Consider the following 128,186-nt stretch of genomic DNA (forward strand, 5'->3'; position numbering starts at 1 on the left):
TAGAGTTCCTAAATTTTCAAGGCTCACAGCTACAGAAGCTCCTCCAGTTCGTGGCTCATCAGAACCATCTCGAGCATTTAAAATGGAATTACAGCTGGAAAGCAATAATTGCATCAGAAATCAGTGAAAAATAGACCTACAGTGAGGTTTTACAAACAGCGCACCCTGATTAAGGAACCAGCTGCCCAATCCGAAGCCTGAGTCTGGTTTCCTGCCCTTAACACCAGATCTTTGTACGTTCTGACATACACTACCGTTCAAAAGTTTGGGGTCACCCAGACAATTTTGTGTTTTCCATGAAAAGTCACACTTTTATTTACCACCATAAGACTACGTTCAGACTGCACCCTGAAACGACCCATATCCGATTTTTTTGCCCATATGCGACCTGTATCCGATTTGTTATTGACAATCTGAACGACACAGATCCGATTTTTTCACATGCGACCCAGGCCGCTTGGATATGTGGTCCTAATTCCGATGCATATCCGTTATCTTCACATGCGACTGCAGTCTGACCGGACAGGTCGCATTCATGCGACCTACACGTCATCAACAAGAGACAAACGTCACTATTCTGCGTTGGCTAATCCCGCCTCTTTGGTGGAAAACAACAACATTTGTACAGTTTTCAGAATTTAAATAGACTTTTATAGAATTGATCAAGCTAATGGTGGATTTGGTCGGGACCTGGATGTTGATCTGTTAGCCTGATTAAATAAAACAGTTTCTATAACTGATTTATAACTTAAACCATCCTGTATTACAAGATTATAAGATTGTTCTGGAAATTTCCAGTAATTTGACACCTTCGGTCTCATTAGTCTGCTGCCCACATTAATCAGATTATTGTGTGAGTTCCGCCGCCGCCACAAAAACCACATCGCCAGGTCTCGCCTCATCTCCATGCTTTACTTGCAAACTTGAAGAGTGCGCTTTTTTTGTTGTTTACGTATTACGTAGATGTGCTTATTACGTGTCAATTTGCGCATGCGGGACACTTTTGGATCGTTTTCCGTTCATATTGGAGATCGCATACAAGTCTCATATAATTGGTAATGTGAACGGCCTAACAAAAAAATCGGATTTCACAACAAATTGGATATGGGTCGTTTCAGGTTGCAGTCTGAACGTAGTGCAAGTTGTAAAATGAATAGAAAATATAGTCAAGACATTTTTCTGGCCATTTTGAGCATTTAATCGACCCCACAAATGTGATGCTCCAGAAACTCAATCTGCTCAAAGGAAGGTCAGTTTTATAGCTTCTCTAAAGAGCTCAACTGTTTTCAGCTGTGCTAACATGATTGTACAAGGGTTTTCTAATCATCCATTAGCCTTCTGAGGCAATGAGCAAACACATTGTACCATTAGAACCAGGGCTTTGAACCAGAATTTTTTTCCTATTGGTTCGTTCCGAACAGAAACGGAATTTTAACGTTTCCAGTTTTGGGTTCCACCATTAAATAGACGTTCCCGAACCGGTTAGAACAAAAAAATTTCGTTCCCGGAACGGTTAATTACGTTCCCTGTCAGCTGTTTAACAAATGGCTATAAAATGATGTCTCTGTCTCATCCAGCTTAAGCCAAATGTAGGCTAATTCTATTACAACCTTCATTAAATAAGACAAGAAATAATTCAAAACAATTATTATTTCAAATGTTGGCGATTTGGATTCTCAGTATGTCTTCCCATCTACACAAACAGAAAAAGTGCCAAAAATGAAAGATAATTCGTTTAGTGTGTTACCAAAGGCTAGTCAGGCCCTATAGAGGGCTACCGCATGACGTCACCGCGCCGCGAGATTTTGTTAGGCGCCATATTGGAAGACCAAGTACACATCTATGCAAGTACATACATACATAAAACACACTACACCTGAAATGTAGCCAGGGCCGGTTCTGCCCTAATCTGGACCCGGGTGCAACATTGCGCAACCCCCCCCCCCCCCCCCCCCCCCCCCCAAAAAAAAAAAACACCAGTCTAAATCAGGACAACCATCACATAACTATAACTATAAACATTTTATATCAACTATTTTAACTAAATGGGCTATAATAAATAAGCCTGCAGGCAGCCACGGCGGGCTGCCTCAGAAAAGTAACCATTTGTCCTACCTTAAAACTCGTTTTGCTTTTTCTGCCTCCTTTTTTGTATTTTCGACCCTCCGTTTATTTTCTTTCCTTTTCTGAAAACCCGATTTGTGTCCAGACATTTTGTTCTGCTACCAACGAACTAACTCGTCAGGTCTTGTCTCTCGAGCCCGCGATGATTCCCGTGGGAAGGGCAACAACTGATACATTTTTACAAACAGCCAATAGGGAGGTTGCAACGTTCAGGCTCTTCTTTGCTCAGACACTCAGTAATGGAGACGTGATAGTAGTCCACCTTCCCGCTCTCTCCATTCAGTCAGCGAACGTCACACAGGAAGTGAACCCCAGCAGGTCATAGAAACTTGCGCAGGAGAAGAATGGCTTTTTTATTTGTAGGCTACGGAAACTTTGAGGAACGAAATAAAAACCGGTATTAACCGGTTACCATTATTTTTAATAAACGTTTCTGTTCCGGAACATAAAAAATAATAAAGTTTCTGGTTTCGTTTCTGTTCCATGTGAAATAGAAAAAGTTCCCGGTTTTCGTTCCTTGAACCGGTTCAAAGCCCTGATTAGAACACTGGAGTGAGAGTTGCTGGAAATGGGCCTCTATACACCTATGGAGATATTGCACCAAAAACCAGACATTTGCAGCTAGAATAGTCATTTACCACATTAGCAATGTATAGAGTGGATTTCTGATTAGTTTAAAGTGATCTTCATTGAAAAGAACAGTGCTTTTCTTTCAAAAATAAGGACATTTCAAAGTGACCCCAAACTTTTGAACGGTAGTGTAAATATACTCTATCTCTTTTTCAGAATCAGAAGTAGTTGGTGTGTTGAAATTCGAACTGAAAACGATGATTGATTTGTAAATAATCTTTGACCCGTATGGCTTTCAGTGTAACACAGCAGCGTAATTTGATGTTTTGTAGGACCATCTCCTTAGTTTCAAACTTCTCATCTCATTATCTCTAGCCGCTTTATCCTGTTCTACAGGGTCGCAGGCGAGCTGGAGCCTATCCCAGCTGACTACGGGCGAAAGGCGGGGTACACCCTGGACAAGTCGCCAGGTCATCACAGGGCTGACACATAGACACAGACAACCATTCACACTCACATTCACACCTACGCTCAATTTAGAGTCACCAGTTAACCTAACCTGCATGTCTTTGGACTGTGGGGGAAACCGGAGCACCCGGAGGAAACCCACGCGGACACGGGGAGAACATGCAAACTCCGCACAGAAAGGCCCTCGCCGGCCACGGGGCTCAAACCCGGACCTTCTTGCTGTGAGGCGACAGCGCTAACCACTACACCACCGTGCCACCTAGTTTCAAACTTGAGATAGTTAATCGCTACTGCTCTCGGAGCACCGCCCGGACCTGGTTTTAGTGCGAGGGCTCTGTGGGCACGTTGGATTTGTAGATTGGTTCCTTCGGGTAGTTCCAGCTCTTTTATAAGAAGTTGGTCTAGACAGTCTGTAATGGAGCTTCCTTCTGTGTCCTCGGGCAATCCGAAAATCCTGACGTTATTTCGCCGAGACCTCGCTTCAAGGTCCGTTAGTTTGTCCTGCATCTGGCGTGTCTGTTTGGTTAGTTTCATTAGGAGGCCGCTCGTCTCTATGTCGTACTCCTCCAAATCCGCTCGGTTATGCTCGTCTTCTGCTCCCTAAGTTCTTTGAGGTTTTCTGTAAGCTTTCACTCTGTTTTGTCTTAAGGTAGCGATTTCTAGTTTCATTTCACCTTTGAGTTCATCTTTAAATGTTGTCAGCTCTTTACGGAAGTCTTGCTTGAGGTCCCGTATATCACTGCTGATGCTAGCGAGTCCAGCCTTCAGTGTTCCGGCGTGATCCATTTGCTCTGACGCTTCACTTTCGTCGGAGACCTCTTCTTTTGTAGACTGTTCTCGAGTTTTCTTTGAGATTTTAGTGTTTCTCCAGTTTCGGTGACCACTCATCTCAAAGTTTATAACGATTGTATGTCGAGTTACTCAAATTGAGTGGATTTATTTCTACCGACTCGGGCGAGCTGAAAGCTACGCTACTAACCCGTCCGCCATCTTCTTGGAAGTCCGTAATTTGATGTTTTACCCCTTTCAAAATAAATACATTTAAATTTTTATTCTTGAAACCCATTTAAAAAAAAAAAAATGGTGACGGTAAAGCATTAACCACTTTATAATGTTTCCATTCCTTCTCACAACACTTAAAAGATGCTTCGCGACTGAAGACGACAAGTGATGAAGTGTTTCAGGTGTTATTTTGTCCCATTCTTCCTGAACTTTCAGGTCGTCGTTGTCATATTTTTCTTTTCAAAATTCCCCACCCGTTCTGTATCGGGGACAGACAGGACACGCCTTCTCCTTCCACAGCCACGCCTTTGTAACGTGAGCAGAATGTGGTTTTGCATCGTCTTGTTGAAATCTCCCTGGAAAAGACGTCGTCTTGAAGGCAGCAGATGTTGCTCCAAAATCTCGGTGTACTTTTCTACATTAATGCTCCATCACAGAAGTGTAAGTTTCCTTTACCAAGGGCACTGACCCAACCCCATACCATAACACACGCTGGATTTTGGACTTGTTCCTGGTAACAGTCTGGATGGTCCTTTTCATCTTCGGAGCACACGGCGTTCATTTCTTCCAAAGAAGACCTGGAATACGGAGTCGCCTGACCACAATACACGTTCCCACTGTGTGATGGTCCATCCCAGACGCCTCCGAGCCCAGAGAAGCCGATGGCTCTTCTGGACACAGTGACCTTAAGGCTTCTTTTTTGCACAGTAAAGTTTTAACTGGTGTTTGTGGATATAACTCCATACTGTAGCTCGGTAAAGGTTTGCTAAAGTAATCCCGAGCCCATGTGGTTATCAGCTATAGATGAATAACGGTTCTTGATGCAGTGAGGGAGAAGAGATCATGGGGGTTCAGATTAGGCTTGAGCCCTTTCCCTTGACACACTGAAATTCCTCCAGATTCCTTAAAACGTTTAATGATATGCACCGTAGAGGGTGAAATATCCAAATCCCTTCCTATCTTTATTTCCCCATCCCTTCCTGTCCTGCCATTTGGGACTAACTGTCTCCCGGCATACGTGGGGGGAGGGGAGACTGGAGTGTGAAGAGAGTGGCGTGTCAACACGAGCACGTTTCCTCAGACATATAAAGCCAGGCAGTGTACCATGATCTGAGGAAGGTGCTATCGACCCTCTTCTATGTACACTACCGTTCAAAAGTTTGGGGTCACTTTGAAATGTCCTTATTTTTGAAAGAAAAGCACTGTTCTTTTCAATGAAGATCACTTTAAACTAATCAGAAATCCACTCTATACATTGCTAATGTGGTAAATGACTATTCTAGCTGCAAATGTGTGGTTTTTGGTGCAATATCTCCATAGGTGTATAGAGGCCCATTTCCAGCAACTCTCACTCCAGTGTTCTAATGGTACAATGTGTTTGCTCATTGCCTCAGAAGGCTAATGGATGATTAGAAAACCCTTGTACAATCATGTTAGCACAGCTGAAAACAGTTGAGCTCTTTAGAGAAGCTATAAAACTGACCTTCCTTTGAGCAGATTGAGTTTCTGGAGCATCACATTTGTGGGGTCGATTAAATGCTCAAAATGGCCAGAAAAATGTCTCGACTATATTTTCTATTCATTTTACAACTTATGGTGGTAAATAAAAGTGTGACTTTTCATGGAAAACACAGAATTGTCTGGGTGACCCCAAACTTTTGAACGGTAGTGTACATGAGCTCACAGACGTCCGCGATTGGCTGTTGTCGCTGTGATTAACAGGAGTGGGAGAGTATGCCATCCCTTATTCCTTTTCTCTCTTGGCCATGAATGGCTATCGTTGGGATTCGAACTCATCTCCTAAGGTGAAATAAAGCTCATAAGTCAAAATTCCAGACGTCTAACAAGCTAAAACCAAAGAAAATCTTCCCCTCAACTTGGAAACTCGGAGTTCAGAAAGTGATGTCAAATCAGCGTGGCTGCTCACAGCATCAGCAGTACACAAAGTCGCGTCTCTTAACTTGTGTATATACAGTCCAACTTATTTACTTTAGAGCAGTCAACATAAGTTTGCTTGTTAAATCTAACACTGAATATAGTTTGCTGTCGATTTAGTAATAAATACATAATTTATGGGAGTTCGTTAGTTAGCTAGCAAACTTACAAAAGACAAAAATGATGCCGTCCATGGAGTTTTCCCACGTCGTAGGTTGAATGTACGGAGGTTGAAAGTTGAAAATGACGTAGTTCGCAGTTCAGACTTCCCGTAAGTCAGTAAGCAGCATGAATTTGTCTGTTCGATATTTAAGATGAGTGGTTGAGATGCTGTGTGAGTTTGTGACCGTTATCGTTGTGCTGTACACTCAGTGGCCACTTTAATAGGAACTTGTTGATTCTAAGATTCCTGTTCTTGGCTGCAGGAGTGGAACCCAGTGTGGTGTTCTGCTGCATGCTGAGATGCTTTTCTGCTCACCACGGTTGTAAAGAGTGATCGAGTTACTGTATCCTTCCTGGAGGGGGGGGGGGACCTCGAACCATGAATCTGGCCATTTTCCTCCGACCCTCTCTTGTCAGTAAGGTGTTTGTTTCCACCGATGGAGCTGCCGCTCACTCGCTCAAATCAATGTTTTTTGCGCCATTCTGTGTAGAGACTGTTGTGTGTGAAAACCCCAGGAAGGAGATCAGCAGTTTCTGAAACACTCAAACCAAAAATACTCATCTGGCTCAAACCAACACCCACACCGCCCCAGTGAAAGAAAGAAAGTCTCACACACATTGAGATCACAGTTTTTCCCGTTCTGATGTTTGAACATCGTGAGCATTACCTGAAGCTCTTGATGATTTGATGCATCGTGCTGATGTTCTGAAGCGGTCGAGGCTGATTGGAGAACTGCATCAAACAGCAGCTGGATGTACGCGTGTTCCTAATAAAGTGGTCGTTGTATGTGTCTCTGTGAACATCCGCTCTCATGCATGAAATTATCTTATTTATTATTATTTTTCTTTTTAATGTTCCAGATGCCAACAGTGGAGAACGTGGGCAGACCACCAATGCAGCTTCTGCCTCCGCCTCCAACGCCTCCACCTGAGTGTCCCAGCCGTTCACCCATCCGGAAGACGCCCCGCCCATTCTCCAGATCAGTGGGCGGGGTTTAGACCATCCAGCCACAACACTTCTTCTTCATGAAACTGCAAGAGCCAAACCATAATTTCAGCACCAACCAGAGTTCCCAGACATGTACAGAACCGCAGTCGTGAAAAAAGAGAGAGAGAGAGAGAGAGAGAGAGAGAGAGGGAGGGAGGGAGGGAGGTGAGCAGTGGCACAGGGGAAGAACTCGCACCATCAATCCTGTGGACAATCTCTTAAAGCAATCCAGTAGCCGAATCCATCCTCTTCCATGTCAGTTTAACAAGCCTGCTGTTCAAACGGGCTGCGCTCGCTCGCTCGCGCTCTCTCTCTCTCTCTCTCTCACTCCATCACCGTCTGCCCTTCCTCATCATCCTCCCCCTCACACCCTCTTCACCTCTAGTGCATGGCTTGAATTTGGTCAGGAGCACTCAAAAACGTAAAAATGGCTAAACACAGCAGGTTTTTTTTTTTTTTTTGTATCATAAATAAATATATAAAATGCACTCGGACTGCATAACAAGCGACGTAACCCAACAAGCGTGCATGATTCAGCAACAAAGCCAAAAGAAAACAACAAAAAATACATCTCGATGCGCTCTGAAAGATTTAGTTAGGAGTTTGAAATATTTACACACGATTCTTTTATGTCGTTTTATTTTATATCGAAAACGGGGGATTTTATGGGGAGGGCGGGGGAGGGGTGGACACTTTTGATTGACGTGAGACTAATTTGTCTCCTTTTCTGTGTTTTTGTATTATATATACACATATAAATACATACACAGTTTATATATTTCTTTGCGTTGTGTGTGTGGGAATGCATATGAATAAAAGCTCCGCCTCTAGGCTAAATGTATTCAGAACCAGCGAAACTTAACTTAATATACAATTGGTTCGGAGCACTTCAAAGGTATCAGGGGTGGAGCTGTTGCATGGCAACCAATCTGCTGCCTACTGAGAAATCGTGTGTGCGTGTGTGTGTGTGCGTGAATAAATGAAATCCATACCGGAGCAGGAATGCTGTAATTTTTCGCTCACGTGCTCAAAAGTTCAGTTCAGAAGTGACGAAATGTAGATTGTATTCTAATCCTGAGTTTAACGCGTGCGCTCTGTCCTCTCCATTATTATCAGTCGTCCTCAAATTTGTGTTTATTGCTCACACCACGAGTTCCGTCCAAAAGCAGGGTTTTTTCCTTCGTTTTATTATTATTTTTTTTAACTGAATAAAACAATCCGTTGAACGCTAGAGTTTGGTGATTGTTTGGTTCAAGATGAACATCGCTGATGCATCGTTAGCCGAGACGTCACATGATTCACTGTTTGTTTCTTAAAATAAAGCTGGCAGGCTGCTGGCCGTGACGCGGGTTTGTTCAGCATCGTGAGCCGAGGAGCTGAGCGTTTCCTGTTTTTTTTTGCGTTAAATCGTCGATGCTGGCTGTGTAGTTGTTGTAACCACTACTGGAACCTTCATTACGGTTTTTTTTGTTTGTTTGTTTGTTTTTGTTTTGTCCCCCCACCCCTTTTTTTTTTTCCCCAGTTTTAGTGTCCTCTTAAATAGAAAATCTGTCTCTTTTCAACAAAACGTCTTAATACACAGTTTAAACACAACGAAAGGTGTAAATACAGTACAGCACAGTTGCTCCTTGCCAAATTCTGGCTTGTACGTTTTGTTTTAAATGTTGTTTTACATATTACGCGTGGTATATGGTATGTATATGTACATATGCTGACCTGAGAACTGTTACTAAGCAAAAAAGGCAAAAAAAAAAAGTCTTAAGTTTAAAATCTCATAAAATGGTGAAAAAAGAGATTAAAAAAAGAAGAAGAAGAATCAGGGCAAATCTGAACTGTTTGTTGGAAACTGTAGATGAGGAGCTTTCTTTCTCCAGCCATATAGTTCAATCCTCTCTGTACAGTAGGTGCCGGCTCTATTATTGTAATGATATGTAGTAACTGTATAGTGTATCTAGAGTTTGGAGTGCCTTTGCTTCCATTCACCCCCCCCACCGTTTTTTTTTCTTCTTCTTCCCTTCCTTGAACCTCATCCTTTACTCACACAGTACTGTAACTCTCTCTGTGACGCTCGGTGTGTGTGCTGTTGGCCAGGCAGTCGGCGTTAAAGTGCTTCTGGCCTACCTCTTTATTTACGTCATTAACCCCGTCAGTGGTGATTAACTGTTTCATTTGTCATTTTTATGACTGAATGTCTGAAAAACCAGAGCTGGAATTTGAGTACAACCCCGATTCCAAAAAAGTTGGGACAAAGTACAAATTGTAAATAAAACGGAATGCAATGATGTGGAAGTTTCAAAATTCCATATTTTATTCAGAATAGAACATAGATGACATATCCAATGTTTAAACTGAGAAAATGTATCATTTAAAGAGAAAAATTAGGTGATTTTAAATTTCATGACAACAACACATCTCAAAAAAGTTGGGACAAGGCCATGTTTCCCACTGTGAGACATCCCCTTTTCTCTTTACAACAGTCTGTAAACGTCTGGGGACTGAGGAGACAAGTTGCTCAAGTTTAGGGATAGGAATGTTAACCCATTCTTGTCTAATGTAGGATTCTAGTTGCTCAACTGTCTTAGGTCTTTTTTGTCGTATCTTCCGTTTTATGACGCGCCAAATGTTTTCTATGGGTGAAAGATCTGGATTGCAGGCTGGCCAGTTCAGTACCCGGACCCTTCTTCTACGCAGCCATGATGCTGTAATTGATGCAGTATGTGGTTTGGCATTGTCATGTTGGAAAATGCAAGGTCTTCCCTGAAAGAGACGTCGTCTGGATGGGAGCATATGTTGCTCTAGAACCTGGATATACCTTTCAGCATTGATGGTGTCTTTCCAGATGTGTAAGCTGCCCATGCCACACGCACTAATGCAACCCCATACCATCAGAGATGCAGGCTTCTGAACTGAGCGCTGATAACAACTCGGGTCGTCCTTCTCCTCTTTAGTCCGAATGACACGGCGTCCCTGATTTCCATAAAGAACTTCAAATTTTGATTCGTCTGACCACAGAACAGTTTTCCACTTTACCACAGTCCATTTTAAATGAGCCTTGGCCCAGAGAAGATGTCTGCGCTTCTGGATCGTGTTTCGATACGGCTTCTTCTTTGAACTATAGAGTTTTAGCTGGCAACGGCGGATGGCACGGTGAATTGTGTTCACAGATAATGTTGTCTGGAAATATTCCTGAGCCCATTTTGTGATTTCCAATACAGAAGCATGCCTGTATGTGATGCAGTGCCGTCTAAGGGCCCGAAGATCACGGGCACCCAGTATGGTTTTCCGGCCTTGACCCTTACGCACAGAGATTCTTCCAGATTCTCTGAATCTTTTGATGATATTATGCAGTGTAGATGATGATATGTTCAAACTCTTTGCAATTTTACACTGTCGAACTCCTTTCTGATATTGCTCCACTATTTGTCGGTGCAGAATTAGGGGGATTGGTGATCCTCTTCCCATCTTTACTTCTGAGAGCCGCTGCCACTCCAAGATGCTCTTTTTATACCCAGTCATGTTAATGACCTATTGCCAATTGACCTGATGAGTTGCAATTTGGTCCTCCAGCTGTTCCTTTTTTGTCCCTTTAACTTTTCCAGCCTCTTATTGCCCCGTCCCAACTTTTTTGAGATGTGTTGCTGTCATGAAATTTCAAATGAGCCAATATTTGGCATGAAATTTCAAAATGTCTCACTTTCGACATTTGATATGTTGTCTATGTTCTATTGTGAATACAATATCAGTTTTTGAGATTTGTAAATTATTGCATTCCGTTTTTATTTACAATTTGTACTTTGTCCCAACTTTTTTGGAATCGGGGTTGTAGAATAAAGTTCTCTTTAGGCACGAGAGTCAGAGGTCCGGGTAAAGTTTGCTCATGACGCAGTGCTTTTTTTTTTTTCACGAATTTGTAATGTCTTTTTGATTGTGCTTTTTATGATTTGTCACCTAAAGCCTAGGTCACAACCGGACGTACGATTTTTTGGCCATGCGATTTTTGGTGTTTCCCAAATCGCTGCGTTTTTTTTGTTCATGGAGAAAGACTCACGTTGGCCGTAAGTTTGTCTTGCAACCTGAAAAAAACGTTAGCGCCTGTAGAGTTTGTTTGACATGACAAAGAACCTCTGCAGCCGGTCTGCGGCCAGTCTACGGCTCGAAAATCAGCATGTTTCACGCGCGCCCTCCATGCGTTTCTTGCGTTTTTTGCACGTCGACCGGCCATAGGAGCACGTACGGCCGGTTGTGACTGAGGCTTAATCAGGGACGCCTGGATGCTGCGCTCGCTAGAGGTGTGATGATTAATCGAGGCAATTCAAAAATTTAATGAATCACGATTCACCAATGATTCCCTGATGATGCCTAATTTCATCCCGATAACCCGAGGTGCATAACAAGTTTCGACAAACGGCATAATTTTGATTTTAAAAATTCAGTTTGGTATCCGGAGCTCTACCTGGGTGTAGCCATGTTTGTGGTTGCTATAGCAATCTCATGAGATCACACGCTGCTTTGTGAACAACATGGTGGACGACTTCCAGGAATTCAGGACGAATTCCTGAAGCCATCTGATTTTAAAAGCCCAGTTTGGTGGCATTTCTTACCGTCTCGTGACCAAAAACCAAGTGTTGCGTAAGCTGTGCGAGTCCTCATCATGGCAACACCACTAACGTACAGAATCGTATTCGGCGGCAGCATCAAACAGTCGAGATCGATGTGAAACCGAAGTTTCGCAAAAAAAATCTGCATCTAAACGTCAAGTCGAATCTGGGACTTCTTCAAATGAGACAGCTACTGTACGTCTGCACCGGACATGAAGCAGAAACCATTTCCACGTGGAAGTCCGAGAGTGACGGAGTCTGAATAAAGACTACAAAGGAAACGCTACTTGTTTTTGTTTTTTATTGCTCTACTTCTCCAGGCTGATGGTTAACAGAATATAGACAGCGATTTGGATCAGTTATAAAATAGAGGACAAAAAATGTGAATTGAATCGTGAAAAAACTGAATCGTCACACCTCTCGCGCTCGCTGCATGGTTTTTAACGGTACTCAGCAAAACATAAATGTAGAAGTAACTGTTCAGATCATTACGTTTCAAGCAAATACGTGCAATAAAATAGGTATTTTTGATTTTTTTTTTTTTTAATGATGCACATTTTTAAATTTTAAGCTCGAGATTTTTTTTTTTTTAATCCCCCGGTATATTACACAGGGGGAGGGGATATAGCTATCGCTCCGTCCGTCTGTAAACGTTTTAGTTTCCAGACCGTAACTCAAAAACTATTAGGAATTTTTTTTTTTTTTTCATGAAACCTCAGTTATGTTAAAGGGGAACTGAAGGCAAATTTTTTATCATCAAAATTCTATTTCTCTCATTGTATTAAATATCGGAATGCATTCTTGATCGCTATTTTGTCGCTGCTGTAGCAAGTTATGAGTGTTTGAAATATGCTCTGTAATACATCAGTCCATATGTCAAAGCAACGGCCGTAAACGAGATTCGTTGAGACCTGTGCGATACATCGTAGGACGGAAGTAAAACGTACAGCGGAAATCAAAGTGACCGACATCTGCCAACGTTGTCAAAAGACGCGCGCGCCCCCTTTCGAACGCTGATGTAATCAAGCCGGAAGTTTTGTTTGTTTTGATAGCAATCGGGAAAGTTTGAAAAAAGTAGGCAGTAATCGTCATTTAAACTCGTTTTTGTGCAATACTTCGTTTGGAAAACAGTTTTCAAAATGGCAGCACTGACACCTGGCTGACACTTCACGCTTCGAAGTCTCGCACAAGTCTCGTGAAGATCGCGCGGATAAGCGACGCCTGCCGTGGACCAAACGAACTAAATTCAACACGGCTAAAAACCGAATAGGCCGATAAGTATAATATTTAATTGCAATTAGTTGCCAATACGAGTCATGATATAAGGTTACTAAAACTGAAAACGTAATTGAATAACACGTTAATTAAGAAATAAAGCAAGTTTATAAATGACTTCAGTTCTCCTTTTAAGTGACTAGACGAGTTGTGCCTTTTGGGATTTCTGTGATTATTTTTTCCAGATTTCCATGGCAGCCAATTGAACTTGGGAAAATCTGTAGTGGGGTTTCATATGAGCGCCGGGGGGGATACATCATCTCCTGATGACTCTTGTTTTAAATAAGAACTGTATAAAATTTTATGCATCGTTATTTCCTGTCCACTAATTTTCCTGGAAAAGTGGTTTTCTGTGAGCGCTGATATTGAGTAGAACAGAACCGGGACATCCACAGTTTGGGTCACGCCACTTGTCTGTGTTTATTACACTGAAACGGTTACTACACTTATTACAGAATGTCAGTGTGTGTGTGTTAGCACGGCAATCCAGCTGCAGCTTCTGCAGGAATGATTTCCATTCATGGAGCTAAAATAAACCAAATATTTATGTCTGGAAATGTCAGTTGCTCAGTATTTAAACACGGTATCAGTTTCTTGTGTATAAAAGCAAAATCACGCGTGGTGTTGTACTGAGTATCGGCACAGCTGTATTTACCTGCAGCCAGATCACAGCTGTGCTGATATTCACGACAAACACACTCTTACTCGTGCAATATCGCTTAATTGACACGCGGACCTTGGTAGGAGGTTTTGTTTGGGTCAGTATTTGTTCGAGATCAGGCGACAACATGGCGTTTTAATGTAAACGTAGGGTAGGGTGTGTTTTTGATTGTGTGTGTTGAGGATAACCGAGGCTGTCCTCAACCCCAGGTCATCTTGTCGTCCCTGTGGGCAATAACTCCTCAGCGTACACGCCTGTACTCAGCCGGCCGACAGCAGCACTTTAAGGGCGTCACGTAGCACCCACAATCCCCCGTTCCTCCGGTTTCCCTCTGTGTAAAGCTCGCTTTGTAAATTATGCATTCATAGACACGTTTCTTTCCACGAACAGTGTGACCACTTCTTGTGACTAAAGTTTAAATAAGAGGTTTAAAAATGGAAAAGCCAAAAAAAATAATAATAATGTTAGCTATATTCAGACATTACATTACATTGCATACATCAAGAAAAAAGGTGTCTTGGTTTAAAGTGAAAATAAAGAAAAAAATACAACCTGTATAACATTACTACTACTACTTGAATGCTTCTGTTTGTGACTGATTTTATTTTTTTTTTTAAATGATTATTTTAATTTTAATCTTTTTTTCTGTGAAGGTATGCTAAATGTCTCCTTTTCTTTGTAAATAATGTCCGTTTTGGTCCTCGGTGTGACTCGGATTCAGAGAATAGTTACCTGGTACTGTAATTTGCATTAAATAAAGAGTAGGATAGCTTGGAAATGAACACCTTCTCCATCTTGTTTGTGTCCTTGACTGTGTAACGCCATGAGAGGACAGGTGTAACGCCGTGAGAGGACAGGTGTAACGCCGTGAGAGGACAGGTGTAACGCCGTGTCCAAAATGGCACCCGAGTGCATTGTTCCGGGTGCCGTGGGTAAGTAGTCGTTTAGGACCCCGTGCTGTTGTACGGGTGTGTTGAGATGATGATTGGTGATTCTTTTGGGTTTTTTCTCCTTCAGATCTCATGGATGATTACGAACAATGCAGCATCGTGAAATCAGGTTTTTTTTGAGTATTCATTGTAAACGATGTAAACCATTTGCTCTTGTGCTTCTTGTCCAATATAAAGCTTATTGATGATAAGTTGCGTTAATGATGGACACCGAGCCACATTTTTTTCCCTCCATCTTCATCTGTGGATTCTGGGGATTGCTTTATATTGTATAAAATGTAGACTGTTAGTCATGGGGGGGGGTGATCTTTAAGATCTGTGTCCAGAAGTCAGAACTAGGAATAATTGATGGGTCTTTCCCTTTGTTTGTTTTGGGCCTTTGCCACTACCCTTTTTCAGCTCACTTCAGCCCAACACGGCTCGCGTTTCAACTACCTCAGAGCAGCACGACTCAGCTTGCTTCAGCCCTACTCAGCACCCAAAACTCGCACGGTTTTGGAGTGAGGCTGAAGTGAGCCCAACCGAGCCCAGTGGGGCTAGGGGCGTGAGGAGACACTCCCCTGTGCACTGATTGGTGAGGAGGAGTGTCCTCACATGCCCACACACGCCCCGCGAGCACGCTGGGATCTTTAACCACCATCTGTAAACCCGGAAGAAGAAGAATTACGACAAAGAAGATCAGAAAACTAGCACCAAGACCAGCAACACTAACGACTCCATGTCCTCCATGTTTATTGTTTACTATCCGGGTCGTGAGACTACCGCTTAAAAGATCACTGATGTCACTGTTTGCTCCGCCTAACGACATCACGTGACGTCCACCCACTTTCGCTAACTCCACCCAATGTGTCCACCCACTTCCAGCCAGCACGGTTCAGCGCGGTTGTAGTCGAAATGCAACTCCAACAGCCCCACTCAGCTCGACTCAGCCCAACTCAGCCCGGTACGGCTCAGCCCGACTCAGCCGCGTTGGTAGTGGAAAAGCCCCATTTGTTTACTATACCAACACAGACTGTACAACAAAACAAAAAACAATAGACAGACAGTAGTGTTTAGGGGGTGAATACAAGATGTGTAATGAACAAAGGGAAGCGGTAGATTTTTAAAGTGCGAATTAATTCCTTCCATAATTCATACAGGATCAGTGATTTTTGTAGTATATACACCATTCCAACCAAAAGTTTGTACACCCTGACTCATTCACAGGTTTTTCTGTATTTTGACCATTTTCTACACTGCAGAATAAGACTGAAGACGCCAAAATTCTGAAATAATTTATGGAATTATGTGATAAACAAAAAGTGGCTTGCAAAAGCATTCATCCCCCTTGGTGCTTTGTCGCATTACAAGTGGACTTTTAGAGGGTTCGCACCATTTGATTTACACAATATGCCTACCATTTTTAAAGGTGCACATTGTTGTTTTATTGCGACACAAACAATAATTAAGGTGAGAAAACAGAAATCTGGAGTGTGCATAAGTATTCACCCCCTTTCGTGTGAAACCCCTAAATAAGAGCCGGTCCAACCGATTCACTTCATAAGTCACAGAATTAGTTGGTTAAGATCCACCTGTGTGCAACCAAAGTGTCACATGATCTGTCACATGATGTCTGTATAAATCACCCTGTTCTGTAAGGACCCTGACTCTGCAACACTACTAAGCAAGCAACACGAAAACCAAGGAGCCTCCAAACAGGTCAGAGACAAAGTTGTGGAGAAGTATAGATCAGGGTTGGGTTATAAAAAATATCCCAAACTTTGAATATTCCACAGAGCTCAATCAAATCCATTATAGCAAAATGGAAAGAATATGGCACCACTACAAACCTGACAAGAGAAGGCCCCGCCCACCAAAACTCTTAGACCGGGCAAGGAGGGCATTAATCAGAGATACAACAAAGACACCAAAGATAACACTGAAGTGGCTGCAAAGATCCACAGTGGAGATGGGAGTATCTGTCCATAGGACCACTTTAAGCTGTACACTCCACAGAGTGGGCGGGGCTTTATGGAAGAGTGGCCAGAAAAAAGCCATTGCTTTAGAAAACATGTTTGGAGTTTGCCCAACAGCATGTAGCAGACTCCCCAAACACATGGAAGAAGATTCTCTGGTCAAATGAGACTAAAATTGATCTTTTTGGCCATCATGGGAAACACCATGTGTGGTGCAAACCCGCACCCTGAGAACACCATTCCTACAGTGAAGCATGGTGGTGGCATCATCATGCTGTGGGGCTGTTTTTCATCTGCAGGGACAGGAAAGCTGGTCAGGACTGAAGGAAAGATGAATGGCACTAAATACAGGGCAATTCTGGAGGAAAACCTGTTTGAGTCGGCCAGAGGTTTGAGACTGGGATGAAGGTTCATGGTCAAGCAGGACAATGACCCTAAACATACTGCTAAAGCTACACTGGAGTGGTTTAAAGGGAAACATTTAAATGTCTTGGAATGGCCTAGTCAAAGCCCAGACCTCAATCCAATTGAGAATCTGTGGCATAACTTGAAGATTGCTGTACACCAACACAACCCATCTAACTTGAAGGAGTTGGAGCAGTTTTGCCTTGAAGAATGGGCAAAAATCCCAGTGGCTAGATGTGCTAAGCTAATAGAGACATACCCCAAGAGACTTGCAGCTGTAATTGCAGCAAAAGGTGGCTCTGCAAAGGATTGACTTGGGGGGATACTTATGCACGCTTCAGGTTTTTCTTTTAAACATCTTGTTTCTTTGTGACACAAACAATAATTTTCACCTTTAAAGTGGTAGGCATGCTGTGTAACTCAAATGGTGCTAACCCTCCAAAAATCCATTTTAATTCCAACTTGTAATTATATACAGGGAGTGCAGAATTATTAGGCAAATGAGTATGTTGACCACATTACCCTCTCTATGCATGTTGGCCTACTCCAAGCTGCATAGGCTTGAAAGCCTCCTACCAATTAAGCATACCAGGTGATGTGCATCTCTGTAATGAAAAGGGGTGTGGTCTAATGACATCAACACCCTATATCAGGTGTGCAAAATTATTAGGCAACTTCCTTTCCTTTGGCAAAATGGGTCAGAAGAGGGATTTGACGGACTCAGAAAATTCAAAAATAGTGACATATATTGCAAAGGGATGGAGCACTCTTAAAATTGCCCAGCTTTTGAAGCGTGACCATCGAACAATCAAGCGCTTCATTCAGAATAGTCAACAGGGTCGCAAGAAGCGCGTTGAAAAAAAAAGGCGCAAACTAACTGCCCGTGAACTGAGGAAAGTCAAGCGTGAAGCTGCCAAGATGCCACTCGCCACCAGTTTTGCCATATTTCAGAGCTGCAACATCACTGGAGTGTCAAAAAGCACAAGGTGTGCAATACTCAGGGACACGGCCAAGGTAACAAAGGCTGAAAAACGACCACCACTGAACAAGACACACAAGATGAAACGTCAAGACTGGGCCAAGAAGTATCACAAGACTGATTTTTCTAAGGTCTTATGGACAGATGAAATGAGAGTGAGTCTTGATGGGCCAGATGGATGGGCTCGTGGCTGGATCAGCAAAGGGCAGAGAGCTCCAGTCCGACTCAGACGCCAGCAAGGTGGAGGTGGGGTACTGGTATGGGCTGGTATCATCAAAGATGAGCTTGTGGGACCTTTTCGGGTTGAGGATGGCATCAAGCTCAACTCCCAGTCCTATTGTCAGTTTTTGGAAGACACCTTCAAGCAGTGGTACAGGAAGAAGTCAGCATCCTTCAAGAAAAACATGATTTTCATGCAGGACAATGCTCCATCACACGCATCCAAGTACTCCACAGCATGGCTGGCCAGAAAGGGTCTAAAGGAAGAAAGATTAATGACGTGGCCTCCTTATTCACCTGATCTGAACCCCATAGAAAACCTGTGGTCCCTCATCAAATGTGAGATCTACAAGGAGGGGAAACAGTACACATCTCTGAACAGTGTCTGGGAGGCTGTGGTTGCTGCTGCACGCAATGTTGATCGCAAACAGATCAAAACACTGACCGAATCCATGGATGGCAGGCTTTTGAGTGTCCTTGTAAAGAAAGGCGGCTATATTAGTCACTGATTTGTTTTTTTTTTGTTTGTTTTTGAATGCCAGCAATGTATATTAGTGAATGTTGAGTTGTTATATTGGTTTCCCTGGTGAAAATAAATGAGTGAAATGGGTATATGTTTGTTTTTTGTTAAGTTGCCTAATAATTATGCACAGTTATAGTCACCTGCACACACAGATATCCTCCTAAGATAGCTAAAACTAAGAAAGCCCTACTCCAACTTCCAAAAATACTCAGCTTTGATATTTATGAGTCTTTTGGGTTCATCAAGAACATAGTTGTTTTTCAATAATAAAACTAATCCTCAAAAATACAACTTGCCTAATAATTCTGCACTCCCTGTAGATAATGGAAATAAAAGAGCAATGACAAAAAAAAGACAAAAGGCAGGAAATTAAAAAAAAAACAACAACTTTGTAATACTGATGGTTATCATTGATGCAAGAGAGAGAGCAAAACCTCATCATCCCCCAGCCACCAGCAAAGCAGGCAGGAGCTCTATGCGGACATGGCAGCCACCGATGGGCACATATCACCGGACCCAGCACCCCAGACAGCCCAACACAGGGCAATGGGCGTGAGGGTGGAGCCAGCACCAGTGCACAGCTTTGCCCTCGCTCTGCACTGTGACTACCTCAGGCCATCTCTCCAGCAGCAGTGGTCCACAGTATGTGTGGCATAGTTGGTGCTCCAGGCGTTGGCACCCTCTTCCAGGAGCAGGTAGCCATGCTGAGTTGTTAAGTGGGAAGAGGTGTGGACCTGGGCGGTGCATTATTAAATATTACCACCATGGTTCCGCAGCAGGTGTACAGTGCTTGTGTGGCCTATTGAGATCGTAACATTCATTGGCAGGCAGAGGTCTAGACTGAATCTGCTGCTTGTTGGTGCCCAGCCTCACCAGCCCACGCACCACCCCAGCCCAGCTCATCTGGAGCCGCCAGATGCAGCAACGTGCACCACCGGCTACCCACCAAGCCATCAGCTAGGAGACAGCAGAGTGTCAACTCAACTGGCCCCACACTTTGGAAAGAGAGAAAGTATAAAAGTTTATCACAGAAGTACAACTGTGTAACCAGGACTTGATTGCAAGACTGCTCATGACAACTGCAGTCCTAAAGTTATCATGGCAATTATATTCCTAAGCCATCATAGCAAAAGTGTAAGTGTCCAGAGCCATCTTCTAAGTGTGACTTTCGACTGTCCGTATGGGGCCATCCTCCACAGAAGCAATGTGATGCCCTACATCTGGCTGGAGTCTCATCAGCATGGATCAAGCAGGTCCAAAGAGCAGAAAAGGTCAGCATCACTGATGTCTCAGGATCGACATGTAACTCAACAGAGACAGACAGAGAAGGAGGGAGTTGTGGGGGGGAGAAAGCATAAGTTGTTAGGTATGCTTGGTGTCACCTAATGGTTTAGAAAAGTATACATTTTGTGCTGAGTGCAAGCGGGGACTCCGGCAAGACCAGTTATGACGACATAACTAAAAGGGAGAGCCAGAAGGAAAGACAGAACAGGAGGGAGCCCTGGGGCATAAAGCAGCCAGCCACTACACCATCAACAAACCCGAGTGAAGGGGTGGGGGCAACAGCATCCATACATCCCAGTTTACCAAAACACTCCATGCCAAAAAGCTGTCAACAAAAGGCTTGACGAAAATATTTTCAGCCTAGACTTAAACACGGGGACTGTGTCTGAGTCCCAAACACTACTTTGGAAGGCTTTGCTACTTGGAGGCTTGCAACAATGTCTGTTGTTAAAAGCGCTATACAAATAAGCTTAACTTGGTTCCTGACCATGTGCCAAATGTTTTCAACGGGAGACAGGTCTAGACTACAGGCAGGCCAGTTTAGCAGCAAGACTCTCTTACTATAGAGCCATGCAGTTGTAATATGTGGAGAATGCAGTTTGGCATTGTCTTGCTGAAATTAGCAAGACTGTCACTGAAAAAGAGATTGTCTGGATGGCAGCATGTTGCTCCAAAATCTGTGTGTACATCATTCAGCATTAATGGTGCCTTCCCAGATGTGCAAGCTACCCATACCATCAGATGGTGGCTTTTGATAACAAGCCGGATGGTCCCTGTTAGGTTTTGATCTGTCTGTACTGAAGGAGGTTGAATTGACAACGTATGATCTAGGAATGTAGACCACCGTCACATGACGCAGATGGAGTCTTGTTCTCGGACTCGACTGCAACACTGGCATGAGCTACAGCCTCACTGAGGCTATTTTTTGGAATTGGGGTTGTCTGTTACCTAATGTTATTGCTCCTGGTCGTTTTATGGAAGGTAAAATGTGTCTAATCTTTCCAGAAACTGGTATACGCAGTCTGTTAAAAATATTACTCATATTGCAGGTTTGAATGGAACTAAAATCCCAGAGATACACCAGTAATAATTATATTACGACACCTTCTTTGAATAGGGCCTTTGTAGATTATAACGTAGAAGGGATTAACACAGTGCTTACATCCCTGACAATGAATGAATGAAAGCTTTTGTGGACAGTTTAGTTTTCGTACTCTAACAAATCTTACTGGTCTCCACAAAGCCTCCAGTAACTTTTTAATATAGATTAGAGCAGGGGTTTTCAAAGTGTGGGAGAGTCCGCCCCCCCTCAGAGAGCAAATAAACAACAGCGCCCCCCCACCACAATTTTTGTTGTTGCTATACTTAATGTTCCATTCGTATTTTAAAAAAAAAAAAGGTTGTTGTACACTTTTTTTTTTCTTTTGCACATTTTAAACATCTGTGCTTTTTGAAAGCATCTTTTTTTACACATTTAAAACATATGAGCTTTATTAAAACCTCTTTTTTTTTACACATTTTAAACATCTGTGCTTTTTTAAAACATCTTTTTTTTTTATCTAGGAATGTAGACCTCTGCCACCTAAGAGTTTCTGTTGATGCGTTTCCTTTCTGCTAGCCAAGATCAGCTCCTGCATTTTCTGCACTGTCTCTTCCGAATTTTTGCCGCCAAATTTTTGCCATCGTCTTCCCCAGGCAGCCCCTCTTCTTCATCAGCTGTAGCATTGAATCTCTCTTTTTGCCTGAATCTGATTCTGCCTGTTCTCAATCTGCATCTTCTCTTATTCTTCAGGCCTCAGGACATCCTGGAGTGAATATGATGTTAAATGAGTCTGTAACCAATAAGGCTTTGGGAGATAAATTCATCTGCATTTTTCATAGCGGGTGCTGTACAGCTGGGTGGGCACTCTCATCACACAGTCATAGACTGCAGTCATGGCTCTCAGGTCACCCTGTTCCTTCTCCTACTTTGCGTACAGGTCCCACAGGTGGTCTGAGTGCCAGTCCCAGGCTGCTGCAGCCAGAGCATCCTGAAACACACTGCGAATGCACTGTGCTGACTTCGACAGGTTCACATTCGGTGTGCCAAGCAAGAGATTAATGTAATGCATCCACAGATCCACACTGAGAGGGATTGCTGTCAGTCCTTGCACACACATACCTCCTCAGCCTTGTTGTTTCCTGTTTGCCTTTCCAAATCTGCAAACTCCTTCCATTAGCCATAAGATTGGGTATCTTGCCAAGAATGTGTTTAAAGCCCAACAAGATGCTCTCAAATGACCTTCTTGTTCACAATATTGTAATAAATCAGTCCAGCTGTTGAAATCCTGTGGGTTGTCATTCACCAGTTTTCACTGTCTCTCAAAATCCATTGGCATTTCTCAGGCCTTTATTTCCTCTTCTCCGGTCACTGGAGATGCACTGGAGGCTAATAATGGATCTGCCATGTCTGTTCCTCCCATGTCTTCAGATACCCCTAAATCAAGCTGGGGAAAGTTGGTGATCTCAGGGGCTTCAAATCCATTACCATACCCATCAGGATCATGATCAAAACAAGTAGCAATCAGGACAGCTTGTCTCTTCCTGCATGTCAAACAAATATCTCTGCCCCCTCTCCTTTTTAGCCTGGAGGACGCGATGTACATTTCCAAAATGAATTTCAAATTTCAGTTCCTCAGACCACAGGACAGTTTTCCACTTCACCTCAGTGCATCGTAAAAGAGCTCGGGCCCAGAGAAGGTGGCGGTGTTTCTGGATATTGTTTATATCTGGTTTTAACTTGCATTTGTGGATGCAGTAATGAAGTGTTTTCACAGACGATGGTTTTCTGAAGTGTTCCTGAGCCCATACAGTGATTTCCACTACAGACACGTGTCTGCTTTTAATGCAGTGTCTCCTGAGGGCCTGAAGATCACAGGCATCCAATGTCAGTTTTCAGCCTTGTCTCTTGCATACAGAGATTTCTCCAGAATCTCTGAATCTTTTAATGATATTATGACCATAGATGATATGATCCCCAAATTCTTTGCAATTGAGGAACGTTATTCTTAAGTTGTTGTACCATTTGACCATGCAGTCTTTCACGGAGCAGTGAACCCCGTCCATCTTTACTTCTTTCTGAGAGACTCCGCCTCTCTGGGATGCTCTTTTTATACCCAATCATGTTATTGACTTGTTGCCATTTAACATACTTGTTGTTATGAATATTTTTAACATTACACAACTTTATCAGTCTTTTGTTGCCCCCGTCCCAACTTTTTGAAACATGGTACTGGCACTAAATTCAAAATAAGCGCATGTTTTTCAAAAAACAATGAAATTTCTCAGTTTCAACATTTGCTATGTTGTCTTTGTACTATTTTCATTGAACTATCGGGCTTCCATGATTTGCAAATCATTGCATTGTTTTTATTTACATTTCACACAGCTTCCCAACTTTGTAGCTCATCTGGCTGCAGGCCAGGCCGGTTGAGCTTATGCGATCATGCGTTGTCCATCCATCATCATCTGTCCACAATTTACAAAAATCGCGACTACTACTCCTACAGGATTGATCGGATTTTGATCAAACTCGTACAATGTTCCCCAGGTCATATTTACAATTTTATGGGTGTCTTGGCCGGTATGAGCCAGACTTGTAGTACTCGAGTTCAAGACTTGGACTCGAGTCCTACTCATGCCCTAATTTTAAAGACTTGTGACTTGACTCAGACTCGTGCATTAACTGCATTTGGACTCGTAAATTGGAGACGAGGACTTGGATTTTTTTTTGTAACATGCCATAATAATTGGGCATAAGATATTTGTGACCTACATTCATTTTTATACTAATCCCACGCAAGAGAATGCACATTCACCTGTTCGTACGTCTTGTTCAGGAACAAACTAACGTTAATGGCGCTAAAATGCCTGGAGAGACGCCGCTAGGATTGTCCGCTTTGCTTCTACAGACTTCTTGTGCAGTGGGAAAAAATGCACTGCTGTGTGTTCCATATGTAGAAGAACTATCGAGGAGACGACGGGGACAACCTCGAACTTCAATCGTCATTTGGTAAGACTCCACCCAGAGAAGGAAGTGACACGCTGTGTTCATCGCGCTGTTGATAGTGGGTGGGGCTTGCTTGCTGAGTGATGAACTAGCTAGTGTTAACCCTCTCTCATGTTATTGGCTCTGCTGATAGTGGGCGGGGCTTGCTGAGTGATGAACAAGCTTTTTATCTGTAGCCTGTTAACTAAAATGGGGCAGTCGAGCAGTAAAATTAGTCCAGCACAGTAGCAGAGACGGTTTTACGTAAAGGAAGTAACAGCCACCGTCACATGACGCAGATGGAGTCTTGTTCTCGGACTCGACTGCAGCACTGGCATGAGCTACAGCCTCACTGAGGCTATTTTTTGGAATTGGGGTTGTCTGTTACCTAATGTTATTGCTCCTGGTCGTTTTATGGAAGGTAAAATGTGTCTAATCTTTCCAGAAACTGGTATACACAGTCTGTTAAAAATATTACTCATATTGCAGGTTTGAATGGAACTAAAATCCCAGAGATACACCAGTAATAATTATATTACGACACCGTCTTTGAATAGGGCCTTTGTAGATTATAACGTAGAAGGGATTAACACAGTGCTTACATCCCTGACAATGAATGAATGAAAGCTTTTGTGGACAGTTTAGTTTTCGTACTCTAACAAATCTTACTGGTCTCCACAAAGCCTCCAGTAACTTTTTAATATAGATTAGAGCAGGGGTTTTCAAAGTGTGGGAGAGTCCGCCCCCCCTCAGAGAGCAAATAAACAACAGCGCCCCCCCACCACAATTTTTGTTGTTGCTATTCCATTCGTATTTAAAAAAAAAAAATGGTTGTTGTACACTTTTTTCTTTTACACATTTTAAACATCTGTGCTTTTTGAAAACATCTTTTTTTACACATTTAAAACATATGAGCTTTATTAAAACCTCTTTTTTTACACATTTAAAACATCTGTGCTTTTTTAAAAACCTCTTTTTTTACACATTTTAAACATCTGTGCTTTTTTTTAAAACATCTTTTTTACACATTTTAAACATCTGTGCTTTTTAAAACATCTTTTTTACACATTTTAAACATCTGTGCTTTTTTTTAAAACCTTTTTTACACATTTTAAACATCTGTGCTTTTTTTAAAACATCTTTTTTACACATTTTAAACATCTGTGCTTTTTTTAAACATCTTTTTTACACATTTTAAACATCTGTGCTTTTTTTTAAACATCTTTTTTACACATTTTAAACATCTGTGCTTTTTAAAACATCTTTTTTACACATTTTAAACATCTGTGCTTTTTTTTTAAACATATTTTTTTTTACACATTTTAAACATCTATGCTTTTTAAAACATCTAGCACCTCTTGGCAGACAACACACTGTGGCAGTGGAGCATCTTCAGGTCCAGTCCATGAAAATCCAAACTTTAAATAATCGTGGTCATACTTCCTTCTTTTTTTGCTTGGCCCAGACTCTGTCTCCTCACTCACTGTAGCTTTAGGTACTAAAAATCGATCCATTTTGTCTCTGGCAAAGGCTAGCTGAAGTTCGCTAAATGTCCACAATAGTAACTTATTCTGGTTTATTTTTCCTCACGTTGCGCCCCCTGTGAAGAACTCTGGCGCCCCCTAGGGGAGGCGCGCCCCACACTTTGAAAAGTCCTGGATTGGACAATCACATGAGCAATTCATAAACCCAGAAAATGCAGCCTTTATTTAAAAGTCACAGGCATCAATGAACAACACATTCAGTTTAAACATCCTGCTTATTTTCCTGAGTTAGAACATCTACACAAATATTCTGACAAACAGACCTGAGTGGCTTCACTGTTCGTTGTTTACATAAAAACAGTTTGTTTGCTTTCATAAACCTGTACATCGACATTGAAAAAATTCTCCACACATCCAGGAATATTTGGCCGATATTTATTTATGGCATCACACATCCACTTTCTCACGTTATCTAAACAGAAATGTGTGTGTTTAAGCCTCTGGATGTGACCGAGGATCAGATGTGTTCAATTAACTCCAGTTATAGCTCGGTTTCTGAGCTTATATTGGCACGTTGACCACCAGATGGTGCTGTAGTTGTTGTTTTTTTCCCCCCTTGCTAAAGATTTGTAAACCTAAAGTACTGAGCAATAAACATGTCTGTGCTGGTGATCATGTTTTCCACCTAGGTATTTTTTGGACCCATGTGGCCAAAAGTGCATTTTTTTTCCCATGACTGGCACACGTCTGGGTGAAAGTCGGCTTCGAAAATCAAATGCCATTGTGCCTAACGGTGTGTAACATTTGAAAGCACACTTAGGCCTGTTTGATTTCTGTCAGTATTAGCCATATTAGTGTTTTATTCTGCGAAGCTTTGCACCACTTTCACCCAACACCCTGTAGTGTCAATCACTGAGGTACATGTTACAAATGATCTTGTATTACAAATGTCACAAAATAAAACATTCACGTAGTATTAAATCTTTTTGTCATATTACACATCTAACGTAAGTAACACAACATTTAAGCATAGTCTCTTTCTACAACAAACACAGTCAGTATAGTGGTGTTTTTCCCCCGTCGTTTTCAACGGACAGCGTGTTCCCCAGGCCTCGCGGTTTACACACCGTAATTGTCATGTGACTTTACATGCAAAAGGCAGAGCAGCTTGATGCGATGCAGTCCAGCCTCTTCACTGCTTCATTTTCTTTGAAGAATGAAACATCTTTACTTTGAACACATCCCAAAGATAGTTGAACCCAAACGAGCGCGAGTCTTGCATACTTGTTACTGTGCTGTCGTGTTTGAGGTTTGAAAATATTTCTTTCTTTTTAGGAAAGGTTCACAGGGCATCTGATTGAGACTCGGTTGCACATTGGACCCGTGCTTTGGCAGGACATGAGTAAAATGTGATGCAGACAAAGTTTTCTACTTTCATGTGGGAGCGAGCAGTTAGATATGAAGCTTGCGAGACAAAGAAAGCCCACGCTGATTGATGTGAATATGTGGTGGTGCATGATACATTTACAGCATACTTAGTAACTGCCTGGCCAGGGTTATGATGGTTTAAATTAAGCTACGAATTTGTTTGTATTTTGCTGAACAGAACCGATTAAATTCATTCGAAAACATTCCAAGCAGGTACAAAGATTAATAATTGACTGGTTTTAAAATGCAATCCTGTCTTGCATCAGTCTAATCGAGACCAATTATGAACTCGAGTCTTCTGTCCAAGCTGGAATTCTCATACCATGCTCATACATGTCAACCTTTGGTCAATCAAACCTGTATAACCAACCTCCAAAATCTGTATTTCCCTTATAAAATCCTTATAAGATGCAAATTAAAATAATTTACCTAAAATTTGAATGATAATTAACAATGATATATCCCAGTTACTTTTTATTCAATATTAATAACAATAAACCTTCAGAATGAATACAAAGCTCCAATGTTTGACAAAAACACAAAGTGTTATCAGCGTAGTTACGAAGGAAATACTTCGTTGTTTGGAGACAGGTTTCACCGAGCGGCTATTATGCGCGAGGCTTCATATTAGCCACAAAGTCAGGAAAATCTGTTCGTAAAATTACGTTATAATGACCAAATACAATGAAAAGTATTTTTCCAGTCTCACCTGTGAAAGGTAATCCCATGTGATCTCGTTTGGACGGTAAACCTGTTGGTACAGTTAAACGCAGCACATGAATGAGGCATCTTTATTCTCGGCTACTGTCTAGACGCTATACCAGAGACGGTTGAAGAATCTCCACTTTGCCACATCCAATATGGCGGCGAGGATGACATGTGATTCTACGCAGAAGGCGGCGTCTATGTTTATATGTCTATGACTTCCTGGTTGGCAGGATTCTCGCAATGCGGTGTGCGCATGATCAAAAGTGGAACGAAGTCTCGCTACCACAAGATAACGCACGATTTCATAAGACTCTTTACTGGCTGCCTGTGGTGTACGGTACGTTTGTAAATGTTATGCGCTCTTTTATCATCGTGGGAATTGATTATAGCTCTAAATAAATATTGAAGTTTTTTTAAAGAATCCGTATAACTTTATTTGTACGCCCGTATACTACGTTTATTGAATCAAATCCGTATAAAATATGGACATTCCGTATAGGTTGACATGTATGCATGTTGAAAGTGTTGGGATTATTACCTCCGCCAAGGAGGTTATGTTTTCGGTAGCGTTGGTTGGTTGGTTGGTTTGTCTGTTAGCAACATTACGGAAAAAGTAATGAACGGCTTGCTCGGAAATTTTTTCCAGAGGTGTGACTGGGCACAAGTAACAATCCATTAAATTTTGGCGGTGATCCGGATCACCTTCTGGATCCCGGATTTTTTTAGACGATTCATTTTTTCCCCATTGAAATGAATGGGCGCGCGACGCAAAAAACAGATTTTTCCTTCTGTAGGCCAGACTGTAAGGTGTAAAGTCATGAAACATGGTACACTGATAGAGGAGTGGACTCTGATTGATTTCATCAAGTTTCATGTTGGTACGTCTCACGCTCTAGCGCCACCAACTGATCAGTCTTACATGCGTTCATGCACGTAACTTTTGAGCCATATGTCCGATTTTCATAAGTCTGGTGCTGTTGGAATCCTTGGAGCTAGACGATTCCAACGTATGCTATGACGTCATTCTCCGCCTAATCAGATTTTCCGTCATTTTGAATTTTGTCCAAAGTGAAGGTAGAGTGACCCTGGCCACATGTTTTGTCCGATCATCACGAAACTTGGCACGTGTGATCTCCAGTCCATGCCTAATGAATGATAATCGTTTCGCTCTCATGTCGAAGCGTTCGCCCGTGGCAGCCAATCAAAATCGATGGCGAAGCCACCAAACAGGAAGTGAGCTCATATCATGGAAATGCTTTGACATATCAAGATCATATTTACTGGCATGACTTTGGACACCATCCAAACTACCCTCATCAAATATGGTGTCATTTGGCTACTCGGGGGCGTCACAATTAGCAAAAACGTATTTTGGCTCATATCTCAGAAACGCTTTGACATATCAAGACCATGTTTGTTGAAATGACTTTCGGCACCGGTTCATGTACCCTCATCAAATTTGGTGTCATTTGGTCACTAGGGGGCGCCACAATGAGCAAAAAACGTGTTTTGGGTCATATCTCTTTACGGATTTAGAATTACATCTACATTTTCATGTTAGTGATGCTCTGGGATGTCCCTGTAAAGAACCTTGCCAGCCTGTCATCTCCGTATGAGAATCCGCCTTGTGTCGGCCAAACTTTCGCGTGTTGACACAAAACTTGTCGTGTGGGCGTGCGGTCGCCATGGCGGCACACCTGAGCAAGCACACTTTTGCATTTTCTCCGGAAATGCATTCTAGTTATTGTTATTATTATTACCTCCGCCAAGGAGGTTATGTTTTCAGTAGCGTTGGTTTGTTTGTTGCTTTGTCTGTTAGCAAAGTAATGAACGGATTGCTCTGAAATTTTTTCCAGAGGTGTGACTGGGCACAAATAACAATCCATTAAATTTTGGCGGTGATCCGGATCACCTTCTGGATCCCGGATTTTTTAAAGGATTCTTGGCAGAGGTCTGCGCTCTCCGAGTGCTTTTCTAGTTACTGTCTGGTTTAGGCCACACCCACATCAGGTTTGAAGCTGAATACAATCATTCATCATGTCTACCTCATCTGTCGGTCGCAGGGGAAGCTGGAGCCAATCCCAGCTTACTTCAGGCGAGACTCGGGGTGCACCCTGGGTAAGTCATCAATCTATTAAAGCTGAATACAGATACGGCTATTTGGAGTAATAAACTGATGCAGATAGCATAAGATGATCTGTGATTTTCACCACTATTACAAAACTTGCAGACCCCTGGCTAGGCTTCATGTCCTTGAACCCCACTTTTGAAAACCAGTGACCTAGAGTTTGGTGTTTCTTCAGCTGTTTGAAAAAAATCCCAATCAGACTGAGTAAAAGTAAACCTGATCTGCTTTTAAGCGAAGCTGCATTTATCCCAGAGCATAACCTACTGCCATTGTACAATCAAACAACACTACCGGGTAGCATGGTGGTGTAGTGGTTAGCACTGTTGCCTCACAGCAAGAAGGTTCTGGGTTCAAGCTCAGTGGCCAATGGGGGCCTTTCTGTGTAGGTTTCCTCCGGGTGCTCTGGTTTCCCAGACATGCAGGTTAGGTTAATTGGTGGCTCTAAATTGACCGTAGGTGTGAATGGTTGTGTCTCTCTATGTATCAGCCCTGCGACGACCTGGTGGCTTGTCCAGGGTGTACCCCGCCTTTCACCCATAGTCAGCTGGGATAGGCTCCAGCTTGCCGGCGATCCCGCACAGTGATGGATAATGGATGGAATGGAACAATGCTGGTGGTTGGTTTGACCTAATGTTTAGTCCCTTGAGCTTGTGTTAAAATAATATTAAAAGTGTATACTTTGAGATGTATTTAAACATTCTCTAGCTATTTTATAAGTAGCAGCAACCTCAGTGCTACAAGTGGCCATGTTATCAGGTACGGTAACTATCATATAGGGCACTTTGTAGCTGCACAATTACTTACTATAGCGTATATGTAGCTATGCACAGTTTGTCAGACATTTTAGGCTGGATAAACGTGTTGCATTGTTTTGTCTCCCCCCCCCTTCCTGACAGCATCTCACAGACTAGGAATTGGGGTTAGGCTGACAGGAAGAGTCCGATCAGATCCAACTCCATCCTTCACATTTCTACTTGTACCCCTGCTCCGGGTTTTTTTTTTTTTTAAATACTAGTTTACTTTTATCTATCCGTATCGCCATCTGTTTGAAACACCCTTTTTCTCAGCAACCACACATCATAGCCACTTGGTACTAAACTTCAGCTTGGGGTTCTATACCGTGTACAGTGTTTTCAGGTCTGTTGCACATCAACTTCCTGTTTACTGACAATGTATTTCTGAAAAACACACGGTGGATTTACAAAATCTTCGTAACACTTTTCTTAGCAACTACAAATCACAGCTGCTTGATATTTGGTACCGAGCTTCAGCTTGGGGGTCTATACCGTGTATACCGTTTTCAGGACTGTTGCACATCGACTTCCTGTTTACCAACTGAATATATTTATGAAACATATAGCGTGGATTTGCAAAATCTTTAACACTTTTCTCAACAACTACAAACTTTTAATTTACTTGTTTCAGGGTTAATTATTTGTTGAAGTCAACATTCAAAAGTGTTCTATTCCTTTGATTGCTTGTGTTCTAAGTGAGAGCGGGACTATATGTAAGTGAGCAGTAGCTCACAGTTGATCTTGTGTTCTGCCTCACCTACTAATCTCACAAAACCTATAAAACTTGCTGTAGTGAATTCATGTTGAATCAAGGGCTTCCCTCTCCAAGCCACCCCAATTTCCTGTAGTCTGTGATCGGCGTGTGCTTGATGTCTTTAACCGTTTCAATCCCCCCCACCCATCTCTGCTTTACAGAATTAAAAGTATATTTCATTTGCTACAAATGAAGCTTGGAGGATTTTCAAACATTTCCCTGTATTTCTGCCATGTGTGGATTTGCTTAAAGTGCATATTAAGGGTAAATTCAGGAGCAAGATCAGTGTAATTCTCCTATTTTATATTAAACTTTGGTCAAATATCTGTAACATTTTTTTACCTTACGCAATACCAGAAAAATTCAGTTGAAATCAAGTCATTTGAGGCGAATTGGTCCGCCTCTGAAAAAACTCGCCATTTGGATTTCCGTGACGTCGCGTGCAGGACGCCTCCTGAATCCTACGTCAGCGCTGGTTTGCTTATGAGAAAACGACCTGGTGGTTTTCCGCAAATTTCTCCAACATTCTCACAGGAGGGTGTCGCAACACCAGTCTTGATGGGATTAGTACTCATCATTTCCCAAAAGCCCGGACAGTGAGAGAGAAACGGGAGCGCTTGGTCTACACAGGCTGTGCACTGAAACCGTGCAAAGCTCTCGCAGCCTGCTGGCGCTTCCGCAGGTAACGTCACGATTCTGGCTCCAGACTCTCTTGGGATTTTTTCAGACAGGTTTTATTTTATTTTTTTCTGCTGTAGACAGATGGCCTTGTGCAAAATTACCCTTCTGGATGAGTGTGTAAAGGGACATACTTTCATATAAAAAAAAAAATGAAACTGGTCCAGAATATGCCCTTTAAGCAGCTGATGGTCACTGGTTACATGGACCATTTGGAGTTGCTTAGTTACACTGGATGAAGATCTTCGCTAATAGGCACTCGCTGGTAGTGTTCCTTTCTCTAATTAGCAGTGTATCTTGTTAAAATGCCTAATGGTTAGAGAAGCAGCTTTGGGACCAAAAGGTCACCAGTTCAATTCCCTGGACCAGCAGGAATGGCTTGAATAAGGCACCTAACCCCCAACTGCTCCCCAGGCTGCCCTGGGGATGTTGTTCATCATTCTGGATAAGAGCGTCTGCTAAATGCCTGTAATGTAATGAACAACCTTGTAGTCGTTGAGCCAACTCATGGTAAAGCTGCTGGAATGCTGCATTAGCACACTACATGCCTCGCGTCGTCCAACAGTACTAAAGACATCCACAGACAACCCTGTGCTACATAGCTGTGAGGGTTAAGATGCTCTGGTCTGTTCTGAGGTGCGACCTCTGGTACAAGGGTCAGCACGGTCTGCTCACAATCTCCAGAACTAGGGGAGACATTTCGGGCTGGACGTCCTGAATCTGCAGCACCTGTTTCGTGTGTTCCTCGTTCAGTGTCCTCATTTCAGCCAGGCAAGCCATGACTCTTGGCAACAGCAATCTGGCAGAGAGAGAAAGGGTCAAAGGTCAGAGGATGCTTCATGTCTGTGGAGGTAGTTGCGTATAACAGCTTGGAAGGAATGTTCAGTGTCAAATAAAATTGGAATTGCAAAACCTTGCATCAAGTTAATTTCAAAGACGACACAGTGTGAAAAATGCTAAGTGTGAGACGCTCTCCATTTCGGCGTTTTACACTGTCCTTTAATTAATCAGACGTTTTACTTGGGTTTTTTTTGTAGATTAGGTGTAAGCACATTAATTAGGCTAGAACACGGGTTTCTTACTGTTTCTGTGGGTCGCTCCGCTTCACACTAATGTAGGTGTTTAGTGTGAGCGTTAATGTCTCCTGAAGCTCATCAACCACACTGTGTTGCGTCACACCCGGCCGGTCTGAACACACCACACACACACAAAAAAAAAAACAACACACTGTGAATCCTTAAAGGCTGGGTCACTGTCCATTTTCACGGCACTACCAACTAATTTTTGTACAAAATTCCATTTCTGTACCCTTAAGACAAACCGCCGAACTAACCAGACAGTTAATGTGTTGGCTTTCACCGACACTCCTTCAGCATCACAAGTAGTAAAATGGTCAAATAGTGTATATTAAGTCAACCGTTTGCCTTTATGATATGGAGCTTGGTCTGAAGCTGACAAACATCAAGTTCATATTTTAATTGTATACATGCCACAGTAAATATTTTTTGTGATTAATAAATGTGTTTTTCCCCCAGATGCTTCAACTTTGGCCTAATTCACCTAAATAAATATCTTTATATTTGAAGGCATTACGTTTTTGGGTTGTTCATCCATACATCCATCTGAGAAGTTAAGCACAAGGCTGAATACGAGATGAGACCATTTTATTTATTTTCACTGTATAACTATGACTATGTGAAAGTACCGTAAGTAACATTTCATTATGACAAGCGGGAAGGACGCTATCAAAGAAAAACTATTTCGGCTATTTGACCTTACTGTGACCTTGATCCTGCTTGGATTGATTCCAAAACAATTCTAAATCCGTGCAAATCCTACAAGCATTCAACCAGTCATGCTTGAGATATAGAGCTAACCGTAACCATGAGCAGCATGGATGGACAACCCAAAACTTCGTGGTAGAGGCATAGGAAATACACCACAGGAAATAAAAATTAAAGTGACCTGTTGTTCAAATAATCAAACCTCTTATGCAGATATTTTTGTGTGCTTCTAAGCTCCGTATTATAACAGCCTCCAAACAATTATATCTGAACAATTTATTTCGGCTTTGCTCAGTTTCAGTATTTAAAGCCACATTCCTTCTGGTGCAACTATTCTAACTTTGCTGAGAAGAATGGCCAAACATTTTCATTAATTAGTAAAGCGCACACATGTATTAATTCCCCCATTCGATCCCTGCAACCAGTATTTATTTATTTTTAAAACACCCAGAAATGGTTCAATAGAGGCAGCCATGAAGGTTAGAAAAGCAGCCTTGGGCCCAAAGAGTCGCCGGTTCGATTCCCGGGACCAGCAGGAAAAACGAGAGGGGAGTTGAGTGAATGAACCTCCCTCTGTATCATGAGGCTGAAGCACCCTTCAGCAAGGCGCCTAACCCCCAAAGCAGTAGGCAGCTATGCTACAGCACCTGGAGCGTTTGTGCACGCATGCTGCTTCAGATGGGTTACATTACATAACATACCCAGAGTACCTTGGGTGCCTTGCTCAAGGGCAATTTAGCCATTCCTGCTGCTCCAGGGAATTGAACCGGCAACCTTTTGGTCCTAAAGTTGCTTCTCTAACCGTAGGCCATGGCTTCTCTGTTACACACATGCCCCTTTTCCACCAAAGCAGTTCCAGGGCTGGTTCGGGGCCAGTGCTTAGTTTGGAACCGGGTTTTCTGTTTCCACTGACAAAGAACTGGCTCTGGGGCCAGAAAATCCGGTTCCAGGCTAGCACCAACTCTCTGCTGGGCCAGAGGAAAGAACCGCTTACGTCAGCGGGGGGGCGGAGTTGTTAAGACCGACAACAATAACAAGACCGCGAAAGATCGCCATTTTTAAGCGACGAGAAGCAGCAGCTGTACAAACACGAAGTCTCATCTCATTATCTGTAGCCGCTTTATCCTTCTACAGGGTCGCAAGCAAGCCGGAGCCTATCCCAGCTGACTACGGGCGAAAGGCGGGGTACACCCTGGACAAGTCGCCAGGTCATCACAAGGCTGACACATAGACACAGACAACCATTCACACTCACATTCACACCTACAGTCAATTTAGAGTCACCAGTTAACCTAACCTGCATGTCTTTGGACTGTGGGGGAAACCGGAGCACCCGGAGGAAACCCACGCGGACACGGGGAGAACATGCAAACTCCGCACAGAAAGGCCCTCGCCAGCCACGGGGCTCGAACCCGGACCTTCTTGCTGTGAGGCGACAGCGCTAACCACTACACCACTGTGCTGCCCACCAAACGCGAAGTCATCCATTATTATTATTGTTGCTGCTGCTGCTTCTTCCGTGTTGTTTTTGCTTTGATATTCGTGCCAAGGTTTATGTAAACGTAGCGCCGTAACTGACGTATACGGCGACGTAATGATGTGGCTCCGCTTAGCACCGCGAGCTATGGAAAAGCAAACTGGTTCTCACCTGGCTCGCAAGTTGAACGAGTTGTGAACCAGCACCAGCACTGGCCCCGAACCAGCCCTGGAACTGATTTGGTGGAAAAGGGGTAACAGAGGAGGAATTTCAAGTTTTGTATAGCACTTTTAACAACAGACATTGTTACAAAGCAGCTTTACAGAAAAAAGACTTTAAATATGACCTAATTTGTCCCCACTGAGCAAGCCTGTGGCAAGGAAAAACTCCCTCAGACGAATTTCACTGTGCTTGTGACAAATAAAGGCCGCTTCTTCTTCTTAAACTCCTCTGTATATAAAGATTAGGGTCAGGTTGATCTGACTTAAGTCACTGTAACAACACTTGTAGCATAGTGTGTGTAAACGTGTGCAGTGTACCTGGTGAGAAGAGTGAAATTGCCTGCATCAGGACATACTCTTCCTCATGTAAGTGCAGCCTGCGCAGCGCGTAATGGAACTTCAGGAGAGGGTCCAACAGGTGGCGCTGAAAACCAGCTGTTAAGATGTAGCAGAGAGAGAAAAGTCAAAGCTGATGGGGAGGACGACTGCAAGCAGATAAATCAGTGTCACGTGTCTGACATGCAGTGTAGGACTCGCAGCAATTTTACATGGTCACCCCTTTTTATCCTTCAAGTACTTGGTCGTTGTTAAGGCACAACAAAATTTCTTTTGTGCTGGTCCCAAAGGTGCAAAAAGTTAATAAATAAATAACTTCGTAAATACCTGAGAGCTAAGAAAGGTGATATGTAAATCAAGCAATATGTACAGGTTATGGATTGAATAGAAAAACAACGTATTGCACACGTCATATCTCAGACTGTAGAGATATCAGAGTTCAATAAGTTCATTGCAGTTGAAAGGAAACTGTTTTTAAGCCTGTTGGTGCGTGTGCGTATAGATCTGAAGCGTCTGCCTGATGGGAGGAGCTTAAACAAGTGATGTGCGGGGTGAGTGACGTCGTTTATAATATTTGTGGCCCTTCTGACGCAGCAGATCCAGAGATGGCAACTCGATGCCAATGATGTCCTGTGCAGTCTTCACAACATGCTGTAGGGCTTTTCTGGCAGCTTTGGTGCAGCTGCTGTACCAGGTGGTCCTACAGTTCATTAATATGCTTTCTATGGTGCACCTATAGAAATTGACCAGCAGCTTCTGGGGGACGTTGACTCTCCTTAATCTCCTCAGAAAGTAGAGTCGTCATTATACTTTGCCTACTACCACTGAGGTGTTATCAGTCTGGGAGAGGTCCTCTGTGATGGTCACTCCCAGAAACCTGAAGCTGGAGACTCTCTCCACAGCCTCTGCTCTGATGGTTACTGGGCTGTGTACTATCTTTTTGGAGGTCCTGAAGTCCACAATGGTCTTCTTGGTGTTCAAGACCAGGTTGTTGGTGTCACACCACGCTGCCAGGTTCTGAGCCTCCTCTCTGTATGCAGCTTCGTTGTAAAAAAAAAAATTAACCCTCTGGAGTCTGAGGGTATTTTCTGGCGCACTAATGATTTTGGTCTGCTCTGATTTTGTTGTCAAGTTCAGCTACAATAATCTCTGTAGTATGTACAGTTAGGTCCATATATATTTGGACACTGACACAAATTGTTTTTTTACCTGTTTACTGAAACATATTCAGGTTATAGTTATATAATGGACATGGACATAAAGTCCAGACTTTCAGCTTTCATTTGAGGGTATCCACATTAAAATTGGATGAAGGGTTTAGGAGTTTCAGCTCCTTAACATGTGCCACCCTGTTTTTACAGGGACCAAAAGTAACTGGACAATTAACTCAAAGGCTATTTCATGGGCAGGTGTGGGCAATTCCTTCGTTATGTCATTCTCAATTAAGCAGATAAAAGGCCTGGAGTTGATTTGAGGTGTGGTGCTTGCATTTGGAAGATTTTGCTGTGAAGAAAACATGCGGTCAAAGGAGCTCTCCATGCAGGTGAAACAAGCCATCCTTAAGCTGCGAAAACAGAAGAAAAAAAAACATCCGAGAAAGTGCTATAATATTAGGAGTGGCAAAATTTACAGTTTGGTACATCCTGAGAAAGAAAGAAAGCACTGGTGAACTCATCAATGAGCAATTCCAGCGTTATGGACGTGACACTTGAACTCAAAATGGCAACAAATGACCCAGTGCATGTTTTATTGTCTCCCAGTATTTAAACAGGTGTTGCATATTTTAAGGCTGTACCATACTGGAGAAGTGATAGAACAAGAACAATTCCCATAGTACATCTCGGGCATGCCAGAAAATGCCAATAAAAGATGCGTTATGGATGTGACAGAAAAAGTATCACTTTTCTTGGGTGACTGTACGTTTTTATCAAACTCTGTGAAATTGTAAACCTAATGTCGAAATGGAGATATCCATTTGATAGAGGGGTCCAAGGTGAATATTAAAAAATCTTTGTTTAAAATATTTTGTATTTCATGCAGAGTTTCGGAAGGAGAAGTCAGCGTTATGGATGTGACGCGTCTGAAATAGACATGGCATACGTTTAGAAAATCAGCAATTTAACCACCATAACCCTTTGAAAAACTCTCTAAATATCAGCTAAAACTATCAAAGTTCTTAAATAATATTTAGGATAGCTATTGTTTTGCTGTTTTGTGGATTTTAGCATACATTTCTGTGGCTTGTGGCAATAATATAGAATTGTACATGATCAAAGTTAGCTTGGGGTTTACATTATAAGAAAGAAAGACTGACAGTGACATATTAGGTGATCAAAATATGTATTTATGTATGTATTTATTTGTTTATTGCCTAAGTGATATCTCTGGGAGTGGTTTTGATGTATTACATGTTGCTTTATTTTTGCATGGTGAGGTTGACATTTACATGGAATTGCCCCAATGCAAAAAGACCTGAACGCCCACAGAAGACAACAGTGGTGGATGATCGCAGAATAATTTCCATGGTGAAGAGAAACCCCTTCACAACAGCCAACCAAGTGAACAACACTCTCCAGGAGGTAGGCGTATCAATATCCAAATCTACCATAAAGAGAAGACTGCATGAAAGTAAATACAGAGGGTTCACTGCACGGTGCGAGCCACTCATAAGCCTCAAGAATAAAAAGGCTAGATTGGACTTTGCTAAAAAACATCTAAAAAAGCCAGCACAGTTCTGGAAGAACATTCTTTGGACAGATGAAACCAAGATCAACCTCTACCAGAATGATGGAAAGAAAAAAGTATGGTGAAGGCGTGGTACAGCTCATGATCCAAAGCATACCACATCATCTGTAAAACATGGCGGAGACAGTGTGATGGCTTGGGCATGCATGGCTGCCAGTGGCACTGGGTCACTAGTGTTTATTGATGATGTGACACAGGACAGAAGCAGCCGGATGAATTCTGAGGTGTTCAGAGACTTACTGTGTGCTCAAATCCAGCCAAATGCAGCCAAACTGATTGGTCGGCGTTTCATAATACAGATGGACAATGACCCAGAACATAAAGCCAAAGCAACCCAGGAGTTTATTAAAGCAAAGAAGTGGAATATTCTTGAATGGCCAAGTCAGTCACCTGATCTCAACCCAATTGAGCAGCATTTCACTTGTTAAAGACTAAACTTCAGACAGAAAGGCCCACAAACAAACAGCAACTGAAAACCGCTGCAGTAAAGGCCTGGCAGAGCATTAAAAAGGAGGAAACACAGCGTCTGGTGATGTCCATGAGTTCAAGACTTCAGGCAGTCATTGCCAACAAAGGGTTTTCAACCAAGTATTAGAAATGAACATTTTATTTACAATTATTTAATTTGTCCAATTACTTTTGAGCAGTGTTGGGCACGTTACTTTCAAAAAGTAATTAGTTATAGTTACTAGTTACTTTTCCCAAAAAGTAACTGAGTTAGTAACGGAGTTACTTTGTCATAAAAGTAACTAATTACCAGGGAAAGTAATTATTCCGTTACATTTTGTTCCCCCTCAAAAAAATCAAATTCAATTAGTGTAATTATAATAAAAGTGAATGTTAAATGTGTTTAATGACTGAAATGGACACTTAACAGAACCAGTTAGTAACATTATCTACACTATATTAATATTTTTGTGGGACAATGTGAGATAAGACATCTATCAAATGTAATATATTTTTGCAGTTATTAAAATTATGTTACTAATTACTGGCCACTGACGAGGACAAACGCTTTGTTCCTCGACATAATGTGCATTGCACGTAAACACTCTTGCCTTTTATTTCAAGTAATGAAAAGCACTGGCTGTATTTCCAGTGTGAAAGCGCAGTGCTGGGCTGACCGCTCGCCATCGCTGGCTCTTCCGATTGAAAGCGTGCGCAGTAGTGCAGTAGGCGTGGCCTACCTACATATGTTGTCCAAATCTACTCTGATTGGCTTACTGTGCCGTTGTCTCGTGTCTCCCCGCCCCACACTAAAGCAGAGTAAAGAAAGGCTGAACGAGCAGCGTGCCAGATGAGAACAGCTTTAATAAAGTAACGCATAGTATTTTATTGTAAGTAACGGGAACGGCGTTATAACGATGTAAAAAGTAATTAGTTAGATTACTCGTTACTAAAAAAAGTAACGCCGTTAGTAACGCCGTTTATTCTAACGCCGTTATTCCCATCACTGCTTTTGAGCCCCTGAAATGAAGGGATTGTGTTTAAAAAATGCTTTAGTTCCTCACATTTTTATGCAATCATTTTGTTCAACCCACTGAATTAAAGCTGAAAGTCTGAACTTCAACTGCATCTGAATTGTTTTGTTCAAAATTCATTGTGGTAATGTACAGAACCAAAATTAGAAAAATGTTGTCTCTGTCCAAATATTTATGGACCTAACTGTATGTCATGATTGTATTTGTTTAAAAAAAATGTAAAAAGCAGTTTTAGATGCGTGTTGGAATGTGTGGAAAAAACATGACCTTACCCATTCTGTTGAACCATTTTGATCACTTGAGGTGATTCTATTCAGTCTTGGGAATGTATCAAGCACAAAAACTTAAATCTGTTCCATTAATTCGGACACTTAACTGGCCATCAAAAAATTTGTCTTATTGTTTTGGAAGAAAGGGTTGGCAGTGGGAGGGATAAAAAAAAAATCCATTCCATTCAATGAGAAGAGTGGAAACCCTCCCACTGCCATCTCTTAATCCTATCAGATTAACTCTTAATCCCCTCAGGTCAAGTCACAGTGGGTAAGGCCATATCTCCCCCCCACACACATTTCTCAAACCGATTTTTACAACACCTTCATTTATCTGGTTTTTGACTATTCAGTGCCTTGAAATTTCCTCTTGTACCATTTTACTCAGTTCAGAGCCACAGCCAACTCCATTACACACTAATTCTGCTCCAACTCCAAATTTTACTCTCTAAACTCAAAATAGAGCAAAATTAACTATTTTTGAGCAAAATACTTTTAACTTTGGAAAAATCGCTTAGTCATTTTTCCTGCGTATGCACTACAGCGCACACATCAACCGATCTGCTCATCAGAAATAGAAGAAATATTTACACTTACTCGAGTTCATCTTTGGCTGGATCAAGTCGAAGTAAAAAATAAATGAAAGGCACCGCTCATAATCAGTGTCGCAGTTCTCAAGATTGAATTGAATCGCTGTCCTGAATCACCCGAAGGGCATAAAATCCGCATACCATCTCGCCACAGGTTTTACCTCCAAATAGCCTGAACTATGTCTGTTTACGGTGGGCGTTCCCACTGCGAAAGAGAAACCAATCAAAACCGAAAGTGATTATCCTGCCGTTACCACATGAATAGTCTTTTATGAATGTATAAGTGGGCGCTCAGCACTCTGACTCTGGTGTGACTGAGTAAGATGACAAGTTCTTTGTTTCATCCAAATTAGGTAATTTAAAAATTATAATATTATTTGGCAGTGGGCACATAGGAAAGTGTTAAGTATAAAGACTGTCAATGTGTTTATCATGCTTGTATGATAAAAACTCAAAGATATTTATCGAAATATATGACTCCCTCATTCTAAACCTGCCAAGTTTCGCCCTCAAAACTTTCGCCCCCAGAGAGTTAAGAAACCAAAACCTTACCTTAAGTCTCTCCCTGCCATAAGTCCTCTACGCTGGCTGACCAACCCCCTTGATACCTCAGCAGTACACCCATTGTGGGTTTCATCTATGTCAGGGTCTCTGGTTTCTGTAACATCTTTATTTTTTACAAGACAGGGCTGTTAACCCTGCACCTGACCTCCCCTCCAGTGGACCAGGCTTTCTCTCTGGGTTGTCCTTCCCGTAGACGATTGCATTTACCCTGCTAATGAGTTGCACCTACCCAGGTTTTCTTCTGGGTGTTCTCCCATAGCCTTTGGCTAACTAAAGCCATCCATCCACAAGGCAGTGGAGCCATTTGTCCCGTAGCTGGGAACCAGGTTTACAAGCATCAGGGCATATCCACACGCCGCTGGGCCACAAGGGCCATGCATCTAGGGGCATAGTCACCGCCAAGACCTTGTGCTTCTGCCTGGGTCTGCAGGGTACCCAGTTATCATCTACCACCTTGGGGAAGATCCCATATCTGGGTCACATAGGCCTTACTGTATGAGAGGCTATAACTGGTGGTGAAGGCTTATGAACTCCATGGTTCACAGCATTCTTGCCAGCCAGTGGCATAGCTGAGTGTGAGAGTGACAAGCACAGACACTCCAATACACATTGTACGCATCATACAGCCATTTGGTAGACAAGAAACCAAAAGTACTTGGGCAATCAGGCAGGTGTCCCCCCCCCCCCCCAAATTAAACAGATAAAAGGTTCAGAGTTCATTTCAAGTGTGACATTTGCATTTGGAATCTGCTGCTATGAACTAAATACTAAGTAGAAAAATCTGTCCCTAGCATTGAAGCAAGCCATGATTAGGTCCAAAAATCAAAATAAACCCATCAGAAAGATTGCAAAACATTAGGTGTGGCTCAATCAGCTACAACCCCGATTCCAAAAAAGTTGGGACAAAGTACAAATTGTAAATAAAAACGGAATGCAATGATGTGGAAGTTTCAAAATTCCATATTTTATTCAGAATAGAACATAGATGACATATCAAATGTTTAAACTGAGAAAATGTATCATTTAAAGAGAAAAATTAGGTGATTTTAAATTTCATGACAGCAACACATCTCAAAAAAGTTGTGACAAGGCCATGTTTCCCACTGTGAGACATCCCCTTTTCTCTTTACAACAGTCTGTAAACGTCTGGGGACTGAGGAGACAAGTTGCTCAAGTTTAGGGATAGGAATGTTAATCCATTCTTGTCTAATGTAGGATTCTAGTTGCTCAACTGTCTTGGGTCTTTTTTGCCGTATCTTCCGTTTTATGATGCGCCAAATGTTTTCTATGGGTGAAAGATCTGGACTGCAGGCTGGCCAGTTCAGTACCCGGACCCTTCTTCTACGCAGCCATGATGCTGTAATTGATGCAGTATGTGGTTTGGCATTGTCATGTTGGAAAATGCAAGGTCTTCCCTGAAAGAGACGTCGTCTGGATGGGAGCATATGTTGCTCTAGAACCTGGATATACCTTTCAGCATTGATGGTCTCTTTCCAGATGTGTAAGCTGCCCATGCCACACGCACTAATGCAACCCCATACCATCAGAGATGCAGGCTTCTGAACTGAGCGCTGATAACAACTTGGGTCGTCCTTCTCCTCTTTAGTCTGAATGACACGGCGTCCCTGATTTCCATAAAGAACTTCAAATTTTGATTCGTCTGACCACAGAACAGTTTTCCACTTTGCCACAGTCCATTTTAAATGAGCCTTGGCCCAGAGAAGACGTCTGCGCTTCTGGATCATGTTTAGATACGGCTTCTTCTTTGAACTATAGAGTTTTAGCTGGCAACGGCGGATGGCACGGTGAATTGTGTTCACAGATAATGTTCTCTGGAAATATTCCTGAGCCCATTTTGTGATTTCCAATACAGAAGCATGCCTGTATGTGATGCAGTGCCGTCTAAGGGCCCGAAGATCACGGGCACCCAGTATGGTTTTCCGGCCTTGACCCTTACGCACAGAGATTCTTCCAGATTCTCTGAATCTTTTGATGATATTATGCACTGTAGATGATATGTTCAAACTCTTTGCAATTTTACACTGTCGAACTCCTTTCTGATATTGAGCCAATATCAATTTATCAAATTATTGGCTCAATATCCTTTCTGATATTGAGCCAATGAAATGAGCCAATATTTGGCATGAAATTTCAAAATGTCTCACTTTCGACATTTGATATGTTGTCTATGTTCTACTGTGAATACAATATCAGTTTTTGAGATTTGTAAATTATTGCATTCCGTTTTTATTTACAATTTGTACTTTGTCCCAACTTTTTTGGAATCGGGGTTGTACTTGGTACAGTCTTAAAAAGAAAAAAACACACTGATAAACTCAAGAACACCAGAAGACTACAAAAAAACAACTGGGGTGATTGACCTGAATTCATTCCCTGGTGAAGAAACACCCCTTCACATTAGTTTGCCAAATCAAAAGCAACCTCCAGGAAGTAGGCATGTCTGAGTCAGTCAACGTCAACAATCGAGAGAAGACTTAACTAGAGTAAATACAGAGGGTTTAACACAAGATGTACCCATCAGTAAGCCTCAAAAATAAACATCTACCAAAAGTCTGTACAGTTCTAGAACGGCATCCTATAGACAGACAGGAAGAGAAGAGTGTGGGGGAAGAGGACGAGATGCTCATGAGTCGAATCGTACCACCAAATCTTATGGTGTGGCTGTATACGGCTGCTAAATGATCTGGTTCCCTTGTATTTATTGATATGACAGCTGACAAAATCAGCAGGATAAAGTGTACAGTGCTGTGAAAAAGTATTCCCCCCCTCCATTTTTGCTTATTTGTCACACTTAAATGTTTTAGATCATCCAGGTAAGTCTAATGTAAGATAAAGACAAAGTAAGTAAACGCAAAATGCAGCTTTTAAATGATCACTATTGAAGTAAAGGGTTAATCAAAACCTCTATCATCCATGCGAAAAAGTAATTGCCCCCTTAAACCTCATAACTGGTTGGGCCACCCTTGGTGGCAACAACTGCAATTAAATGTTTGCAGTAACTTGCACGGAGTCTTCTACATCACTGTGGAGGAATTTTTGCCCTCTCTTCTTTGCAAACTTGCTTCAATTCCGCCACGCTGGAGGGTTTTCGAGCATGAACTGCCTGTTTAAGGCATCTCAATTGGATTCAAGTGTCAGGACTTTGACGAGGCCACTCCAAAACTGTAATTTTATTTCTTTTGAGCCATTTAGAGGTGGACTTGCTTGCATGCTTGAAACACACATCACAAAATAGCGGAACTGGCTCATAGCTTTCTAATGATCCAAGTAACATTTGTACATACTGAAGTAATCATGTTATGAACACAGATCATGCTTCTACAAAGTTTACCAATTTCTTCACCCACTTTCTCACACCTGCTTCTCGACTGAATAAGTCATGAAGTCTGTATCACTTGACGATGTACCACAGATCACCTTTTTCCATTAGGCACTACACCGATCAGCCAAAATGTTAAAACCACCTGCCTAGTATTGCATAGGTCCCCCTTGTCCTGCCAAAACAGCTCTGACCCATCGAGGCATGGACTCCAAGACCTCTGAAGGTGTGTTGTGATATCTGGCACCAATACATGAGCATCAGATCCTTCAAGTCCTATAAGTTGCAAGGTGGGGCCTCCATGGATCAGACTTGTTTATCCAATACATCCCACAGATACTTGATCAGCTTGAGATCTGTGGAAATTGGAGGCCAGGTCAACACCTTGAATCCTTTCCTCAAACCATTTCCCATGTACCTCTTAATTTTTGCAGTGTGGCAGGGTGTATTGTCCTCGTGAAGGAGGACACTGCCTTTGGGGAATACTGTTGCCATGAAGGGGTGTATTTGATCTCGGTTTAAGGCCCGGTCCCACTGGCCGATGGACACAAAACGTATGCAAAAAGGACACAGCGGACGAGCAAAATTTCGGGGGTGGCTCTATCCATTTTCATCCGCTCCAGAAATGGACAAAATTGGCGAAAATTGGCGAAAACAGAACGGAAAAGAACGGACGTGGGTAGTATATAGCGGGGATGTTAAACGCATATTCATAGGAAGCCTAGCGGATGAAAGCGGATGGAAGTGGATGACAGCTCCGAAGGGGTTACCGGTGATAACTGAGAAGCGGACGCATAGCGGATGAAGGGGATGCATCACGTACGCCTAACGGAAACAAAGGGGATGTTGCGCGGATGTATATCGGATGCAGACCGTTCACTGCGCAGGGTATGAATTGCGTCTGCTCCGCGGATATAAAGGGATGCAGCACGCACGCCGTCAGCATAAAGCGGAAAGACGTGCTGGCGGCTACATCGATACATCTCTACTACTAGACGATTTTCTCCCCCTTTTTATACAAAATCTCGATTGTCCGCTAGGTGTCCTTCTACATACTCTAGACATACTCCAGACATCCTAAATATACGAGATACATCCCAGATATAAACGCTTTGTCCGTTTTGAATACTTTATATACGAGATGCATACGCTTACATCCTTTCTATTTCCGTGCTACTAACGATGAATAGACGTTTCATGTATCTTATCTTTCCTCCCTCTTTCCGTTTTCAGCTGCAGCGGATGTGAGTTGCGAGGATGCCCAGAGGATGCAGAGAGGATACAGCAGACGTTTAACGGATGATAACGGACATAGAACGTTTGTTGCTCGTATATGTCGCGGATTTACATCGTACACGGCGGAAAGTTCATCCGTTCTAAAAGTTTTGTGCAGCTCAAAACTTTTTGCGCGGATGAAATCACAGTGGACGGATGCTCGATGGATAGAGCGTATGAAGCACGTATGCAATGAGTACACAACGGATGCATAGCGTTTTCCAACGGATGGCAAAGATTTTTTTTACGTTTTACATCCTCTTTGCATCCGTAAGTGCAGTGGGACCGGGCCTTTAGGTGGTCCTGACTACAACACTATCCAACACATCAACTTCGAGAACTGGCTGTTCACTTTCTGCCTAATCTGTCTCACCCCTTGACAGATGCCATTGTTTCAAGATAATCAAATGTTATTCACTTCATCTGTCAAAGGTTTAAATGTTATGACTGATTAGTGTAAGAACATTCTTGCACACTAAGTCACGGAGTTTCCCACCATCATGGCTCAGACATTCCAGACAACCTCTCTAAAGCCTAGGTCACAACCGGACGTGCGATTTTTGGTGTTTCCCAAATCGCTGCGGTTTTTTTGTTCATGGAGAAAGACGCGCGTTGGCCATAAGTTTGTCTTGCAACCTGAAAAATACGTAAGCGCCCGTAGAGTTTGTTTGACATGACAAAGAACCTCTGCGGCCGGTCTGTGGCCAGTCTACGGCTCGAAAATCAGCACGTCACACGTGCGCCCTCTGTGCGTTTCTTGCGTTTTTTGCACGTAGACCGGCCGTAGGAGCACGTACGGCCGGTTGTGACCGAGGCTTAACACAATTATGAAAAGATATCTCTACTGCCTGCATTTTATAATGAGATTCATGTAAAAACATTAATATAAAACATGTACCATCATATCAAATGTACCATCATATCAAATGATGGAAGATCTGGATAGCCTAGACTGTTCTTGGGGTAGGAATGCTACAGCATGTAGGGCTAATCCCTTTTATGTCAAAGATCAGAGTTTAAAAGTAAAGGTAGTGAAATTACCCTGAAAATAGGCTCAGGTTCATAGGGTAATCATCAGCAATGAAAGATCCCAAGCTAGGTTTTCAAAAGGCTGACCGTACACTGCCCAACTCACCACGGTGAGCATCATTCATGCAGTACTTCAGCGAGCCACATTCCCAAATCCCCGTCTTTTCATTAAATAGCATGTTGAAGCGTATGAGGACAATCTCGAACGCAGAACCTTTCAGCAATGCGATCTGATCCTCTATTTTCAGAGCTCTGCAAACAAAACACACAAATGCACGTCCTTTTATAGAATGACAATGCATCTTAAGGAACTGGATAGAAAACAAAACATTCATACAAACACCAGATCTAAGTGGTGATCATTAGGATTCAAGTCCCATAGTATTTGTGAGATAATACAGATACAGTATCGTCACTGGCCATTATTTAAAATGTCTAATTCAGATACGTCAGCTTTCAAAGTTATACAACAGAACTGGAGGGTTGGGTTTTGTTTTTTTTGCCAGTGAATGGGATATAAAAAGAAACTTTGCTGTATGTCTTACTGAACAAAAGCTATTGCTGTGGAAGCTCTACCACACGAACAGACTGGCCTGTGGCAGCCTTTTTGTTTACAAATGTTAACAAGTTTTGGATAATTATTGATGAACGTTCTTGTGATTGTGTTAAAAACCTACGACTAATTCACAAAAGCAGTTTTGTAAAAGTAATTTTTGCAAATTATATACATTAGAACAAATTCAAAGGGGGTGGGGGGTGGAGCTAAATGATAATGTTGGTGTGAGCCACAAAATCAGACATAAAAATGACATTCTGTGTGTGTCGTGGTTTAAGCGCCAATGAACAAAAGGTAAAATGTCAAATATATAAACTAGAGCGGCGGCTACAATTATCGACACCTTTTCAGATTGACCAATAAAAAACAATTTTACAAAGGTGACTTTCAGTTCCAACAGTTATTATTGGTTAATTAATCAACCAGAAGAACCCCCCCCCACCCCACCCTTTGATCTTGTCGTCTGATGACACAGTTCGTTACCGGAGATGGAATTTAACACAATCAGCAATTTTTCGGAAAACCTGGACGTTATCATCGCAGGTGAGCACAGTGGAAAGCTCATGGACATGTTTTTACTGATCAAATTCACTGATATTTCATGATCTACTTGTCAAAACCTACTTTGTTTCTTACTCTTTCATTTGACAGCCGCCATTTTGTGTCTAAACGCGCGTTTGAGAGTCATGTGAGGTGTCGATAATAGTGATCACTTTCACCGGTGTCCACCATTATCGACACCCTGTGGGATTGATCTTTGTGTCACATTGTTGAAGTAGATGAAGTACTTTAAAAAAATAAAAGTGCTGCGATTTAGAATATTTTTTTCTAATTCATAACAGAATGGAATGTTTATAGAGTATTTGGAATCCGATTGCAGTAAATACAATTAGAGCAGAATTAAATTCTTAACATATAAAAAACATTACATGCTTGAAATATGCAGATTTTTCAATTCCGTTCAGAATTTTTTTTTGTAGTTTGTTGTAAATATCTACCACATATTACAATATCAGCAGACATTTTATATTTTGGTTTGAGGAATGACATGCGACCTTTGACCTGGGTTTTCATGCGGTTACAATCTCGATTTCCTGTTGACGTTTATTGGTAAACGACAAGAAATGATGAACGAAATATTTAACGTGCATCAAATCTTTTTGTTCCACTTTCTAAATATTTTCGTGGATCACATTATCAGTTCATTTGTTTACAAACATTCGAATTACTTCCTCATTTACGTAAACACCGACATCCATATATTTATATAAAAATATATTTTGAACTAAATACAAGTCTATGTAAAACAAATTTTAAATAAAACTTTTGTTAATACCACATACATTTTTTTTTTTTAATAAATAATTGTGGAACGGTGTGAAGTGATCTGATACGCTAAGTAATTGGGAATCAACTTTTTTTTTTTTCTCCCCAGTGGAAGTTTGAGTAATTATTCATGCACGATTTACATATTGAAAGTCTTTTCTACTTTTGCAACGGCCAAAAGATCGTTAAGGTGTTGATAATTGTCATCGCTGCTCGAGTGAGATCTATTTCAGGATATTTTGGATTAAGATTTTTCTATCGGATCTCTGAAATTATATGATTGTTACAGGTGTAGAAACGTTTAAACATTACCAATTGTACCTTTTAAAGTGCATCTTAAAGTATCTTGATATACAGTACCAGTTAAAAGTTTATACACCCCTACTCTACTCATTCATAGGTTTTTCTGCATGTTCTACAATGTAGAACAACCCTGAAGACATCAAAACTATGAAATAACATCTGGAAAATGTATTGGTATTAATGCAGTAAACCAAAAAAAAAAAAAAGTTTCATATTTTGGATTCTTCAAAGTAGCCAGAGTTTACCTTGATGACACTTTTCCACACTATTGACATTCTCTTAACCAGCTTCATGAGGTCGTCACCTGGAACGCTTTTCAATTAACAGCTGTGCCTCGTCAAAAGTTAATGAGTGGACGAGTTTCTTGCTACCTTAATGTGTTTGAGATCAAACAGTAAATGATAAAAATCTATTCCACAACTGGGGTGGCATGGTGACGTAGTGGTTAGCACGGTCGCCTCACAGCAAGAAGGTTCTGGGTTCAAGCCCAGTGGCCGATGGGGCCTTTCCGTGTGGAGTTTGCATATTCTCCCCGTGTCTGTGTGGGTTTCCCCCGCAGTCCAAGTGCGGTTAAGTTAACATGGGACGGCCTTGAGCAAGGCACCGAACCCCCGACTGCTCACCGGGCGCTGTAGCTCTGGGTGTGTGCGAGATAAATAAAGTTGTTGTTCTATAAATTACCTAACAATTAGTCATGCCTGACAAGCATCAATAGAAGAAAATTTTTCCCCCTCTCCTAAAAAAAACAAACTGCGGACTCTCAGCCACAGACATTTGTGACATTGCTGGATATCAAAACACAACGTCCCTAGCGGATATCACAAGTCAATATTGAAAAATACCATTAAATACTAGGTATCTCTGATGGGAAACTAATCGTGTACCTGAAAGCTTTGATGAGCTTGGCGTAGCTGATGACCTTCTGGATCATGTAGGTGCTCAGGTCTGTGATGTGAGGGAGGTTAGTGAACTTGATTTTTTCTTGTTGACTCTTGTTTTCTGATTCCTCAGTTTGCAGTTCACAGTCTGTGCTGCCAAAAGCAGAGCCATCCCTCTCGATGTTCTCCATGGTGTCGTCTACCTCTTCCTTTCCTTCCGCCTCAGGAGAAAACTGGTGGCTTAGCGAAGGCTGCTGGGTGTGCTCAGCTTCACAGTCAGGGGGCTGTGGACCACACACAACCATGTAATAAATATACAGTGCACTAGTATCTTGAATTCTCTCACATTTCCAGTCCATTCTTGCTGATCCCTGACTAACTGTTGTAAAGAGAAAAACTAATTCATGTTTACCAACCAGAAGCACAACGAAGAAAGCTGACAACAAACAAACACAGAGGAACAGTGTCTATACAAAAAAACCAAAAACCCCTCCACACAACACTGTGGAAAGGTCACGGACAGATATTTCCCATGTGTCTTTTCAGGATGAATTCTGAAGTTCCTGTTCAGCAGAGGCGAACTGTTAGGGTCTTCTAAGGCTACGTTCACACTGCAGGCTGAAGTGACTCAAATCCGATCTTTTCGCCCATATGTGACCTGTATCCGATCTTTTATTGACAATATGAACGACACAGATCCGATTTTTTCAAATCCGACCCAGGCCGTTTGGATATGTGGTCCTAATTCCGATTCCTATCCGCTCTTTTCATATGCGACTTCAGTCTGAACCGCCAGGTCGCATTCATCCGACTTACATGTCATCAACAAGCCACAAACGTCACTATTCTGCGCTGAAGTAGGCGGCGGGTCTCTCAAAAAAAGTTACAGCAACATGGCGCATAATCACGGGCGCAGATAGAGGGTGGGACTCGTCCCACCCAGATTTAAATTCACCTCGCTCGGTCCCCCCCCACTTATAGGGAGGAAAAAACGTCTATGCTGTCTTTCTTTGCATAAGGCAAACCTCACGGAAAAATCAAAAGACTAATTACCATTCGGTTTATTGAGGTGCACGGCAGTGTATACATAGTTGCAACAACTCACATAAAACAAAACAAAGACTGATATTCGGTTGGTTGAGCTGCGCAGACTGCACAGGTTGCGAGCTCGAGCTTGGTTGCTATGGTAACCCACAAGAAGTTTGACAGGCATATCGGGGTTGGGGTTGGTTTGCTGGCAGCTTTGTCCCCCCCAGTTCAAAAAACGTATCTGCGCTCCTGCGCATGACATCAATGCGAGGGACGCTTCGGGCTGTGAAGGTTCTGAATCTTCTCAATGGAAGGACACAGAGGTTAGGGAGCTGATTTCCATTTGGGGGGATGCAGCTATTCAAGCTAGATTGGATGAGTCATACTGCAACCGGGCGGCTTTACTTCCGTAAACACTGGCCATGCTCACTGCGTGTGACGTCGTCGTATCCTGCAGTGCGCATGCGGAACACTTTTAGGTCGCTTTTCGTTCATACTGAGGATCACATACAAGTCGCATATATTTGTTAATGTAAACGACCTCACAAAAAAATCGGATTTCACAAAAAAATCGGAATTGAGCATTAAGCCTTGCAGTGTGAACGTAGCGTATGCCTTCAGAGAAGCCCAATCATATCAGCATTTCAAATGTTCTATTTGTCATTCTTTCATAATTTCATTATAATTATTCTCTTCTAATTCGGCCTCAATCAAACGTGCTTCAGAAATGAAAGGGTTACTGTCCTGAAAACATTAAAATCGAGTTATGCAATGAGATTTTGTTTGTCTCTAGACAGAAGGCCATGGCGGTCTACGGTATGTTTATGTAGGAAGTGACAGATGAATTCACCAATCAGATTTTGATTTATAGTGGGAGAGACCAAAAATTGATCACTCTTGGCCTTCTCGAAGGCCAGCGTGAGCTTATCCGCGAGTTGGCACAGCAGTGAAGTCACCTTCCAGCCAGTGTAGCGTCCATCAGTCGTGCTAGCAAATGTTAATAAAGTGGTCAAGCCAGTACTATCTATCGGGAACAAGTAGCACAGGCTAATGACCGAGGAACTAAGATTTCTGTCTCCAGACTCTTCTTCCACGCTGCTCGAATAGTAACCGTTCACCACTGCTGGTTAGACATTGACTTAGGGTTGTAACACGATGGTATTATCTATATCTGTTTTCTTATTTGGAAGACCTATACCCTGGAAGCGTGGGAAAACACTAAATAAGAAAAAAAAAAACACAGGGCTGATAAAAAAGGAAGTCATCTTTATACAACTCAACCAGATGTTCTGTGGAACCTTCTTGTGTAGTGCGACTGAATAAAAGTCTGGGGGAAAAAAAAAAGTGTTTTGAAACAAAGCAAGAAACTCTGGCGTTTATTACTAAGGCATTGAGGGTGTGGTCAGTATTTGTGAATGGAAGGTGGAGTCTTAGTCTGGTTTTCTGAATGAGTGAGTAATTCGAGTACACCTGCGTGAGATGAACAATTTTTTTGCATGCTGTGACTGTGCAGAAAAAACTCTTTCCTGAGCAGAGCGAGCCGGTGCTACGGAGCGCAGAGGCTTAATCTGATCGCATCTTGTCGAGCTGCTAAATGATCAACAAACAAACAAAAAGACATCTATGCTCTCTGTGATTCTAGAAAGATCTTAACACAAAATTATTATCTATTATAATGCTCGGATGTCCAGTGTTTCTGGGAGTCAGAACGGGGTCCTTTAAAACAGCATTTCATGATCATGCCTGGATGACTTTCCAAGATTAATGCTCATTCATGGACAATGATCATGTAAGAACGACAAATAACATCTCATCTCATTATCTCTAGCCGCTTTATCCTGTTCTACAGGGTCGCAGGCAAGCTGGAGCCTATCCCAGCTGACTACGGGCGAAAGGCGGGGTACACCCTGGACAAGTCGCCAGGTCATCACAGGGCTGATGTTAGGACTAGGACTGTTTTGGCCTCTAGAGGCCGCTGTTATTTCCTTTTCATGTCGTGTTTATTTTGGCCTCTAGAGGCCGCCACTGTTCCTGTGTTTTGTGTTTGTGTTAATTGCCTAATTATCTTCACCTGTGTCCTTAATTAGTTTGTGTATTTATACCCCTGAGTTCAGTCCTCTTGTCACGGAGTCTTTGTGCTGTTATGTTTATCTCCAGTTTCCTTTGTACTGTGTTTTGTGGATCTTCTGAGCTTTTGCATTTTTGCCTTTTTCTTTTTGAATTATACTCTTTGTTTTTGTTTTTTTGTTTTGCCCTGGATTGTATATAGTGTACATAGTTTAAATAAACCTTTTGATTCTTTTTCTACTTCCGCCTCACGCCTCTGCATTTGAGTCATCCCCCTGGTGGCCTAGTGGGGGTTTGCTGGATTATCACACCAACGAACCAGGTTCGAATCCCAGCAAAACCCTAACAGAAAGACTCCGTCATGACCGACTCAGCAGAGGCTGCTTCAACTGTCTACCCGGCCAACCTTCAGGGAATTATGGCAGCTTTGACACGCTTCGGAGCGACCATGGACGCTCATGGACGTACGCTCACCAGCCAACGTGAGGCCCTCGCTCGCCACGAGGAACTGCTTCAGCAAATTGGGAAAACCCTGGCACAGCTGACATCTCTGCCTGCATCTCCTGCTCCTGATCCAGTTCCTGCTCCTGATCCAGCTCCCACTCCTGCTCCAGTGCCTCCTGCAATGCTGCCTTCTTCACCTCGCGAACCCAGCCTTCCTGCACCACAGAGGTATGACGGCAAGCACAGTGAGTGCCGAGAGTTCCTTACCCAGTGTCAACTCACCTTTGAGCTTCAGCCTACCACCTACACTACGGATCGCCGCAAGATTGCCTTTGTGATCACCTTATTAGCTGGTAAGGCGCGAGCCTGGGCTACTGCTATCTGGCAAAGACAGGGACCTGAGTGCTTTGATTTCCAGCTGTTTTCTGAAGAGATGCTTCGGGTCTTCGATCAGGCAGACATCAGTACCGACGCAGCCCGAAAGCTCATGTCCATCCGGCAAGGAGGAAGCGTCGCAGATTACGCCATCTCGTTCCGAACACTCGCAGCAGTAAGTGGATGGAACGAGACTGCCCTGGTGTCAGCCTTCCACCATGGTCTGTCTGACCCCATCAAGGACGGTCTGGCCTCTATTGGATGCCCAAGTGACCTCGAAACCCTCATCTCACATGCTATTCGTCTGGACAACAGGATGAGAGAACGCCACCAAGCCTTGAGCCCCCCCAGCCTCCCTACCTCTACCTGGAGACCGTCTACCTCCTTCAGTGACTGTCCAGAACCCATGCAAGTGGGTCGTACTCGCCTCTCCGCATCTGAGAGGGAGCGCAGAAGGAGGGACAAGTGCTGCATCTACTGTGGCAAGCCTGGTCACTTCCGAGCATCATGTCCCGAACTCTTGGGAAAAGGACCGCCCCGTCCAGCCGAGGGAGGGTTGTGACGGGGCCTACCCTCTCTCCTGGACTCCCTGGCCAAGGAATCTACATCCCGGTCTCCATCTCCTGGGGTGAGTCTGTCCACTCTTGTCAAGCTTTGATAGACTCAGGGGCGGCTGGGAACTTTATGGATATTCACTTCGCCCAAAGCATCAATATTCCGACTGCACCTCTTGAAGTCCCACTGTCTGTGTCTGCCCTCGATGGCCAAGCGTTAGGTGATGGAAGAGTCACCCAAGTTACTTCTCCTGTTTTCCTCCAGTCTCAAGGTCACAAGGAAGAAATATCCCTGCACCTGATTCCTTCACCTGAGTTCCCAGTTATTCTAGGCCTTCCTTGGCTTACTCGCCACAACCCTCGCATAGACTGGGTAACAAGCCAGGTTGTGGAATGGGGCCCTGCATGCCATGCCTCTTGTCTGCTCTCTAGCTCTCCTGTGTCTCCTGCCGAGCCCCCTGATCTCACCGAGTTATCTCAAGTTCCCACAGAGTACTGGGATCTCAAGGAGGTATTCAGCAAGAGCAGGGCCGCCGTTCTTCCTCCGCACCGGGCCTACGACTGTGCCATCGACTTGCTCCCTGGGACTACCCCTCCTCGTGGCAGACTGTTTTCACTCTCTCAGCCAGAACGCAAGGCCATGGAGGAATACCTCAAAGATGCCCTGGTCTCTGGGTTTATTCGACCCTCCACTTCACCTGCTGGAGCCGGCTTCTTCTTTGTCGGCAAGAAGGATGGGGGGCTCCGACCATGTATTGATTACAGGGGCCTGAATAAGATCACTGTGCGCAACCGATATCCCCTTCCGCTGATGTCCACAGCTTTCGACCTGCTCCAAGGCGCCACCGTCTTCACCAAGTTGGACCTACGGAACGCATACCACCTCATCCGTATCCGACAGGGAGACGAGTGGAAGACTGCCTTTAACACCCCGTCTGGGCACTACGAATACCAGGTGATGCCCTTCGGACTCACCAACGCACCAGCTGTTTTTCAGGCCCTAATCAACGACGTCTTAAGGGACATGATTAACCTATACGTTTTTGTCTACCTCGACGACATCCTTATCTTTTCCAAGACCGTGCAGGAGCACCGCCACCATGTCCGCCAGGTTCTCCAGAGGCTGCTACAGAACAATCTGTTCGCCAAGGCCCAGAAATGCGAATTTCATGTTCCCGAGGTCTCCTTTCTGGGATTTATTGTACGGACAGGCCAACTCCAAATGGACCCTGCCAAGACCCTGGCCGTCCGGGATTGGCCTACTCCCAAGTCCGTTAAGGAGGTTCAGCGGTTCTTAGGATTCGCTAACTTCTACCGCAAGTTCATCAGGAACTTCAGTTCTGTGGCAGCACCCATGTCTGACCTCACCAAAGGGACAGGTGGATCTTATGGCTGGTCTCCTCAGGCAGAAAAGGCGTTCAAAGACCTCAAGGACCGCTTCTGCACGGCACCCATTCTGGTTCTCCCGGACACCTCCCAACCATTCATCGTGGAGGTGGACGCCTCGGACAGTGGTGTCGGCGCGGTGCTCTCTCAACGTTCGGAAGGAAAGCTGCACCCCTGCGCTTACTTCTCCCACCGCCTGAGTCCTGCTGAGTCCCGGTACGATGTGGGGGATCGAGAACTGCTAGCGGTCAAACTGGCCCTTGAGGAGTGGAGGCACTGGCTGGAGGGAGCACAACATCCATTCCTGGTTTGGACTGACCACAAGAACCTGGAGTACCTCCAGCAAGCCAAGAGACTGAACCCTCGACAGGCTAGGTGGGCCCTGTTTTTCAGTCGGTTTGACTTCACCCTCTCATACCGCCCCGGCTCCAAGAACACCAAACCTGACGCACTGTCCAGACTGTTCTCTGCCACTAACAGGGAGAATGAAGTCGGGCCTATTATCCCTGTGTCCCGGATTGTGGCCCCTGTCCGCTGGGGTATTGAGGAGGCTGTCCGACGAACCCAACGCCAGGACCCCGGTCCTGGGACGGGGCCACCAGGCCTCTTGTACGTCCCACATCAAGCCCGGGCCAAGGTTCTCCAGTGGGGTCACTCTTCCCCTCTCACCGCCCACCCGGGAGCTCGGAGGACCCTGGACTTCCTGAAAAGACGCTTCTGGTGGCCTAACATGGAGAAGGAAGTAAGGTCATTTGTCCTGTCCTGTGAGGTTTGCACCAGAACCAAGAACCCACGACAGCGTCCCCAGGGTCTCCTGCATCCTCTGACCATTCCCCGGCGTCCCTGGTCCCACGTGGCAGTCGACTTTATCACGGGTCTCCCTGAGTCACAAGGTAACACGGTCATTTTGGTCTTAGTTGACAGATTCTCCAAGGCCTGCCGCTTCATACCACTGTGCAAACTCCCCTCTGCTCTTGAAACTGCGAAACTTTTGTTTAATCATGTCTTCCGAGTCTTTGGTCTTCCACAGGACATCGTCTCAGACCGAGGGCCCCAGTTCTCCTCCCGAGTGTGGCACGGGTTCTGCAAGGTCATCGGAGCCACTGCCAGCCTCTCCTCTGGGTTTCACCCACAGTCCAATGGTCAGACGGAGAGGCTCAACCAGGACCTGGAAACCACCCTGCGAGGCCTGGCTATGGATAACCCGACATCGTGGAGCACCTGGCTGCCATGGGCGGAGTACGCCCACAACACCCTGCAGTCATCGGCCACCAAGCTGTCGCCATTCCAGTGCCAATTCGGGTTCCAGCCACCTCTGTTCCCGGACCAGGAGGAGGACGCGGGGGTGCCCTCGGTCAACCAATATGTGAGACGGTGTCGCAAGACCTGGAGCAAGGTCAGGAAGACCCTCATACAGACCTCCAGAACCAACCAGACTCAGGCCAACCGCCATAGAAGACCTGCACACGCTTTCCGCCCTGGGCAGCGTGTTTGGCTGTCCACTAAGGACCTTCCACTGCGGGTGGAGAACCGCAAGCTTGCTCCTCGCTACATTGGCCCCTTCAAGGTGGTGCGCAGGGTGAACCCTGTCTCCTACCGGCTCCAGTTGCCCCGGACTCTGAGGATCAACCCCACTTTCCATGTTTCCCTGTTACGGCCCGTACTGACATCTACGTATGCCCCTGCCCCTAGGAACCCCCCACCCCCCCGCATCTTCCAGGGGCAGACTGTGTTCACTGTGAATCGCCTGCTTGACTCCCGCCGGGTCCGCGGCGGGTTGCAATATCTGGTGGACTGGGAGGGCTATGGTCCTGAGGAGCGCTGCTGGGTTCCTGCTCGGGATGTCCTTGATAAAGAACTATGTCGGGACTTCCATTCGGCCCATCCGGATCGCCCTGGGAACGTCAGGAGACGCTCCTAGAGGGGGGGGTCCTGTTAGGACTAGGACTGTTTTGGCCTCTAGAGGCCGCTGTTATTTCCTTTTCATGTCGTGTTTATTTTGGCCTCTAGAGGCCGCCACTGTTCCTGTGTTTTGTGTTTGTGTTAATTGCCTAATTATCTTCACCTGTGTCCTTAATTAGTTTGTGTATTTATACCCCTGAGTTCAGTCCTCTTGTCACGGAGTCTTTGTGCTGTTATGTTTATCTCCAGTTTCCTTTGTACTGTGTTTTGTGGATCTTCTGAGCTTTTGCATTTTTGCCTTTTTCTTTTTGAATTATACTCTTTGTTTTTGTTTTTTTGTTTTGCCCTGGATTGTATATAGTGTACATAGTTTAAATAAACCTTTTGATTCTTTTTCTACTTCCGCCTCACGCCTCTGCATTTGAGTCATCCCCCTGGTGGCCTAGTGGGGGTTTGCTGGATTATCACACCAACGAACCAGGTTCGAATCCCAGCAAAACCCTAACAGCTGACACATAGACACAGACAACCATTCACACTCACATTCACACCTACGCTCAATTTAGAGTCACCAGTTAACCTAACCTGCGTGTCTTTGGACTGTGGGGGAAAACGGAGCACCCGGAGGAAACCCACGCGGACACGGGGAGAACATGCAAACTCCACACAGAAAGGCCCTCGCTGGCCACGGGGCTCGAACCCGGACCTTCTCGCTGTGAGGCGACAGTGCTAACCACTACACCACCGTGCCGCCCCGACAAATAACATGCACAGTGAAGTGTAACCATGGTAATAATTGTATAACAATGATAGATTATGTAAAAGTGTGTTCAGTGGATTAGAAGTTAGCGTTTAAAAAAAAAAAAAATTGCCATTTGTACATCTTTCAGTCATGTGGAAGTAGCTGATAAACAGACATCTCTGGGATAGTATCCATTACCCCTTTTCCACCAAATCAGTTCCAGGGCTGGTTCGGGGCCAGTGCTTAGTTTGGAACCGGGTTTTCTGTTTCCACTGACAAAGAACTGACTCTGGGGCTAGAAAAACCGGTTCCAGGCTAGCACCAACTCTCTGCTGGGCCAGAGGAAAGAACCGCTTACGTCAGCGGGGGGGCGGAGTTGTTAAGACCGACAACAATAGCAAGACCGTGAGAGGGCGCCATTTTTTAAATAAGCGACGAGATATCATGGATGCAGTAAAGCAGCAGTCATCCATTACTGTTGTTGTTGCTGCTGCTGCTTCTTCTCCGTGGTGTTGTTGCTTCGATGTTCACGCCAAGGTTTATGCAAACGCGGCGACATAACTGACATATACAGCGATGTAATGACGTGGCTCCCCTTAGCACCGTGAGCTATGGAAAAGCAAACTGGTTCTCAGCTGGCTCACAAGTTGAACGAGTTGTGAACCAGCACCAGGACTGGCCCTGAACCAGCCCTGGAACTGATTTGGTGGAAAAGGGGTATATGAGGCCTGGGATCTGAAGAATGGTTAAAGGAACAGTCCACCGTACTTCCATAATGAAATATGCTCTTATCTGAATTGAGACGAGCTGCTCCGTACCTCTCCGAGCTTTGCACGACCTCCCAGTCAGTCAGACGCGCTGTCACTCCTGTTAGCAATGTAGCTAGGCTCAGCATGGCCAATGGTATTTTTTGGGGCTGTAGTTAGATGCGACCAAACTCTTCCGCGTTTTTCCTGTTTACATAGGTTTATATGACCAGTGACATGAAACAGGTTCAGTTACACAAATTGAAACGTAGCGATTTTCTATGCTATTGAAAGTCCGCACTATAATGACAGGCATACTAACACCTTCTGCGCGCTTCGGCAGCGCGTTGATATCTGAGCTCCGTATCAATGCGCTGCCGAAGCGCGCAGAAGGTGTTAGTACGCCTGTCATTATAGTGCACACTTTCCATAGCATAGAAAATCGCTACGTTTCAATTTGTGTAACTGAACTTGTTTCATATCACTGCTCATATAAACCTATGTAAACAGGAAAAACGCGGAAGAGTTTGGTCGCATCTAACTACAGCCCCAAAAAATACCATTGGCCATACTGAGCCTAGCTACATTGCTAACAGGAGTGACAGCGCGTCTGACTGCGTCTGACTGACTGGGAGGTCGCGCAAAGCTCGGAGAGGTACGGAGCAGCTCGTCTCAATTCAGATAAGAGCATATTTCATTATGGAAGTACGGTGGACTGTTCCTTTAAGAGATCATTATTAGAGCTTTGTTATTTTAGACCTGGTCTAATTCGCTGCCTGATGGAAAGTGCGTTTCTGGACCAGTGATTTGTGTTAAAACCAGAGCCCTGAAACAGGTATTTACGAGCTCAGGTCACAGATAAAGGGTAAAACCGACAGCACAGAACAGACAGGATGGTATGTGTTGGACAAGATGGTGTGTGTGTGGAAAAGTACACTAGTGTAATCTTTACACACAAGCGTTTGTAATTACACTTGAAAAGCAGGATGCTCTGTGCCATACAATATACAAAAGAGAAACCATTAAACAAAGTCATTTTCCTTTGGAGGCGGCACGGTGGTGTAGTGGTTAGCGCTGTCGCCTCACAGCAAGAAGGTCTGGGTTCGAGGCCCGTGGCCGGCGAGGGCCTTTCTGTGCGGAGTTTGCATGTTCTCCCCGTGTCCGCGTGGGTTTCCTCCGGGTGCTCCGGTTTCCCCCACAGTCCAAAGACATGCAGGTTAGGTTAACTGGTGACTCTAAATTGAGCGTAGGTGTGAATGTGAGTGTGAATGGTTGTCTGTGTCTATGTGTCAGCCCTGTGATGACCTGGCGACTTGTCCAGGGTGTACCCCGCCTTTCGCCCGTAGTCAGCTGGGATAGGCTCCAGCTTGCCTGCGACCCTGTAGAACAGGATAAAGCGGCTCGAGATGATGAGATGAGATATTTAATATAATTAGATATTATTAATTACTTATTCATTATTGCTAATAATAATCATAGGGTCTGAATTTTTTAATATTGAAATCTGTCCCTGGCTGTATTTAAAAAAGAAAAAAACAAAAAACAAAAGGAGGAGCATGAAGGACTTAAAGCAGGAGAGCAAAATGCTGACCCGGAACTGGTTGAAGTCAGAGAAGGTGATGTCGAATGTTTTTTTGTGGGCCATGAGCAGCTCCTGAATAGTGGATTCTTGTTCTTGTGTGAGCTCAGTAGGTTCCTCAGCCATCCTTTTCCTTCGAATGAGCATCCTCCGCTTCTCCACGGCCTCATCTGACATGATCACTTACACACACACACACACACACACACGTATGTAAGTACATCCCATGGAAAGTGTAGACTTTTTTTCAACATATTTAAACAAGCAAACATTTCACTCTCTTTGATACAGTGCCTAGAGAAGGTGGCGATATACTCCAACAAACGGCACATAAAATTGACAGTCATTTTCATAATTTAAACTTAAAAAAAAAAAGTAAAAAAAAAATGTAAGGACACTCTAGAAAAAGTAATTGCACCCTTACATTCATCACACTTTCAAGTCCATAAAATGAGAATCAGATGTTCTAGATGAGGTGCCATTGGTTCGAACCTCCTGCAGGTGGAGGTGCAGGTGGAACCCATCTTATTTAAACCCGACATCTTGGGTCTGGTGTTCTCTTTACTATTGATGCGTGTGATATCATGCCATGATCTAAAGAGCTCTCCAAGTACCTCAGAAAAAAAAGGTTGTGAATGCCTATGAATCTGACAAGGGATTTAAAAAGAGCTCTAAATTATGAGAAATAAGTCATTCCACTGTAAGAATGCATCAGTTGTAGATGATTTGATTTCAAACAACTGCTAATCTGTCCAGGACTGACTGCTCCAGGAAACTCAACCCAAGAGTAGACTATTTGATCCTAAAAGAAGTCTCTAAGAACCCCAAAATTTCATCACTGGATCTCCAGGTAACACTTGGAATGGTTGGTATGAAAGTGCACACATCTATTATCAGAAAGACATTGGAAAGATTGGACCTGCATGCGAGGCGAGCCAGGAAAAGCCTTTGCTGTCCAAAAGGAACGTTAAAGCAAGACGACAGTTTGCCAGTAAACATACAGGCAAAGACCAGGCCTTTGGAATAATGTGCTCTGGACAGACGAATCAAATATGTGGCGCAGACCAAAGACGGCTTTTCAGGAGAAGAACCTCATCCCAAACTGTGAAGCAGCATGGTGCTGGAAATGTTAATGTTATGGTTTGGGGTTGTGTCGCTGCCTCACAGACTGGGAAACTTGCATTCATTGATTCAACTATGAATTCTGAATCATCCCAAAGAGAGCTTGAAGATAATGTGAAGCCATCCATCTGTTCACGAGTTGAAGTTGAACCAGAGGTGGACCTTTCAACAAGATAATGATCTTAAGCACATGAGCAAATCCACCAAGGAACAGCTCAAGAAGAAGAAATGGAGGGAGATGGAATGGCCAGGTCAAAGCCCAGATTTGAACCCCACTGAAATGAAATGATGTTGGGAGATTTGAAAAGGGCAGAACATGCAAGAAAACCCTCAACCATCCCGTAACTGAAGGAATTTTGTATGGTCAAAAATTACAGCAAGCCGAATGTCAGAGACTGGTGGACGATTATCCAAACCGCCTATAAGAAGTTATTTCTGTTAAAGTGGATAATACTGGCTTCTGAAACTAAGGGTGTACTTACTTTCTCCACAAAAGAATATTACAACTATTGATATTTTTGTTGAATAAATGATTGAAAGAGATGATTTTGCTTTTTTTGTTTTGTTCATTACCTTTATCTGCAGGCACTGTGTCAGAAGTGTGAAACGTTTGCTTGTTTAAATATGTTGGGAAAAGTCTACGATTTCCCTGAGATGTACTTATTATTTCACGTGACTGTACACATATTCAGGCACATGACCATCTCCAGCAATGGCAATAAGGTGGTCCTTCAAACAGTTAGAGCTGCCTTTTAAAAACTGTGCTGAGGAAAAAAAACAACATTGAGACAGACCTCACTGTTTTAACACACACACACAAAAAGAAAAGTCTATTACAGCTTCACACTGAGGCAGGTGTGTGTGTGTGTGTGTGTGTGTGTGTGTGTGTGTGTGTGTGTGTGTGTTGGGCCAAACGCAACAGAGTTCTGAGAGAAACATTACACGTACTAAGGACAGAGAATAAATAGAGAAAATTCAGGGAATAAATTCAGCAGTAAGAAAGGCATGACACTCACATTCTTTCAGCATGCCAATCGAGAGGCATTTCTGTAGTCGGCAAGACTGACACTGACGTCGGTTATTCTTGGTGATGACGCAATTGCTCTGGAACGCACAGTGGAAATTAGGTGTACCCTTCATGGCCCGTCTGTAACACAGCAACGTGCAGAGAGGAGAGAATCAGTGGAGACTGCAAATACTACAGACTGGGAAGAGTAAAGGTCCTGAAAGCAATTAACAGAATAACGCTACAGACGAGAAACCTTACAGACTATTAAAACTACAGATTTAAAAAAAATAATAATGAAAAAAATAAGGGGGGGGCGGGGTGAACCCACTCCAGACCAGGATACTGTGAACAAAACAGACTGTAAATATGACAGACTACAAAACTGACAAACACTGCAGACTATTCACAGTACAGACAGTGAACACTATGGGGAATTAATGCAACAGACCATAAATGCTCCAGAGAGTGAACACTACAAACTATACACACACACTACAGAGAGTGAACAGAGCAGAGTGTGAAGAGACTATAAACACTAGTCTGCAGTGTTCACTCTCCGCAGCGTTCACCCTCTGTTGAGATTATAGTCTGTCGTGAACACAACAAACACTACAGAAAGTGAACACTACAGACTATAAATACTACAGAGAGTGAACACTACAAACTATAATCTCAGATTGAACACTACAGACTGTAAACACTACAGAGTGAACACTACAGACTATAATCTCAGATTGAACACTACAGAGAGTGAACGCTACAGACTATAATCTCAGATTGAACACTACAGACTATAAACACTATAGAGAGTGAACACTACAGACTATAATCTCAGATTGAACACTACAGAGAGTGAATGCTACAGACTATAATCTCAGATTGAACACCACAGACTATAAACACTACAGAGCATGAACGCCACAGACTATAAACACTACAGAGCGTGAACGCCACAGACTATAAACACTACAGAGCGTGAACGCCACAGACTATAAACACTACAGACTATAATCTCAGACTGAACACTACAGACTATAAACACTACAGAGCGTGAACGCCACAGACTATAAACACTACAGAGAGTGAACACCACAGACTACAAACACTACAGAGAGTGATCACCACAAACTATAATCTCAGATTGAACACTACAGACTATAAACACTACAGAGAGTGAACGCCACAGACTATAAACACTACAGAGCGTGAACGCCACAGACTATAAACACTACAGAGCGTGAACGCCACAGACTATAAACACTACAGAGCGTGAACGCCACAGACTATAAACACTACAGAGAGTGAACGCCACAGACTACAAACACTACAGTGAACACCACAGACTATAAACACTACAGAGAGTGATCACCACAGACTATAATATCAGATTGAACACTACAGACTATAAACACTACAGAGAGTGAACGCCACAGACTATAAACACTACAGAGCGTGAACGCCACAGACTATAAACACTACAGAGCGTGAATGCCACAGACTATAAACACTACAGAGCGTGAACGCCACAGACTATAAACACTACAGAGAGTGAACGCCACAGACTACAAACACTACAGTGAACACTACAGACTATAAACACTACGGAGAGTGAACACTGAAGAGTATAAACACTAGAGAGTGAACGCCACAGACTATAAACACTACAGAGCGTGAACGCCACAGACTATAAACACTACAGACTATATTCTCAGATTGAACACTACAGACTATAAACACTACAGAGCGTGAACGCCACAGACTATAAACACTACAGAGAGTGATCACCACAGACTATAATCTCAGATTGAACACTACAGACTATAAACACTACAGAGAGTGAACACTACAAACTATAATCTCAGATTGAACACTACAGACTATAAACATTACAGAGAGTGAACGCCACAGACTATAAACACTACAGAGCATGAACGCCACAGACTATAAACACTACAGAGCGTGAACGCCACAGACTATAAACACTACAGAGTGTGAACGCCACAGACTATAAACACTACAGAGAGTGAACACCACAGACTATAAACACTACAGAGAGTGATCACCACAGACTATAATCTCAGATTGAACACTACAGACTATAAACACTACAGAGAGTGAACACTACAGACTATAATCTCAGATTGAACACTACAGACTATAAACACTACAGAGAGTGAACGCCACAGACTATAAACACTACAAAGCATGAACGCCACAGACTATAAACACTACAGAGCGTGAACGCCACAGACTATAAACACTACAGAGTGTGAACGCCACAGACTATAAACACTACAGAGAGTGAACACCACAGACTATAAACACTACAGAGAGTGATCACCACAGACTATAATCTCAGATTGAACACTACAGACTATAAACACTACAGAGAGTGAACACTACAGACTATAATCTCAGATTGAACACTACAGACTATAAACACTACAGAGAGTGAACGCCACAGACTATAAACACTACAGAGCATGAACGCCACAGACTATAAACACTACAGAGCGTGAACGCCACAGACTATAAACACTACAGACTATATTCTCAGATTGAACACTACAGACTATAAACACTACAGAGCGTGAACGCCACAGACTATAAACACTACAGAGAGTGATCACCACAGACTATAATCTCAGATTGAACACTACAGACTATAAACACTACAGAGAGTGAACACTACAAACTATAATCTCAGATTGAACACTACAGACTATAAACATTACAGAGAGTGAACGCCACAGACTATAAACACTACAGAGCATGAACGCCACAGACTATAAACACTACAGAGCGTGAACGCCACAGACTATAAACACTACAGAGTGTGAACGCCACAGACTATAAACACTACAGAGAGTGAACACCACAGACTATAAACACTACAGAGAGTGATCACCACAGACTATAATCTCAGATTGAACACTACAGACTATAAACACTACAGAGAGTGAACACTACAGACTATAATCTCAGATTGAACACTACAGACTATAAACACTACAGAGAGTGAACGCCACAGACTATAAACACTACAGAGCATGAACGCCACAGACTATAAACACTACAGAGCGTGAACGCCACAGACTATAAACACTACAGAGTGTGAACGCCACAGACTATAAACACTACAGAGAGTGAACACCACAGACTATAAACACTACAGAGAGTGATCACCACAGACTATAATCTCAGATTGAACACTACAGACTATAAACACTACAGAGAGTGAACACTACAGACTATAATCTCAGATTGAACACTACAGACTATAAACACTACAGAGAGTGAACGCCACAGACTATAAACACTACAGAGCATGAACGCCACAGACTATAAACACTACAGAGCGTGAACGCCACAGACTATAAACACTACAGAGAGTGAACGCCACAGACTACAAACACTACAGAGCGTGAACGCCACAGACTATAAACACTACAGAGAGTGATCACCACAGACTATAATCTCAGATTGAACACTACAGACTATAAACACTACGGAGAGTGAACACTGCAGAGTATAAACACTACAGAGAGTGAACGCCACAGACTATAAACACTACAGAGTGTGAACGCCACAGACTATAAACACTACAGAGCGTGAACGCCACAGACTATAAACACTACAGACTATATTCTCAGATTGAACACTACAGACTATAAACACTACAGAGCGTGAACGCCACAGACTACAAACACTACAGAGCGTGAACACCACAGACTATAAACACTACAGAGAGTGATCACCACAGACTATAATCTCAGATTGAACACTACAGACTATAAACACTACGGAGAGTGAACACTGCAGAGTATAAACACTACAGAGAGTGAACGCCACAGACTATAAACACTACAGAGTGTGAACGCCACAGACTATAAACACTACAGAGCGTGAACGCCACAGACTATAAACACTACAGAGAGTGATCACCATAGACTATAATCTCAGATTGAACACTACAGACTATAAAAATTACAGAGAGTGAACGCCACAGACTATAAACACTACAGAGCGTGAACGCCACAGACTATAAACACTACAGAGCGTGAACGCCACAGACTATAAACACTACAGACTATATTCTCAGATTGAACACTACAGACTATAAACACTACAGAGCGTGAACGCCACAGACTATAAACACTACAGAGAGTGATCACCATAGACTATAATCTCAGATTGAACACTTCAGACTATAAACATTACAGAGAGTGAACGCCACAGACTATAAACACTACAGAGCGTGAACGCCACAGACTATAAACACTACAGAGCGTGAACGCCACAGACTATAAACACTACAGACTATATTCTCAGATTGAACACTACAGACTATAAACACTACAGAGCGTGAACGCCACAGTCTATAAACACTACAGAGAGTGATCACCATAGACTATAATCTCAGATTGAACACTACAGACTATAAACATTACAGAGAGTGAACGCCACAGACTATAAACACTACAGAGCGTGAACGCCACAGACTATAAACACTACAGAGCGTGAACGCCACAGACTATAAACACTACAGAGCGTGAACGCCACAGACTATAAACACTACAGAGCGTGAACGCCACAGACTATAAACACTACAGAGAGTGAACGCCACAGACTATAAACACTACAGAGAGTGATCGCCACAGACTATAATCTCAGATTGAACGCCACAGACTATAAACACTACAGAGCGTGAACACCACAGACTATAAACACTAGAGCGTGAACGCCACAGACTATAAACACTACAGACTATAATCTCAGATTGAACACTACAGACTATAAACACTACAGAGCGTGAATGCCACAGACTATAAACACTACAGAGCGTGAACGCCACAGACTATAAACACTACAGACTATATTCTCAGATTGAACACTACAGACTATAAACACTACAGAGCGTGAACGCCACAGACTATAAACACTACAGAGAGTGATCACCATAGACTATAATCTCAGATTGAACACTACAGACTATAAACATTACAGAGAGTGAACGCCACAGACTATAAACACTACAGAGCGTGAACGCCACAGACTATAAACACTACAGAGCGTGAACGCCACAGACTATAAACACTACAGAGCGTGAACGCCACAGACTATAAACACTACAGAGAGTGATCACCACAGACTATAATCTCAGATTGAACACTACAGACTATAAACACTACAGAGCGTGAACGCCACAGACTATAAACACTACAGAGCATGAACGCCACAGACTATAAACACTAGAGCGTGAACGCCACAGACTATAAACACTACAGACTATAATCTCAGATTGAACACTACAGACTATAAACACTACAGAGCGTGAACGCCACAGACTATAAACACTACAGAGCGTGAACGCCACAGACTATAAACACTACAGAGCGTGAACGCCACAGACTATAAACACTACAGAGAGTGAACACCACAGACTACAAACACTACAGAGAGTGATCACCACAAACTATAATCTCAGATTGAACACTACAGACTATAAACACTACAGAGAGTGAACACTACAGACTATAATCTCAGATTGAACACTACAGACTATAAACACTACAGAGCGTGAACACCACAGACTACAAACACTACAGAGAGTGATCACCACAAACTATAATCTCAGATTGAACACTACAGACTATAAACACTACAAAGCGTGAACGCCACAGACTATAAACACGACAGAGAGTGAACACCACAGACTATAAACACTACAGAGCGTGAATGCCACAGACTATAAACACTACAGAGCGTGAACGCCACAGACTATAAACACTACAGAGCGTGAACACTACAGACTATAATCTCAGATTGAACACTACAGACTATAAACACTACAGAGAGTGAACACCACAGACTATAAACACTACAGAGAGTGATCACCACAAACTATAATCTCAGATTGAACACTACAGACTATAAACACTACAGAGCGTGAACGCCACAGACTATAAACACGACAGAGAGTGAACACCACAGACTATAAACACTACAGAGCGTGAACGCCACAGACTATAAACACTACAGAGCGTGAACGCCACAGACTATAAACACTACAGAGCGTGAACGCCACAGACTATAAACACTACAGAGCGTGAACGCCACAGACTATAAACACTACAGAGCGTGAACGCCACTGACTATAAACACTACAGAGCGTGAACGCCACAGACTATAAACACTACAGAGCGTGAACGCCACAGACTATAAACACTACAGAGAGTGAACACCACAGACTACAAACACTACAGAGAGTGATCACCACAAACTATAATCTCAGATTGAACACTACAGACTATAAACACTACAGAGCGTGAACGCCACAGACTATAAACACTACAGAGAGTGAACACCACAGACTACAAACACTACAGAGAGTGATCACCACAAACTATAATCTCAGATTGAACACTACAGACTATAAACTCAGATTGAACACGACAGACTATAAACACTACAGAGCGTGAACGCCACAGACTATAAACACTACAGAGCGTGAACGCCACAGACTATAAACACTACAGAGAGTGAACACCACAGACTATAAACACTACAGAGAGTGATCACCACAGACTATAATCTCAGATTGAACACTACAGGCTATAAACACTACAGAGAGTGAACACTGCAGAGTATAAACACTACAGAGCGTGAACGCCACAGACTATAAACACTACAGAGCGTGAACGCCACAGACTATAAACACTACAGAGCGTGAACGCCACAGACTATAAACACTACAGACTATATTCTCAGATTGAACACTACAGACTATAAACACTACAGAGCGTGAACGCCACAGACTATAAACACTACAGAGAGTGATCACCACAGACTATAATCTCAGATTGAACACTACAGACTATAAACACTACAGAGAGTGAACACTACAGACTATAATCTCAGATTGAACACTACAGACTATAAACACTACAGAGAGTGAACGCCACAGACTATAAACACTACAGAGCATGAACGCCACAGACTATAAACACTACAGAGCGTGAACGCCACAGACTATAAACACTAGAGCGTGAACGCCACAGACTATAAACACTACAGACTATAATCTCAGATTGAACACTACAGACTATAAACACTACAGAGCGTGAACGCCACAGACTATAAACACTACAGAGAGTGAACGCCACAGACTATAAACACTATAGAGCGTGAACGCCACAGACTATAAACACTACAGAGCGTGAACGCCACAGACTATAAACACTACAGAGCGTGAACGCCACAGACTATAAACACTACAGAGAGTGATCACCACAGACTATAATCTCAGATTGAACACTACAGACTATAAACACTACAGAGAGTGAACACTACAGACTATAAACACTACAGAGAGTGAACGCCACAGACTATAAACACTACAGAGCATGAACGCCACAGACTATAAACACTACAGAGCGTGAACGCCACAGACTATAAACACTAGAGCGTGAACGCCACAGACTATAAACACTACAGACTATAATCTCAGATTGAACACTACAGACTATAAACACTACAGAGCGTGAACGCCACAGACTATAAACACTACAGAGAGTGAACGACACAGACTATAAACACTATAGAGCGTGAACGCCACAGACTATAAACACTACAGAGCGTGAACGCCACAGACTATAAACACTACAGAGCGTGAACGCCACAGACTATAAACACTACAGAGCGTGAACGCCACAGACTATAAACACTACAGAGAGTGATCACCACAGACTATAATCTCAGATTGAACACTACAGACTATAAACACTATAGAGAGTGAACACTACAGACTATAAACACTACAGAGAGTGAACGCCACAGACTATAAACACTACAGAGCATGAACGCCACAGACTATAAACACTACAGAGCGTGAACGCCACAGACTATAAACACTAGAGCGTGAACGCCACAGACTATAAACACTACAGACTATAATCTCAGATTGAACACTACAGACTATAAACACTACAGAGCGTGAACGCCACAGACTATAAACACTACAGAGCGTGAATGCCACAGACTATAAACACTACAGAGCGTGAACGCCACAGACTATAAACACTACAGAGCGTGAACGCCACAGACTATAAACACTACAGAGAGTGAACACCACAGACTACAAACACTACAGAGAGTGATCACCACAAACTATAATCTCAGATTGAACACTACAGACTATAAACACTACAGAGAGTGAACACTACAGACTATAATCTCAGATTGAACACTACAGACTATAAACACTACAGAGCGTGAACGCCACAGACTATAAACACTACAGAGAGTGAACACCACAGACTACAAACACTACAGAGAGTGATCACCACAAACTATAATCTCAGATTGAACACTACAGACTATAAACACTACAGAGAGTGAACACTACAGACTATAATCTCAGATTGAACACTACAGACTATAAACACTACAGAGAGTGAACGCCACAGACTATAAACACTACAGAGCGTGAACGCCACAGACTATAAACACTACAGAGCGTGAACGCCACAGACTATAAACACTACAGAGCGTGAACGCCACAGACTATAAACACTACAGAGCGTGAACGCCACAGACTATAAACACTACAGAGCGTGAACGCCACAGACTATAAACACTACAGAGAGTGAACACCACAGACTACAAACACTACAGAGAGTGATCACCACAAACTATAATCTCAGATTGAACACTACAGACTATAAACACTACAGAGAGTGATCACCACAGACTATAATCTCAGATTGAACACTACAGACTATAAACACTACAGAGAGTGAACACTACAGACTATAATCTCAGATTGAACACTACAGACTATAAACACTACAGAGTGTGAACGCCACAGACTATAAACACTACAGAGCGTGAACGCCACAGACTATAAACACTACAGAGAGTGAACACCACAGACTACAAACACTACAGAGAGTGAACACCACAGACTATAAACACTACAGAGAGTGATCACCACAGACTATAATCTCAGATTGAACACTACAGACTATAAACACTACAGAGAGTGAACACTGCAGAGTATAAACACTACAGAGAGTGAACGCCACAGACTATAAACACTACAGAGCGTGAACGCCACAGACTATAAACACTACAGAGCGTGAACGCCACAGACTATAAACACTACAGAGCGTGAACGCCACAGACTATAAACACTACAGACTATATTCTCAGATTGAACACTACAGACTATAAACACTACAGAGCGTGAACGCCACAGACTATAAACACTACAGAGAGTGATCACCACAGACTATAATCTCAGATTGAACACTACAGACTATAAACACTACAGAGAGTGAACACTACAGACTATAATCTCAGATTGAACACTACAGACTATAAACATTACAGAGAGTGAACGCCACAGACTATAAACACTACAGAGCGTGAACGCCACAGACTATAAACACTACAGAGCGTGAACGCCACAGACTATAAACACTACAGAGCGTGAATGCCACAGACTATAAACACTACAGAGCGTGAACGCAACAGACTATAAACACTACAGAGCGTGAACGCCACAGACTATAAACACTACAGAGCGTGAACGCAACAGACTATAAACACTACAGAGAGTGAACACCACAGACTATAAACACTACAGAGAGTGATCACCACAGACTATAATCTCAGATTGAACACTACAGACTATAAACACTACAGAGAGTGATCACCACAGACTATAATCTCAGATTGAACACTACAGACTATAAACACTACAGAGAGTGAACACTGCAGAGTATAAACACTACAGAGATTGAACACTACAAACTACAGTCATTACAAACTAAAAGCAACACAAAGAAGGAACATTACAGACTGCACACTGCAAAAAGTTAAGATGAGATACAGTAAACATTATCTCTTGTAAATGCTCCAGAGAGTAAAGAGAACAGACTGAGCACTACAGACTGCACACCACTGATTATAAATACTAGAGACAGTAAACACTACAGGCTGTAAATATGCCATGTCCCAGGGTCCCTACATGCCTTTTTAGCTTATAGTGCTCACTGTTAGTTATGCCGTCGTAGCTAGTCTTCCTGGAGTCCCAGCTTACACTCTGCACACAATGTACAGTAAAAGGTCATACCTAATCATATATTTCTCCCTCTCTCTCTCTCTCTCTCTCTCTCTGAAAACAGTTTATGCTCAAGTCTCATTCATTCTCCAGTAGATAACTTCACTTTGATACTAAAGATTTAAAGTTAAAAACTCTCATGAAAAACCCTTTCAACACATTTAGCACTGCTTAACCTTATTACATACCATTGTTGCTAAGTAATGACTTTTAATCTCACTGTCTGCCGTCACCCAGATGAGGATGGGTTCCTTTTTCAGTCTCGTTCCTCTCAAGCTTTCATCCTTATATCTCTGGGAGTTTTTCCTTCGCCACTGTTGCCTCTGGCTTGCTCATTAGGGGTAAGAAATCTACATCTATATACTGAAATTTTACATTTAACAGGTAGTCATAATCCAGTTTTTTGTTGGCTTATTTTGTTTGCATTTACATAAAACAAGCCAAATGTGTACTTTGTGTAAAACTGAAATAAGATACTCTATCCACATTCACTGGATATGAACAATCGTGCGCTCTGATAGCCTTGTAGTCGAGTAGAGAAACAAAATGGTGGAGTACATCCAGTCAGGGCGGCATGGTGGTGTAGTGGTTAGTGCTGTCGCCTCACAGCAAGAAGGTCCTGGGTTCGAGCCCCGTGGCCGGTGAGGGCCTTTCTGTGCAGAGTTTGCATGTTCTCCCCGTGTCCGCGTGGGTTTCCTCCGGGTGCTCCGGTTTCCCCCACAGTCCAAAGACATGCAGGTTAGGTTAACTGGTGACTCTAAATTGAGCGTAGGTGTGAATGTGAGTGTGAATGGTTGTCTGTGTCTATGTGTCAGCCCTGTGATGACCTGGCGACTTGTCCAGGGTGTACCCCGCCTTTCGCCCGTAGTCAGCTGGGATAGGCTCCAGCTTGCCTGCAACCCTGTAGAAGGATAAAGCGGCTAGAGATAATGAGATGAGATGAGATGAGATGTTGCTGAACCAACCGAGGATGAAATAAAAACTCTACTTGAAAACAAGACACACACATACAGTGCCTCCACAATTATCGGCCTCCCTTGTAAAGATTAGGAAAAAGTGTTAGGAAAAAAATTTAAAAATCCACCTTTTGGTGAAGTCGCTTCATCTCCCACTGAAGAAAAAAAAAATAAATAAAATGAGGAAAATCCAACCTTTAATTTAAATTAATTTATTCAGAGAAAAACAAATCCCTCACCAAGAAATAATTATCTTCAACAAAAACGTCACTGTTATTACCACCCTGCATTTAATACTTTGTACAACCTCCCTTTGCCAGTAAAACAGCCGAGTCTCTCCGATAACACTTTATAAGGTTAGAGATACAGAGCAGGGCATCTGAGACCATTAATCTTTACACAATCTGTATATAATCATGGAGGGCACTGTATCTCTGCAGCTCTGGACACATGAACATGTAGTTTCTATCATTTTATTTCAACCTTATTAATGATATTATTCTATCCACAGTCACTGGATATGAGCAATCATGCGCTCTGATTGGCTACTCTACTACTAGGATATCAGCTCATATACCACGAGTAGAGAAAAACAAAATGGCAGAGCGTGTTGCTGACCCAACCGAGGACAAAATAAAAACCTAAAAAATTATCAAGTATTTAAAAGAAACAGAAATAGCTAAAAGATGATTAGTTCCAACCCCCTCCCTCCAACATCTCCTGTTCCACACTCCAGCCCAGTCGGTGGCAGTAATGCACCTTTAAGTTGGTTTGCCAACTGCCAAAAAAATAAAAAGAAGAAGAAAACCCCCCAAAATACAATAAAGCACAACAAAATATGGAATAAAAGCATTTGTTGGGGGGGGGGGGGGGGTCCGTGTACTTTTTCGTTCATTCATTATTCTATTTTGGAATGAAAGATGAAATTTAAAAAAGGGTGCAGCTTGGTGTTTTATTTAAAACAACACAAGCAGAAATGGCTCTATTTTGTTTTCGAAATGTATTGCCATCATCAAATAGTAGTATTAGAAAAGTGGACAACATTTCTGATCGTTTTCTTATTTTGTAATATTCATTTATTCCTTTATTGAATTTCATTTGACTGATCCTACATTTCACCCGGAAGTAAATTACACCGCCTGGCTCGCGCTCACTCATGTCTCACTTACAACACACGACAACGACGATAGATCGACCTCCAGCGAGTTCACGGATCATGGATGCTATGCAGTACATGCTCTTCAAAGGCCCTAAACGGGTGAATCTACGTGAAGAAGACACAAAACCTCCGTACACTCATAACAGAACAGCCATGTCCTGCGCCAATGTCTTTGAGGTGCTGTGAAATATCTGCATGCGTAGCACGCCTTCGCAACATTTCGCAAATTAAGTCGGAATATGCCTCCAAAGACGCCATGTCATGCGGATGAGAATAAACAAACCATAACGCTCTCAACCCGCCCACAAGCTTAGGCTTCCAGGTCACCTTAAACCTAAGTTCTAAATAAACTAAAACGCAATTCAGAACGGCATTTTTCAAAATTGCTTTTTCCCTTTTTCTGCTGTTCAATGACTCATTTTCAATAATTAAAAATACATCAAAACATGGCTCTGGATTCCATTTCACAAGTCATACAAGTGTAAAAATTCATAAACGAGTCCTTTTTCATTTCTCATGTGACTTCCAAAATAGAATAATGAATGAACAAAAAAGTACACGGACAAGAATTGTTTTCGCATTTTTCACAAATTGCTCATGTCATTTTGCCGGTTTGTTTACGTTCTAAGCAGAAATGATTGTCGGATGTTCTGTATAAAGTTCTTATTTATCGGATTTACAAAAAATAAAAATGCTCAATTTCTCAAAATCCAGTGAATGTAGAGAGAATAAAACAGTTATTCCACTCAATCTCGTCATACCATGGGTTATAGACCACTCGGTGCTACGCGCCTCGTCAGCTATCAGCTCACGTACGACTCGATTTCGTGGAATAACACACACATACATAGATACATACATATATATATGCGCACGTGTGAGTAATCCCCCCCAACTGCACGTACCTAAACGCATCCAGCAGCACAACACCTGCTATTTCAGCCTCTTAAAATGTTTCTAAGATAGTCACAGGTAGAATCAGACTTTGTAGCCTCATATGTGCTCAGCCACTCTCTGGGACATTAACTGCAATCATGCGATAGAGGTGTACGAGTGTGCGCGCTTACCTGAAGAAACCCTTACAGCCCTCACAGGTCATGGCATTGAAGTGGTATCCTGTAGCAGCATCTCCACACACTTGGCACACTTTGGGCTCGTCATCCTCCTCCGGCTCTTCCCATGGCCCTTCTTCTACTCCTGAGTCTCCCAGCGCTCTGCTTCCACTGCTCATCCTGAACACTGCTAAACGCTATCTGACAGAAAGAAAAACATATGTAAAAATATCCTCACTGAACTGTGTCTAAACACTGTAGGTTCTAATTGTTCTACTGCAGCACTTTAATTATTAGCTGAATTAATTACAGCTCCATGTTCACTCCATCGCCTGCTTTCCTTTCTCAATTACCCTCAACAACTGAATGGACACTGTGAGCACTGCTTGGTTGTTCTAGTCATCAGCATCGCCAGACCCATTTTACTGGGCCACATGCCCCAGTATATACCTGCTGTGCCCCAGTAAAATTTCCTGATCACATTTCAGAAACAGCAACGTCTTGGGCACTGTGGAATAACTGGATACGACCGATGCGTCCGAATTGCACCCATTCGGCTCTATTAAATTGCCGGTGGAACACTCATCACACAATTAACACCCATATATACACTTACAGTAATGCTTTTATGGCTGAGGACTACAGGTGACTTGCTAACTTTAGGACTGCAGTTGTCATGAACAGTTTTGCACTCAAGTTTCCATCAGTGAAGAGTTTATAACATCAACGAACCTGACTTCATGTTAAAAATAATCATGTTGTCTGTTATCACCCAAATGAGGATGGGTTCCCTTTTGAGTCTGGTTCCTCTCAAGGTTTCTTCCCCATGTCGTCTGAAGGAGTTTTTCCTTGCCACAGGCTTGTGTGCGCATTCAAATTCTATAAAGCTGCTTTGCGACAATATCTATTGTTAAAACGCTATAGAAATAATCTTGACTTGATATCACGTGAAACCACACGACTTGAGCTTCCCAACAGTGCTATCCACTAGTTGCTGTGATAAATGGTTTGCAATAAAATTAACTCACATCAAATTTAAAATCATATTCTGCATACAGCTCTGCGTTCATCTCTACACCCGTTCTTGTCGGCGCAATACTTCACTAACTCTTGAGTTTACATGACAAGCACACATCAGAATAAACAGCAGTCCCTACCGTTTCGAATGGTATAAAAGTATTCATCTGGGCCTTCTGCCTTTCTCAACGTTTTGAAATTACAGCAACAGTTTGTCTCCAACTTCAGAATGATATTCTTCAGCTGAACACAGATAAAACAGAAGTAATTCTATTTGGAAAAAAAGATGAAAGACTCAGGATTACCACTATTCTTGACACAAAAGGGATTAAAACTAAAGAAATGGTTAAAAATCTTGGTGTTTTCATTGACAGCGAGCTAAACTTTGACAGTCACATGAAAGCAATCACTAAAACGGCATTTTATCACCTAAAAAACATTTCCAAACTAAGAGGACTTATGTCAAAAACTGATCTGGAAAAACTAATACATGCCTTCATCTCTAGTAGGGTTGATTACTGCAATGGCCTTTTCACAGGCCTGCCAAAAAAGACCATCAAACGACTTCAGCTGGTTCAAAATGCAGCGGCGAGGGTTCTCACACGAACAAAAAGAACAGAGCACATTACGCCAATTCTAAGGTCCCTTCACTGGCTTCCAGTAAGCTACAGAATTGACTTTAAAGCATTGCTGCTGGTGTACAAATCTCTAAATGGTACAGGGCCCAATTACCTCTCGGATATGTTGCAGTGGCCTAACCCAATCAGATCTACCAGATCGCAACAGAAAAATTTACTATTAAAACCTGTTGTTAAAACAAAGTGTGGTGAAGCAGCTTTTAGCTACTATGCAGTACAGCTATGGAACCAACTGCCAGAGGACATTAAAAATGCTCCTGCTGTTGGCAGCTTCAAGTCTAGGTTAAAGACCAAGCTGTTTTCAGATGCTTTCTGTTAAATAATTAATATTGTCTTCTTTACATTTTTTATAATCTTTACTTTCTCTGCATGTTTTAAATTTACTTTAACTTTTTTCTATTTTATTCTTTATTCTATTCTGCTGTTTTTTTTTCTCATCCTATTTGAACTACTACTTCATTTTATTATTTTATTTTTACTATTGTTTAATTCTTATTTTCTTTTAATTCTTTTAAGTAATTGTTTTAGAATAAAAATAAAATTATTTTATGTAATTTTATTTCTCTATTGTTTACTGTTTTTGTTTTTACTTCTGTAAAGCACATTGAACTGCCATTGTGTATGAAATGTGCTATATAAATAAACTTGCCTTGCCTTGCCTTGATATTCTAATGTAGCTGACATTACGTAGTTATACCAGTATATGATATATTTTTACAAATTATTGCTAAGACATACAGTAGGTTATCCCACTATCATGATATTTATGTTGCCAGATTCCAGACGTTCCACATAAGTATGAAAAGATATTTGGGTTGCCAAGCTTGCTATAGTAGAATACATTCAATAACAGGGAAAATTCATAAACGCAAAATGTTTTTCCTTGATAGAAAAGCCTGATGTAAATATGCAAATATTATCATAACCTAGACTGTCCTGGGGGGGAGGAATTATAACATTATAGCATGTAGATGGACAGTGGCGATCCTAGAGTGATTTACTCCCCGGGCGAAACCCCCTGCTGGCGCCCCCCCCCCGCCCGTCTTTTTTTTTTTCTGTTTTTTTTTTCGCGCCCGCGCTCGTGCCGCCCCCCGCGTTGGGCTCTGTATTAGCCAACAGAATGTTAACAGCTTTACATGGTCGTTTAAACATTTCTCGTCATGTGTTGTACGTCGCAGACACGGCCCGTTATAAATTTGCTGTTACCAGAATGGCAATGATCAAGTCGTAATGTATTACTTAAGACTCTGTGTAATGTCATAGTAGTGTAGTACTATGGTAGTAAAGTCTTTCTGATGACTAGTACAACGTTCCGCTGGCGGGACTGTGCATATTATGGGGCTATGACAAGTTAGGCACACACACACACTGATGATGTCACCTGCGCAACTTTGGTATCGAGGGCTACCGCATGACGTCACCGCGCCGCGAGATTTTGTTAAGCGCCATATTGGAAGACCAAGTACACATCTATGCAAGTACATACATTCATAAAACAAACTACACCTGAAATGTAGCCAGGGCCGGTTCTGCCCTAATCTGGACCCGGGTGCAACATCGCGCAACCCCCCCCCCCCCCCAAAAAAAACCCAGTCTAAATCAGGACAACCATCACATAACTATAACTATAAACATTTTATATCAACTATTTTAACTAAATGGGCTATAATCAATAAGTCTGCAGGCAGCCACGGCGGGCTGCCTCAGAAAAGTAACCATTCAATGACACAACTGAAAGCCTGCAGCCACGGCGGGCTGCCTCAGAAAAGTAACCATTTGTCCTACCTTAAAACTCGTTTTGCTTTTTCTGCCTCCTTTTTTGTATTTTCGACCCTCCGTTTATTTTCTTTCCTTTTCTGAAAACCCGATTTGTGTCCAGACATTTTGTTCTGCTACCAACGAACTAACTCGTCAGGTCTCGTCTCTCGAGCCCGCGATGATTCCCGTGGGAAGGGCAACAATTGATACATTTTTACAAACAACCAATAAACAGCCAATAGGGAGGTTGCAACGTTCAGGCTCTCCTTTGCTCAGACACTCAGTAATGCACTTATTCTCTGTCTCCTGGCAGAAAGCTCCTTGGTTTGCTTGTGTCTCAATCACAGCTGGTATTCTGTAGAAAGACTTCTTTTATTAATATTAAATATTATTAAATTAATATTATAGTCAGGCTGTCTGTTGTTGCCCAAATGAGGATGGGCTCCCTTTTGAGTCTGGTTCCTCTCGAGGTTTCTTCCTCATGTCGTCTGAGGGAGTTTTTCCTTGCCACCGTCGCCACAGGCTTGCTCATTGGGGATAGATTAGGGATAAAATTAGCTCATGTTTTAAGTCGTTCAAATTCTGTAAAGCTGCTTTGCGACAATGTTATTGTTAAAAGCGCTATACAAATAAACTTGATTTGATTTTGATTTGATTTTCACCTTTCGCATCAGCTTTGTTGGAACACCCTAACAAAGCACAAAAGTTTACCATTGTAGGTTTATGATGAATCAAGTGCCTCGTGGGTTTAAATTCCGCACGCTGCCGTTATTTCCCCCTAATCACGAGTTTGTTGGTCTTCCAATATGGCGCAGGGTTTGTTTACTTCCGGTTTCCGGTGACGTCAGTGAAAAGGGTCTATTGGGCTTCCCCATCCAAAATGTTCACACATACACACACACACACCCGCCCGTCTTGTTTTTTTTTTTCCTTCGGGGTTTTTTTTGGGGGGGATCTTTTTTTTTGGGGGGGGACCGTTTTTTTTTTTTTTTCGCGCCCGCGCTCGTGCCGCCCCCCCCGCGATGCCGCCCTGGGCGGCTGCCCGGTCGGCCCGCCCCCAGGACCGCCCCTGTAGATGGATGACCCTTATAATGACCATGAGCTTAAAAGTACAGGGTTAGTCAAAATTATCTTAACACTCATGGATTATTTTTATTATTCTTATTTTTATTATTCTTTAAATGGTACTGTTGCTTGCTGGTTTTTGTGTGTTGTTCACCATCGTGTTCAGGTTGAGACCATCCTGTAAATCATCTGGCACGTATGATGTAAGTTTTGTGAGTCTTCTTCTTCTTTTGGCTGCTCCCGATTAGGGGTCACCACAGTGGATCTTTCGTCTCCATTGCTCCCTGTCTTCCACATCCTTCTCTACCACACCTGCCACTTTCATGTCCTCTCTCACCACATCCATGCATCTCCTCTTTGGCCTTCCTCGTTTTCGTGTGCCTGGCAGCTCCATCCTCAACATTCTCCTTCCAACATGCTCTGCATCTCTTCTCAGGATGTGCCCATACCATCTCAGTCTCATCTCGCTTAGCTTAATTCCCAAGCTCTCCACATGTGCTGTCCCTCTGATGTGCTCGTTCCTTATCCTGTCCAACCTCGTCACTCCCATTGCAAACCTTAACATCCTCAACTCCGCCTCCTGTCTCTTTGTTAAGGGTACGGTCTCCAATCCATACATCACAGCTGCTCTTACTACTATCTTATACATCTTACCTTTCACTTTTGCTGGGACGTTCCTATCACAAATGACTCCTGAAATCCTTCTCCAACTGCTCCACCCTGCCTGCACTCTCTTCCTCACCTCACTATCACAGCCCCTATTTTCCTGCACAGTTGACCCCAGGTACTTTAATTCATCAACTTTCTTTACGTCTACTCCTTGCATCTTCACTGCACTCTCATCCCCATTCTCACTGATGCACGTATTCTGTTTTGCTCACCTTCATTCCTCTTCGTTCCAATGCATACCTCCATCTCTCCAAACCCAACTCAACCTCCTTTCTACTTTCACCACATATCACAATATCATCCACAAACATCATGTTCCATGGTGACTCCTGCCTCACTTCGTCCGTCAAGCTATCCATCACTATGGCAAACAAGAAAGGACTCAAAGCAGATCCTTGATGGAGTCCCACCTTCACCTTGAACCATTCAGTTGTTCCAACTGCACACCTCACTGCTGTTTCACTGTTCTCATACATGTCTTGCACCGCTCTAATATACTTCTCATTCACTCCACTCTTTCTCATACAATACCATAACTCCTCTCTCGGCACTCTATCGTATGCCTTCTCCAGGTCTACAAACACACAATGTAGCTTTCTCTGGCCTTCCCTGTACTTCTCCATTAATATTCTTAAAGCAAAAATTGCATCCGACGTGCTCTTCCTTGGCATAAACCCGTACTGCTGTTCACAGATTGAGAAGAGAGGTAGCAATCTCGCCTCCAATACCCTTTCCCATAGCTTCATGGTGTGGCTCATCAATTTTCTCCCTCTGTAATTACGGCAGCTCTGTACATCTCCCTTATTCTTGTATATTGGGACTAGCACACTCTTCCTCCATTCAGTTGGCATTTTCCCATTCTCTAGGATCTTAGGCAGCTGGGCCATAGAAGGTTCACGCTGCACGCTGCATGCTGCACACTACACGCTGCACACTACACGCTACACGCGTGTAAAGAAAAGTGGACAAACGTAGCATGACTTGCTCTGGGCCATAGAACGGCGTTCACGTTGCACGCTGCACACTTCACGCGTGAAGCGTGAAATGAACATGCACACTTTTTTCTAGGCGTGAAGATGGAAATTCCAGTCAATGCATGCGGTCACCGCCGCGCCAGCCAATCAGAACGGGTCTAGGGAGATAACTCTATGCTTTCAGGGGAAAACTTCAGAAAAAATATAATTGAATGGTATAATTGAAAAATAGTTCTTCATCGGGATTGTCAAGCAGATTATAGAATGTTCGGTGAAATTCACCACGGGTTTCTCTCAGAAGGAAGTGTTCTCGGCTCCAAATTCTGTTCCTTTTTCTCTTCCTCTGTCTCAGTAAAAGCAGAATGAGGCAATCGTCGTCATCCGAAGAGTCCATATTGTTGGTTATTGTTGTATTACTCGGTCAAAGTAGAACAGACGCAACACGTGAACATCCAAGCATGAAGTTTAATGGCCCAGGGTCCGGTTCTTCACGTGAACGTGTAGCGTGTAGCGTGCAGCATGCAGCGTGCAGCGTGAACCTTCTATGGCCCAGCAGCCTTATTAAACAAACAATCTCATTAGGAACTCCACAGCCATCTCACCCAAACATCTCCAAGCCTCAATCGAGATACCATCTGGTCCGACTGCTTTCCCAGTCTTCATTCTTTTCATGGCTGCCCTCACCTCATCCTTACTAACCAACTCTGCTTCCTGATTTGCTGTCTCCAACGAATCTGACCTTTTCTCTCTTGGATTCTCCTCATTTAATAAATCCTCAAAGTACTCTTTCCACCTTCTTAATACACTCTCTTTCTTTGTCAGCACATTTCCATTTCCATCGTTCATCACTCTTACCTGCTGTACATCCCCTGCTTCCCTGTTTCTCCGCCTAGCTAGTCTGTACAGGTCTTTTTCTCTTTCTTTGGTCTCCAGTCTTTCGTACAACTCCTGGTATGCATCTGCTTTTGCCTTCGCTACTGATCTTTTTGCCTTCTGTCTCGTCTCTCTGTATAACCGCCTGCTTTCCTTGTCTCTCCGACCGTCCCAATTCTTCTTTGCTAACCTCTTCTCTTTTATAATTTCCTGCACTTCTTTGTTCCACCACCATGTCTCCTTGTCTTCCTTCCTCCTTCCCGATGACCACCCTAGCACCTTCCTTGCTGCCTCTCTTACGAGTACAGCAGTTGTATCCCAATCTTCTGGCAGACTTCCATGACCACTCAATGCTCATCTCATTTCTTCCCTAAATTCCTTCTGATATTCAACCTCTTTTAGTTTCCACCACTTAATCTTCAGCTCCACTATTTCACGCTTCCTCTTTTTCACTTTCAAGCTCATCCTGCACACGACCACTTGATGTTGTCTAGCTCCACTCTCCCCTGTCATCACTATACAGTCTCCAATCTCCTTCAGGTTATCCCTTCTGCAGAGTATGTAGTCCACCTGTGTAGATCTTCCTCCACTCTTAAACGTCACCCTGTGTTGCTCTTTCTTCTTGAAGTATGTATTGACTATTGACAAATTCATCCTCTTTGAAAAATCAACCACCATTTGCCCTTCCACATTTCTCTCTCTTACACCATATCTGTCCATCACGTCCTCATCTCCTCTGTTTCCCTCGCCAACATGTCCGTTGAAATCTGCTCTTATCAGCACACGTTCCTCTCTCGGTATACTTTCTACCACTTCATCCATCTTTTCCCAGAAAGACTTTCTCTTCATTCTCACATCCAACCTGTGGGGCGTACGCACACACAACATTGATCACCACTTCTTGAATCTCCAACTTCATGCCTATCACTCTGACACCCTCTTCACATCAATCACACTGTTGACCAACTCTCCCCTCAAAACAATAACAACACCATTTCTCTTTCCATCGACTCCATAATAAAACAACTTGCATCCATCGCCAATGTTCTTGGCCTTGCTTCCTTTCCACCTCATCTCCTGCACACACAAAATGTCCAACTTCCTTCTTTCCATCATACCTGCTAACTCTCTTGGTCTGCCAGTCAATGTTCCCACATTCAGTGTTCCTTCCCTCAATTCTAAGCTCCTTCCCTTCCGTCGTTCACGCTCTCTCCTAACACGCCTCCCCCCTCTCTTTCTCCTTCTCCGTTTTGGCGCAACAGTAGCACACTTTCCACCGGCACCCTGTTGACCAACAGTACCAGAGGCGGTCGTTGTTAACCCGGGCCCCGACCGATCCGGTATGATATTTCTCTTTTCATTCCACATGTTAGATTTGGCACAGTTCTACGCCGGATGCCCTTCCTGACGCAACCCTCTCCAATTTATCTGGGCTTGGGACCAGCACCAAGAGTACGCTTATGCACCCCCAGTGATGTAAGTGATTGTGATGTAAATTTTGTGAGAAAATGGTAGAAACCGTTTAAGTGTTAACATAATTTTGACTAACCCTGTAAAGACCCTGAAAATAGCCTATGGTTAATTTAGCTCGATAATATCAGGAATAGAGTGGATGTTTTTCTACTTCAAGGTGCACTGATGTAGGCAACTTTGTCCCTAAATACAGTATAAGGCGCACATTCTGTGCAGGTCCATGTGGATGTAGGGAACGTGCATGCAGCCAAGCACGCGAAATTGGAGAAGGAAGGTACAGCGACACCATGCAAGTTCACGCAGCAAAAGTATATACAGGGTTAGTAAAAATTATGTTCACACTTAAATGGTAGAAACCAATCGGATTTGTAGTGGAAGTTCATCAATGGCGTACTGCTGCACCATCTGAAAGTAGACGTCTGACGTCACAGTTGGGGTGTCAAAAAAGTAGGGCCCAATTACGCCAGCAGTGGTCACAGCGGACGACACATTCAGGAGAAAAATAATCCATTAGTGTTCACATAATTTTGACTAACCCTGTATTTCAGTGAAGCTGTATGTCCTATAGCACTAAACATTACTGAATTACCTCTGCAGATGGACATCAGGAGATTCTTCGCCCAAGCTTTACATCTAGCAATGGCCTGGCTCTAGTAATTGTTAACCACAACAGATTTACAGTGACTACTCATCAATTCACATTAATCAGCTCACTGAACACAAACTCCATCAAAGCACAAAAATAGATGAACAATATCACACATGACATAATGTGAACTTTTAAGATAAAAAGAAAACAAATGCTCCATGGTATTCACTGATCGTGAGATGGAGGAATATAATCGTATGAACAAGAACACACAGACATATTGCTCGCATGGATGAACATACCCCGATCGTCTGACTCCACTTAAAGACCTTCCTCTCCTTCCTTCACTTCGAGTCAGCACATGCTAATGCTATGCAGCTACCATATAAGCTCTTACTCAATCACTCTCATACAGTCACTTATTAAAGCTTCTTCATATCATGTGTTCCTTACACACACATGCGCACACACACACCAAAAAAAAAAAAACCCTGTTTTTTCTTGAATGGTTTCTAAATTCCTGAGCTTGAGGACTGCAGAAGCTTGCTGCAGTAAAAATATTCAAAGAGCTGATATGGTTGGGAAGCAACCGAAGACAATTTTATTTATTGATAAATAAAATCAATTTTTTTAAACAATAGCCAAATATTATACCATGAATCATCAGTGCACTCTGAAATGTAGAAGATCCCTTGTTCTGTGACAGAAATATATTAGGAAAGCAAATATCTAGTGTGGCGGCACGGTGGTGTAGTGGTTAGCGCTGTCGCCTCACAGCAAGAAGGTCCGGGTTCGAGCCCCGGGGCTGACGAGGGCCTTTCTGTGCGGAGTTTGCATGTTCTCCCCGTGTCCGCGTGGGTTTCCTCTGGGTGCTCCGGTTTCCCCCACAGTCCAAAGACATGCAGGTTAGGTTAACTGGTGACTCTAAATTGACCGTAGGTGTGAATGTGAGTGTGAATGGTTGTCCGTGTCTATGTGTCAGCCCTGTGATGACCTGGCGACTTGTCCAGGGTGTACCCTGCCTTTCGCCCGTAGTCAGCTGGGATAGGCTCCAGCTTGGCTGCGATAGAGCCCTGCACTCCCGCGGGAGTCCCGCGGGACTCACGGGACCCGCCGCAAAGCAGTGCGGCACGGGACAAATTTTGAAAGCTCATTGCGGGCGCGACCGGAAGTGCACATATGCAGGCGGGAGTGCACATATGCAGGCGCGGGCGGGAGCGGTGATAAACTGCAGTCCCGCTAACTAAAAACGTGTTTTAAACAGGTTACACAGTGACGGTAGGCTTGACTCAATGCTATCCCAGAAATCCTTCCTGTAATATGCAAATTTGGCTGTCCAATCAGAGGCGGCCAAATTTGCATATTACAGGAAGGATTTCTGGGATAGCATTGAGTCAAGCCTACCGTCACTGTGTAACCTGTCTCTCTGATTAGAGTTGTAGACTAACTCAAGCAGTAAATCACTTCACTCATGGTACAAAGCAAGCCCATTCACTTTTTTATGCTGATCAGAGAATTACAATGGTTTCTCATGTGACAAAAATGTGCGATTCGCGATTAAATATTTTAATCGCTTGACAGCACTAATTATTATTATTAGAGACACTACATGCTGAATTCAGAAACAAGGTAAATAATAACAAACGTGAACGTGAGCTGTAGATATTTATGCTCAAATCCACTCAAAGTAGGGGGCGGGGCACCATCACGCTGTGTCAAGACAAGAACTTTCCTGAGAAATAACGCAAACGTTTGCATCATGAGGGATTTGCGGGCGGGAGCGGGACAAAATATGGCAGGCGCGGGTGGGAGCGGGACTGAAAATCATAATTTTTTGTGGGTGTGGGCAGGAGCGGGACTGAAAAATCATAATTCTTTGCGGGCGCGGGCAGGAGTGGGACTGCACAATGTGGGCGCGGGCGGGAGCGGGACTGAAAAATCCAACCTGCGCAGACCTCTAGCCTGCGACCCTGTAGAAGGATAAAGCGGCTAGAAATAATGAGATGAGATGAATATCTAGTGTTGTATGAGGAACTAAAGAACATGTAATACCTAATAGTCAAATTTGGGGTCATGACCCCATATTAAGAACAACAACAGTAGCAGCAACAACTTTAATCGCACATACACTTCAGCATAATGAAATTTAACCTCTGCATTTAACCCATCTGAAGCAGTGCACACAAGTGAGCAATGAACACACACACACACACACACACACAGCAGTGGGCAACTATGCTACAGCGCCCAGAGAGCAGTTGGGGGTTCGGTGCCTCGCTCAAGGGCATGTCAGTCCAAGGCCACCTCATGTTAACATAACTGCATGTCTTTGGACTGTGGGGGAAAATCGGAGCACCCGGAGGAAACAGACACAGAGAGAACATGCAAACTCCACACAGGGTTTGTACAGAACCTGTCCAATTCAATTGAAAAACAAACAAATCTGTTCGGGGGAAAAACATAAAGAATAAAAAAAGTACAATAAGCTGATTGCATAAGTGTGCACACCCTTAAACTAATACTTTGTTGAAGCACCTCTTGATTTAATTACAGCATTCAGTCTTTTTGGGTTCACCAAAGACAAGCTAATAGCTATTTAAATGAATAATATAATTTTTTTGTTTTTCTTCTAGTCTTCCTTACAGGAGGAAGGAAGACAAGGAGACATGGTGGTGGAACAAAAGTGCAAGAAATTATAAAAAAGAGAAGAGGACAATTGGGACGATCAGAGAGACGAGGAAAGCAGGCGGTTATACAGAGAGGTAAGACAGAAGACAAAAAGAGCGGTAGCGAAGGCAAAAGCAGATGCATACCAGGAGTTGTACGAAAGACTGGAGACCAAAGAAGGAGAGACAGACCTGTACGGACTAGCTAGGTCAGGACCTACAAATACCTGGGTGTACATCTGGACAACAAGCTGAACTGGACAGTGAACACTGATACCCTCTACAGGAAGGGTCAGAGCAGACTCTACTTCCTGAGGAGGAAGTAGAGACTCTACTTTAGGATCTGCCGAAAACTGCTGCTGATGTTCTACCAGTCTGTGGTAGCCAGTGTCCTCTTCTGTGCTGTAGTGTGCTGGGGAGGCAGCATTAAGAAGAGAGACGCTGGATGGCTCGACAGGCTGGTGAGGAAAGCTGGCTCTGTGCTGGGAACTGAGCGGGAGTCCCTTACATCAGTGGCAGAGGGAAGGGCCCTGAGCAAACTGCTCTCAATCATGGACAATGTTCACCACCCTCTGCACGGCGCCATCATCAGGCAGAGGAGCTTGTTCAGTGGCAGACTGTTGTCCCTGCCCTGCACCATGGACAGATTCAGGAAGTCTTTTGTCCCTCAGGCTATTAGACTGTTCAACTCCTCCCGGCTCGGCAAAAATAAGACTGTGACTCTGCTGTACTCAGGACTAGTTACACTGCTCTTTTCATGTCCATTGCACTTTTCTGCTGCTTACATAGATGTACATTATATACATAGATGGGTATATACAGATATTTGTAGATAAGCTGGTATGTTGTACTTTACCTTATTATATACTTTATTATTATATACTGTTATAATGTACCTACTTATATATTATACATACTGATTTTATATATATATATATATATATATATATATATATATATATATATATATACATATATATATATATATACACATACATACATACATACATACATACATACATACATACATAAAATATTTATATACAACCCCGATTCCAAAAAAGTTGGGACAAAGTACAAATTGTAAATAAAAACGGAATGCAATAATTTACAAATCTCAAAAACTGATATTGTATTCACAATAGAACATAGACAACATATCAAATGTCGAAAGTGAGACATTTTGAAATTTCATGACAGCAACACATCTCAAAAAAGTTGGGACAGGGGCAATAAGAGGCTGGAAAAGTTAAAGGTACAAAAAAGGAACAGCTGGAGGACCAAATTGCAACTCATTAGGTCAATTGGCAATAGGTCATTAACATGACTGGGTATAAAAAGAGCATCTTGGAGTGGCAGCGGCTCTCAGAAGTACAGTGGTGCTTGAAAGTTTGTGAACCCTTTAGAATGTTCTATATTTCTGCATAAATATGACCTAAAACAACATCAGATTTTCACACAAGTCCTAAAAGTAGATAAAGAGAACCCAGTTAAATAAATGAGACAAAAATATTATACTTGGTCATTTATTTATTGAGGAAAATGATCCAATATTACATATCTGTGAGCGGCAAAAGTATGGGAACCTCTAGGATTAGCAGTTAATTTGAAGGTGAAATTAGAGTCAGGTGTTTTCAATCAATGGGATGACAATCAGGTGTGAGTGGGCACCCTGTTTTATTTAAAGAACAGGGATCTATCAAAGTCTGATCTTCACAACACGTGTTTGTGGAAGTGTATCATGGCATGAACAAAGGAGATTTCTGAGGACCTCAGAAAAAGCGTTGTTGATGCTCATCAGGCTGGAAAAGGTTACAAAACCATCTCTAAAGAGTTTGGACTCCACCAATCCAAAGTCAGACAGATTGTGTACAAATGGAGGAAATTCAGCAACAAAGATCACTCCAAGAGCCGGTGAGGTCACAAAGGACCCCAGGGTAACTTCTAAGCAACTGAAGGCCTCTCTCATATTCATGAGTCCACCATCAGGAGAACACTGAACAACAATGGTGTGCATGGCAGGGTTGCAAGGAGAAAGCCACTGCTCTCCAAAAAGAACATTGCTGCTCATCTGCAGTTTGCTAAAGATCACGTGGACAAGCCAGAAGGCTATTGGAATAATGTTTTGTGGATGGATGAGACCAAAATAGAACTTTTTGGTTTAAATGAGAAGCATTATGTTTGGAGAAAGGAAAACAATGCATTCCAGCATAAGAACCTTATCCCGTCTGTGAAACATGGTGGTGGTAGTATCATGGTTTGGGCCTGTTTTGCTGCATCTGGGCCAGGACGGCTTGCCATCATTGATGGAACAATGAATTCTGAATTATACCAGCAAATTCTAAAGGAAAATGTCAGGACATCTGTCCAGGAACTGAATCTCAAGAGAAGGTGGGTCATGCAGCAAGACAACGACCCTAAGCACACAAGTCGTTCTACCAAAGAATGGTTAAAGAAGAATAAAGTTAATGTTTTGGAATGGCCAAGTCAAAGTCCTGACCTTAATCCAATCGAAATGTTGTGGAAGGACCTGAAGCGAGCAGTTCATGTGAGGAAACCCACCAACATCCCAGAGTTGAAGCTGTTCTGTACAGAGGAATGGGCTAAAATTCCTCCAAGCCGGTGTGCAGGACTGATCAACAGTTACTGGAAACATTTAGTTGCAGTTATTGGTGCACAAGGGGGTCACACCAGATACTGAAAGCAAAGGTTCACATATTTTTGCCACTCACAGATATGTAATATTGGATCATTTTCCTCAATAAATAAATGACCAAGTATAATATTTTTGTCTCATTTGTTTAACTGAGTTCTCTTTATCTACTTTTAGGACTTGTGTGAAAATCTGATGATGTTTTAGGTCATTTTTATGTAGAAAAATAAAAAAATTTAAAGGGTTCACAAACTTTCAAGCACCACTGTAAAGATGGGAAGAGGATCACCAATCCCCCTAATTCTGCACTGACAAATAGTGGAGCAATATCAGAAAGGAGTTCGACGGTGTAAAATTGCAAAGAGTTTGAACATATCATCATCTACAGTGCATAATATCATCAAAAGATTCAGAGAATGTGGAAGAATCTCTGTGCGTAAGGGTCAAGGCCGGAAAACCATACTGGGTGCACGTGATCTTCGGGCCCTTAAGGCCAATTTATGCTGACAACCCAGTCCTCGCAGATGGTGTTGCAGATAGCGTCTGCGTAGCCCCCCCACCTTCGCAGACGCTCTGCGCGCACCTCCCAAAAATTGTGACCACCGCAGAAGCCTCGCAGACAGCGTCGCAGACAAGAGGGCTCTGATTGGTCCACTCTACATCCGCTGTACACGCACTTCCGCTTCCCTACTTTCCCGGTTTGGTTTGTTTTCACGACCGCCATTTTTAAAAACACGAGCAAAGATGGAGCAGCACGAAGAGCGGTTGATCGAGGAAGTGAGGAAGTACGTACATCTATACGACTCCAGTTCTAGTCATTATAAGTAACCGGAGGATAAACACTCCACTAACCACACCCACCAACTACTCCTAGCGATTTCGCGACTTCACGCCCCCTTGCGTTGTGGCGGTGAATAACATCGCGCACGCCTTTTACTCCCCGCTCAACGATAAATTACAACTGTCTGCGAAAAGCTATCTGCGAAAGCCTTGTCGCAAGAGCATGCAGAGGCCCTTAGACGGCATTGCATCACATACAGGCATGCTTCTGTATTGGAAATCACAAAATGGGCTCAGGAATATTTCCAGAGAACATTATCTGTGAACACAATTCACCGTGCCGTCCGCCGTTGCCAGCTAAAACTCTATAGTTCAAAGAAGAAGCCGTGTCTAAACACGATCCAGAAGCGCAGGCATCTTCTCTGGGCCAAGGCTCATTTAAAATGGACTGTGGCAAAGTGGAAAACTGTTCTGTGGTCAGACGAATCAAAATTTGAAGTTCTTTATGGAAATCAGGGACGCCGTATCATTCGGACTAAAGAGGAGAAGGACGACCCGAGTTGTTATCAGTGCTCAGTTCAGAAGCCTGCATCTCTGATGGTATGGGGTTGCATTAGTGCGTGTGGCATGGGCAGCTTACACATCTGGAAAGACACCATCAATGCTGAAAGGTATATCCAGGTTCTAGAGCAACATATGCTCCCATCCAGACGACATCTCTTTCAGGGAAGACCTTGCATTTTCCAACATGACAATGCCAAACCACATACTGCATCAATTACAGCATCATGGCTGCGTAGAAGAAGGGTCCGGGTACTGAACTGGCCAGCCTGCAGTCCAGATCTTTCACCCATAGAAAACATTTGGCACATCATAAAACGGAAGATACGACAAAAAAGGCCTAAGACAGTTGAGCAACTAGAATCCTACATTAGACAAGAATGGGTTAACATTCCTATCCCTAAACTTGAGCAACTTGTCTCCTCAGTCCCCAGACGTTTACAGACTGTTGTAAAGAGAAAAGGGGATGTCTCACAGTGGGAAACATGGCCTTGTCCCAACTTTTTTGAGATGTGTTGTTGTCATGAAATTTAAAATCACCTAATTTTTCTCTTTAAATGATACATTTTCTCAGTTTAAACATTTGATATGTCATCTATGTTCTATTCTGAATAAAATATGGAATTTTGAAACTTCCACATCATTGCATTCCGTTTTTATTTACAATTTGTACTTTGTCCCAACTTTTTTGGAATCGGGGTTGTACTAACGATATTATATATCGTATACTATTACACTATTACATATACTATATGTACTGATATGAGCCATTCCACCAAATCGGTGCCATTTCCGTCCCTAGAAAATTATATGTATAAATGCACATAAAAATGTACTTTAAAATACATTTCAAATTTAAGATATATAATTGTAAGGATTAATAGAAACTACCTAAAACACTGAAAAATAGCATGTGTTACCTGTCCCCGCACTCTAACTTTATACTTAACTATGAAATATTATGATTAAAATCCTTCAGAAACAGTATTTCTTTTGCACTGTTGTGTGACTCCATATCCTATCCATGGTTTAAATATATTTTTTTCATAAGAAATCCACAATATCTTAGTTAAAATACACATTTTAGTCGTGTCCCTGGGTTTTCACTCAGTCCTGTTACCCAAACATATTACCCCATCTGACAAATTTGGAACATTCCATAAATCACATGCTCAACAGGAAGTTACATAAGTTGTGTCTTCTGAAGGCCATGGGAAGACCAAAAGTTAGTTCTCTCATTTACTTTTCTGTATATTTGATGATTTTTTAACTTTGACTGATAAGGTCAATGTCAACATACTGTCCTGTTACTTAAATTATTTCTTAGATGATATGTATTTATTTTAAAAATACAGATTTTTGGTAAATCACTAGAATGTGCTAAGTGTGGTCATGCTATTAGCGATGACGCCATGTGGCTTAATTCCATGTATTAGCTAATCCTAGGCTAAAAACTCAGTCCTGTTACTTTCAGAGTTTTGGTAACAGGACTGAAAAAAATGCAGCCATCTTTGACTTCCAAACCTTGTAACGTAGCCTGAGGTTGACCAATACACATTTTGAATAGTTAAATATGTGTGTTATTATAATCAGTGTTGAAAAGATATAACAAATTAAGTTTAATTTGGGAGTGGTACAACAAGCAAATGGCACCCATTTGGTGGAATGTCCCATATATACTTTAACTCTGCCCATCATGTAATATACTATGCTTTTTATCTACCATATCCCACTAAACACACTGCACATGTATGTAACTGTCCACAAAGTATTTGCATTGCTCATTGCACTCTTATTTGCACTGTGACTGGTTACTGCCAACTGCACTACCTCCTACACATAGCTGTACAGTGGTGCTTGAAAGTTTGTGAACCCTTTAGAATTTTCTATATTTCTGCACAGATATAACCTAAAACATCATCAGATTTTCACACAAGTCCTGAAAGTAGATAAAGAGAACCCAGTTAAACAAATGAGACAAAAATATTATACTTGGTAATTTATTTATTGAGGAAAATGATCCAATATTACATATCTGTGAGTGGCAAAAGTATGTGAACCTCTAGGATTAGCAGTTAATTTGAAGGTGAAATTAGAGTCAGGTGTTTTCAATCAATGGGATGACAATCAGGTGTGAGTGGACACCCTGTTTTATTTAAAGAACAGGGATCTATCAAAGTCTGATCTTCACAACATGTGTTTGTGGAAGTGTATCATGGCACGAACAAAGGAGATTTCTGAGGACCTCAGAAAAAGCGTTGTTGATGCTCATCAGGCTGGAAAAGGTTACAAAACCATCCCTCAAGAGTTTGGACTCCACCAATCCACAGTCAGACTGATTGTGTACAAATGGAGGAAATCCAAGACCATTGTTACCCTCCCTAGGAGTGGCCGACCAACAAAGATCACTCCAAGAGCAAGGCATGTAATAGTCGGTGAGGTCACAAAGGACCCCAGGGTAACTTCTAAGCAACTGAAGGCCTCTCTCACATTGGCTAATGTTAATGTTCATGAGTCCACCATCAGGAGAACACTGAACAACAATGGTGTACATGACAGGATTGTAAGGAGAAAGCCACTGCTCTCCAAAAAGAACATTGCTGCTCATCTGGAGTTTGCTAAAGATCACGTGGATAAGCCAGAAGGCTATTGGAAAAATGTTTGGTGGATGGATGAGACCAAAATAGAACTTTTTGGTTTAGATGAGAAGTGTTATGTTTGGAGAAAGGAACACACTGCATTCCAGCATAAGAACCTTATCCTGTCTGTGAAACATGGTGGTGGTAGTATCATGGTTTGGGCCTGTTTTGCTGCATCTGGGCCAGGACGGCTTGCCATCATTGATGGAACAATGAATTCTGAATTATACCAGTGAATTCTAAAGGAAAATGTCAGGACATCTGTCCATGAACTGAATCTCAAGAGAAGGTGGATCATGCAGCAAGACAACGACCCTAAGCACACAAGTCGTTCTACCAAAGAATGGTTAAAGAAGAATAAAGTTAATGTTTTGGAATGGCCAAGTCAAAGTCCTGACCTTAATCCAATGGAAATGTTGTGGAAGGACCTGAAGCGAGCAGTTCATGTGAGGAAACCCACCAACATCCCAGAGTTGAAGCTGTTCTGTACGGAGGAACGGGCTAAAATTCCTCCAAGCCGGTGTGCAGGACTGATCAACAGTTACCGCAAACGTTTAGTTGCAATTATTGCTGCACAGGGGGGTCACACCAGATACTGAAAGCAAAGGTTCACATACTTTTGCCACTCACAGATATGTAATATTGGATCATTTTCCTCAATAAATAAATGATCAAGTATAATAATTTTGTCTCATTTGTTTAACTGGGTTCTCTTTATCTACTTTTAGGACTTGTGTGAAAATCTGATGATGTTTTAGGTCATATTTATGCAGAAATATAGAAAATTCTAAAGGGTTCACAAACTTTCAAGCACCACTGTATATTCTATTACTTGCTCTTATTGGTAATGTTTTATTTCTTTTGGTATTTTGTATTTTAGTTTTTTATACGTATAATGCTATTTAGTTTTTGTATTGATCTTGTGCAATGCAGAAATGTTACTGGATACCTTGAATGTCCCTCTGGGATTAATAAATTATGTATGTACACTACCGTTCAAAAGTTTGGGGTCACTTTGAAATGTCCTTATTTTTGAAAGAAAAGCACTGTTCTTTTCAATGAAGATCACTTTAAACTAATCAGAAATCCACTCTATACATTGCTAATGTGGTAAATGACTATTCTAGCTGCAAATGTCTGGTTTTTGGTGCAATATCTCCATAGGTGTATAGAGGCCCATTTCCAGCAACTCTCACTCCAGTGTTCTAATGGTACAATGTGTTTGCTCATTGCCTCAGAAGGCTAATGGATGATTAGAAAACCCTTGTACAATCATGTTAGCACAGCTGAAAACAGTTGAGCTCTTTAGAGAAGCTATAAAACTGACCTTCCTTTGAGCAGATTGAGTTTCTGGAGCATCACATTTGTGGGGTCGATTAAATGCTCAAAATGGCCAGAAAAATGTCTTGACTATATTTTCTATTCATTTTATAACTTATGGTGGGAAATAAAAGTGTGACTTTTCATGGAAAACACAAAATTGTCTGGGTGACCCCAAACTTTTGAACGGTAGTGTCTGTCTGTCTGTCTGTCTGTCTGTCTGTCTGTCTGTCTGTCGTACTGTGCAGAAGTCTTAGCTGCCTGTTTTTTTTCCATACAAACTTTGTTATAGATTTCTATTTTCTGACTTCTACATTAGTCAAAATATTACAAAAACATTTTAGAGTCCAAATGTTTGTTTCATTTTCCAGCACAAAATTAATGTTACAGGAAAAAAAAAGAAAAAAAAAAGTTTGTACCTGAGCAGCATATTCCATAAGAGAGCACTTTTCAGATTAAAAAAAAGAAAACATAATGAAGGCTGCTGGGTTTTGGTGCAAAATGAAGAAGCGAGTGTGACAGTCAAAGTGTCCAGAAGAACTGAGGCCGGTTCTGGAAGATGCTCAGTAAAACCTACAGCTCATTTCCGCATAAAACTGCACTTGCTGGACCTGAGACTACCTTTTTTTTTTTAAAGCAAAGGGTTGTTTCACACCAAATGTTGACCGTTCCATTTATTATGGCTTACTGAGTACTGTTTATAGTATTTTTAAATGTTGATGTTGCATTTAATTTCATTCTTTGTTCAGCCATTTTTTGGTCTACAGCATTTCTTTACATGTGCCTAAGACTTTTGAAAGAAAGAAAGCACAACTTTATTCATCACACACTTGTGAAATTTCCTCTCTGCATTTAACCCATCTGAAGCAGTGAACACACACACGTGAGCAATGAGCACACACACATACCCAGAGCAGTGGGCAGCCATGCTAACAGCGGCCGGGGAGCAGTTGGGAGTTCGGTGCCTCGCTCAAGGGCACCTCAGCCCAAGGCCGTTCCATATTGACCTAGCCTGCATGTCTTTGGACTGTGGGGGAAACCGGAGCACCCGGAGGAAACCCACGCAGACACGGGGAGAACATGCAAACTCCGCACAGAAAGGCCCTCGCTGGCCGCTGGGTTCGAACCCAGAACCTTCTTGCTGTGAGGCGACCGTGCTAACCACTACACCACCGTGCCGCCCTTTTTAAAGAAAGTGATGTATATTTTACTGTGCACTTGACCTGCTGTAACATCTTAATTTCCCCTCAGGGGATCAGTAAAGGAATATCCTATGTTATCTTTAAAATGACAGTGGCATTCAGAGTTAATGAGGGGGAAATGATCACATTGCAATAATGAAGAGGTAGAAGAGAGTTTGTTGTGAGAAGCCAAAATGTAGTTTCGGGGAGAAACATGCAGAGCTTATAACAGGGGTTTTATTATGTAAGCATGTGTCCATGTTGAAATTTAATTTGCGCCAATATGATTTCCTTTTATAACCTGAAACTGCTGAATTCATTTCAGTCCAGAAGGTTTTGATTAATCTCCTAGAACAATAGCCCTGTCAGTCGTGACCGTATATATTAATGCGTTCGTTCTAATATGTCTGAGCATATGTGTGTGTGCGCGCGCATGTGTGTATTCACTGCTTCAGATGAGTTAAATGCAGAGATTATATTTCACTGTGTGCGTAAGTCTGTGCTTGAGTGTACGTGTGACACAAAGGCTTCTTGGCTTGGTTTCTTCTTCAATAGTAACAACTCACACTTGGCATAAACAACAGAATAAAAACAGCGTACGTTCTTTGATATAGTACGTTTTTCTGTGAGATGTTATCTAGTCGGTACTTTGTAACAGCCAGAGCTAAAGCTGTATATTTAATCTTTCTTATACAGGAAAGTCTTCAAGACTGAGTGCCTTTTTCATCTGATTACGGGAGAGAAGAAAAAAAAGCAAGAGAGGGTACATATCTTCATATAATATATATATGCTAACAGGAACTAACTTGTTTGGTCTTAATGAAATGTCTGTGACATGCTTTGGTCAAAATACCACAAGTATCCTTGACTTGCAAGTGACGTCAAAGCAAAATAGAATCCCGGATGTCGGCCATGTTGGTGGAGATACAAATGTGGGGTCAAGCGACATTCCATACAAAACAGTCATGCGTGCGCAACTTTTTGTTTTTACACTGCATTAAGCGTTCTTTTAGCTCTGCCATATCTTTGTGCTGTATATGGTTGTGCTCACAACAGGACTCGTGACCATGGCACGTTCCGAATTTTTAGAATTCTGTCCGTGATTCGGAAAGAGGGCGAGGAAACTCTAATGCGTAGTACGGAGAGGAGACGAGCACGGCTGAACAACATCGGCAGGGCTGATCTAACAGAGGCTAAAACCAAAACAGCTTGTGTTTGCAGTGATCATTTTATCTCAGGTGAGATTCAAAAGCTTTCTCGATAATATCATGGAAGAATTTTATTTCGTATTGCTAGAATTTTGCTATAAAATGAGCGTTCTCTCTTGTCGTGGTTCACTCGGTCGTTGTTATAATTTTAACACGTGTATTACCATTTCGCTTCTAGGAGCGCCAGCAAAATTATACGATAGAAACAATCCAGACTGGGCGCCCACTCAGAACATGGGCTGTGTTTCATCCAAGGCCGGACTTGATTCTTCGGCAGCCGAACCAGATAGAACGCGATATCTGGGTACTTGATGGTCATTAGAATCATCTTAGGGCCCGTTTACACGAGGACGCTGTCGGGTAAAAACGACTAAATATTTTATCGGAAGTGCCTTTCGTCTACACGGGGACGGCGTTTCCGAGGCTGAAAAACGGAAAAAATTGAAAACGCCTTCCAGAGTGGAAGCCCCCGTTGCATGTCCGTCTAAACTACCCAATACGCGAAACTCTGCTCGGATCTGCTCACGTTGGGTATGCATTTACGTCATACATATGTCATATACTGTACATGCCAGCCCGGGAAGTAAGAAAGTAAGTAAAAAAGTAAGAGCATGTCTGATTACATCGATCCAACGGACCTTCAAGCTGCTCTGGCAGCTTTAATAAACGTCCAGGAGTCCTTCGAACATCTATACCGAATCTGCACATATACCGTTAATGAACAGAGGCGGGTATAGTACACTCTTACTTTTTTACTTACTTTCTTACTTACCATAGCCAGAGTAGTCAAAGTTTTCGCGGCGCCGATGTGCAGATCAGACAAGACGGAAGACGTTGCGCATGCGTGCAGACATAGCGGAGGTCTTTCACAGCACCACCTAGCCGCCTGGCATGCACATCCAATTGAATTCCACACATTTATGCGTCACCATATAGACGCAGATTTCCTCCTTGAAAACGGTCGTGTAGACGCGGAAAAAAGTGAGAACGAAAACGGACTTTTGCGTTTTTGTTTCAGACCGTCCCCGTGTAAAGTGGGCCTTAGCTTCAGAAAAGTCTGACTTTTTTTAATTATATGGGTCAAACCCACACATATCTATCTTCTCTTTGTATCGAATCTTCACTCGACCGTTCAAATCATGGTAATACCGAGAAAATTCAGCATTGTTTACAGACGCGCTTTCAGCGGCTGCCGTCCTAGTTGCTTTGTATATCCACCATCATGGCGGACTTTCACGACGTAGCACATTTTGATCACGTGGTTGCAAGTCATCTATTAAAGCACCACAGCTCCTTCTCACCCTGTCTAAACAGCCCTGTTCAAAATGGCTGATTTGGAAATGGCCTGTTCCTTTAAATGACAATGAGCCACTGTTTACCCCACCCCCTCTATTACCAGCATGATTATTTATGAATATTTATTCACAAAGGAAGTTCTCAAACCATGAGTGGAGACAGTCAGATGAGGGGGCAGGATTATTCTAACGAGTCAAATCTGAGGTTTGTTGAAGCACATGTTTTCTGAAACAGGAGCCCAAAGAAACTGACTAGGTGTCTTATTTCGGAGTTTGCAGGTTGGTAGGCTCCAGATACCCAGTTGGATGTGCACAAGTACTGAAAAAGAGCGCTTATTAGCTTTAATATGTTCCCTTTAAATCTGTGTCAGAATTGGCAGCTTGACTAATGCCATGTACACACGTAGCCGGGTATTTTTAAAACCGAACATTCCCCCCCCCCCGTTTATAAAAATGTTTTATCCACACCACCTTGTCTTCGAAAAAAATCCCTTCCACACATAACCGAACATCTGCGTTTTCAATCACATTCATAAGCATTCCAAACCTGTAGATGGCATTATTTCCCCAAATCCTACCCCCTAATCACATCGCCTGTGCTCTTGGAGCAGTAGTTGGGCTTCTAAAATTAAACATGTAAATAGCACCTGCACAATAATTAACGCTTTCAAGGCACTACTCCGATCCATTACTCTTTAGCTAGCCGCACACTACGCCGATTTTCAGCGTACCGAGCCAACTGAAGTCGCGAGTCAGGCGTAAAGACTAGTTTTCGATGGTACCGACTCATCTCACAGCCGATTCGAAAAACTAATCGGGAGCCAGACTGATCGGCGAGAGTCGCGAGCAATAGCCAATCATATCTTTCGCATATAACACGTGACATCATTAAACACAATTTCTAGCGCGAGAAATACGTGTTGGTAGCACCTAATGCAGGTATATACTGTAATTCCATAGACTGAAGCTTTATCCATAGACACAGTGGGCTGGAAAGCCACTCTGCTCAAGTTGTGTGGCTGAATTCCAAATCGCTTTAACTCCCCTATATAAGTGCACTATTTAAGGTTGGGAATAATAGCTCATGCAGCCTAGATAGTGCGCTACATATTCTATGTTGTGTCATTTGTAATTCGGCCTGTAGCATCTTCAAGTGTTGGATTTAACAGTAACTATATCCAATAGCCAATCACAAAGCTATTAAGTTGTCACGTGTCGCTTCAATCGCGACTGCACTCGTCAACAGTCGGGGGATATGTGCGTGCCCTGTCGGGAGTCGGCTCTGAAATGGGTCGGTTCGGTACCGCGTGGATCGCCGTAGTGTGCGGCTAGCTTAAGTCCATGCTTAATCTGGCTTCTGCAGTAAACAAAGGTCGCACGTTTGACGTCAGGGCAGATTTGTTGTCATTTTTTTGGCGCAGATTGTGACGTTCTAAAACGCAAAACTCCGGTTATCTCTGTCTACACGAAAAGGCATACACGGAGTTTTCAAAAGTCTTCACTTTGCCCGGAGTTTTTTTAAATATTCGTTTTTGATGTGTTTTCATGTGGATGACAGGCCAAAACGTAGAAAAATATCTTCGATTTAGCAGATACCCGGCTACGTGTGGACGGGGTCTTAGAAACAAATCTGCCTTTCCCATCACTCGGTCGTTAATGGTGAGATTATTTGGCTATGATGTCACGAATTTGAATCAGTCTACTCCAAATAATGGCTCAGAAACAGAATACTGAACATGACAGAGTTAACAGGGTTCGTACACATTTTAACCAACAAATTTTCATGACTTTTCCATGAGTTGGCCACAAGTTTCCATGACTACGCATAACCTCTAAAACAGACCTGGGCATTTTACGGCCCGCGGGCCGCATCCGGCCCTTTGGTTCATTCTGACCGGCCCGCGTAAGGTTAATTAGAAATTACAAAATAAACGTATTTTCTAATTTTACCTCATGCATGGACTGAATGTGCATTGCTTTTATTTTGAAGTTGTGTTCAACAAAAATGCAATGCGCGCGACATGAACATGACATGAAATCCCACGAAACCTAATCCCGTGATAACTACTTCCGTAATTTGTCCAGACCAACCACAAACTTGTACGTCATCCTTCAAACGGTCCAGCCAATCACAGTGTGATGTCACCAGCAGGCACCGGAGCCCGAGCCGATCTGTAGATCTGAAACCTACACCGAGGAGACATGCTCAGAAGATGTTTGTTCTCTTTGGCTCTACCTACATATGTGAACAAACATTTTCAGTGATGAAGTTTAACAAATCCAGGTATAGATCATCTCTCACCGATGATCATCTGTCAGCTGTGCTTCGCATCTCCACCTCAGACATTCAGCCTGACTTTGATGCACTCGTTAAAGACCAACAGAGACTAGATTTCTCTCACTGAACAAACTAGATTTCTCTCACTGTGATTAGACTACAAATGTGGGCATCATTATTATAATATGATGTATCTTGCTTGATATTTGGAGTAGAAAGACAATATTGTGATGTCTTTATTGTGTTTTGGGGTGAATGTGACTGAAAAAAAAAATGGTACAAACGTTCACATTTTGTTAACCATTGTTTTGGGAAATTTGATTGAATAAATGACATTTTTTGTAAGGCAACCTCGTTTTTTCCATACTCTTACCAGTCTTAGCAGCTTGTAAAAACAATGTTATTTACTGCTTTATATAAAGAAATACAATTAATATTATGCAGAATTTAGTTCAGCCTTTTGGTCCGGCCCTCCACAAAATTTTCTGTTTCTCATGTGGCCCCATGGAAAAAATAATTGCCCACCCCTGCTCTAAAATGTCAATATTAGGTGTGCTGTATGTATACTTTTGACCCTGTGTTGATTTCAGAAAACCCAAAGAAAATTAAAACTTGTGCACCAAATTCTAGTGGGTTTTTTTTAAATGAAAGATGTATGCTGTACATTCTGCCACAGAAAAAGAACACTTCAAAGAAATGACTGAAAGCCCAAATATTGCCATGACGTTCATATCCAAGAGGACATTCATGTCACTGTATGTAAACTTCTGACCGCAACTGTATATATATGCCAAATATTATGTAAACCATAGTTAGTACAAAGTAAAAGTGTTTAATAGAAGCGACGATGCAACCAAAATGTGCACACCCTTAGAACAAAATTAAAAGGAATTTTCCACATTATAACCATTTAAGTTTATTTATTCAGTAACTCCAGTGAAACTAATAGGAAAGCTGTGTTGCAGTAGGGCTTCACGAATGTGAACCGAGACATTTAATGGATTAATAGGGGTTTTCTTGAGTTACATTCTTTCTGCTTCTCTTATTTGGTGCTGCGTTCACCTCATTCCTTCTCACTTATTTTGTCTGAGCTGAAGACTGGAGTCCATTGTTTGCGTTGTTATTTGATCAACATGTTCAAACATCAAAATATGCATGTTCGGAATAAACAGGATATAAATGTTATGGCTGCTTTCACAATCTCGCGTTCTCATTCTCTTCTTTACCTTGTTATGAAGATAGTCCATATGAGCAGAGATATGCACACTTGCGTTCACCGCACGCAAATCTTGTGGCTATCTGACTATCGGGAAACATGACCTGGAACAACTGGGCTGTATCCTCACACGACTTGAAGGAGTAGTGAGCTTTGATTACCTTTAGCACCCAGAATATCTCCGCAGTAAGCGAGTCATTTCTAGTCACAGCACTTGAAAGCGTTCCTTGTCTCAAAGACGAAGTGGCAGTAATGCAGGTAGACGTCGGCGTGGATGTGGGTGTCGTCGTGTGAGGTTGAAAAAAAACTGGCGATTGAGTTTGCTTGGCGGGCAGCGACTACAACTTGGTGCTTAGCGCCTTTGGCATGGCTAGTAAGAGCTGCTTCTCCCATGTTAGCTATGTCGAATATTTTACTGCACAAGACACATTTGGCTCTTCCAGGGTCCTCTACCCTCTCCAACCACGATTTGTATTTTTCAGCATGAAGCCAGACATTATTAAATGTCCATTTCCCTGGCATTGTGTACTTTGTCTCTTGGCATAGTACAAGCCACGCGATCTGATCTAAAGACTGAGGGAAGTTTACATTGCATCTAGGCAACGCACGTCACACGTGATATGAACAGTGGCCGGAGAGGGGGAAAAAGCGGATCAATAATGATCTCCGCACTGGCCGGGCAATCAAACCAACATGCACGATTTTCTTATTACAAGTTGTTTACAATATACAATAACCAATTTTAAATCGCATTGTCTGTTCACAAAGGAAGGCGGATAAATTCCATAACTTTTCCAGGGTGCTCGTGTTTCCAGGAGTATTCCAGTCCTGGAAAACGACATAAATCACATCCCATAACTTTTCCAGGTTTTCCATGACCGTACGAACCCTGAGTTAAAAATTCCATGATGTACAGTTGGACCAAAGCTTAAAATCAATGGAGACACATAACCAAAATGTCAGTTGTCTGGCATGAATAGTAAGAGCTTCTGGGAAAAATCAATACTGCACACAATCAGTGCCTGAAAGCAAAGTGCAAGGTTTGTTCTGTTCGGGGGTTTTTTTCTCTTCACACTAAGCATTATGATCTCAGAAATACCCCAGGAATATTATCCTGACCAAAACACAGATCCACACAAAATTCAAAACCTTTAGAAAACAATCACAATAACCAATGCTTTGTTTATACCATCGTCTAATATTCATGTTACTTTCATGTGTTGAACATATGAAGTGATTTCATTTAATTTTCAATTTTATCCGAATTGGCAACATCTGCTGAATAACTGAGTGACCCGTCATTGAATTTGCATGAACTGCTGCTCTACATGCTGCTCGTTTATGACTTCCACTAAATAAACTTTGGAAATCTGAAAATCCCTGTAATCTAAATTTGTACCTTTTATTCTGTCCAGTTGAATGAAATCAGAAATATAACTGTCCCAGTCCATTTCTGCCTCATGTTATTGAACGTTAAGTTATCGCAGTACGTAAAAGCAGCGTCCTTTTTCAAAAGCCATAAATCAACTGTTTGCAGAGCTTTCAGTAGTAAACACTGTTCAATAATAATAATAATAATAATAAATGTCTGGTGTACTGGAATTAGTACATGTGAACAAGAAATAGACAACTAATACACAATAACTTCAATTTAAATTATTTTGGCAGTGGACATGATGCTATATTTAAAGCAAGACAGCTTTAATTTACACTAGCAAAAGAAAGGCCGGGCAGCACGGTGGTGTAGTGGTTAGCGCTGTCGCCTCACAGCAAGAAAGTCCGGGTTCGAGCCCCGTGGCCGGCAAGGGCCTTTCTGTGTGGAGTTTGCATGTTCTCCCCGTGTCCGCGTGGGTTTCCTCCGGGTGCTCCGGTTTCCCCCACAGTCCAAAGACATGCAGGTTAGGTTAACTGGTGACTCTAAATTGAGCGTAGGTGTGAATGTGAGTGTGAATGGTTGTCTGTGTCTATGTGTCAGCCCTGTGATGACCTGGCGACTTGTCCAGGGTGTACCCCGCCTTTCGCCCGTAGTCAGCTGGGATAGGCTCCAGCTTGCCTGCGACCCTGTAGAACAGGATAAAGCGGCTAGAGATAATGAGATGAGAAAAGAAAGGCCGATCAATTTTGTATTTTTTAATTTAGCAATGAATAAAATAATAAAGACTGAAGCAACATGCAACATGTTCCAGGGTTTCCCATACATAGACCATTGTGTGGCGCAGCGCCACACAATGGATTCCTATCGCCACATAATCAGACTCGCGATATTAAAAAAAAAAAATCCGTTGCGTATCTCCGTTCATTCATAGTGCTCTTTCTTCTCGTTCACGCGCGCACACACACACACACACAGAGAGAGAGAGAGAGCACGATGGAGAGGTGTGTACACAGGCCTGCCGTTGCGCATGTACCCGGTGTCACGGTCTGATCGTGCGCTGGTATAAATTTACCATGCGCAGACAGATTTTTTTTTTCCCGGTCAACTTCCGGGAAGTCTGGACTGGTGGTAAATTCAGACCGTGACACCGGCCTTATTGCATTATCCCGTTTATCCCGCTTCAGCATTCATGCAAGTTATTAATAATGGCTTGACATTCACAATAAATAAGGATTTCCCACTAGCCTAAATAAAATGTTGTTATACTTGCGGGGATGCCTAGTTGATGCTATCTGAAGCATAAAATCTGAATATTTTAAGAAACAATGCGGTAGTTGAGAGAGGCTACTGTAGGATGCCCATAGGCTAATAATAACTTCGTATTTATTTGACTATTATAATTTCATTGACTCTCAATGTTTGCTGCTTTAACCCAGATGAGTATTGAAAAGTTTTTTCTGAATTGCGAGCGGGATTTCTCAGCTATGAACAGGGTAAGCACATAGAAATTCAGTATTCCTTTGTAAATTTTTTGATGTAATGGAAATTTTTAGTGCTTTGATGAAGAAAATGTACTTTTTTATCCATAGATTAAAACAGACCTCAGGAATAGGCTCCAAGGGGAACACCTGGCAGCCTGCTTACGAATCTCCATAAATGGTCCTGAACTCAGTGACTTCCCTTACGATAGGGCACTTGAGGTTTTTTTCAGGAAGCCACGCAGAATTAAATGTTCTGATAGGGCATGCAGGCTTTGCACCAATTAGGGTAATGCTTTTTCATTATTGTTAGTTGCCTTGGTGTTACCTTAAGTGGTTTCTTACATCTAATTATGATATTTTATTATTATTTTGTTGTTACTTTATGCTATTTATTTCATTTTAGTATTGGTTGAGGCAAGTGTTGAGTTCAATATTTAAAATAAAAACCTCCAGCTTGTTTTTTGCAATTTATTCCTTGAATGTCAACTAAAGAATGATTGAAAGATTGCCACCAAAAAGGTAAAAAACTAAGGTAAAAAACTTCAATTTTGGTGAGTAATTTTCATAAATTTAAAAGACAGGTTTTCCACCAACATCAAGCCCAGCAAACTAACGGCCTGCCCTGTAATGTAAAGTTGGGTCGAGGAATGAAACCAGGCAGGGTTCTGGTAAAAATTGTTTTAGCCGTCTTCTCTTAAAGAACTTGAAAGAATTTAGATTGAACTGAATAATCTCAAATGCTTCTTGTAGCTTTAAAATAGTCCCAGCAGGTGACTCTGAAGAAAAATACTGTGTGTTTGAACACCGCCCGCTGTAAACACTTTGCATACACCCCAATGACCGACTCCACCGACCGCCACGTCACCACCGTGCACGATTCCCTCATCAGCACAGTGGAGCACCACAAATTGCTACCTGGTCTGTGGGAAACACTGTGTTCACTCATCTATTGTATACTATGCTGTATTTAACTTCTCTGGGCGATTTATAGAGAAAACAGCATCATTTATACAACTCTGTTTCCAAAAAAGTCCAGGCGCTAAACTGGCCTGCCTGCAGTCCAAACCTGTTTCCTGCTGAAAACATTTGGGACATTATGAAACGAAAAATACGACAAAGGAGACCCCAAACTGAGCAGCTGAAATCCCATATCAGGCAAGAATGGGACAACGTTTCACTTTTAAAACTTCAGCATTTGGTCTCCTCAGTTCCCAACTGTTTACAGAGTGTTGCTAAAAACAGAGGTGATGCAACACAGTGGTAAACGCACCCCTGCCCCAACTTTTTTTTGAAACGTTTTGCTGGCATCTCCCCCCCCCAAAATAAATAAATAAATAAATAAACCAGACCCAATAACATTTCTCAGTTTCAACATGTTTTCTTTGTACTCTTTTCAATTAAATATAAGATTTCCATGATTTGCAAATTATCACATTGTTTTTATTTACATGTTACTCAGTGTTGCAACTTTAGGAACAGGGTTGCCCATCAAATATATATAGAGTACTGGTTCAGACTTGTTACATCCATAACATCACACATCAGTTTTCCCTGATTATTTATTCCCAAAGCATGAAATATTTTCAAATCTACGTATACTGTGTGTTCATTTACATCTTTAGGTTATACTGTACATATGAAGCTTTCTGTGATGGTCTTTATAATTCAGAGTTTGTGGAAACTATGTTGTCTCCCACAAAGTTGGTCTGTCTGATGTCATGCCTATAAATCGCTGTGCACCCTGGAGAACACCAGGCACACAAATATTAGGGATAATTTAGTTAGGCAATCCCACTTTTTATCTTTTGCAGAATGTAATACATCAAAGCACCAGTTTGACATTTGAAATGTATAATTATAGTAAAAGTATTTTTCTCTACAACCAAGTCAAGTTTATTTGTATAGCGCTTTTAACAATGGACAGTGTCACAAAGCAGCTTTACAGAATTTGAATGACTTTAAACATGAGCTAATTTTATCCCTAATCTATCCCCAGTGAGCAAGCCTGTGGCGACGGTGGCAAGGAAAAACTCCCTCAGACGACATGAGGAAGAAACCTCGAGAGGACCCAAACTCAAAAGGGAGCCCATCCTCATTTGAGTGATAAGAGACATAACATTTTTAACAGTTTTAACATGAAGTCAGTTTCGTTGATGTTATAACTCTTCATTGATGGAAACCTGAATGCAAAACTGTTCATGACAACTGTAGTCCTCAGCCATAGAAGCATTACTGTAAGTGTCCAGAGCATCTTCCAAGTGTGACTTTCAACTGTCCATATGGGCCCGTCCTCCACAGGAGCGATGTGATGAGACTCCAACCAGACGTAGGGCATCAGGACCAACCGACAACCAACCGAGAAGATCGGCACACACCTCCCTTCAGGACGAGGTTTTCTCCAAGTTCTCTCCGGGTTCACCAGTGCCCCCAACAACATACCATTATGTGGATTGCCTAACTAAATTGTCCCTAATGTGTGTGTGCCTGGTGTTCTCCATATTATTTATATATAAACAGTAAAAGCATTTACCAATTTATAATGTTGCCATTCCTTCTCACAACACTTAAAATGATATTTAGGGACTAAAGACACCAAGTGATGAAGTGCTTCAGGTGTTATTTTGTCCCATTCTTCCTGAAAACAGGTCTTAAGGTGTCCAACAGTACGGGGTCGTTTCAAAACTCATCACACATTCTCTATCGGGGACAGAGAGGACACACCCTCTTCTTCCACAGCCACGCCTTTATAATGTGTGCAGAATATAATTTTGCATTGTCTTGTTGAAATCTCCCTGGAAAAGATGTCGTCTTGAAAGCAGAATATGTTGCTCCAAAATCTCAGTGTACTTTTCTGCATTGATGCTCCATCACAGAAGTGTAAGTTGCCTTTACCAAGGGCACTGACCCAAGCCCATACCATGACACACCCTAGCTTTTGGACTTGTTCCTGGTAACAGTCTGGATGGTCCTTTTGTCTTTGGTCCAGAGCACATGGTGTCCATTTCTTCTAAAAAAAAAAAGACCTGGAATACTGAGTCATCTGACCACAATACATATTCCCACTGTGTGATGGTCCATCCCAGACGCCTCGGAAGCCCAGAGAAATCGACGACGCTTCTGGACACAGTTCATCTAAGGCTTCCTTTTTGCACAGTAAATTTTTAACTGGCGTTTGTGGATGTAACTCTGTACTGTAGCTTGCCAAAGGTTTGCCAAAGTAATCCCAAGCCCATGTGGTTCTATCAGCTCTAGATGAATGACGGTTCTTGATGCCGTGCCATCTGAGCGATCAGAGATCACGAGTGAATCGTTTAATGATATTATGCACCACAGAGGGTGAAATATCCAAATCCCTTCATATCTTTATTTGAGGAACATTGCTTTTAAACATTTCAATAATTGTCTCACTCATTTGTTGACAAACTGGAGATCCTCAGCCCATTTTTGCTCCTCAAAGACGAAGCCTTTCTTGGATACCAGTTTTGTACCAAATCATGACTACAGTCACCTGCTGACATCACCTGTTTCAAATCACATCATTATTTAAGTGTTTTACCTAATTTCTAGCCCAACTTACCCCCATCCCAACTTTTTTTTTGGAATGTGTTGCAGATCTGAAATGCAGGAATGGATGTATTTTAACGAACAAAATGAAGTCGACCAACAAAACATGAAATATCTTGGATTCATTCTGTCTGCAATGAAATACAAGTCAAAGTAAATTTAGAAAATCACTGCTTTCTTCTTTATTTACACTACCGTTCAAAAGTTTGGGGTCACCCAGACAATTTTGTGTTTTCCATGAAAAGTCACACTTTTATTTACCACCATAAGTTGTAAAATGAATAGAAAATATAGTCAAGACATTTTTCTGGCCATTTTGAGCATTTAATCGACCCCACAAATGTGATGCTCCAGAAACTCAATCTGCTCAAAGGAAGGTCAGTTTTATAGCTTCTCTAAAGAGCTCAACTGTTTTCAGCTGTGCTAACATGATTGTACAAGGGTTTTCTAATCATCCATTAGCCTTCTGAGGCAATGAGCAAACACATTGTACCATCAGAACACTGGAGTGAGAGTTGCTGGAAATGGGCCTCTATACACCTATGGAGATATTGCACCAAAAACCACACATTTGCAGCTAGAATAGTCATTTACCACATTAGCAATGTATAGAGTGGATTTCTGATTAGTTTAAAGTGATCTTCATTGAAAAGAACAGTGCTTTTCTTTCAAAAATAAGGACATTTCAAAGTGACCCCAAACTTTTGAACGGTAGTGTACATTTTCCATCCCAACCTTTTCCGATTTGGGATTGTAAAATCTGAATATAATTTCAGCCGCTTGTGATCCGATCGCATGATTATGTTAATAAGGCTTATGAAACTGACCTCAGAGTTTTATGTGAATTTCAGACTTTCAAAAGGGAAATGAACCAGACTTGATTTGAGTTAATAATCTGAATGTTCCAGCTTGACTCATTGAACACTTTGCCGTGATGATCTACACTGAGAAAATACTTTCTGGGTTTGTTTCTTGGCACCTTTTAATGACTGGAACTAAAATTACAGGTGAGCGGAACTGGGTTCGGTCAATTGAGTTTAAATGCTTTCTTTTGTTTTGCAGTATAAAAGCCGGAACATTAAGCACCAATTTCAGGTTTCAGGTACTTATGCTGGAGAAAGGAAATTAGCTACATGAAAGACCACGAGAATTTGCGAGTCCATTATTATCTTCAATGGTTGAGACTGAGCAGCTTGGCTGGAGTCATATTTAAAAGTAGTCCTTTTGCACAATTTGCATTTCCAGCTGCTCTTAAATGGAAAAGTTCTTGTATGTGACACATTTTTATATCTCTGTTTGGAACATATTCAACATAAAGTGCTCTTATCAAATAATTTCCCCCTCTCTCCCCATGACTCTCTGTGCCTTGTACGCCCTCGGAGTTGGTCAGTTCCAGTGAAGGACATGTGGCCTCGGAGTCAATCCTGATGAAGTGATTTTTTATTAGGGAGAGAAAATTGGGAAGATGTGATGGTGATCCAAAAACATTTGGTAGTTTAGAGGTAAGAGATAAATAATAAGGTAATGGGCTACACAGAACAGTAAAGATTTTGTTCAGACACAAGTTGTTTTTATTAAAAAATGTCATATGGTTGAGTCTTAAAAAAAAAGTACACATGTATGGGTAATGTAATAAAAAAAATCTAACTATAAACATCATCAGCAGCTCATGATCATAGATTTTGGTTGGGCAGGATGACGATAACGAAATGGCCTAAAACAAGAGTGTTCTGAGACACACTATCCTCCGCTGGCAACTATAAGCGCTTAATACACCTTCATAAAATTGTTGAAATACAAGTTTGGTAAATCAAGGGCCATAACTCTGGTGAAATGTAACTGAATTGAATGAAATTGTAATATGTGCATTACCGACATATAGCAAAGCGTTTTGCTAAGTTTCAGAAAATTCATGCAAAAATTGTGAGGGGACTTGATTTCAGAAGATGAGCACACTTTCATGAAATCGTCGAAGTACAAGTTTGGTAATCAAGGGCCTCAACTCTAAAAATAAATAAATAAAATAAAACTTGACCGAATTGAACTAAATTGCAATATGCGTATTACCGACATATAACAAAGCCTTTTGCCAAGTTTCATGAAATTCCTCCAAAAATTGTGAGAGGAGTTCATTTCAGAAGACGAGCACACTTTCATGAAATCATCAAAGTACAAGTTTGGTAATCAAGGGTCCTAACTCTGGTAAAATGCGACTGAATTGAACAAAATTGCAATATGCGTATTACCAAATTAGAACAAAGAAACCTGTCAAGTTTTGTGAAATTTCTCCAAAAATTGGGAGAGGAGTTCATTTCAGAAGGTGAGCACCCTTCCTGGGACAGACGGATGGACAGATAGATGGACGGACATCGCCACAATATAATCCCCCTTCAGGCCTTTCGGCCAGCAGGAGATAAAAATAAATAGAGAGGTCGTCATACTTGACTTATTCTATCAACTTGATAGAAAGGCAGTAAAAAGCAGTTAAAAAACAAAAACATGCAGAAGGTATATCAGGTGAAAATTCAAATTCAATCCAAATTGCTTGAAACTGTTCTCATTGAATTCAGAACTTTTTCATCTCATCTCATTATCTGTAGCCGCTTTATCCTGTTCTACAGGGTCGCAGGCGAGCTGGAGCCTATCCCAGCTGACTACGGGCGAAAGGCGGGGTACACCCTGGACAAGTCGCCAGGTCATCACAGGGCTGACACATAGACACAGACAACCATTCACACTCACATTCACACCTACGCTCAATTTAGAGTCACCAGTTAACCTAACCTGCATGTCTTTGGACTGTGGGGGAAACCGGAGCACCCGGAGGAAACCCACGCGGACACAGGGAGAACATGCAAACTCCACACAGAGGGGCCCTCGCCGGCCCCGGGGCTCGAACCCAGGACCTTCTTGCTGTGAGGCGACAGCGCTAACCACTACACCACCGTGCCACCCTCAGAACTTTTTACAGAATTAAAATATATGTTTTCATTCTTGAGATATTACAAATCAAAGATTGAAAAAACAGCTTAATTTTTTATTAAATTGGCATAATATTCTGTATGAGGATCACATGGCCCAAAATGAGCCTCATTAACCAATGAAATCAAATGTTTTTTTCTTACTAACTTTATTTTTCAAGATATTTACATGGAAATTTGCAGGAACATAGATGGTTGTATACTGAACACAAAGTTTGAGACATTAGTAAAAACCAATTATGCAAATTAAATACCAATTAGTACAAATTATGCTAATTAGGGAAACGTTAAATCGGTACACTCAATAAAAAAAATTGATTGAGCCTTTGTATTTCTCAAAAGTAGGGCCTACTAGTGTTTATATGAAAGAATATAAATTATTTATTTTGATTAATATTCACAGCTTTCAAGACGAACCTCGAAAAAACTGTGTTAGCCACATCCAATAAACAATTCACATTAACTGAACTGAACTCACGTTTCTGACTCCTATTTTTTTTTAAACATCATTCCCACTACTAAGATCTCAATATTCATCAAAACAACTCCAGTTATATTCTAAAATAATTATTTACATGAAATCAGTTTGATTTGAAAAAAATAAGTAGGTAAAGCTCTGAAAACTCACTTCAAAGTCTCTCGTGAGTCATAACATCAAAACTAGTAGAGGGAAAATTTTGCTGAATCCTTCATCAGAAACAGTGAGAGCAAGAGAACATCCCTATAAAAGTGATCTGATTGATATTCATGAGTAATCCAGTGGGAAACCGACCAGGAGAGAGAGAGAGAGAGAGAGAGCCTGACTGCTTTCCTGTGACTCAAAAAGAAAAGCACCGGCAGTTTCCCGACATCACATGAGCAGAGTTTTTACTCCGTTGTACCAACTTCAACCTGCCGTTACTCCCAAAGTACTGAACAGATCTTAACCAGATACATTTCTTTGGAAAGCAGAGATGATAAGCTCTTTAATGATAGTGTTCATGATAGAAAATATTCAAGAGTTAAGCAATGACATAGATATGTTACGTTCATTATGTCTTCTTCTTAAATCAAATCATTAGTTTTCTTTTGTTTCAGACATGTAAAAGTTTTTTCCTTTACCTGACATGTTTCGACGGTGTAACTTCCGTCTTCATCAGAGGGTCACCCGGATGTTGGTGTGTGACGTGCCTTTATAATCAGCTGATGTTACGGAGGTGTGACCTCCCTGTCAATATTGACAGGTCGGTCACACCTCCCGCTGTCAGTGTTGCCCCCTCAGGACGGCGCTCCAGGTGTGGGAGAGCATGTATGTCCCCTCATCCCTGTTTATTGTTCTTGGGCTACGCTTTCTGATTTCTATTGACTCCTTAATCCAACGGTGGTATCTGTTGTTCTCTTGTTGCATGATCTGAGCATTGTCCCAGTCCATTATATGATTTTCCCTTCTGCAGTGGTCTGTTATTGCTGATTTGAGGTTCTCTTGCATGGCTTTATCTTTTATTGCTCTTGTTTGTCTCTGTTCTGTTTCTTTTTCACATTCCTTTTTATGTTCCTTTTTTCATGTACTAAAGCTCCTTCCTGTCTCCCCAATGTAGGTTTTGTTGCATGACAGGCATGGTATTTCATATATGACATTGCATTTATTGTGTTGGTCGATTTTATCCTTAGGGCGAACTAGTAGCTGTCGTAGTTTGGTATGTGGTTTCACGGGTGTTTGTATGTTGTGTTTTTTCATGGCTCTTTGGATTTGTTCTGTAACTCCTCTGACATACGGTAGAGTCACTACTGCTTTGCTTTCCTGTTTTTGGGTTGTCTGCTTTCTTCCTTGGAAGTTACACCGTCAAAACATATCAGGTAAAGGAAAAAACTTTTACATGTCTGAAACAAAAGAAAACTAATGATTTGAAGCAATGACATATTTGGAAACTTAGATGAGCGTCTGCATGGACAATTTTCACAGCACGGCCAGCGAGCGTCTGATATGCCTACACACAATCAACCAGCATACAGTCTAGTAGCTCATTCTGAGTGGCTTTTGATGTACCTTTGTAATCTACAGCAAGTGTTTCCCATCACAGTGTGCACGGTGCACAAAGAAGCACTAATATCATTAACTGTAGTTGCCAGGTTTCACCAAAATTTCAATCCCAACCATATTGCGAAAATCACATAAAATCATTTAAGATGGAGCTACATTTATTCAATTTGATTCTGATTAATTCCTTACAAGAAACAACCAAACAAAAAAAAAAAAACCACACACACAATGGAAAAATGAGCCGCTTGTGAGCCAGAAGTTTCAACTCTTAACAATGAAATTTCCATTGTTAAATGGCTGAAACATGGTTTGGTCAGATACAGTGGGGCAAAAAAGTATTTAGTCAGCCACCAATTGTGCAAGTTCTCCCACTTGAAAAGATGAGAGAGGCCTGTAATTTTCATCATAGGTACACTTCAACTATGAGAGACAGAATGGGGGGAAAGAATCCAGGAAATCACATTGTAGGATTTTTAATGAATTAATTGGTAAATTCCTCGATAAAATAAGTATTTGGTCACCTACAGTACAAACAAGCAAGATTTCTGGCTCTCACAGACCTGTAACAACTTCTTTAAGAGGCTCCTCTGTCCTCCACTCGTTACCTGTATTAATGGCACCTGTTTGAACTCGTTATCAGTATAAAAGACACCTGTCCACAACCTCAAACAGTCACACTCCAAACTCCACTATGGCCAAGACCAAAGAGCTGTCAAAGGACACCAGAAACAAAATTGTAGACCTGCACCAGGCTGGGAAGACTGAATCTGCAATAGGTAAGCAGCTTGGTGTGAAGAAATCAACTGTGGGAGCAATTATTAGAAAATGGTAGACATACAAGACCACTGATAATCTCCCTCGATCTGGGGCTCCACGCAAGATCTCACCCCGTGGGGTCAAAATGATCACAAGAACGGTGAGCAGAAATCCCAGAACCACACGGGGGGACCTAGTGAATGACCTGCAGAGAGCTGGGACCAAAGTAACAAAGGCTACCATCAGTAACACACTACGCCGCCAGGGACTCAAATCCTGCAGTGCCAGACGTGTCCCCCTGCTTAAGCCAGTACATGTCCAGGCCCGTCTGAAGTTTGTTCGAGAGCATTTGGATGATCCAGAAGAGGATTGGGAGAATGTCATATGGTCAGATGAAACCAAAATAGAACTTTCTGGTAAAAACTCAACTTGTCGTGTTTGGAGGAGAAAGAATGCTGAGTTGCATCCAAAGAACACCATACCTACTGTGAAGCATGGGGGTGGAAACATCATGCTTTGGGGCTGTTTTTTCTGCAAAGGGAGCAGGATGACTGATCCGTGTAAAGGAAAGAATGAATGGGGCCATGTATCTTGAGATTTTGAGTGAAAACCTCCTTCCATCAGCAAGGGCATTGAAGATGAAACGTGGCTGGGTCTTTCAGCATGACAATGATCCCAAACACACCGCCCGGGCAACGAAGGAGTGGCTTTGTAAGAAGTATTTCAAGGTCCTGGAGTGGCCTAGCCAGTCTCCAGATCTCAACCCCATAGAAAATCTTTGGAGGGAGTTGAAAGTCCGTGTTGTCCAGCGACAGCCCCAAAACATCACTGCTCTAGAGGAGATCTGCATGGAGGAATGGGCCAAAATACCAGCAACAGTGTGTGAAAACCTTGTGAAAACATGCAGAAAACGTTTGACCTCTGTCATTGCCAACAAAGGATAGATAAAGTATTGAGATGAACTTTTGTTATTGACCAAATACTTATTTTCCACCATAATTTGCAAATAAATTATTTAAAAATCAGACAATGTGATTTTCTGGATTTTTTTTTCTCATTCTGTCTCTCATAGTTGAAGTGTACCTATGATGAAAATTACAGGCCTCTCTCATCTTTTTAAGTGGGACAACTTGCACAATTGGTGACTGACTAAATACTTTTTTGCCCCACTGTACTTCTCGCAGTCAGACATACTAGTTAAATAAACAGAGGATATTACACAGTTGTGTGACGATATGAGGTTTATCTTTGAGTGGTGAATGGATATATTGAACGAGTGATATTTTAACATAAGATAAACTTCATATTTTCATGCCACTGTGTAATGTTTTTTATATTATATAGACACATCCACAAAAAAATATGCAAGTTGCATCAAAAGATTTTAATTTTGAACCGGTTTGCCATTTTGACATCACCATGTCAGCAGGAAAACACTGGGAGTGATGTCATCGGCGTGAAATATTAAAACAAAATGGCGGTGCGTGTTGCTGAATCAACTGAGGATGAAATAAAAACTCTAACCGAAAACACCCCCCCAATAAATAAATAAAATAAATTAAAAAAATGAAAGTATTTGATGGTAAGAACTTTTTTTTCCCAAGAATTATCATTGCATTTTTCACAAATTGCTCCTGTCATTTCGCCGGTTTGTTTACATTCTAAGCAGAAATTATTTTGTTGGATGTTTTGTATAAAAGTTTTTATTTATCGAATTTGCAAAAAATAAAATAAATGCTCTGTGTCTCAAAATCCAGTGAATGTGGATAGAATAAAGCAGTTATTCTATGGAATCAATTTTGTGCCAAAATGTTCATACAATACTTTTGAAATATCAAACAAAAATGACAAATCAAAATACAAAAAAAAAAGTCAATTTTTTTAGACTGGCAAACAAATTATTCGTGTAATCGTGCAAAATATCAGTCTATTACTCTTCAGAAACCTTTTATTTTTGTTCCGCGTCTTTCTCAGTTTTGTTTGACGTAATTTATTTTGGTTGCGATTCCAGCTTTCTCGTTTGCGCTCCCTGAATTTTTGCTTGCAGTTTTGGCACAAACTTCACGTGTGGGTGGGCTGTCCAGGAATGCATTCCCATTGGCTAACTTGTGTTTGACTGACAGCTACGCTCAGTGATTCCCCCAGAGGCTGTTGAGGCCATTTCCTACTCGGATTCTGGCGGACTGTTTGACAAGTGACCGATCCATTGACGGTAAACAAGGATCGAGTGGACTTCAGTGGTGACTATGATATTGAATTAATTCAACAAAGTGTAAATTCAATATCATAGTCGCCACTGAAGTCCACTCGATCCTTGTTTACCGTCAATGGATCGGTCACTTGTCAAACAGTCCGCCAGAATCCGAGTAGGGAATGGCTGAGCGTAGCTGTCAGTCAAACACAAGTTACCCAATGGGAATGCGTTCCTGGACAGCCCACCCACATGTGAAGTTTGTGCCAAAACTGCAAGCAAAAAGTCAGGGAGCGCAAACGAGAAAGCTGGAATCGCAACCAAAATAAATTACGTCAAACAAAACTGAGAAAGACGCGGAACAAAAATAAAAGGTTTCTGAAGAGTAATAGACTGATATTTTGCACGATTACACGAATAATTTGTTTGCCAGTCTAAAAAAATTGACCTTTTTTTTGTATTTTGTCGTTTTTGTTTGATATTTCAAAAGTATTGTATGAACATTTTGGCACAAAATTGATTCCATATTATTCCACTCACTCACATCGTACATGGCTTATAGGCTACGTTCACACTGCAGGCTGAAGTGACTCAAATCCGATCTTTTCGCCCATATGTGACCTGTATCCGATCTTTTATTGACAATATGAACGACACAGATCCGATTTTTTCAAATCCGACCCAGGCCGTTTGGATATGTGGTGCTAATTCCGATTCCTATCTGCTCTTTTCATATGCGACTTCAGTCTGAACCGCCAGGTCGCATTCATCCGACTTACACGTCATCAACAAGCCACAAACGTCACTATTCTGCACTGAAGTAGGCGGCGGGTCTCTCAAAAAAAGTTACAACAACATGGCGCATAATCACGGGCGCAGATAGAGGGGGGGACTCGTCCCACCCAGATTTAAATTCACCTCGTTTGGTCCCCCCCACTTATAGGGAGGAAAAAACGTCTATGCTGTCTTTCTTTGCATAAGGCAAACCTCACGGAAAAATCAAAAGACTAATTACCATTCGGTTTATTGAGGTGCACAGCAGTGTATACATAGTTGCAACAACTCACATAAAACAAAGACTGATATTCGGTTGGTTGAGCTGCGCAGACTGCACAGGTTGCGAGCTCGAGCTTGGTTGCTATGGTTACTAACAACAAGTTTGACAGGCATATCGGGGTTGGGGTTGGTTTGCTGGCAGCTTTGTCCCCCCCAGTTTTTTGTCCCTCCCAGTTCAAAAAAACGTATCTGCGCCTCTGCGCATGACATCAATGCAAGGGACGCTTCGGGCTGTGAAGGTTCTGAATCTTCTCAATGGAAGGACGCAGAGGTTAGGGAGCTGATTTCCATTTGGGGGGATGCAGCTATTCAAGCTAGATTGGATGAGTCATACCGCAACCGGGCGGTTTTACTTCCGTAAACACTGGCCATGCTCACTGCGTGTGACGTCGTCGTATCCTGCAATGCGCATGCGGAACACTTTTAGGTCGCTTTTCGTTCATACTGAGGATCACATACAAGTCGCATATATTTGTTAATGTGAACGACATCACAAAAAAATCGGATTTCACAAAAAAATCGGAATTGAGCATTAAGCCTTGCAGTGTGAACGTAGCGATAGAGAACTCGGTGCTACGCGACTCGTCGGCTATCAGCTCATGTACGACTCGATTTCGTGGAATAACTGTTAAAGGTCACTCAGAGCCGCGATGTATTTCATATGAAAAATGCAACTTTTTCAACACGAGAAGATAAACTTCATACTTTCAAGCCAACGTGTGATTTTCTTTTTATTATATTGACACATTCACAGAGTCCCCAAAAACAATTCATGGATTTCCTCACGAGTGACAGATGGAGAAACAGGTCACGGTTGTAGTTCGTATGAAAAATACGAGTGGTGTATTTATTAAATACAAAAGCTTTACATTTTTTATATAAATTACAAAATCTCATCAGGGTAAAATGAATGTCGTCGCCACTATCTCCGCTATCCTCACCCTGCAGCAGTTATACAGAGCAGGAATCTGGCACGTTTCCGGGTGCTGAGAAAATAACAGGAAATCCGTGCACTAAAACTCACCGATAACTGTTAAAGCACTCGACAAAAACATGAACATAAAATGAACTTTCATGCTTTCCTCACTCAGCAGTATTTGGAATTTAAATCTGTATCACAGTGTGCTTAAATTCTTGACCCTGATTGTTCAGAAGGTGTTGGATTTATATAAGCACCAGATCGGACAGTGCTTCTGACTGTAACATGAACAACAGGTTTATATTAATGCATTCAGTCTACTATGAGTTGCTTCTATAATAATAATAATAATAATAATAATAATAATAGGCCCTGTTCCTTGGACCTTCCTGAGAAGTCCATTCTCAGTATGCTGGAGATACAGAAAGCGTCTCAGAGCTGTAACATGCTCGGCTCAGTTGGTCTGGAACAACATCTGGAGTAACTGATGGACAGATGTGGAGAGACTTTGACCATAAACGCGGAACATTTGGTCACCTCATGCCTTTCGGACTGTCTCTGCAATCCCTAAACACAGCTTTATTTCAGTCTTAACAGTTATTATCCTAAAATTATCCTCAAGCGCAAAACATTCGCTGATTGTGTAAAAAGTTGCGTCTTCTAAATAAAGGCGCAGGGGTCGGGCTCCACACTCACCATGCCGAGGCGCAGGGGTCGGGCTCCACGCTCACCATGCCGAGGCGCAGGGGTCAGGGGTCAGGCTCCACGCTCACCATGCCGAGGCGCAGGGGTCAGGGGTCAGGCTCCACACTCACCATGCCGAGGGTCAGGGGTCAGGCTCCACACTCACCATGCCGAGGGTCAGGGGTCAGGCTCCACGCTCACCATGCCGAGGCGCAGGGGTCAGGGGTCAGGCTCCACACTCACCATGCCGTCATCACAATCATGTCATGCGCGTGCGGTTCCTGGATAATCCCATTCTCAGACAGCAACATGCTCACGCGCTTCTTCTGCGGTGTGAGATTATTATTGTTGTTGTTGTTATTATTGTTATTGCTCCGCTTTCGCTGCAGTCAGTGCGGAACCGGAGAAACCACCGCTCTGAGGGCACGCGCACTCCCAGAGCACGGAAGTAGCACTTCCTGGAAACTGATCAATCATCAGACACAGAGAGAGAGAGAGACAGGAGGGAGGGGGGAGAGAGAGAGAGGAGGGGGAGAGAGAGAGAGAAGAGGGAGGGGGAGGGAGGGGGGAGAGGGAGGAGGGAGAGGGAGAGGGAGGAGGGAGGGGGGAGAGAGAGGAGGAAGGGGGGAGAGAGGAGGGGTGAGAGAGGAGGGAGGGGGAGAGAGAGGAGGGGAGGGAGAGAGGAGGGGGGAGAGAGGAGTGGGGGAGAGAGGAGGGGGGAGAGGGAGGAGGGGGGAGAGGGAGGAGGGGGGGAGAGGGAGAGGATCTGCTGCTGCAGAACAAAGTAAAATATGTTTATCCGTTCTTGAGATATTACAAATCAAAGATTGAAAAAAAAGGCTTAATTTTTATTAAACTGATGTAATATTCTGTCTGAGGGTCACATGGTCCAAAATGGGCCTCATTAACCAATGAGATCAAATGTTTGTTTGTTTTTTCTTAATAACAATTTTTTTATTTTTCAAGATATTTACATGGAAATTGGCAGCACATAGATGGTTGTATACTGAATACAGTTTGAAAAATGAGTAAAAAACAATTATGCTAATTAGTATTTAATTAGTATTAATTATGCTAATTATGGAAACTGTTGTATTGGTACAATCCAGGGGGCGGCACGGTGGTGTAGTGGTTAGCACTGTCGCTGGGTTCGAGCCCCGTGGCCGGCGAGGGCCTTTCTGTGTGGAGTTTGCATGTTCTCCCCGTGTCCCCGTGGGTTTCCTCCGGGTGCTCCGGTTTCCCCCACAGTCCAAAGACATGCAGGTTAGGTTAACTGGTGACTCTAAATTGACCGTAGGTGTGAATGTGAGTGTGAATGGTTGTCTGTGTCTATGTGTCAGCCCTGTGATGACCTGGCGACTTGTCCAGGGTGTACCCCGCCTTTCATACGTAGTCAGCTGGGATAGGCTCCAGCTTGCCTGCAACCCTGTAGGACAGGATAAAGCGGCTACAGATAATGAAAGGATGCAGGGTACAATCCAGTGGGAAACCGATCAGGAGAGAGAGAGAGAGAGAGAACCTCTGACCGCTTTCCCATGACTCAAAAAGAAAAGCACTGGCAGTTTCCCGACATCACGCGAGCTGAGTTTTTATTCTGTTGTATCGACTTCAACCTGCCGTTACTCCCAATGTACTGAACAGATCTTAACCAGGTACATTTCTTTGGAAAGCAGAGATTATAAGCTTTTTAATGATAGAAAATATTCAAGAGTTAAGCAAAGATAGATTTGGAAGCTTAGATGAGCGTCTGCATGGACAATTTTCACAGCATAGCCAGCGAGCGTCTGATACGCCTATTTGTAAATAAATCAAATTTATTTCAGTTGTTTGTCGGAAACGTGTATGGAAGCTATGGAAGAACCGCTCATAATTATAACTTACATTCATCCATCCATTATTTAGGATGCAGTGCTGCAGCACAGCAACCTATGGGCTCCCCTAGGGGAGCCCATAGGTTGCAGTGCAAAGCACTGCAACTATTGTTCTTCTACGTGTTTCTTCTTTCTTCTTCTTCTTCTTCCGTATTCTTCCTCCTACGCAAATTTTGATTTCGAATAACTCAATAACCATACGTCGCACACAGACAAACAATATATCAAAACGTGCGGCTCGATCGGACTCGCTATGCTATTACTTTTCTCTATAGAATACGATTTTTTCGCGACATAGTCGCGAAAAAATCCCCCAAAAAAACCCCATTCATTTCTATGGAATTAATTGAAAAAAAGCACTTTTTCAACGTTTTTCAAACGTCCGCTGCTCTGGCATGCTTTCACCTAGAGACGTGATTCAAACTCTAAAACGTAGGAAAACTTCTCCTCTGTGGATCTGGCATTCAACTTTTCTGCTAGGTTCTACACTTTCGGATCAGTCCCGGCTCAAATGCCATGTGGGTTCCAGGAGAAAATCTGGCTTTTGAATGGGTGTCTATTGCGTTACACACCAGTGAAGCTCGTTAACTTCACTGTGGAGAGTGGAGAGTGGAGAGAGGTTGAAAATAAAGCTCAAACTTTCTCGCTTAAACTGTGTTTTCAGCCACAAATTTCACTCTACAGACATGATTTTCTCAAAAGTAGTAGGAAAACTTGTCCTGATTCACACAATGTGTCTACCTAAACGATAGGATTTACAGTTTTTGAATGAGAAGCCTCAAACTGAGAAGAGTGCAGCCGAGAGGCTTCATTGACACCCATTATAAATGTGACAGAAAAGTCAGTCATTTTTAAATAGCTCTAGTGTCCTTATTTTTAACCCTACAGACAAAAAAATACATCATTTTATTCAGGAGACCCTTCTAGCGCTCACTGTGAAAGAATTTTGTGAATAGCTGCTTCCGTTGTCGAGTTATTTGTCATTGTTCGAGGCCTGGTCCGTAGTAAAACACAGCACAAAATTCAAGACCTTGTGTGTCTTAGCTCATTGACATCCATTATAAACGTGACAGAAAAGTCAGTTATTTTTAAATCGCTCTAGTGTCCTTATTTTTAACACTACAGAGAAAAAAAATACATCATTTTATTCAGGAGACCCTTCTAGCGCTCACTGTGAAAGAATTTTGTGAATAGCTGCTTTCGTGGTCGAGTTATTTGTCGTTGTTCGAGGCCTGGTCCTGAGCAAAAAAACAGCAGAAAACTCAATACCTTGTGTGTCTTAGCTCGCCTGAGGCCCGTCGCCATGCCGACTGGGGCCAATGACAGGGCGGGGGGGGGGGGGGGGGGGGGGTTGCTGTCTCAAGCACACACATAAATCATGCTCAAAATTTCAAACTTAAACTGTGTTTTCAGCCACAAATTTCACACTACAGACATAATTTTCTGAAAAGTAGTAGTCACACTTTTCCCAAAAAACCCCCATTCATTTCTATGGAATTAATTGAAAAAAAAGCACTTTTTCAAACATCCGCTGCTCTGGCATGCTTTCACCTAGAGACGTGATTCAAACTCTAAAACGTAGGAAAACTTCTCCTCTGTGGATCTGGCATTCAACTTTTCTGCTAGGTTCTACACTTTCGGATCAGTCCCGGCTCAAACGCCATGTGGGTTCCGGGAGAAAATTCGGCTTTTGAATGGGTGTCTATTGCGTTACACACCAGTGAAGCTCGTTAAGTCAGAGTGGAGACGGCTTGGAAAAAAAGCTCAAACTTTCTCGCTTAAACTGTGTTTTCAGCCACAAATTTCACTCTACAGACATGATTTTCTCAAAAGTAGTAGTAAAACTTGTCCTGATTCACACAATGTGTCTATCTAAACGATAGGATTTACAGTTTTTGAATGAGAAGCCTCAAACTGAGAAGAGGGCAGCCGAATGGCCTCATTGACACCCATTATAAACGGGACAGAAAAACAGCCTCGGTCGGCATGACACTTCACCTTAGCCGCCCACTTTATTAGGAACACTTCTGTTCGTACATACAAACTACAACCACTCTTCTTAGAGTTTAGAGTTTATTTTATTTTTAAAAGGGACAGTGCACAAATTAAACATTATCCTTGTGGTAAGGACAGATGTCTGTCCCAGGTTATAGCAGTACATGCTAATTTCCGCCTGTAGTCACTTTGTTTATACTCTTGAATAGCTCTTCTTCATGACGGCTGCTGTCTCAAGCACACACATAATCATTGCATTGAAACATCATTGCAGGTCACACATTCCCGGCCAGCAAACATGCGTGACCGAATTGCTTTGCGCACTGCATCCTCTCACAATTTCCCCCGGGGAATTGTCCAGTCTAGTTATATCTTTTATCCATCAGGTGAGCTGGAGCCAATTCTTCGTGTGCAGCCATGTGACAAAATAGTGTGACGTATGCACCCACCACCATGTTGGATGATATACAAATCCAATATGCCTTCTCGTGTGAACAATAACTGTGATGTATCTCCGACTTTCTCGAAATATTATGATTCTCTGGAGTCCTCTGTTAAAGCCGTCTGATTATACAGAGGATTTAGCCTCATTACCAGCAATTGACTCCCCTGATATTGTGAACTATCTCGTTCTACAAACCTCGTGGACAACCAACACATAAATGAAGGCTTATAAGAGCTTAGATGTCAACATTTTCTTTGTGTCTGGCTGGGTTGGTTGGTCGTCTTCTTACCAAACAATTAACAGATGACAGGGTGCTTGTTCATGCTCATGTAAACCATTCTCAATGATCTCAAGAAACACTGCTCAAAAGTTCAATTTAATCGGCAGAAAACAGAGCTTTAATTAGCAATGAACTCTTACCAGATGTAAAGTGGTCACCACACACACACACACACACACACACACACACACACACACACACACGGGTGTGTTAGCTTTTTCCTCAGTTAAGTCCTTACAACATATGATTTTGAACCACAGCGTATGCATGGCGTTTTCTGGACAGTTCATCTGTTTTGTTGCCGTTTTTAATTATTTTGGGAATTCTGAAGAACCATTTATCTTTGTCACGAGTAGCATTACTACCGCAATTATATCCTGCACACAAAGTAGGCACTGTCTTTCTTCAAAGGCAATGAAATCAAAAGAAAATCATGAAGCGTAGCAGCAGCTCACACATGAAGCGCCACTATCTTGGTTGCTATCATTCAACATGGCAGACTTCTGGTTTGGAAAATAAGCATGACCTCATATGCTCATGAAGAATTCCAGCAGACTTTGGGTGAGAGGCAGGTTACACCCTGGACAGATCACCAATCTATCACAGGGCTAACCCAGAAATGAACAATGATCCATACTCACATTCACACCGACGGGCAATTTAGAGTCGCCCGTTGACCTAATCCACATGTCTTTGGACTGTGGGAGGAAACCGGAGCACCTGGAGAAAACCCACTCAGGCATCCAAACTCCACACAGAAAGGCCCCTGTCAGCCACTGGGCTCAAACCCAGAACCTTCTTGCTGCGAGGTGACAGTGCAAACTACTGTGCCACCATAATTATGACTTACTGTCTCATAAATATGAGCAAGTTTCGTATAACTGGTTGCTGACGTGCATAAAGAACCTCCCAGTATCCCCAATCTGTCAGTCAACAACCAGCAAATAGATAGAGTTGAGTCATAGAGATACCTTAGGAAACAACTGATCACAGACTTACCTTTCAACCAAACACTAAAAACATCTTTTCAGAGTGTCAGCAGTGCCTCTTTTTCTTGAGGAAACTCCATAGACTTCAGGTTCATCAATCAGTCCTGATAGCTTTTTACAAATATTTTATTGGATCTGTAATTACTTTCAAAATTTCAGCCTGGAGCAGCACGGTGGTGTAGTGGTTAGCGCTGTCGCCTCACAGCAAGAAGGTCCGGGTTTGAGCCCCGTGGCCGGCGAGGGCCTTTCTGTGTGGAGTTTGCATGTTCTCCCCATGTCCGCGTGGGTTTCCTCCGGGTGCTCCGGTTTCCCCCACAGTCCAAAGACATGCAGGTTAGGTTAACTGGTGACTCTAAATTGAGCGTAGGTGTGAATGTGAGTGTGAATGGTTGTCTGTGTCTATGTGTCAGCCCTGTGATGACCTGGCGACTTGTCCAGGGTGTACCCCGCCTTTCGCCCGTAGTCAGCTGGGATAGGCTCCAGCTTGCCTGCAACCCTGTAGAAGGATAAAGCGGCTAGAGATAATGAGATAAGATTAGATGAAGTTACTCTGATCAAGTTAACTATGCATTACCCTTTACCATAAAATGGTGTTGTTTTATACAGGGTTAGTCAAAATTATGTGAACACTAATGGATTATTTTTCTCCTGAATGTGTGGTGCGCTGTGACCGCTGCCGGCATAATTGGGGCCTACTTTCTTGACACCCCAACAGTGACGTCAGACGTCTACTTACAGATGGTGCACCCACATCACACACATAACACATCACAGTATCAATATTATATCACCACATCACCCAGCCCTCATTATAATAATAAATAACCTTATTTTAGGGCAACACGGTGGTGTAGTGGTTAGCGCTGTCGCCTCACAGCAAGAAGGTCCGGGTTCGAGCCCCGTGGCCGGCGAGGGCCTTTCTGTGCGGAGTTTGCATGTTCTCCCCGTGTCCGCGTGGGTTTCCTCCGGGTGCTCCGGTTTCCCCCACAGTCCAAAGACATGCAGGTTAGGTTAACTGGTGACTCTAAATTGAGCGTTGGTGTGAATGTGAGTGTGAATGGTTGTCTGTGTCTATGTGTCAGCCCTGTGATGACCTGGCGACTTGTCCAGGGTGTACCCCGCCTTTCGCCCGTAGTCGGCTGGGATAGGCTCCAGCTTGTCTGCAACTCTGTAGAACACGATAAGCAGCTACAGATAATGGATGGATGGATGGCTTCAGGCTTCCATAGCATTTAATTCAAACCAAGGGATTGCATTAATGCATATGTTATCATTTCTATAGTAACAGGACTGTCAGAAAATTTAGTGTAGATTTTACAGTAATTTATTGGTAACCTGGGTACTGTAAAGTATGTGGTGGTTGCATTTGTTTTAAAGCATGTGAATGAATGACCAAAAGGTTTTATCTGTGCACACATACTGATTTGCTTATATACAAACCAGTATTTGTCCTCGAATAGGTGGGTATCATTATGCAAAATACAGTCCACCAATTTACTGCTGACATGAAACTTGACTTGAGATATATGCAGACATCTAGATCACTGATTATAAAGACTAGGTTGTTGAATAATCAACTTTGCCAACATAACTGTGCTTCCCAGTGGTAGCAGATGGAACTAGCCAGTTGGCTAATTAAAATTACAGCAGTGTGGCATTTACTAATGTTAATTTTCCCTGTAATTACTGTAAATCAGTGGCTGTGCTTAAATTAGGTTTAGTCTGATTGCACTTTGTGTTTTTTGGTGTAAATAAGCTCGATGTGCAATCTGCTGTAAAAATCTCCACCAATCATTTACTAATGGAAGTGTGTCTGGCCTTTTGTTTAGTTGTCGTACACACTGATGAAGCAGATTCTGAAATTCAACCCATAATTCTCACGTTGAAGATTTTCATCTATACAGCAGTCAATTCCATAAAAAGGTTTTAAAACTTTTTACTGCACAAAATTCTTGGACATACCCAAGAAAAGGTCTTGATGTCACTTCCCATCCCTGATGAAGGCTCCTGAAGGAGTTGAAAGGATAATTTTCACTTTTTTTTTTTTTCGAGGTCAGAATTGAGGCATTGGTTGTGGGATCAGTGAGGCAGGAAGACCATGCTATCAGAAAGTGTAGTAGAACTCATTCATTCATTCATTCATTCATTCATTCATTCATTATCTCTAGCCGCTTTATCCTGTTCTACAGAGTCGCAGGCAAGCTG

At 42.4% G+C, this 128,186-nt stretch overlaps 2 protein-coding genes across 5 annotated transcripts in view; one reads left to right on the forward strand and one right to left on the reverse strand.

The window, feature by feature from the left end:
* Positions 1-7,381, forward strand: part of gsk3ba (glycogen synthase kinase 3 beta, genome duplicate a) — a 190,243-nt gene extending 182,862 nt beyond the window's left edge. For both annotated transcript variants that reach the window (XM_060928891.1, XM_060928893.1), the window contains exon 11: positions 7,123-7,381. In XM_060928891.1, the coding sequence (XP_060784874.1) occupies positions 7,123-7,193 (71 nt within the window). In that variant the 3' untranslated portion in view covers positions 7,194-7,381. The remainder of the gene's footprint in view (positions 1-7,122) is intronic.
* Positions 7,382-25,227: 17,846 nt separating this feature from the next.
* On the reverse strand, positions 25,228-120,848 carry nr1i2 (nuclear receptor subfamily 1, group I, member 2). Of its 3 annotated transcripts, none has more exons than XM_060930416.1 (9): positions 120,414-120,848; positions 76,537-76,718; positions 63,236-63,366; positions 61,110-61,279; positions 50,280-50,557; positions 47,317-47,462; positions 35,900-36,016; positions 33,182-33,287; positions 25,228-32,898 (listed from the first exon to the last, which is right to left on the reverse strand). In XM_060930416.1, exons 1-9 carry the CDS (start codon positions 120,414-120,416, stop codon positions 32,757-32,759), a joined length of 1,275 nt encoding a protein of 424 aa, XP_060786399.1. In that variant the 5' UTR covers positions 120,417-120,848; the 3' UTR covers positions 25,228-32,756. The 3 variants fall into 3 exon arrangements, with proteins under 3 accessions (XP_060786399.1, XP_060786398.1, XP_060786400.1); XM_060930415.1 differs by lacking the exon at positions 120,414-120,848 and adding an exon at positions 77,679-77,747; XM_060930417.1 differs by having other exon boundaries at positions 25,229-32,898; positions 76,537-76,722.
* Positions 120,849-128,186: the final 7,338 nt, after the last annotated feature.

This window comes from Neoarius graeffei, chromosome 9 (assembly GCF_027579695.1).
Source record: "Neoarius graeffei isolate fNeoGra1 chromosome 9, fNeoGra1.pri, whole genome shotgun sequence".
In the NCBI taxonomy this organism is placed as follows: domain Eukaryota; kingdom Metazoa; phylum Chordata; class Actinopteri; order Siluriformes; family Ariidae; genus Neoarius; species Neoarius graeffei.

Excerpts from the sequence above, each read along its gene's own strand:
- nr1i2 (XM_060930415.1), bottom strand. The coding sequence starts at position 77,705 with ATGAATACTTTTATACCATTCGAAACG. Across the intron at positions 50,558-61,109 it reads CTGACTTCAACCAGTTCCGG|CCCCCTGACTGTGAAGCTGA; the intron begins GTCAGCATTTTG and ends TGTGGTCCACAG. Across the intron at positions 33,288-35,899 it reads AATTTCACTCTTCTCACCAG|ACCGGCCGGGTGTGACGCAA; the intron begins GTACACTGCACA and ends TGGTGTGTTCAG.